Below are 124882 nucleotides of genomic sequence, written 5' to 3' on the forward strand. Positions count from 1 at the left end.
TTTCCTTCTTAATATGAGGAGAGTCCACGGCTTCATTCCTTACTTCTGGGAATACAGAACCTGGCCACCAGGAGGAGGCAAAGACACCCGAGCCAAAGGCTTAAGTGAACAAGTGCTTTGCAAGCACAAAACATGTCTGCTGTGTGAGGAGCTCAGCTTTCCCTTCCTGACATGAATGCTTTTATATGACAGTCATTGTCAGTCATTGCTATGCAGTACTTTACTTATATATGTTTTTAGCGAACGTTGGATTAAAGCCTGGAACTTTTAACTACATTTGCCTGTGTTGGGACTCTTTTTGTACTTGGCTCTCTTATTCTGGCATTGAGGACGAATATGCCGTTTCTCCTACACAGGACCACGTGATGTACACGTCATCCCCACACTCCCATGTGCCGTAACCGGATACACAGACACGCTGAGGGTATGAAAGAGCGCACCGCTCATTTCCTTGTTTGCTTCAAAAGCTTAAATACCTCCCCACTTCCCTCATCCCCCAGTCATTATTTGCCTTTCATCACAGGAGGTTGGCAGAGAAGTGTCAGAAGATTTCGTTGTAGTTCCTTAGTTCCTTAAGAAGGGTATCTGCCCTTCGAGATGGGACTGGAGTTTTAAGTAGTCTTGTCAGCCTCTCAGTGAGAGCATTGATGAAAGTTAGAGTCTGGCGATGCAAAGAGAGTCTTTCTGCGAACCCATCCAGACTCATATTAACAGCTCCTTAAGCAATCAGCATTGAGGAGTTTCGCTGCATTCTTTCTTTACTCAAGTCCATGTCAGAAACGCTGCTACAATCTGTCAAACTTGAAGGACTGTGTCACTGTTCCACGGCATAGATTCCGGTAAGATTGTTTCATTATTTTACACACATGTATAAACGATAGAAGACAGGATCACAGTGGGACTCCTTTATCTTATGGAATCAAGGGTTAATATCTTCTGAGGGGGATTATTGAACAGTGGGATTTTTAATCATATTTGTTATGTGATTTTGACTGCTTATGTGTAAGAACTTTTGGGCTTATAGGCAGATACGGAACATACAGGTTATGTTTCATTTTGAGAGCTGCGTAGTTCTTTATTGAGCGGGCATGCTTTTCCTTAGCAGGGGTGGCGGTCCTGCATGAGCACCATGTGATCGGGTGTGGTCACGTTTTTTCTCCGATTCCTAACTGGGTGTCTGCGGAGAGGAGCATCTTCTCTACCTGTCTGGGTCATAGGAGGTGGGGAGTGCCCCAGCCATTGGGGGTATAAGGTGTCAGTTGTTTTTCCTTTTCTAAAATTTGATATAGACGCGTTGAGGATTCTGATATTTTAGAGGGGGATCCCTCCGATACAGAATTTTATACCTGTGTATATTGTGAGGAGGCCCGGGTAATCCAGCCCTCTCAATTATGTTCTGTATGCCGCAATAGAGTGTTCTAATCACCTAATGTTGAGATGTTAGAGACCACTAAGCCATTTGCCTCTGAGGACTCTTCGTCCAGTGAGGTGTGTTCCCTAGATCAGTGTTTTTCAACCAGTGTGCCGTGGCACACTAGTGTGCCGTGAGAGATCCTCAGGTGTGCCACGGCAGACTGACAACAGTGTGACATATTTTTTAAACTTTGCTTGTTTTTTACTCCCAGTGCAGGGGTAGTTTGTAGGAGGCATGGCATAACAGCACAATACATACAGTATGTGTGTGTTTGTGTGTATGTGTATATATATATGCTGTATTAGGCTACAATGTGTGATTTTTTTTAAATTTTGGGATGGTGGTGTGCCACAGGATTTTTTAATGTAAAAAAGTGTGCCACGGCAAAAAAAAAAAGGTTAAAAATCACTGCCCTAGATTCTGTTCCTACATATGCAGGTTTCCCAAATTCCAATCCTCCTTCGCCTGTAAGGGGTTTGTTTCCACCAGAGGTTACTACGCAGTTCCACATGGCCATCTCTATGGCCTTAGCAATATTACCTATTCCTGCTACACGCAAGCAAAGGGTTTATCCAGGCTCTCCTGCCCAAGGACATTTGTGTAAAATAATGATTGTGTCCGATCAGTCCTCTGGGGATGAGGTTCCCTCTGAGGCTTCAGAGGGAGAACTGCCAGGGTCGGAGTCTGCTGACTTGGGTCCTCCAACTGCTTAGCATTTAGATTGGCACACCTGCGTTTACTTCTCAGAGAAGGTTTTGACGATGTTAGAGGTTCCCAGTACTTATACGTCAGTTGAATCTCAGTCCTCTAAATCAGATAACGATCTTAACTAGACAAAGAGGATGGTGATATTCTTTGTCATCTTGTTTTACTTTTTGTTTTATCATTTATTTAGAATCCCAGTTTCGAGCTCTATGGGTGGTTGTGTCATATGACAGGCCGGACCTGTTTTTGTTTGCACACTCCTTTTTCAGTTTATCACTTGTGGGAGCTTGCCTTTTTCTTTTACTTTGCTATTCCATTATGGATAGTTTTTTGTTATTAGAGCTCTGGGTTGTTTTAGAAACTCTTCTTAGGGAGACGTTTCGTCACATTGGATTTTTGTTACTATCAACTTTGATGGTCGAGATTGTTGGAGGCTTCCAGTGGAAGCTTATAGATTTATGTTCAGGTTGATAGTTCCCCCGATATTTTCGAAAAACATTTAAGCCTCAGAGCTAAATTTCTTTATTTTGATTATTCAGTTGTTCTAGCCTTGCTGGAACTTGAGACATTTTATTTTAGCCCTGGAGTGTTCCGGGAGTTACGTCATATCCTAGATGACAGGCAGGATCTGTTGTGGATACTAATTAGGTCCTTCTTTCTACTTAAGAGGAGTCTTTTTCTAGATTTCCGGTCCAGGTACAGCAGGCCCATCTTTCCTAGTTAACAGGCTAGACCTGTTTAGGTATTATCTGGGTTGGGTGCTTAATACTGGAGCATATGGATCTAGGGGTCCTAGTGGCCGGAACAAGGCTTCTTTTCTGGGCAACTGTCTTATCAGAGAAGGGGAAGTTTTCAAGGGACTTTTGGAGTCATTGTCCCGGTATCTATTACACTGTGGGAATATTTTCTTCCACTGTTGGTGCATGCCCTATTAGGGGGAGGGTCTTCCCATCCTAATTGGGTTATATGATTTTTAAGCAGAGCTTATTAGTTCTTCTTTCGCTGGAGAATGTAAGGTTCTCCTTCCTTTATTAGGAAGAAGGATGTCTTTCTTGTTTCATATGTTTTGAGCAAATCCGGTTCTTAGGAACCATATCTTACAGTATACCTCATTCTGATCCTTCTTGGGATCTAGGGTTTTAGGTGGCAGTATCCTACTTCCAGATTTTACAGTAGTTCCCGGGTCTAGGCCTTTCTGGGTTCTTACCATCACCTGCTAATAGACTTTTAGGGTTTTTCTCGTGTCTTTTCGATCATCAGAGTTGGATCTAGACCTGAGTTGCTGGAGTCGACACCAGGGTGGATCTGGATGCTGTTATGTCTTATGGACAGGGATTTTTATCTACCCTGCCTAGCAAGCTGAAGGCTTGGAGTTGAGTCCTGCTGTGGCAGCTTTCTTTAAATCCAGAGATCTTGCGAATTTACTCATCGGGTTATGCCCTCCAGCCCCCTTCTGGCCTTTGTGGACGTGGGGGTGGAGAGCGATATACACAGCCGAGGCTGTGACTTTGGCATGGTGTTGGTGAATCTGTCTTAACAGACTTACATGGATACTGGTGGGGGAATCAATCCCAGTGTTCTGTTCAGATCTCCCTGTTCTGAGAATTTTTTCTATTAATTTCTCCCGGGGCGGTTTTGACCTTGTCACTTCCTTGTCCGTGGGGAGAGAGTGTCCTAGGGAGGTCCGTGGAGTGGAAGTTTCCTCCCGATTATTCCGTTGGTCCTCAGTGAGTATTCTGCTTGGAGGATTTGGTCTTCTGGGTTCGTACCAATTGTATCCTTTCAGTGGGGGACCTTCCTTTGGAGAAGGAGAGTTCCTCCTGCTAAATGGGGGGGGGGGGGGGGGGCTCGTGTTTGGTGGTGGGCGGAGGCCCAGATCAGCTCATTGCCAGCATCCCTCTCTATGAGCTTACTCTTCAGGATCGGATGTTCCCTACAACCATTCCCTGCTCGAATGTTTGTAGAAATGGGAAAGCCGATCAAGCTTTCAAGGCGTCAGTGTTAGCTCCACCGCTTCTGTAGCAGAAAGTGGTTTGAACCCAGGTGGGGCTCCGGCCTTTTCATCCAGAATATGCAAGACATCCAGTATTCCTTACAGATTTCTTTTTAACCTTCTTCTCTTTCGGCCATGTCACTCTTTGTTGTGGATGGTCGATCCTAGCAGGAGCAGGCATCAGTGAGACGGCTTGCTCCGTTTATGTCTAGAGTTGTGCCGCAGTCTAGGGGTTTCACCTTCATGGAGCTTGTTACAGGGATCTTTTGGAGCAGGGTACTTGTGTTCATCACAATCTGGACTCTCTGAGGCTGACTGTGTGGAAATGAATGCTTAGTCTTTGCCAAGAGAAGTTTTTTTCTGAAAGAATTGTTGATACTCTTGTTCTAGCTCTTAAGCCGGTGTATCGTCGCATCTATCATAGGGGATGCAGGACCTACCTCTTCTGGTATGTAGAGCGGGGATTCTCCTGGCATAAGGCCAGGTTTTCCAGGATCCTTTCCTTTCTCCAGGATGCTCTGGAGAAGGGCCTTCTGTTAGGGCTGAAACCTGTCCCTTAAGGCAGCTATATGTTTTACTGCTCAAGAGGCTCACAGAGCTTCCAGATGTCCAGTTTTTTGTTCAGGCTTTGACTAGATCAGGCCTGTGTTTAGATCTAATGCTCCTCCTTGGAGTTTACATCTTGTTCTATGTTTTGCAGAAGGCTCCGTTTGGGCTTATGCATGGAGTTGACATTAAGATTTTCTGTCTTGGAAGGGTCTTTTTTCTACTGGCTATTGATTCAGCGCACAGAGTTTCTGAGATGGCTGTTTTGCAATGTGAGGTCCTTTATCTAGTTTTTCATGCGGCTAAAGCTGTTCTCACTGGGTTAGGTTTTCTTCCTATGGATGTTTCAGATCGCAACATCAATCATTAGATTGTGTTTCCTTCCTTGTGTCCGAATCCTTCTTCTTCAAAGGAGCGGTTATTTCATAACTTGGATGTGGTTCGGGCCTTGAAGTTCTATTTTCAGGCTACAAAGGAGTTTTGTCAGACTTTTTCCTTGTTTGTGTCTATTCTGGGAAGCGTAAGAGGCAGGAAGTCTCTTCCACTTCCTTGTTTTTTGTTTTTTTTTTTCTGATTGAGGAGCATATTCGCTTAGCTTATGAGTCAGGGGGACACAAGCCTCCTCAGAGTATTAAGGCTCATCCAACTAGAGCTGTGGCTTTCTCTTGGGTCTTTGAGAATGAGGCCTCTAGGGATCAGATTTGTAGGGCAACTACCTGGTTTTCCTTACATATTTTTTAAAATTTTACATATTTGGCGTTTTTTCTTCGACAGAAGCAACTTTTGGGAGAAGGGGTTTTGCAGGCTGTGGTGCCCTCAGAACAGGGTCTGCCTCTCTTTTTACCCTCCCATTTTCATTCAGTGTCCTCTAGAGCTTGGGTATATGTTTCCCACAAGTATTATTATTATTATTTATTTATAAAGCGCCAACCGATTCCGCAGCGCTGCCCATGGGTACAAGGATAAAAGTACAACGGAAAAACAATACAATAAGAGACAATATTTTACAGGCAAATACAGGGGGAATTGAGGGCCCGTGGGAACTTACAATCTAGATGGGTGGGAGGATGGGAAACAGGAGGTGGGGACTGCAAAGGTGAGAGTGATATTAGTGAGGTGATAGATGAGGGCAACTGTTGGGTAAGTGAAGTTAGTTTGTTAATGAGTCGGGTGATAAGCTTCCCTGAACTAAAAGGTCTTTAAGGAACGTTTAAAGGAGGAGAGGTTAGGGGAAAGTCTGACAGCTTGAGGAAGTGCGTTCCAGAGGGTTGGTGCCACACGAGAGAAGTCCTGTAGTCTAGCATGAGAGGAGGTGATGGTAGAGGACGCAAGAAGCAGGACATTGTTGGATCTTAGGGGCCGTATTAAGAAGGAAAACATAAATTATGCTTACCAGATCATTTCCTTTCCTTCTGTATGAGGAGAGTCCACGGCCCCCGCCCGAATTCTCCGTTGGGCAGACTTTAATTTTGTTTTGTTCTTCTGGCACCATTTATATCCTGATATTTCTCCTACTGTTCCTTGATCCCTCGGCAGAATGACTGGGGGATGAGGGAAGTGGGGAGGTATTTAAGTCTTTGGCTGGGGTGTCTGACTCTCCTCATACAGAAGGAAAGGAAATTATCTGGTAAGCATAATTTATGTTTTTATGATTCAGATAGGGCAGGTAATTTTAAACTACTTTCCAATTTTTTACTTTTATCATCAAATTTGCTTTGTTCTCTTTGTAAAGCTAAACCTAAGTAGGCTCATATGCTAATTTCTAAGGCCTTGAAGAAAGCTTCTAATATCCGTGCATTTTGACAGTTTTTCACAGCTAGAGGGCGTCAGTTAATGTGTGCCATATAAATAACATTGTGCTCATGCCCGTGGAGATACCTAGGAGTCAGCACTGATTGACTAAAATGCTAGTCTTTCAACAGAACTGAAATAAGGGGGCAGTCTGCATAGGCTTAGATACAAGGTTATCACAAAGGTAAAAAGTATATTAATATAACCGTGTTGGTTAAGCAAAACTGGAGAATGGGTAATAATGGGATTATCTATCTTTTTAAACAATACAAATTCTGTTGTAGACTGTCCCTTTAACTAATAATTAGGTTTTGTTTAGTTATTTCTTTTGTATGTTGTGTTACACCTATTTTTTTATTCACAGTAAAGCACCATTGGCTGCAGATTATACCAGGAACCTGTCTAGCCCTCCAATCTCAAGGAGGAATTCTTTGTCCCGTCTCCCATCATGGTCTTTTGAGCCAAATGGTTTGGAGCAGTCCCTAAGCAACAGGATTTGGAGTGGGTCAGCTCTGGACCTAAGGTCATCACTGACTGAGAGTGCCCAGAAGCGAGCAGATCTTGTGCAGCAACTACAGGGTGCTCATGAGAAACTGGAAGGACAATCAGAGGAGCTACGAAAACGAGACAAAGAACTTGAACTCAGTAGATCCAAGATAGAACTTCTGGCACTCAAACAGAAAGTAAGTTCCTGAGAATATCAGTGTTAAAGGGACAGAATTATACATAAACAGTACACATATATAGAGATCAGAGACTAGTACACAAGGTATAAGCAGGTAATGAATATATCTAGTATGATATCATTTCACTAATATGCATTTTAAACACTGAGTGGCAATGTAAGATGTTCTGTTATATTATGTGATAAAGGAAAATATATTAAACTGATCTAATAAAATGATTGCATCATGTGAATTGCAAGGTATCAGCATTATTTACAAAAGGGCCTGATGAAAACCCCCCTGCATGGAGAGAAATCACACTAAATCTTTGGGACTTTTTGAAGCATTGTATTGTAATGTAGGTGCCTCTCCTTCACATCAAAAATCCTGCATTGTGAGATAAACAGCTCTCAAGCTAAAATGTTCCTTTTTTAAAATTCTTTGATGACCTCACAGTACTGACAAAGACGCCTTAGCAAATCTCGCCCAAGCAGATAACTAGTTCATCGGCCCTCAGCCAGTTGGTTTTAGCTTGACTCTGTTATCAAACATTTAAATGTCCACCAATGGTATAATCATATACATATATATCAGCGCTGCGTAATCTGTTGTCGCTCTACAAACACCTGATAATAATAATTTACACTTTGCTGCCCATCGCTGTGCTAGGTTCTGTGCCGTGTACAACGGCATCAGAACGAGGCTCCCATTGGAGCCTATGGAAACGCGCTCTCTCGTGAGTGCAAAGCTTCCATGCAATGCAAATGCAAGTTCACGTTTGCATTGTGCCTTACTTATAATACCAGCACACAATTGCATGCGCTGGTATTTTGAGTGGAGAGTAAATATCACGCTTGCGTAAGCACAATTTTGTGCTTCACTTTTATTTGGCCCTTAATTAGTTAATCATTCATATTTGATCAATGTTTCTGCTGTACTTTATTGGAAGGAGAAAAATAATGATTACCTTAATAATAACAATATAAATAGTTTTATTTAACTAAAGAAAAATGACCATTTCCTTAATAATAAGAATTTAAATAGTTTTATTTAACTAAAATAACATTATATTTCATTTTAATGCCCCTCCCTCCTCACACAAAGGTCCTTGTGCAGATTTATTCAACACGAAACAATCTTCTATTCAGTGACCTTCTTGAAACTTAGTATGGGTTGATTTGCAGGTGAGAAATGGAATTAAGGGACAGTAAAGTCAAAATTAAACTTTCATAACTCAGAAATAACATGCAATTTTTAACCATTTTCCAACTTACTTCTCTTATCTAATTTGCTTTGTTCTCTTCTTATCTATTACTGAAAAAACATACATCGGCTCAAAAGCAATGCACTACTGTGAGCTAGCTGCTTGTCCTAGTCTCACCCAATGTGTTCAGCATGGCCCCAGAAGAACATTGCTCTCTTTCATCAAAGGATACCAAGAAAATGAAGAAAATTTGATAATAGAACTAAATCTGAAATTTGTATGCTCTATCTGAAACCCAAAAGTTTTCTTTCATGATTATGTTCCTTTAAAAGGACAGTAACGTTAAAATTAAACTTTCATGATTTGGAATTTTAAACAACTTTCCAATTTACTTATGTTATCAAATTTGCTTTGTTCTCTCTGTATCTTTCATTGAAGAGTAAAACTAGGTAGGCTTTTAAGAGCTCAGGAGTGTGCACGTGTCTTTAGTACTCTATGGCAGCAGTGTTTTGCAACATTGTATAACAAAGCTACAAATAATGTTGGAAAACATTGCTGCCATAGAGTACTAAAGACACGTGCACACTCCTGAGCTGGGCTATATAAATAGATCATCTACAAAACATTTATGCAAAGAAAAAATGAGTGTATAATGTCCCTTTAAGACCCTGACTAAGGGGAGGTGTCTGGGCAGGAATGTGTGGGGTGGCCTACTCACCATATACGAAGAGAGTCACCCAAGCCTATTTTCTTAAAAATAACTATATAAATACTCTATCTATCTATCTATCTATCTATCTATCTTTCTATCTAAACAGGTTCAATACATTTCTAGTAATCTTCATTCAACATATTTTACAAGGCAACTGAACTAATATGCCAGCAGTTTACTTTTGGGAAACATCAAAATAAGCTATTTAGTTCTTGTCATTGGTGAAGCACATAATTTGATAGTTAATTGAACACACAATCTCTGATAGTATCCTGGTTCCTTAGACAAAGTATGTTGCATCTATAATACTACTGACATTTCCGTTATTTATCTCTCAGCAATTAGAAACCTCCATATCTCAACTGGAGAAAGAGAAAGGTTGGCTGGAAGTGTCTCGCTATGAGGATAAAAAGCAAAGAGGAGAGCTACAAGATAGGTGGGAACATTTTTGTATTTATCTAAGTTATGAGAAAAAAAATATAGCAACGTAAATCACAATCAGGTGACAGGTGACCTATCACAAGACAAAATATGCATATTTGCCTCAGTAAAAGAACAAAAGGATAGTTTCTCCGTATATTCAGACACAATGGAAACTTGAGGAGACATTATACTCAAAATGTATTCTCATTGTGACATTTTTAATTAAAGGGACAGTCTAGGCCAAAATAAACTTTCATGATTCAGATAGAGCATGTAATTTTAAACAATTTTCCAATTTACTTTTATCACCAATTTTGCTTTGTTCTCTTGGTATTCTTAGTTGAAAGCTTAACCTAGGAGGTTCATATGCTAATTTCTTAGACCTTGAAGCCCACCTCTTTTAAGATTGCATTTTAACAGTTTTTCACCACTAGAGGGTGTTAGTTCACGTATTTCATATAGATAACACTGTGCTCATGCACATGAAGTTATCTGGGAGCAGGCACAGATTGGCTAGACTGCAAGTCTGTCAAAAGAACTGAAAAAAGGGGCAGTTTGCAGAGGCTTAGATACAAGATAATCACAGAGGTTAAAAGTATATTATTATAACTGTGTTGGTTATGCAAAACTGGGGAATGGGTAATAAAGGGATTATCTATCTTTTAAAACAATACAATTCTAGTGTAGACTGTCCCTTTAAGACAAATAAAAAATAACTGCACTATCAGATTGTAGAGAACCTGTCAGCTTGTAATCGCCATCTACAATGCAGAATTGTATAGCAAAATCTACTACTGAACATGAGCTCTCTTGCACAATGCCACCCCCTACCTTTGTGCAACCAATTGCTGAGCACAACTTAATAGCATTGTTACAACTTGTACTAATTTGTTCTGGGCATTGTCACCTTGGAACTTAAAGGGACATGAAACCCAACATTTTTCTTTCATGATTTAGACAGAGCATACAATTTTAAACAACTTTCCAATTTACTTCTATTATTTAATTTGCTTCCTTCTCTAGTTATCCTTTGCTGAAAGGTTTATCTTGGAAAACTCAGGTGCAGCAAAGAACCTAGGTTCTAGCTGTTGTTTGGTGGCTGCATATATACACCGAATGTCATTGGCTCACCCATGTGTACAGTTAGAAACCAGAAGTGCATTGCTGTTCCTTTAACAAATGATACCAAGGGAATGAAGCAAATTTGACAATAGAAGTAAATTGGAAAGTTGTTTAAAATTGTATGTTCTAGCTAAATCATGAAAGAAAAATTTTGGGTTTCATGTCCCTTTAAGTATTTTTGCAGTGCACATTCACAGATCATTGATATTGCCTGCTGCCTCACAGTTTTTCAAAATATAAAGCTGATGCTCTGTATCATGCACACTAACCCTAAGTGGACAATACAGCTTTTAAGAAGCCATCAGGGTCACTGATCTGTGAACACACACTGTTTCTAACACAGGATACAACAATATCTAAGCTCCAAGATCGCATTACCCAGTGGAAAATGCGGAGCTTCATCAACCAGCACTTGTAAGGGTTTAAAATGGGAGGACAGCATTGTAGAGAGCTACAGATACAATAGCAAAACAATAGCATGGTGAGTAGTAATGCGTTTAATGTCCCTTTAAGTATAGCGGTATTTACCTGAGCCACCTATGTTCTACACACTGGTTCGGAGCACAACCTTATTTAAATTTGAATCTCTTTGGCAACAGCAAAGGAGACCATCAACCTTTTCAAGAGATTTATTCCTAAACATCTCTTGATTTGCCAAATCTTGTTAATTATGCTTGCAAAATTACAGTGTTTTAAATTATTTTAAAGGGAAAAAAAATCGTCTGTTGTAACAAAAAAGCACTAAGCAGTGGCTTATACTTAAAGGGACAGTAAAGTAAAAAAAATCTTTCATGATTTAAATAGCGCATGTAATTTTAAACAACTTTCCAATTTACTTTTATTACCAATTTTGCTTTGTTCTCTTGGTGTTCTTAGTTGAAAGCTAAATCTAGGAGGTTCATGTGATAATTTCTTAGACCTTGAAGACTGCCTCTAATTTGAAAGCATTTTGACAGTTTTTCACAACTAGAGGGCGTTAGTTCATGTGTTTCATATAGATAACATTGAGCTCAGGCACGTGAAGCTCCTAGGAGCCAGCACTGATTGGCTAAAAATGCAAGTCTGTCAAAAGAACTGAAATAAGGGGGCAGTTTCCAGAGGCATAGATACAAGGTAATCACAGAGGTAAAAAGTATATTATTATAACTGTGTTGGTTATGCAAAATTGGGGAATGGGTAATAAAGGGATTATCTACCTTTTTAAACAACAAAAACTCTGGCGTTTACTGTCCCTTTAATAGAAATCATTGCAATATGTATTATTCATCATTTTAAAAGGATTTTACTTTTAAATCCTTTTTTTTTAATTTAATTTCTGCAGTATCCTTTACTTCCTGTCCAAGCCCCTCAAGGAGGAGGAGGCCTCAACAGGAAGGCAAAGGTGTAGGGGCCTATTTATCAAGCCGTCAACCGCAAATATGCTGGAATTCCGCAGCGTAATTGTGGAGAGCTTGATTCGCCTTATTTATCAAAGGCTACAGACAGGCAAAAGTAGAATTTTGTGACGTAACATGCGATCCGCCGGTCTCAGTCCGACACAGATCGATGCTTACGTCACTACAGATGTTCCGAATGCAAATTCGGCACTATCTGGCTACTTTTGCTAGTTACCAAAAATCTACCAGGTACGCTCGCCACTATTCTGGCCCAGCGTACCTGGTTTTCAATCCGCCGCCCTGGAGGCGGCAGATGCCATAGGAATCAATGGGAGTCTTAAAACAGCGAAAGCGTATGTTTGCTGCTGCCCGATATCCCATTGATTCCTATGGGAGAATAAAAGTTATGTTTACACCTAACACCCTAACATAACCCCCAAGTCTCAACACCTCTAATCTGCCGGCCCCTACACCGCCACCACCTACATGATACTTATTAACCCCTAATCTGCTGCCCCGACACCTCAATCCTATTGGCTGATTTCAACAGCCAATAGGATTTTTTCAACCTTAATTCCGATTGGCTGATAGAATTCTATCAGCCAATCGGAATCTAAGGGACGCATTCTTGGATGACGTCATTTAAAGGAACCTTCATTCGTCGGTAGTCGTCGTCAGAAGAGGATGCTCCTCGTCGGACGTCTTGAAGATGGAGCCGCTCCGCGCAGGATGGATGAAGATAGAAGATGCCGTCTGGATGAAGACTTCTGCGGGCTTGGATGAAGACTTCGGCCGCTTCGTTGAGGACTTCTCCCGGCTTCTTGGAGGATGGATGTCGGATCTTCAAAACTGTAAGTAAATCTTCTGGGGTTAGTGTTAGGATTTTTTAAGGGTTTTGTTGGGTGGGTTTTAGTTTTAGATTATGTCTTGGGCTGCAATAGAGCTAAATGCCCTTTTAAGGGCAATGCCCATCTAAATGCCCTTTTCAGGGTAATAGTTTAGATTAGCTTTTTATTTGGGGGCTTGGTTGTGTGGGTAGTGGGTTTTACTGTTGGGGGGTATTTGTATTTTTATTTACAGGTAAAAGAGCTGATTACTTTGGGGCAATGCCCCGCAAAAGGCCCTTGTAAGGGCTATTTTTAGTTTATTCTAGGCTAGGATTATTATTTTTTTTGGGGGGGGGGCTTTTTTATTTTCATAGGGCCCTTAGATTAGGTGTAATTAGTTTAAAGCTTTGATAATTTCTTTTTTTATTTTTTGTAACTTAGTGTTTATTTTTTTTTATTTTTTTATTTTTTAAAATTCTTTATTTATGCAAAAGTCACACAATAATTCACATCTCAATTAATAGATACAAACATTGTAGGCCATTCACATAGTCACTCGTGTGACCTCGATATACATAAGAACAACAAGAATCATACCAAAGAAAAATTCAACAATAAAAGATAAGAGAAATCATTGAGCTTTATCAGTGCGTGACCTCTTTTTCTATTAGTGTTCATTTACCCTCCAACCCTCCATTTTCCTGCCTGACTCAACTCTCCCTACCCCGGGGTGTCACTGTTCTGCGCCTTACCTTATCTAGATCCCCCTCCTCAAGCCTGGAGTGTAACTCTCAAAGTCGAGTTGCCACTCTCCCCGCAATTGAGCCTCCAAGATGTAGCTCGTATTGCGAATTGGATACAGTATTTGCACTTGTTGCGCCTGATCTAGTGTATGCAAATAAACCTCCCATTTGCCCATAAAACATTTTGTGCATCTCTGGGTGTCTCCCAATGTGTCTGCCTGTTCATGAAGTAGTTGTTGATGAATTTCTCTTTTTAACTGCTTTAGTGTTGGGGCCTCCCGAGCTAACCAGTTCTTAAGGATAACCTTCCTTGCCTGTAAGATTACGTTGTGCACAAATATTGGGGTCGCCCTATTAGTAATTTGACATTCTAAGAAGATAAGTGTCTGTGGGGTGAATCTCTCTAGCGAGATTCCAATAGACTTCAACCAGAAATGGGTCATACCCCAGAACCTGGCGAGCTTGGGGCAATTCCAGATCATATGCAAGAGGTCTGCTTTATTTTGCATGCAGCGTGGGCAGTTCCCTGATGACTCAGTGTCCCAGATTTTATACAATTTTGGAGTAATGTACGCTGTCTCTAGGAGCTTATTGTGGGATTCCCTAATATCCATAGACAATGTTGCACGCTGTACTCTATGGATACTATGTGTAACCTGCAGCGTGGAGATGTCGGTGTGTAGTAACTCTGACCACTTTTCGCTAATGTGTTTCCTGGTGTTCTCATTGATAGGTGCCAGCAGGGCTTTGTAAATCGGAGAAATTGAGGTATGTCCTTGGGAGAATAGGTTAGCCAATTGGTAGACAGTATTGTCATTCTGCGGGAGAGATCCAGACCCCAACAACTCAGCTATGTAGTGTTTGGCTTGCAGAAACGCAAAATGATGGGATCTAGGTAACATGTATGACTCTTGTATAGAAGCAAATGTGCGTATCATCTTCCCATCCCCCTCTAACATCTTAAACACTGTGTTCAAACATCGAGTTCCCCAGTCCTTAAATGTACGTGTTGTCATCCCTGGGATAAAATTGGGGTTTCCCTGCAATGGCGTATACCTAGTTACCTCATACTTGAATTGTAATCTATTACACATTTTCCTCCATGCATAGAGTGGATGTTGTATTGGGGCGTGCTGTGTCAAATGTTTGTCCAGTTTTTTAGGCTGTAAATGAGGCAACATGGCCAGGGACCATGGATGTATAAGTTGTCTTTCTAGGCCCGGGACAATGAAGTGGTCTCCCCCCGTCAGCCAGTCAAAGACGTATTTAACTTGGGTTGACCAGCTATATAGCTCCAGGTCCGGAACGGCCATGCCCCCAAAGTCAGATGCGCTGCACAGTCGGTCTGATCTAATTCTGTGCTTTTTGTTAGCCCGGATAAAGGATAAGGACAGGGAGTTCCAAAATTTCAGATCTTCCTTATTGATAAGCAACGGTAGCATTTGCATCTTATACAGAATTTTGGGAAAAGGATCACTTTGATAAGTCCTATTCTGCCCGACAGTGAGAGTGGTAGTTTAGCCCAATGCGTCACTAAGTCTGTAGCCTCTCTCTTCAGCGGCATGTAATTAGCGCCATACCAATCTGAAGGATTCAGTGATAGCTCAATCCCCAGGTATCTAAAAAACTTCCCTTCTTGTTTGAAATTGTATTGGAGATCTGGAGCATCATCGGTACCAGTCAACCACACTATCTCCGTCTTGTCGGTATTCATCTTATACCCAGATATTTTGCCAAAGTTTACTATGATCTCCATTAAGATGGGGACATTTAGGCAAGGATTTTGCACATATAGGACCATATCGTCCGCGAAGAGTGACAAATGTAGGGTGGATGATCCAACCCTAAGTCCCTCAGTCTGCGACCTAATTTTTGCTGCTAGGGGTTCCAGGGCTAGGTCGAAGAGCAGGGGTGACAAAGGGCACCCCTGCCTTGTGCCTCTTTCTAGGGAAAATGGTGGCGACTGGGTTCCATTCACCAGCACCGCCGCCTGTGGGTTAGTGTAGAGGGTTTGCAGGGTCTCAACGAACGAGCCCTCAATCCTGAATAGTGTGAGGGTGTAAAAAAGGTGTCCCCAGAGGACCCTATCGAAGGCTTTTTCTGCGTCTACAAGTAGAACACATGCTTCATCTGACCTTCCTACCCGTTTTTTCGATTTGGTACTCCAATAGTGTGTGAGTAGAAGCTGGAGAGTTCTCACATTTTTAACTGCCGACCTCCCCTTAATGAAGCCTGTCTGGTCATCTCGGATAAGTTCTGGCATGATAAGAGCCAGTCTATCCACCAAGATTTTTGTTAAGATTTTGTAATCCGAGTTCATAAGTGAAATCGGTCTGTATGATGCTGGATTAAGTGGGTCCTTATCAGGCTTGAGTATTAAGCTAATATTAGCCTCGGTGAATCAGCGAGACTCCGCCCCCCCATCCAGGATACCATTGAAGAGGTCAGATAACACCCTTGCTACCTCGGGCCGAAGTATTTTGTAAAACTCCCCTAGGAGCCCTTCAGGTCCCGGGGCCTTTTCTAATGGTAGTTTCCCTATCACTTTCTCAACATTCTCTACTGATATTCGTGCATTCAGGGAGCACTTCTGACTCTCTGTTATTTGTGGAAGCGTAATTGCCTCCCAAAATGAGTCCCTATGAGCAATGTCTACTCCCTGGGTCTTATATAAGGCCGAGTAATACCGTGTAAAGGCTTGTTGAATATCAGACGTGTCTGAGAGAATCGAACCCTGATCTTTAATGGCTGCTATGTGAGTGGGCCGTCTGGTCAGTTTTGTCAGTCTGGCGAGTAATCTACCCGTCCTATTTCCGTGCCTGTAGAACCTAGCGTGTGCCCTTGTCATGTATTTAGCTGCCCCCTGTAATAGAAATGTGTCCCTTAGTGATTTAGTGTCTTTATATTTGAGTCTATTTGCTTCTATGGGATTGCGCAGGTAGCGATTTCTTGCATTAAGTAATTGCTTCAGTAGTAGTTCCTCTCTAAGTTTTTTCTGTTTTCTGGCAGCTATTACATAGGAGGTCACTATCCCCCTGAGGACTGCCTTGCCCGCCTCCCAGAAGAGGGGCGTGTTCTCCCTATGTCCACTATTTAGGTTATCATACGCTAGCTATTCACTTACCAAATAGTTCCTGAGGTTAGCATCATGTACCAAATATCTGGGAAATGACCACCCCTCTCTACCAGTCCTGGCTTGTCCAAGTTTGAGTTTAAGTGAAATTGGGGCATGATCCAAGATGGTCGGATTATCTACTCGGCTTCTATAATTCTCGCATTCAAAATGGGAGATGTCAAGAAAAAGTCTATACGTGATAACGTGTACTTCGTGGGTGTAATGCATGTGTAGCTTTTTGCATCCGGATTTCTCTCCCTCCAAATGTCTGTGAGCTGGAGTGCTCTTTTAAACTTGTTTAATGTTAGGGTGTCCCGTTTGGTGTTATATTGTCTGCTAGGGCCTGACACAGGGAGACTTGGGTTCCTGAACCTATCTGCCGGTGTTTGTGGTGTTATATTGTAATCTCCTCCCAGTAATATAGGGGCATCTGCCACTTTCAGTATGTGTACCCTCATTGCGCTCCAGAATTATTTTTTGTGTGTGTGTGGGGCCCATAGACTCCTCCCAAGATTAAGGGCAGACCTTCCAATACAATTTTAAGGAGGACAAATCTCCCTAGTGGATCCAGTATTGTTTGAGTGATCTTGTAATTAAGATTCTTCCGAAACAGGAAGGCTACTCCCCTGGCTCTGCTGCTTGCATAAGGGGTGTATATAACCTCCCCCACCCATTGTTGTTTAAATTTTTCATGCTCACTGGGTTTTAAGTGTGTTTCCTCTAATGTGGCAATGTCAACTCTCTTGGCTTTGAGAAATTTTAAGATGGCTTTCCGCTTTATGGGAGATGTTACCCCCCCCCCCCACGTTCCAGGACATAATGTGAATTCCCATAGCTATGATACAGTTCTTAAGACCCAATTAGTGGAGAGTGTGTGCTTTGTGCGGCTACAGAATAAATACTCACAGTCTGTCACCCCGGGGCACTGCCTAGAAAGATCCTGCTATCTGATGTCTCACCTCCAGTTTCCCAGCAGAAGAGGCTATAATGTTGAGCTAAAACCAGGGAGGAACAGAGATAAGTAATAACAATACTATTAGGCTTCAGAGAGAGGTCAAAATCAGTAAAACACAGCAAATATAACGATATGAACAGATGAACAGTGAAACAGTAAAACAATTAATTACTTAAATAATCAATTAAACCCACCCCTCCCCCCCCCGTTTCCAAAAGGATATGTAACATATGCCATAAATGGCATGATAACTCTGCCAATAGGCAATAAAGTCTTCAGTCCTTGAATACCGTTGTCTGCCATTGTAGAGGACCCTCAGGTCACTAAATCAGGATCCACCGAGATCCAGTAGAGAGTCATGTCAGCCCTCCTCTTCCTCGCTCCTTTCCGCTTCTATCGGGTTATTTTTACTGGAATCAAGAGACCTCAGGTAGATCTTTAGCTGGCTGGTGTCCTCAAAAAATTTTGGTCCTTGTGCAGTCTGAACCTTAAGTCTAGCCAGGTATAGTAGGGCAATGGACTCTCCTTTGTCTAGGAGCTCTTTACAATAGGGTGAGAACTCCCTCCTCTTTTTAGCTACCTCGGCTGAATAGTCCTGGAAGAGATGTAGCTTGCAGCCCTCGTAGACCAATTCAGGGGTTTGCCTATAGGCTTTAAGGATTAGAGACTTATCCTTGAAATTTAGATATTTAATCATAATTTGTCTGGGGAGAGACTTTTGATTTTCCTTATGTTGGATCAATCCCACCCTATGTGCCCTTTCAGCCACGCAGGGTATGTTGGCGTGTGCTAGTCCTAGCAACCTTGGGAGTACTTGTTCTGCAAATTCAATAAGAGTGGAGCCAGGAACTGATTCAGGGAGACCCACCACACGAACGCTATTTTGTCTGGACCTATTCTCTAGGTCATCCAGTTTTTCTCTAAGAGCTTTATTTTGCCGCTGTAGTTGGGTGACGTTTAATGTCACCTCTCTCTGCTGACTCTCTGTGTCCGCCACCTTTTGTTCAACTGTGGTGAGCCTTGAGGAGAATATTTTTAGGTCTGCTGATAAGGTATCCAACCCTGTTTGTAGCTGCTCTATTTTCGGAAGAAAAAGGGCTGAGAGCTGAGATACAATAGGGTGTGTATCTTGTTGTAGTGGATCTACCACTTCAGAGGATGTTGTAGGCGGGGAGTGAACTTCAGCTTGGCTCTTGAGTCTCCTTTCTTGCTGACGCTGCTTGCTGGCCATCTTGTCAGTTTTTTTGCTATATGGTGTATAATATTTTTGCATGCAGAAATATGAGCGATCTCACACCTATTGCAGATGTAAGGCAAGTAGCAGTATAGAATTCAGCATGGATATCACGTGACTACCCCGCAGAGACTACTGCAGTATCCAGATAGGCCGCAATCTGCACAGAGTACGATAACAAGTACCCAGGAATACCATCCACTTTACAACATGAAAACAGTTTCTTCCACTCTATCGATTCTAATTAAGACACCACAACCATTTGACTGAAGATGATGTTTCGGGGGGGGGGGGGACTTAGGGAGGGTGATCAGGGGGTGTTCTACTCCATTGCCATTTGTGCAGGCCCCATCAAAGGAGCACCTCTATGAAAAAAAAAACGTACTTGCTTGATTCCGACCCTCTGCCCCTCCCTGACTTATACAATAAAATGCCCCGTGTGACAGTAGTTTAAACTTTATTTTGCTTCCCTGATGTGAAAAGATATCGCTCCTTCTTGACTTTACTTGTTGGGGGAATCTTAAAGTCTCTCAAATGGCCCCACTGGGAGCGGTGAGCCGTCTATATATGCTTAATTCCCATCCAGTTCTCAGTGTATAATGTCACCGCGGTGTGGGGGTCTTATCCTGGCCTATTGAGGCGTAAGTGAGAGTCTACCCAAAGTTTATACAAGTAGTTACAGTTCTTGATAAGTGACAGATCCTGGCTCAAAAAGTGATCTCTTATATGTAATGTGGTCTGCCAACACTTCCCACCACTCTAAAAGCTGCGACTCTAACTTCACTCTCCCCACATGAGCCTGCCAACTGTTATTATGAGGCAGAACACTGAGGATCTGTGAGGATCCGGCCTTACCGCTCCACTACCCAGCCGTTATCCAAAATGGCGATCGGCACCTCGTTGCGTGTTTGGAAAGCAGCCAAAGTCTCTGCTTACACCAGGTCAGTCCGGGCGAGATGTAGCCGAAGTGTCTGTGACCAGCTGGTTCCTGATACTCGCCGCCTGCTCAGCAGTTCCTCCACTGGGTTCCAAACCCCTCGATCGCAGCCACGATCACTTGCCTGTTGGTGTATCAAGCATACTTGACGCAGGGGGAGTAGGTCTTTTGTTCTCCTTGCTAATTTAGGTCCGGGCAGTAGTGTTAGCAATACTCTGCCAAGGAGTGTAGCTTTTTCAGGCGTTTTACAGACTTTTAAACAGTTCTGGGAGTCCAAATACACGGAGCTCTCTAGAGCTGCTGCTGCTGTCCGTTGTGCCCGCCCACCGGAAGTAGTGTTTATTTTTTTGTGTAACTTAGTGTTTGTTATTTTTGTAACTTAGTTTTTTGTAACTTTGTAATTTTTTAGTGTAGATTTAAATTATTTGAGTAGGGTTAGGTGTTTAAATATATAATATATTTAATTTAATTTGTAGTTTTATGTAATTTTAGTATAAAAGTTAGGTTAGATTAATTTTTATTTTAATATAGTTTAATGTAATTTTAGTTTAAAAGTTAGGTTGGATTAATCATTAATTTAATATAGTTTAATGTAATTTTATTATAATACTTAGGGTAGGTTAATTAAGGTAAGTTTAAATTTATTATAGGATAGGGATAAGTTAATATTTAATATAAAGTTAGCGGGTTGTTAGGTTTAGGGGTTAATAGGTTAATTTAGTTTATGGCGATGCGGGGGGCTAGCGGTTTAGAGGTTAATACATTTATTTAGTTGCTGTAGGCTCCGGGAGCGGCAGGATAGGGGTTAATAACTTTATGTAGGTGGCGGCGGTGTAGGGGGCGGCAGATTAGGGTATAATGTAGGTGGCGGTGGGCTCCGGGAGCGGAGGAGTAGGGGTTAATACGTTTATTAGAGTGGCGGTGGGCTCCGGGAGTGGCGGGATAGGAGTTAATAACTTTATTTAGTTGCGGCGGGATCCGGGAGTGGCAGGATAGGGGTTAAACAGTTTAGTATAGTGGGTGTTTAGTGACAGTATACAAATAAAGCTGGGAAAAAGCCGAAGAGCAGCGAGATCGATGACTGTTAATTAACAACAGTCTGCTGCTCATCGCCCCGTACTTGGTGCGCAGCTTTTTTACAGCTTTTTTGTTAAATATGGAGAGCGTATTCAGGTCCGCAGCAGCGAAGTTAGGCGATGTCAGGCGAGCGTATTGGTGCCAGCGAATGCAGCACAGTTGACGGCTGGATAAGTAGGCCTCATAGTGTTTATTTTCAAGCGTTGCTTGGCGATACCATAAAATAGCTCCAGTCAGTTTATTGCCTATGATCAATATAGGACTTCTGCTGCAAAAAAATGATGTGACCAAAAACTTAAAGGGACAGTATACACCAATTTTCATATAACTGCATGACATAGAAACAACTATAAAGAAGAATATGCACAGATACTGATCTAAAAATCCAGTATAAAAGCTTTTAAAAACTTACTTAGAAGCTCCAAGTTTAGTATTGTGTTGATTAGATTAGCTGAAACACCCAGTGAAAGGGGCTGGGTGCAGATACTCCCCCCCCCCCATTCCCTGCATATGAAAAGACAGATTTGACAAACAAGAGCCAGCAGTGGTCTGTAAACACATGTATACATCTGACACTTTGGGGCTTGGTTAGGAGTTTGAAAACCAGCACAATCTTATTAAAAATTAGCAAAACTATACAATGTTACAAAAAAAACAAACAGATGGGCTATATAAATAGACCATCTAGGAAACATTTATGCATAGAAAAATCTAGTGTATAATGTCTTGCTAAGTTTTGCCTTGTCTGCTTCCTTCTTTAGCTGTGGGCAGGGGCTAGACCAAGAATTTCTAAGTGCTGATTTTGGGGGTAAAAACAACCAAGTGATTTATTTTTTTTAACACAATTTTTATGTTTTTCTTTAATGTATCCGGTTTGCCATGTGGGTAGCGGCTTTTCTCGTTATTCTCTATGTTTATGTCTCGTTTTTCAAAAGAGGGGATCTTGGCCTCTACATGGCAACCACACGGGTCTACATTTATTTAATCGGATTGTAATTATCATACTATGTATGGACTCTAGCCTTGTGGAAACAACAAAGTATTTGTATCTCTCTTTTGTCTGGTTTGTCGTGAATGGAATGGATCTTATTACTACCAATAAAGTTATTCCAATTTTTTTTTTATTTTGCAATGCTTAATTACTCATATATTCTATGGGCTAGATTAAAAGTGCAGTGCAATTGATAGTGCAAGGTACATTATCATTTGTACAACTTTGGTCTGGTATTTCAAGTGGATGTTTAACTATTTTAACCAAAGCGTCTTAATGCAGTTACAACTTTTTAGCTTGCCCCATAGTTTTAATAAATAGCACAGTAAGCACTATTAGTGCACTGTGCACTCATTGTATTTGTATAACAAGTGGTGAGTTGAGTATGTATAGTGGTGAGTTAAGTGTGTATAACAAGTGGTAAGTTAAGTATTTATAACAAGTGGTGAGTTAAGTGTGTATTACAAGTAGTAAGTTAAGTGTGTATTACAAGTAGTAATTTAAGTATTTATAACAAGTGGCGAGTTAAGTGTGAATTACAAGTGGTAAGTTAAGTGTGTATTACAAGTGGTAAGTTAAGTGTGTATCAAAAGTGGTGAGTTAAGTGTGTATCACAAGTGGTAATTTAAGTGTGTATCACAAGTGGTAATTTAAGTGTGTATCACAAGTGGTGAGTTAAGTGTGTATCACAAGTGGTAATTTAAGTGTGTATCACAAGTGGTAATTTAAGTGTGTATCACATGTGGTGAGTTAAACATGTGGTGAGTTAAGTGTGTATCACAAGTGGTAATTTAAGTGTGTATCACAAGTGGTAATTTAAGTGTGTATCACAAGTGGTGAGTTAAGTGTGTATCACAAGTGGTAATTTAAGTGTGTATCACAAGTGGTCATTTAAGTGTGCATCGCAAGTGGTGAGTTAAGTGTGTATTACAAGTGGTGAGTTAAGTGTGTATTACAAGTGGGGAGTTAAGTGTGTATCATAAGTGGGGAGTTAAGTGTGTATTACAAATGGCGAGTTAAGTGTGTATTACAAATGGTGAGTTAAGTGTGTATCACAAGTGGTGAGTTAAAGGGACAGTCAACACCAGAATTGTTGTTGTTTAAAAAGATAGATAATCCCTTAATGACCAATTCCCCAGTTTTGCATAACCAACACAGTTAGAATTTTTTTTTTTTAATTTTCAATAATTTTTCTTAAATGTCCAATATTACAAAAACAAAATAGTGTAAAACACAAACAAAAACATTTACAGTTATCTTATCCAAAGACACAGCTCCACAAAAATAGCTATACATCAAGGTCCTAGTATTTTATGTACCTCTATTACCATATAAGTATTATGGACATTATCCAATACCACCTTCCAATCTAATTTTAACCTGCCATACTATCTGGATGTACCTGTTTTGATTATAACCAGAAAATAAAGAGCATATACCATTTTATCTATTATCACATCAAGCATGTCTGTAGCCTATATACCTCTATGCGGTATCCTTTACATTTATTAGCTGTACTCATTAATAACTATCGAGTAACGTATCCTTTGGAATTGTTACCCTGATCAGACAAAGATTACAAAACAAACCCCTAACTCAAGACAGAACGAGGAGAAAAAAAAAACAAAAAAACAACCACGGTCCCCCCCCCCCCCAATCTTGATTAATGTCACTAAAGTCGCACCAACCCCCACTGTTGCGGGATCATTTTTTTTAATATGGGTAGAATGAACTCAGGGGCAATTTGTATGGGGAGGATAAATTGAATTTGTGTCGTAAGTGGCCATTCCCTTGTCCCTCCCACTTTCTGAAGCTGTCAGTTTAAGTTTGCATTGCAGCAAATTCAATGCGCAATGTAATTTGTAAAAGCTACACAGAAATATACAAAGTATGATGCTAATTTGTAAAATCACTGCTAAAACTAAATCTGAATGTATTAAAATATAAATGAAAAAGTACAAATATTAAATGCTATAATACTGAAAGGACCCAAGTGTACAGTAATATATAGAAATGACAGGGCCCTCGCAGTGCTAAGAGTTCTGCCTTTTTTATTTTGAATATTCAGTGAGTTTAGCCCCTGTGAAGTCTGAACTGCAATTCTCTCCAATCTGGAGAACCTTTAAATATGAGGGCCAAGATGAGTTCAAATATGTTTACATTTTAACCCTGCTTCTACTATTTCTTTTCAGGAATATTTATTTATTTATTTTTATAAAGAGCTTTATTAGATAGCTGATATTACAGCATGGTAGGTTTTATACAAAATTAAACAAAGTAAAAGTCAATACAATCCGAACATTGTACTAAGAGGAATGATCCATATCACAATGATAAATAAAAACTTCAAGGAGATGCACTTATACAGTCCTTTTAACCACTGGTTATACAAACGTTCAAGATCAAGGTTTTTCTTTTTTTCCCTTGTAACAGGCATAAAAGTAGAAAGATTTACATCTTTACTATCTTTTAGTCAAATATAAATTTCAAAGTGCAAATAAAAAACTTTGCTGATACAGTAAAGAAACAATAACATTTGTCAAAAAGGCAAAAAACAGGGTGGTAACGTTTTTTTCTTTTCAGTCTTTTTACTTAAAAGGATGCTAAACCCAAATTTTACACATTTCTCTATTCAGGATTATTAATCTGGAAATGGAAGTGATGAAGGCAAAATCAAATTTGGAAAATCTCAACTTCACAAACCAAAGTCAGAAGACTTCCACTGTAAGACCACAAAATGCATAAACTATCAGATTTACTAAATAGCTAAACTGTTATCTTCTCCACCAAGTGCTGTAATTCAGAACTCCACTTCCAGTTACTTATATTTTAAAATGTCACCTTAAAAAACATCAAAGTATTTTGTAAAATTGAGAATTTATATATTATATATAAGAGCTTGATAAAGTTTTGTTGATAATAAATGTTAAAAATTTTGAATAAACAGGTACAATGTTATTTTCTCCCAGCAAACTATTTATTGGAAGAATTTCAAGATACATGTTTGATGAATGTGAATAATCATATAGCCTGGCTTGCTAATTTGTCATGCTTTAGAAGATGAAAACACGTTTTATGTAAAAAATCCTTAATGGCTAAGGGAAAAATAAGGGGTAAAGAGGCGAGCAATGCTATGAAGAAAAATAGAGAAAGGGATGATGGGGCGTTAAAAAACAGAATTTATGCTTACCTGATATATTTTTTTCTTTCCGGATATGGAGAGTCCACAACGTCATTCAATTGCTAGTGGGAATATCTCTCCTGGCCAGCAGGAGACGGCAAAGAGCACCACAACAAGGCTGTTAAGTATCACTCCCCTACCCATAAGCCCCAGTCATTCGACCGAAGGGAAATGGAAAAATGGAATAACACAAAGATGTAGAGGTGCCTGAGGTTTAGTAAAAAATAACTGTCTTAATAAAGGGTGGGGTCGTGGACTCTCGAGAAATTTATCAGGTAAGCATAAATTCTGTTTTCTTTCCTAAGATATGGAGAGTCCACAACGTCATATAATTACTAGTGGGAACCAATACCCAAGCTAGAGGACACAGAATGAACAGGGAGGGAAAACACCACAGGCAGACATAAACAGAAGGCACCACCGCTTGAAGAACCTTTCTTCCAAAAGAGGCCTCAGCAGAAGCAAAAGTATCAAATTTATAAAATTTGGAAAAAGTATGCAAAGAGGACCAAGTTTCCGCCTTGCAAATCTGTTCCACAGAATCTCTATTTTTGAAGGCTCAAGAAGATGAAACAGCCCTAGTGGAATAAGCCGTAATTCTCTCAGAAGGCTGCTGACCAGCAGTCTCATGAGCAAAACGAATCATACTTCTCAACCAGAAAGAAAGAGAAGTAGCAGTAGCCTTCTGACCCTTACGCTTTCCATAGAAACAAACAAACAGAGCAGAAGACTGGCGTAATTCTTTAGTCGCCTGAAGGTAGAATTTAAGAGCATGCACAACATCCAAATTGTGCAACAGACGTTCCTTATGAGAAGAAGGTTTAGGACAGAGGGAAGGAACAACAATCTCCTGATTTAATATTTCTGACTGAAACCACATTAGGAAGAAAACCCAATTTAGTACGAAGGACCACCTTATCCGCATGAAAGATAAGGTAAGGCAAATCAAACTGCAAAGCCGAGAGTTCCGAAACTCTCTGAGCAGAAGAGATAGTATTTAGAAACAAAACCTTTCAAGATAACATCTTGATATCTATGGACTGCATAGGCTCAAACAGAGCCTGCTGCAAAACTTTAAGAAGAAGGTTAAGGCTCCAAGGATGAGTAACAGGTTTAAACACAGGCCTGATTCTGACCAAAGCTTGACAAAAGGAATGAACATCTGGCACATCCGCCAGACGCTTATGTAACAGAATAGATAAAGCAGAAATCTGACCTTTCAGAGAAATGACTGACAATCTTTTCTCCAGAACTTTCTGAAGAAAAGACAAAATCCTAGGAATCCTGACCTTACTCCAAGAGTAGCCCTTAGATTCACACCAATAAAGGTATTTACGCCATACCTTATGGTAAATCTTACGAGTTACAGGCTTGCGAGCCTGCAACATAGTCTTAATAACCGACTCAAAACCCACGCTTAGCAAGAACTAAGCGTTCAATCTCCAAGCAGTCAGCTTCAGAGAAACAAGATTTGGATGGAGGAAAGGACCCTGAACTAGAAGGTCCTTCCTCAGAGGCAACCTCCAAGGTGGAAGAGATGACATCATCACTAGGTCTGCATACCAAATCCTGCGGGGTCACGCAGGAGCTATTAGAAAAACTGACGCTCTTTCCTGCTTGATACGAGCAATGACTTGTGGAAGGAGCGCAAACGGAGGAAACAGATATGCTAGACCGAAAACCCAAGGAACCGCCAGAGCATCTATCAGAGCGGCCTGCAGATCTCTTGACCTTGAACCATACCTTGAAAGCCTGGTGTTCTGCCGAGACGCCATCAGATCCAACTCCGGAACCCCCCATTTGAGGGTTATCCTGGAGAACACTTTCCCGGGATGAAAAGTCTGTCTGCTCAGGAAATCCGCCTCCCAGTTGTCCACTCCTGGAATGTGGATGGCAGTGTCAGGGTGCCAGGAATCAGACTGAGATGAAAAGTGCAAAAATAATCACACCTTTATTAATAACAAAGATATAATAAAAAGTTCACAAGTCAAATAACAAGCCAGGAGTCAAAGCCAGAGCTGGTAGTCAGACGAGCCAAGTCAGGAACCAAAGCGAGTAGTCAGATGAGCCGAGTCAGGAACCAGGAGGGACGTCAGACAGCCAGGTAATATACAGGAACAGGAACTCACAAACAGATCTGAGACAAGGGCAAACCATACTGAACAGAGGCCCTTTAAATAATAAGTGATGACATCACAATTCTGAGACTGCAACCTGTCTCACACGGATGATGTACAACAGTCTGGCCATAAGAGGGTGTGCAGGAAATTAGCAGCATCACACACTCTGCACCAGATTCAGCAAGAAAAGGTAAGCAAAATGGCTGCCAGCAGCACATGGCAAACAGAGCAGGGAAAAAACCCTGGCAGGCAGATAGACAACAGTTGTGAGCCTTGTCCCACTGAATAATCCGAGCCACCTCCTTCATGGCTAAGGAACTCCTGGTTCCTTCCTGATGGTTGATGTAAGCCACTGAGGAGATGTTGTCCGACTGAAACCTGATAAACCGAGCTAAAGACAACTGAGGCCAAGTCATCAGAGCATTGAAAATCACTCTCAACTCCAAGATGTTTATGGGGAGAGCAGACTCTTCCCGAGTCCAAAGTTCCTGCACCTTTAACAAGTCCCAGACTGCTCCCCAGCCTAGCAGACTGGTTTCAGTGGTCACAATCACCCATGAAGGTCTCTGGAAGCATGTGCCCTGAGACAGATGCTCCTGAGAAAGCCACCACAGAAGAGTCTCTTGTCGATTGATCTAGAACTATCCTCTGAGATAGATCCGAATGATTTCCGTTCCATTGTCTAAGCATGCATAACTGCAGAGCTTTCAAATGGAATCTAGCAAAGGGAATGATGTCCATGGAAGCAAACATCAGACCAATTACCTCCATACATTATGCTACTGATGGCTGAACAGTAGACTGTAGAGAGAAGCAAGAGGAGAGAATTTTGGATATTCTGACCTCTGTCAAAAAAATCTTCATAGATAGGGAATCTATTATGATCCCTAAGAAAACTACTCTTGTAGCTGGAACAAGGGAACTCTCCCAGATTCACTTTCTATCTGTGGGAAAGTAGAAAATTCAACAAGCTTGTTGAAAAGATGGCGCCTGAACCAAAATATCATCCAGGTAGGGTGCCACTGCAATTCCCCGAGACCTGATCACTGCCAAAAGAGCCATCAGAACCTTTGTAAAAATTCTGGGAGCTGTGGCAAGGCCAAAAGGAAGAGCCAAAAACTGGAAGTGTTTGTCTAGAAAAGCGAATCTTAGAAACTTGTGATGATCCCTGTGAATGGGAACATGAAGATAATCATCCTTCAGGTCTATGGTTGACATGAACTGACCCTCTTGAACCAAAGGAAGAATGGGCCGCATGGTCTCCATCTTGAAGGACGGTACCCTGAAAAACTTGTTGAGCTACTTTAGATCCAAAATTGGTCGAAAAGTGCCCTCCTTTTTGGGAACCGCAATCAGATTTGAATAGAATCCTAACCCTGTTCCCTTACAGGAACTGGAACAGTCACTCCCAAAGAGAAAAGATCCTGAATGCAGTTCAAGAATGCCTCTCTTTTTACCTGATCCGCAGACAATCTTGAAAGGTGAAATCTGCCCTTGGGAGGAAGAGATTTGAATTCTATTTTGTAATCCTGAGATACTATGTCCACAACCCAAGGGTCTGGGACATCTCAAATCCATGCTTCGCAAAAAAGGGAAAGTCGGATTGGGGGCAGAGCCTTCATGCTGTCTTAGACTCAGCTGCAGGCTTTTTAGACTGCTTCCCCTTGTCCCAAGACTGATTGGGTCTCCAAGAAGACTTGGACTGTTCCTGCTTGGAAGAGGAAAAAGACTTTTGACCTCTGAAATTGCTAAAGGAATGAAAATTACTTTAACGTCCTTCAGGTTTATTTTTCTTGTCTTGTGGTAGAAAAAAGCCTTTTCCACCAGAAATCTCAGAAATGATTTCTGCCAAATCAGGTCCAAATAAAGTTTAACCTTTATAAGGAAGTGCCAGAAGCTTGTACTTGGAAGTAACATCAGCTGACCAAGATTGTAGCCACAAAGCCCTACGGGCTAGAACAGTAAAGCCAGACAATTTGGCTCCTAGTTTAATAACTTGCATGTTATTATCAGAAATAAAAGAATTAGCTAGTTTAAGAGCCTTAATCCTATCTTGAATTTTCTCCAACGGAGTCTCTTCTAAAATAGATTCAGACAAAGCATCGCACCAATAAGATGCTGCACTAGATACTGTGGCAATACAAACTGCAGGTTGCTATTGAAGACCTTGATGAACATACATCATCTTCGAATAAGCTTCCAGCATTTTGTCCATGGGATCCTTAAAGGAGCAGCTATCCTCTATAGGGATCGTAGTTCTCTTAGCCAGAGTAGAAATAGCCCCTTCTACTTTAGGCACCATGCCCCAAAAATCTTTAATAAAGTGAGCAACAGGAAACATCTTTTTAAAAATGGGAGACGAGGAGAACGGAATCCCTGGCTTCACCCATTCCTGAGAAATAATCTCCGTTGCACGGTCTAGAACAGGGAACACCTTCGCAGAGGAAGGTACAGCATAGTATTTATTAAGTTTACTAGACTTAGGGTTGACAACGCCAGATGAATCAAAGTCGTCCAAAGTAGCAAATCTAAAATGAACTTCCTCAGTATCAGGCAAAGGATTTACACTGTCTGAATCTGAGTTTTCACCCTCAGAGGCTGCCAAGGAAACCTCCCCATCAGACTTATGAGGAAGGACAACCTGCGTATAAGCAGCCGTAGTATGCCGCAGATACTGCAGAAGATATCTGTGCAGCAAAATCTGCAGGCAAATATACTCCGCCAGGAGGTTAAGAGGAACCGCAGGGCACTGCATGTTACGCCAGAGAGGCTTGGGACGTTTGACGAGAAAACTGTGGCATTGCCTGAACAGCATCATCCTGAGAGACTTTATCGGGCTCAGAAGGCAACAATTTATCTTTACATAGCAAAGTTTTAGCTAAACAAGTAGCACAGAATTGCATAGGCAAAACAATTTGTGTCTCAAGGCATAACAGACACTTATCACAAGCAAGGGATTCTTGATCCATGTTCATAGAAAATAATTTCTCCCAAAAAATAAATTTGAAAATTAAATTAGAATTAAACAACACTTCAAACATAATGAAAAAAAAACGCTTCAAAAAGTAGCAGCAATAAACAGAAAAGGCCCTCTATGCCCCAGAAGAGCTGGGGTGTCCTACCTGACCTCCTTAAAACAAGCTAGAGGACTAGCTACGAAAACAACACCTTCCTGTCTCACAAACAGGATCATAATGATAACTCTTACAGACTCTGCTCCGCTTTCACTATAAAGCGGAAGATCGAGTCACATGACCATTTCCGGCTAACAAAACAGCACAGAAACAAAAGAAAGCACGCGCTGCCAGAAATAAAGCCCCAAAAAGCCAAAATCAACATTAAAAACACACCCATAAAACCTTTATACACACTTCTCAAGCCGTAAGAGAGAAAAAATAAATAAGTACACAATATGTAAAGGCTATAAAAACCTGAACATCAGCTGAAAACAATAAGCAGCTGCAAGCCCTCCCCAATAAAGAGTTAATCTTTCCCAGCAAGAAAAAAAGTAACCCCTTAGTCTCTCAAAGCACATAAGTACCTGCACCCTGCCTATAAATATCCTCACAAAGGATATAAAATGTCCCCATAAAAAATTGCAATTTAGGTCTTTCTTAAAGTTCAAGTCTTCCATACCTAGAAGACAAAAAACACTTCCCTGCAATCCAACTGTCAGGCAGGACGACAGCTCACAAGACGTGAAAAGGACACATACTCCTTACAGAGACCTGTAAAAAAAAAAAAGTAAACCTACTCTGCCTTTCTATACTAGGGCAGCAATATGTTAGGAAACAGAGCAAGGCCCACCTCACAATTTCTTAACTGCTTAAAAGCAACCACTACTCTACTGCATTGGTTAATGTGGACTAAGCTAAACCCCAAATCCCAGCTTGCAGGGAAACCCAAAAATAAATTTCTTCAGACACCAAACTTCACCTCCTCCATTGACAGGGGCAAAGAGAATGACTGGGGATTATGGGTAGGGGAGTGATACTTAACAGCCTTGCTGTGGTGCTCTTTGCCTCCTCCTGCTGACCAGGAGAGATATTCCCACTAGTAATTGAATGACGTCGTGGACTCTCCATATCTTAGGAAAGAAAACAAACAAACACAACAGAACTTCTCTCTCTAGAAGAATATGGCTTCTTTAAGATCCCGAAATTAAGATCCCTAGCAAACCGCAACCTCTTTACATAGAAACACTATATAAATACGCAGGAAAACATAAAGAGCACATAATTAACTATGTGTTAGAAGACATGTAGTCATCCTAATGTCGTTACCCTAATTTTTTAATTATGCATTGGCTTATTAGGAAAATGATGACCTTAACCGAGATCTGAGGACTGCACGTGAGAACCTTCTCTATTTCCGTAACCGGCTAAAAGTTCTGGAAGCTGAGAAGAAACAGGCTGTTAAAGAGCTCAGAACATTACAAGAGGTTGGTAATTAATTTTCCAATACCCAGAATAAATGAATTAAAATGGCACTTAAAAGTGGATAGGAATCGAAAGTAATTGAAAACTGAGAATATTTACAGGCAATTTGCTTTTGAATTTCATAAGACTATAGTATGCACTCATAAACAATTTGAGTGAAAGGGCCAATAAATTCAAAGTTTGAAGCATCTTTTATAGTGGAACCTGTATTTATTGGAGATAACATTTGCCCATTTGTTCTTCAGGGGAGCCTCAATCAAACAAATGATGCAAACGAAAGAGTTACAGAAGTGCTTCGGGCCCAAAGCAACCTGCAAGAGGAGCTTGCTGAACTACAAATGAACTTCAATAACACCAGCTTGGTATGCACACTGACAGCAAACCTTAAAGGGCCATAATAGTCTACAAATGACATGCTTTAATCCATTAAAGCAGTGGTGGGTGTTAGGGGTTAGAAAAAAAAACGGCACTGTGCCTTTACATTGCGGTCTATGGGGAACTGTGTGTTCCATGTAAATATATATGTATATGCTTTTATATATACTGTAAACAAATATCCAGGCACTCAAGGCTTGAAAAATAAATTTCTTTATTATATCTGGTACATTCCGATGTAATAATATGCCAACGTTTTGGTCTTTACATTAGACCTTTTGTCAAGGGCATAAGCTGTAAATAATATAAACAAAAACAGAGAAAATAAGCTACTTGCACATCCAACAAACGAAACACAGCATGAATTTAGAACATTGTGTCACCGGAAGTGACGTCATACCTGATCAGGGTCCTGCTGTGCACATGCTCCCTAATCACACTAGCTGTAATTTATGTTCCACATAAGATAGGGAACCAATACACAGGCATATAGTTGGACATCTCTCTGTGAATAAAAGTCCTAAATAACAGAATAATGATTGTTACATAAATAAAAGTAGTGGACCTTTAGAATAATAAGTAGATCGTGATCAGGGGAGCTGATAACGGAGGGGAGATTGTGGTTCTTTACTATGGTGACTATAGAAAGGAAGTAATGACACAATTACAGGATGCTAGAATTTATGAGAAGTTACAGATTGACCCTACATTGCCAATTCAGAAAGAGGCAAATTAACTTATAGATGAGGGATTAAGTAAAGGATACATTAATGAGGACACAGCTTTATTTCTTACACAAAAGTCCCCTATTAGACCCATATAATATTGTATCCCTAAGCTACAGAAGGATCCCATCAATCTCCCAGGTCGACCCATTATTTCTGCCAGAGGGTCAGTCATGCAACAGATTACTCAATTCATTGACCATTATATACAACCATGTGTCTGGGAATTAGACCCAGTAATTAAAGATACAGGACATTTTTTGAATCTATTAGGTGATGTTACACTAACTAAATCCCAAGAGATAATACTTGTCACACTAGATGTTTCAAGTCTATACACTAACATATCCATAGATGAGGGAATTAAGATAGTGGGAGACACAATTTCTAAGAGTGATATATATCAGGGACCTGATGTTACATATGTACAGAAATTGATTAGTTTCATCCTAAAAAAACAACTGTGTAAATGTGAAAGAGATTACTATATGCAGAACATGGGGACCTCTATGGGTTCAAATGTAGTGCCGTCATTTGCTAACATGTTCATGCATGACTATGAAAAAAGACACATCCTGGGTGATCCCTTATATTCACAATATATTGACATGTATTGCAGGTACAGTGATGATCTGTTCCTAATTTGGAAGGGATCAATGACAGATTGGACAAATTTTATCAATAAATTGAATCGAATTAATTCCATGATCCGATTTATTATGAATGCCAGTTATACACATTTAAACTATTTAGATGTCATGGTGGTTAGACATGAGGAAAAACTAACTACTGATCTTTATTCCAAAGACACTGACAGGAATACTTTATTATTGGCATCTAGTTTCCATCCTAGGTCAGATTTATAGGGTTAAACGGATAGTTTCAGAACCTATAGTTAGAAACAAAAGAGAGACTGAAACAATTAAAGGAACAGTCTAGTCCAAAACAAACTTTCATTATTCAGATAGGGCATGTCATTTTAAACAATTTTCCAATTTACTTCTATCACCAATGTTGCTTTGTTCTCTTGGTATTTTTAGTTGAAAGCTAAATCTAGGAGGTTCATATGCTAATTTCTAAGCCCTTGAAGGCCGCTTCTTAGCTTAGGGCATTTTGACAGTTTTTCATCACTAGAGGGTGTTAGTTCATGTGTTTCATATAGATAACACTGTGCTCACGGATGTGGAGTTCCTAGGAGCCAGCACTGAATGGCTAAAATGCAAGTATGTCAAAAGAACTGAAATAAGGGGCAGTTGCAGAGGCTTAGATACAAGATAATCACAGAGATAAAAAGTGTATTAATATAACTGTGTTGGTTATGCAAATCTAGGGAATGGGTAATAAAGGGATTATTAATAAATAAATATTCAGGTGTAGAGTGTCCCTTTAACAGATATCTGGCTAGGGGTACCAACAATCATGTCTTAATAAAGCTAGATTGATAGCTACACTTGGGACTAAGAGTACCATCTCCCTTGTATGTGTTTTCCCCTACGTATAATTTGCAGTCCTTAAAAATGAAACAAGCTATCTATAAAAATTGGCATCTCTTACAGAGCGATCCTGCACTTAAAAAAGTGCTAGGAGAACGCCCACTAGTAGGTTTCGTGGGAAAAACCTCAAGTATCTCCTGATATAAACTGACCAAGTTGGATGTTACATTTAGAAAAGCTGGAAGTTAAAGTAGGTTGCTACAGGTCTGATGGGTGTGTTACATGTACTGTAACAGCTTAAAATATTTGAACACCCGCGCACAGGCAAGATGATGTGCTTGAATCATCGGTTGACATGCTCTTCAGGGATGGTGGTGTATATAATCAAGTGCCCATGTATGTTGGGAAAACACAATGCCCCCTGAAGGAAAGAATAGCAAAAAATAAATATACACAGGCCAGGCCATAGAACCATATCACTGAGATGTTGTTTGTTCCTGGTAGATTGCTTCTCTTTCTGTATGAAAGTCTCCCTAAGGGTGATGGGGGATACCAGACATGGACTCCTTCACTAAAATTCTTAGAGAAATATGGCTGCACCTCACTGACGAGGCCCAAAGGAGGCCGAAACTATTGTCTGGGGTTGTCATTTCCCTTCTTCAGAGGAGGATTGCCTGGTATTTCGGGCTGTATTGACCTAGTTTGGTGGGATCAGACTGATATACTGTCCTCTGTGAAAAGCGCAATTGGGCTAAATAAGCTACTCGCAGATGGTAACCAGGTCATAGAACAAGCCATTGAGCCTTTTGGATTTAATTAAAAAAAAAAATTGTCATGCACAAAATTTGCGCCCCCCCCCATCCAGGGGTCACATTAAGTGGTCACCTAATCCGCCTCTAATGTAGCACTGGCTCTAATTAAATGTATGGGAAATGAGTCATTTCTCTTTATTTCTGTATTTGAAATAACTGGTTTTGCTTACTGAAGCAACCACCAACTTTTATCCAGAACAAATCCATCGAAATGGCTTTAGCCTGAAGGGAGAGAAGACCTGCTTATTTTATATTTCTCTATATACAATGGCCAATATTTACAGTAGTTAACAAATGTTTCAATATATGTGGGTGTTTCAATAAGCAAACATTTGGCTAGATTACGAGTTGTGCGTCAGGGCAAAAAAGCAGCGTTATGTTTGGTGAAATATGTTCAATTTGTACAGATTGACTTTTATTTAAAGTAGCATCAATACAGTTAGTACATAAATTTCTATTGGGCTCCACTTTGGCTTTAGCACATATAGCACAGATATCTTCCTCTGAATCAGACATGTTTAACACACTAGCAAATAAACTAGCAACTTGGAAATACTTTTCAAGTAATTTACTATAATATGAAAACGTACTGTGCCTATAAGAAGCACAGAAAAAGTTATGACAGTTGAAAATTCATAAACTGAAAAGTTATAGCATCAAATCTTTGTAAAAAACACAATTTTAGCAAAGGATTGCTCCCATTAGCAAAGGATAACTAACCCTGATAGCAGAAAAAAAAAAAAAAAATACAGAAATAAACGTTTTTTTTTTTTTTTTTTTTTCACAGTCAACTACAATCTCACAGCTCTGCTGTGAGTGATTACCTCCCTCAAAACAAGTTAAGTTTTGAAGACCCCTGAGTTCTGTAGAGATGAACCGGATCATGCAGGGAAGACAATAAACTTCTGACTGAATTTTTTGATGCGTAGCAAAAGCACCAAAAAAGGTCCCTCCCCCTCACACATAACAGTGAGAGAGATCAGTAAACTGTCATAAATTAAATAAAACGACTGCCAAGTGGAAAAAAATAGTGCCCAAAACATTTTTTCACCCAGTACCTCAGAAAATTAAACGATTTTACATGCCAGCAAAAAACGTTTAACATTAATAAATTGAGTGTTATTAAAAAGCCTGTTGCTAGTCCCTGCAAATTAGGCTAAAGTTTTATGCATACAGTATAATTCCAGTGAAGTGCCATTCCCCAGAATACTGAAGTGTAAAATATACATACATGACAGCCTGATACCAGTTGCTGCTACTGCATTTAAGGCTGAGTTTACATTATATCGGTATGGCAGAATTTTCTCATCAATTCCATTGTCAGAAAATAATAAGCTGCTACATACCTCTTTGCAGATTAATCTGCCCGCTGTCCCCTGATCTGAAGTTTACCTCTCCTCAGATGGCCGAGAAACAGCAATATGATCTTAACTACTCCGGCTAAAATCATAGAAAAACTCAGGTAGATTCTTCTTCAAATTCTACCAGAGAAGGAATAACACACTCCGGTGCTATTATAAAATAACAAACTTTTGATTGAAGGTATGAAACTAAGTATAATCACCACAGTCCTCTCACACATCCTATCTATTCGTTGGGTGCAAGAGAATGACTGGTAATGGCAGTTGGGGGAGGAGCTATATGGCAGCTCTGCTGGGTGAATCCTCTTGCACTTCCTGTTGGGGAGGAGTTAATATCCCATAAGTAATGGATGATCCGTGGACTGGATACACTTAACAAGAGAAAAGCAGCGTTATGAACCATAACGCATAACTCGTAATCTAGCCGAGAGGAAAGTCATGTTTAAATGAGAATGTCAGGAATGGGTCATACAACATGGTAATCATATCAGTACTACAATTCATCCTTGATGTCAAGGGGCTTAGACATGGGCTCAAATAGCAAGGTGCATAAGACTTATCAGAACAGACACTAGTCATACTTTACTTTTTTTAGCATGTTCAAAACTTTAACAAAAGAAAAAAAAGCAGAGAAAAGAAGATATAATTAAAAATAATAACATAATTCTAATTTGTTTAAATAAAAAGACTAAAGCAAATGAGTATGAGTTAGCTGATGTATTGGACGGAGAAGTTAATCTCATATGTTTGCTGGATAACCAAATAAGTGGAAACAAGAGTGCAATGCAATATGAACATTTGATTCTGCAATTCCCCTCTAACCGGTTGTACAAATATTGCCATCTGCTAGAAAAAAAAATTCAACAACATCCTGTGGGCCTCCATATAGGACTGTTTTTTATATCAGCAGTGAGCCTGCTGGAGATGAGTGACTGGTGGTCAGATATGAACAGGCAGGTCCAGTAGGGGACCTACTCAATAGAGGTCCCTGGTACAAAAACATTTTCCTTTCTAATGACACGGTGAGTCCACGGATCATCATAATTACTGTTGGGAATATCATAAGTTTTCTTCAATCAAAATGTTATTATTTTTAAAGCAGAGTATACTTACTCTGATCTTTTCTGGGGTCTAGCCTAGTCCACATCAGTCTCTTCAGTAGGGCAGTGGTGGCTTTTGAGCACTTGAGAACTTGTGGGGTACAATCCTAATTGCGTTTTCTCAGGAATCTGTTGACCTAGCCAGAAAGCCTGAGTAGGTTTACTCAGTTTCTTTCTCTCTTCACAGGTCCATGTGAGGCGCTGCACCCTCTCAGACCAGGTGAGCTGTCCTGCTGCCAGACAGCACTTTCAGTTAAGTGCCATTTTAATTTTCTTTTGCAAGGGGATTGCTGGCACTTGTTACAGCTAAAAGCTGTCTTATTTAAAATGGGACCTTATTAAATCTTCATGTTATGGGGTTTCTTTAAGGCAGTTTGGGCATTGAGACTGTGAGGAGTGGGATTTATGGTGGCTCAGTGAGTTATAGTAGTTTTTATGGACTTTTTATTGTGTTTGGTCATAAACATTTACTGTTAGCCATTTTATTTTTTTCGGCAGTTAGGGCTCTGTAACCACTAGGACCACTCCGTATTTGAAAAGGGGAGGGTCCTTGCTGACGCGGTTTCCTTTTGGCACGCTTTCAGTGCGACTGAAGAGAGCTGCGTAGCTGTGAATTTGTAGTCGGCTGCTCCGTCCTCTACTTTCACTGCGCTGTTATTATTTAAAGTCCGTATAGTTTCTTCTGTGAGAGTCATTCCGTGAGCTACAGGACAGGTAGGCACCTCAGTAAAGCTACTGAGGTGTATAGGTAGCCAGAGGTTTATTTGGTCTGTTTCGCTAACACTCATTTACATTTAAAGACACAGTACACTTTTATTTTTTTATTTTGAAATAAAGAATTTTTACACTTTATGCTTATTTATTACACAAAGATAGATCAAGAGGCTTTTCAAAACAGTATCCCAGGCGTAGTTACTGCTTGTCAGTTATGTGTTGATGCTCAGGTGGAACCTCCAGTTCCTTTTTGTTCCTCATGCATTGAGAGAACTTTAAGTTATAGAGATAAAATATTTGACCAAGAGCCACCATTATCCCAGGCAATTGCTGTTCAGGTATCTGCTTCTAGCAGATATGCCGCAGCTTTCTCCTCAGGTGTCCCAGCCTTTTCAGTCTCCACATACCGTGCCCTGTGTTTCCTCTGATAATCCAGTAGGATTTTCTCTATAAGACAATGCTTCCCAAGTATCTCTTATGGTATCTGAGGCCTTGGGGCATATTTATCAAGGTCTGGTGGACCTGATCCGACACTGCGGATCAGGTCCGCCAGACCTCGCTGAATACGGTGAGCAATACGCTCGCTGTATTCAGCATTGCACCAGCAGCTCAGAAGAGCTGCTGGTGCAACGCCGCCCCCTGGAGACTCGCGGCCAATGGGCCGCCAGCAGGGGAGTGTCAATCAACCCGATCGTACTCGATCGGGTTGTATTATGGCGATGTCTGTCCGCCTGCTCAGAGCAGGCGGACAGGTTATGGAGCAGCGGTCTTTGTGTTAAATAGAGCCCCTTGTTAGCTTTCCCCATGTTGCAGGGGGGGCGTAAAAGGAAATTTAAGGAAACAGTTAGTAAGGTTTCTGATCAAGTTCTGGCTATCCAGAGTGTCCCTTCCCATAAGCCTGAGGAAGAAGACATGTCGGTAGCATCTGAGGGGGAAATCTCAGACTCAGATAGTGTAATTCCTTCTTCTGATGCTGAAGTGGTATCCTTCAGATTTAAGATAGAACACCTTCGCTTATTCTTTAAGGAGGTTTTGGCTACTTTGGACGACTCTCAAACAACTATCATAGTCAGCCCTAAGAAGTCTAGTAAATGGAACAAATATTTTGATGTTCCCTCCGCGGTGGAGTTTTTTCCGGTTCCAGACCGTGCTACAGAGATTATTGCTCGAGAATGGGAAAGACCTGGTATTCCCTTTTCTTCCATCTCCTATTTTTAAGAAGATGTTTCCTATAGCGGACTCTATTAAGGAGTCGCGCAGACGGTTCCTAATGCAATCTCCACTGTGGCTAAGAGGACTACTATTCCCATAGAGGATAGTTGTTCTTTTAAGGATCCAATGGATAAAAAATTGGAGGCTTTACTAAAAAAGATGTATGTACACCAGGGTCTACAATGGCAACCTGCAGTGTGTATCGCCACTTTTACCAGTGCTGCGGCTTACTGGTTTGATGCGTTGTCTGAATCTCCTCTTGAGGAGATCCAGGACAGGATTGAGGCTCTTAAGTTAGCCAATTCCTTCATTACAGATGCTTCCTTACAGGTTATTAAGCTGGGAGCCAAAATTTCTGGTTTTGCAGTATTAGCCCGCAGAGCCTTGTGGTTAAAGTCCTGGTCTGCGGATGTTTCATCTAAATCTAAGCTCATGGCTATTCCTTACAAGGGTAAGACCTTGTTTGGACCTGGTTTGGCGGTAATTATCTCAGATATTACTGGAGGGAAGGGTTCTTTTCTTCCTCAAGATAAAAAGAATAAGTAGAAAGAACGGCAGAGTAATTTTCGTTCCTTTCGTAACTTTAATAGCAAGTATTCCTCCCCTTCCTCCAAGCAAGATCAAGCCAAGCCTTTCTGGAATCCTAACCAGTCCTGGAATAAGGGAAAACAATCTAAAAAGCCTTCAGCTGATTTAAAGTTAGCATGAAGGATTGGCCCCCAATCTGGGAGCGGATCTTGTAGGGGCAGACTCTCTCTTTTTTCCCAGGCTTGGATAAGAGATGTACCGGATCCCTGGGCGGTGGACATTGTCTCCCAGTGATACAAAATATACTTCAAATCTTTTCCTCCCAGAGGCAGGTTTCTCCTCTCCAGATTATCTGTAGACGAGATAAAAAGAGAGGCGTTCTTACATGTGTCAAGGACCTTTCCGCCCTGGGGGCGATAGTTCCAGTTCCCATTCAGGAAAGGGGACTGGAATTTTACTCAAATCTCTTCATGGTTCCCAAAAAGGAGGGAACTTTTCGACCAATCCTAGATCTAAAATTTTTAAAAAGTTTCTCAGAGTGCCATCCTTCAAGATGGAGTTTATACGCTCCATTCTTCCTTTGGTACAAAAAGGTCAGTTCATGACAACCATAGACCTAAAAGATGCATACCTTCATGTTTCCATTCACAGGGACCATCACAAGTTTTTGAGATTTGCCTTCTTGGACAATCATTTCCAGTTTGTGGCCCTTCCATTCGGCCTTGCCACAGCCCCCAGAATTTTTTCAAAGGTTCTGGGCGCTCTTTTAGCTGTACTTCGGTCTCGGGGCATTGCAGTGGCACCTTATCTAGATGACATTCTGGTTCAGGCGTCATCTTTTCAACAAGCAGAATCTCATACGGAGATCTTGTTGTCTTTTCTTCGATCCCATGGATGGAAGGTGAATCGGGAAAAAAGTTCTTTGGTTCCAGCTACAAGGGTTGTGTTTTTGGGGACCATAATCGACTCCCTGTTAATGAAGAGTTTTCTGACGGAAAAGATTTTCGACTCTTGTCTTGCCCTTCAGTCCTCTCCACGGCCATCAGTGGCTCAATGTATAGAGGTAATCGGTCTGATGGTGACTTCTATGGACATCATTTTGTTTGCTTTGTTCCATCTCAGACCTCTACAGTTATGCATGCTCAGTCAATGGAACGGGGACTATATTGACCTGTCTCTGCTTATAGATCTAGATGAGGTGTCAATAAACACTCTTCCGTGGTGGCTTTCTCAGAACCATCTCTCCCAGGGAACTTGCTTCCGCAGATCCTCCTGGGTGATCGTGACCACATATGCCAGCCTTCTGGGTTGGGGAGCAGTCTGGGGCTCATTGAAGGCTCAGGGCCTATGGACTTGGGAGGAGTTGGCTCTGCCCATAAACATCCTGGATCTGAGAGCAATCTTCAATGCTCTACTGGCCTGGCCTCAGTTAGCTTTAGCCCCGTTTATCAGGTTCCAATCGGACAACATAACCTCGGTGCCCTACATCAACCACCAGGGGGGAACTCAGAGTTCCTTGGCCATGTCAGAGGTGGCCCGAATTATTCAGTGGGCAGAGACCCACAACTGCTGTCTTTCTGCGATCCACATCCCAGGAGTGGACAATTGGGAAGCGGATTTTCTGAGCAGACAGACTTTTCATCCCGGGGAGTGGGAACTTCATCCGGATGTGTTTTCCAGCTTGACCCTCAAATGGGGGCAGCCGGAGTTGGATCTCATGGCTTCTCGTAAGATTGCCAAACTCCCGAGATACGGCACGAGGTCAAGGGATCTGCAGGCATTTCTGATAGATTCTTTGGCGGTTCCTTGGAACTTCAGTCAAGCATACCTGTTTCCCCCATTTGCTCTCCTTCCAAGAGTCATTGCTCGAATCAAGCAGGAGAGGGCACCTGTAATTCTCATAGCCCTGGCGTGGCCTCGCAGGATTTGGTATGCAGACCTAGTGTAAATGTCATCTTTTCCACCTTGGAGACTCCCTCTGAGGAAGGACCTTCTACTTCAGGGTCCCTTCCTTTATCCAAATCTTGTTTCTCTGAAGCTGACTGCTTGGAGATTGAATGCTTAGTTTTATTTAAGTGTGGATTTTCAGAGTCGGTCATTGAGACCTTGATTCAGGCTTGTAAGCCTGTGACTCGCAGGATCTACCATAAGATCTGGCGTAAATATTTGTATTGATGTGAATCCAAAGGATACTCTTGGAGTAAAGTAAGAATTCCTAGGATTTTGTTCTTTCTCCAGGATGGTCTGGAGAAGGGTTTGTCGGCAAGTACTCTAAAGTGTCAGATTTCGGCATTGTCTATTTTGTTACATAAGCGCTTGGCGATGTGCCAGACATGAAATCGTTTTGTCAGACCTAGGTCAGTATTCGGCCTGTGTTTAAACCTGTTACTCCTCCATGGAGTCCTAACCTTGTTCTTAAAGTTTTACAACAGGCTCCGTTTGAGCCTATGCATTCTTTAGATATTAAGATGTTATCTTGGAAAGTTTTGTTTCTTGTTGCTATTTCCTCTGCTCGGCGAGTTTCTGAACTCTCTGCTTTACAGTGTGACTCCACTTATCTTATCTTTCATTCTGATAAGGTGGTTCTGCGTACTAAGTTCGGTTTCCTGCCCAAGGTTTTTTCGGTCAAGAATATTAATCAGGAAATCGTTGTACCTTCTTTGTGTCCTAATTCTTCTTCTCACAAAGAATGCTTGTTACATAATTTGGATGTTGTGCGAGCGCTAAAATTTTATTTGCAGGCAACTAAGGACTTTCGTCAGTCTTCTGCATTGTTTGTTTGTTTTTTTGGGAAACGCAAGGGTCAGAAAACTACGGCTACTTCACTTTCCCTTTGGCTGAGGAGCGTTATTCCCTTGGCTTATGAGACCGCTGGACAGCAGCCTCCTGAGAAAATTGCAGCTCATTCCACGAGGGCTGTTTCTTCTTCCTGTGCCTTCAGAAATGAAGCTTCTGTGGAACAGATTTGCAAGGCTGCAACTTGGTCATCTTTGCACACTTTTTCCAAATTCTATAAATTCGATACTTTTGCCTATGCTAAGGCTTCTTTTGGGAGCAAGGTTCATCAAGCAGCGGTGCCTTCTGTTTAGGTTCCTGTCTTGTCCCTCCCTTATCATCTGTGTCCTCTAGCTTGGGTATTGTTTCCCAACAGTAATTATCATGATGCGTGAATTCACCATGTCATTAGAAAGTATACGAAATTTATGCTTACCTGATAAATGTATTTATTTATTGGCACGGTGAGTCCACGGCCTGCCCTGTATTTTCAGACAGTTTCTTTTTTATATAAACCTCAGGAACCTCTGCAGCTTGTGTTACTTCCTTTCTCTCCTTTCCCTTTGGTCAAATGACTAGGGGATCGTGAGTAGGGGAGTGATATTTAACAGCTTTGCTGTGGTGCTCTTTCCCTCCTCCTGCAGGCCAAGAGTGATATTCCCAACAGTAATTATGTTGATCTGTGGACTCACCGTGTCAAGAAAGAAATACATTTATCAGGTAAGCATAAATTGCGTTTTTGGCCAACCAAATGGTAACTTAGTAGTAAACAATAGTAATAATATACATGATAATCTGAATAGTGATTTTGAGGCTATATATTTATATAGATGATAGATAGAAGTACCTGGAAACTGCACTAATAAAAGGCTTCCCTGCATTAGGATTGTACAGATTCTGCACATGCCTATTCTATATACCATTTTCTATGGGGCCCCCGGGTGCCACTGCACCTGTTGCTCCAATGGTAGTTCCGTTGCTGGGCATGTCAGATGAAACATCATAGCAGAAATAATTATATATACAGGTAGTTAAGCCAAAAGTAATGTATTACACGTAAAAAGCAGTAGACCAGTGGTCAGGTATATTGGCCAGCAGGCTGGGGGTTTAGTAAAGATCGCTATAAGCAACAAGGGAGCACAAAAAAATCTGTCATTTAGGAGGTACAGAGTCTTATGGATATGCCACATCGTCATTCTGATACAGAGACCTGTTATTTGAGAACTTAAAGGGACAATCTGCTCCAGAATTTTTATTGTTTAAAAAGATAGATAATTTATTTATTACCCATTCCCCAGTTTTTCATAACCAGCACTGTTATATTAATACACTTTTTACCTCTGTGATTACCTTGTATGTATGTCTCTGCAGACTTCCCCTTATTTCAGTTCTTTTGACTGACTTGCATTTTAGCAAATCAGTGCTGACTCATAAATAACTCCACAGGAGTGAGCACAATGTTATCTATATGGCAAACATGAACTAGCACTGTCTAAATGTGAAAAACTCAACATGCATATTAGCATATGAGCTTACATAGGTTTAGCTTTCAACAAAGAATACCAAAGAACAAAGCAAATTTGATGATAAAAGTAAATTGGAAAGTAGTTTAAAATGGCATGCCCTATCTGAATCATGAAAGTTTAATTTTGACTAGACTTTCCCTTTAAATGGGACAGGAAACCATTTTTTTACCTTTTTGATTCAAAACAATCATGCAATTTTAAACAACTGTCTGATTTTCTTCTATTATCAATTATTTTCTTCATGCTCTTGGTATCTTTTGTTAAATAGCAGAGACGTATGCCATAGCATCAATGTATGCACAGCTTTTAATCTTAGCTAGGGTTAAATCTTAGCTAGGGTTAGTACAGCAAATCAACCATCCCAGGACAGCTGTTTCAGATTGCTGCTGGGTAAAACTGATTTCCTAGCTAAAACCAACAACTTTTAAAACTATGGGGGGGAAGTGAGATTAAAATCCTCAAACAAATAATGTGCAAATATATGTACAAAACTTTTACTATTGACAGTCACTATTGCAGTAAAATTATAATGAAACATAAACCATTTCCTAATCAATAATTTTCAGCTGTCCGGCTATTATCACTTCCACATATAATACACTATTGCAGGGCTCAGCTGAGTGTTTAATGACACACAAAACTGAAGTGACACAAAACTACCTTTGATCCACTCAGGGCCGGTGCTAGGATTTTTGGCCACACAGGCGAGGGAACAGTTTGCCACCCCCCCCCCATTCCATCCCATTGCTAGTTAAAGGGATATGAAACCCACATTTTTTTATCATGATTCAATTAGAGCACAAATGTAAGTTTAGGAGCTGGTCCATTTTTAGTTCAGAACCTGGGTAGTGCTTTCCGATTGGTGGCTAAATTCAAATCAAACAGTGGTAGCGCAGCATAGCAAATCAGACAGTGGTAGTGCTGCATAGCAAATCAGACAGTGGTAGTGCTGCATAGCACATCAGACAGTGTTAGTGCTGCATAGCACATCAGACAGTGGTAGTGATGCATATATGTGAGTGTATATATATATATATATATGTGTCCTTTTTGTAACCATGGTGACACATCACACTAATAATTAGATTCCTGTGTTGGGATACCTAGTGCTGATTATCCACAGCTTATATTAGATTATGATCTAAAAGTATGCTTCTGCTAGCAGAATGTCCTTTCCAGTAATGCAATAGTTCAAACACTAGCCATAATACATAATAAATGTTAGCCATGTATGAGTTAATTCACATGACATAAGCAACCTCTCATGCATCAAGTTATAAAAATAGTATGTACAAACCACATAATGGAAACAAAGAGCTGTGGGAGGAGAAAGAAACACAAGAAGTGCTCATGGTATACACTTTTTTGTTAAAGTTTATATGCCGTTTAAGACTGTGTTTTTTTTTAAATCTTGTCATTTTTATTTTATCTTATGGTAAATAAAGTTTTTTCCCCTTTTATTAACTAAATGCATTTATGAATAAGGCAACAATATTTTTTATTTTATGTTTTAGAATGCTAGAAAGAGCAAAAATGTTTTCACCCTTAGATAATATGATGATTATGATAGATTTGTGTATACATGTGAAAGATATACAAGATAAGTACTTGGGCTGGTTCTTTTAGAGTAATGTTTCTCTGAAGGGCAATTTCTAATTCAGATTCTAACATGCATACAATAAAGCTGACAATACCTGAGTCTGTACTAAAATTAATATAAAGGTTCTTTAAATAAAAATTAAATATCCCTGTGAATTGAAAATAAAAGCAGTCACTTATGTTTAAAAGGAAATAATACCACCTTATATCATGAAAGTTTCCTGTCACTTTAACAAGGTTTCTCTGCAACCTCATGAGCAGTTATGAATCTCGCCCTCTCAATTATTGCTTGAGTGTATACAAATATGATATATGCCAACAGGGGCCCATTTAACCCCATCTGTTGCGATGATTTTGCAGTCTGCTGCAGCTTCTCCTGTGCAGGTGCAGTGCTGTGTATATAGCAGATGTGCAGTGTGGAAGCGTTGTCGCTAGTGCTATAAATGTACTTTAGTAGTAGTACAGTGACAGACGTACCGGGCGTGCAGCCTCCTGAAATGGCTGGTGCGTGCACCGGGCGGTATTGGTTGGTTGGGACCATGTGGGGGTGTGTGCCATGTGCTGCGCTGCGTGCACTATTACCCATTTGTATGAGAAATTAATGCAAAATGGCTGAGCCAAAAAAAGGGACGTAAAAAGTAAAAATGTAAAAAATCAGGCTGCTCTAAATTGCGCCCCCTTGCTGGGGCGCATTAAGGCGGTTGCCTTGGTTGCCTATATACAAGCGCCGGCCCTGGATCCACTGTCCTAATAGCCAGCAGCAATGCTTCCTAAGTTATCCTGGACTCCTAATGACACTCTGATGTCAGAGGTGCAGGGGAGGAGCTAGGCAGCAGTGTGTCAAATTGCTATAAACAGGAGGAGAGACACAGCAAACACTCAGTTCAGCTGATCTTACTGTGTTATTATGCACTGAACCGGACTGGGTGAGCTGTTGGGGGCAGTAAGCTGCAGATGATACAGAGTGGTAACATATGAAGATTACTGTCAGACTAAATAATGCAAAGATGCAAACAATAAATTATCTACAGTAGTAGCCAAGTAATCCCCCTCTTTTACAACAAATCAGCACAGCTCTTTACCTAGTGTGGAGGAGCTGTTTGTAAGTGTTTTTTCTTCTGACTTGTGGCAGTTTAAACATTGATCACTTAGAGATGGTGCAGCAGGGAGTCCCTGCCTAGACCTGCTCTGATTAATCAAGCAGAGTAGTGCTGCATGCACAGCCTCACTGCTCCTTCCCATTATCTTGTGTCACACATGCCCCAGCTCAGCTTCAGCCCTCCTGGAGGGGACATTTCCAGGGGCATACAACAAAATCCAGGGACTGTCTCTGGAAATCAGGGACTGTTGTCATCTATGGTTTGGAACACTATAAAGTAGCAGTTTTATAAGAATGTTATCCATATGCTAAAGCACTAAATGGCAGCATTATTTCCTGCATTGTATTGCACCAGACACATACAGTACCTATGTATCTCTTCAAGAAAGATCCTGAAAAAAAGGTTTAAGCCATGATTTATTGGATTAATTACCTTTTTTCAGTGTTAGTTGTTAATATTTTTTGTCTTTGACAGGAAAAGGAGCTGCTGTCATCAAAAGTAATGAGGTTAGAGGAGAAAGTGTCTGACCTCAACCTAAGGCTGAAGTATGCACAATCTGACAGAGAAAGATTCCTACAGGTAAGAATGGAGATAGAAAGAGATGGAACTTACTGAAACAAACATTTAAACAGTTTTTTTTATGATGCACTCATATTTCTTGTAGTTTAATAAGAGTTAATCATCTTCAAGCAACACAGTACTAATAAGCAATTATTTCCTTTATCTATATTTGCTTTTTTACTACTTTGATTTTGTAACAGTTTAGATTTCCTTCCTAAGATAGGGAGAGTCCACGGCTTCATTCCTTACTGTTGGGAAATACAACACCTGGCCACCAGGAGGAGGCAAAGACACCCCAGCCAAAAGGCTTAAATATCCCTCCAACTTCCTCATTACCCCAGTCATTCTTTGCCTTTCGTCACGTTAGGAGGTGGCAGAGAAGTGTCAGAAGATTTGGAGAGTCCTGAAAAAGGATATCTGCCCTTTGAGATAGGACTGGAGTTTTAAGTAGTCTGGAGATGCAGGGAATTTTTTTCTGCGAAACCATCCAAACTACTGCTAACAGGTCCTAAGCAATCAATGTTGACGAGTTTTACTGCCTGCTTTCTCTCACTCAAGTCCATGTCAGGAGCGCTGCTATAAAACTGTCACACTTGAGAGGCTGTGTTCTGTTCCACAGCATGGATCCTGGAGGTAAGATCATTACATTTTTTACACACAGTGTGGCTCCTTTGTACCTTGATAGGATCCAGGGTTAATATCCTCTGAAGGGGGTTTATTGAACAGTTGAGGTTAATCATTCAGTGTATTAATTATTTACATGCTGCTTTGTGTGATTTTTTTCCTGGGCTGATAGACTGTGTGTTTTTGGCTGGAACAAACACTTTTAAGTTTCACTTTCGTTTTTGAAAGTGCTGCACAGCTCCTATTGCTTGCTGTACTTGTAATAACAAGGGAAGTACTGTCTTGCACTCCATGTGGTCTATGTTCATTTCCTCCATTCCGGCTGAGACTTGAATCTGAGGAGAGCATTTCCTCTGTTAACTGTCTGGGTCTAGAAGGTGGTGAGTGCCCCAGCCATTGGGAGTATAAAGGTGCAGTTTGCTATAATAAAAAAACATTTTTATTTGTGCCCTTCTGTGGGTATAACCTGAGCTATGTAGGACTCTGACATGTTAGAAGGTACTCCTTCTGTACTAAATCATACCTGTTTATATTGTGAGGAGGTCGTGGTTTTCCCGCCCACTCAATTATTTTCCACATGCCTTAACACCGTTATAAAGTCTAAGAAGGGAGACAAACCTGCTAAGGCTCTATGTCCCTCTGAGCCATCTACCTCTCAGGACTCGGCATCCCGTGAGATTACTATCCTTGCTACATTATCCACTCCACATGCAGTTCCCCGCAGCACTAATCCAATCCTCCATATGGAGGGGGTCTTCTTTCTGCTGACTTTGCCACGCAGTTACAAACGGCGGTGTCTGCGGCCCTCAGTGCATTACCTTGCTTTAACAAACACAAGAGAAAGGTTAAACATAGCTCTCCTGACCCAGAGTCATCTAAATATTTATCGGATTTAGCTATTATGTCCCAGTTATCCGATAATGAGTTAACCTCTAGCTTCAGAGGGTGAACTTTCTGGGTCGAAGTCCTTAGCGTCTAAGTTTCCTGCTGCGGAAGAACCATCCTTTAGATTTAAAATTGAGCACTTGTGGTTTTTATTAAAGGAGGTTCTGTCTATGTTAGCGGTTCCAGAGGCCGCGCTGCATGAAGAACCTATGATCCGGGATCAGACCGTGTAGGGGGCAGAGGGTCTCTTTTTTCAGGCGCCTGGTTCAAGGACGTACAGGATCCGTGGGTCCTGGAGGTGGTATCTCAGGGATACAAGATAGGCTTCAAATCTCATCTGTCAAGGGGCAGATTCCTTCTCTAAAATCTGTCTACCAGACCAGAAGGGAGGGATGCCCTTCTAGGGTGAGTTCAAGATCTATCCTCCTTAGGAGTTGTTGTCCTGGTGCCTATGGAAGAAAGAGGTTTTGGGTTTTATTCAAACCTTTTTCGTGGTCCCAAAGAAGGAGAGAACTTTCCACCCAATTCTGGACCTAAAATGCTTAAACAAATTTCTCATTATCCCTTCCTTCAAGATGGAGATGATAAGGTCCATCCTTCATTTAATTCAAGAAGGCCAGTTTATGACCACTGTAAATCTGGAGGACGCTTACCTTCATGTCCCAATACACAGGGAACACTTTAAGTTCCTGAGGTTTGCATTCCTGGACCAGCACTTCCAGTTCATTGCCCTTCTGTTTGGCCTAGCTACTGCTCCAAGAATCTCTACGAAGGTTCTGGGGGCTCTTCTAGCCGTTGCCAGAACTCAGGGTATTGCAGTAGCCCATACTTGGACAATATTCTGATGCAAGCACCATCCTTTCGTCTTGTGGAAGAATTCTCGGAGTCCCTTCTCAGTCTTCTTTTATCACATGGATTAAAGATAAACTTGGAAAAGAGTTCTCTTATCCCAAGTACCAAGGGTGGAATTCCTGGGTACTATAATAGACTCCATATCCATGAGGATATTTCTAACAGACCAGTGACGTTGCAAGCTAACTTTGCCATGTCTTGCCCTCCAGACCTCCTTGAGTCCCTCTGTGGCTCAGCGTATGGAGGTAATTGGTCTCATGGTGTTGGACATCATTCCTTTTGCCAGGTTCCGTCTCAGACCTTTACAGCTGTGCATGCTGAGGCAGTGGAACGGCGTTAATTCAGACCTGTCTCAACAGATTGTATTAGACAGCCGGTCAAGAGAATCGCTCTTTTGGTGGCTCTGTCCAGATCATCTGTCCTGAGTGATATGCTTCTTAAGACCATCCTGGGAGATTGTGACTACGAACACAAGCCTATCCGGATGGGGAGCTGTTTGGGGTGCCAGGAAGGCACATGGGTTGTGGACTCAGGAGGAGTCCTCCCTCCCAATCAATATTTTGGAACTCCAGGCAATTTTCAAGGCTTGGCCACTTCTGGGTTCGTCCCAGTTTATCAGATTCCAATCAGACAATATAACCTCAATGGCTTACATGAACCATCAAGGTGGAACGAGAAGTTCTTTGGCGATGAAGGAAGTATCTCAGATTCTGGAGTGGGCAGAGGCCCACAGCTGTTCACTGTCAGCGTTCCACATTCTGGTGTGGACAACTGGGAGGCAGATTTTATCAGCAGGCAATCCTTCCATCCAGGGGAATGGTCTCTCCATCCCGAGGTGTTTGCAGAGATATGCAGCAAGTGGGGGATGCTTGAGATAGATCTCATGGTGTCCTATCTCAATACCAAGCTACCCAGGTATGGGTCGAGGTTGAGGGATCCGCAAGCGGATCTAATAGATGCACTAACAGTGCCCTGGAAGTTCAAACTCATATATCTTTTTCCTCCATTACCGCTTCTTCCTCGAGAGGTGGCCCGCATCAAGCAGAAGCGGGTATCAGTAATGCTGATTGCTCCATCGTGGCCGCGAAGGACGTGGTTCATGGATCTAGTGGGGATGTGCTCATCTCCTCTGTGAAAGTTACCTTGTCACAGAGACCTGCTGATACAAGGTCCTTTTGTTTATCAAAATCTAGATTCTCTGAGGCTGACTGTGTGGGGATTGAACGCTTAGTCTTAGCCAAAAGAGGTTTCTCTGAGAGTGTCATTGATACTTTTATTCAAGCTTGTAAATCAGCTATTTGGCGTATCTACCACATGGTGTGTAGGACCTACTTATTTTGGTGTGAAGAACGTGGTTTTTCCTGGTACAGAGTTAAGTTTGCCAGGATCTTATCTTTTCTCCAGGATGGGCTGAAGAAGGGCCTTTCTGCTAGTTCCCTGAGGGGACAGATTTCGGCCCTGTCGGTTTTATTGCACAAGAGACTGGCTGAGCTTCCAGACGTGCAGTCTTTTGTTAAGGCTCTGATTAGGATCAGACCTGTGTTTAGATCTGGGGCCCCTCCTTGGAGCCTAAATCTTGTTCTTCGGGTTTTGCAACAGATTCCGTTTGTGCCTCTGCATTTCGTTGACATTTAATTGTTATTTTGGAAGGTTCTCTTTTTATTGGCTATTGCCTCTGCGTGCAGAGTTTCTGAGATCTCTTCTTTGCAATGTGAGCCCCCTTACCTGATTTTTCATGCAGATAAGGCAGTTTTTCATACTTAATTAGATTTTCTTCCTAAGGTTGTGTCAGATCGCAACATCAATTAGTAGATTGTGGTTCCTTCTTTGTGTTCTTATCCTTCTTCATCAAAGGAACACTTATTTTACAATTTGGATGTGGTTCGCGCCTTGAAGTTCTATCTTCAGGCTACTAAGGAGTTTAGACTATCTTCCTCTTTGTTTGTTGTCTATTCGGAGAAGCGTAAGTGACAGAAGGCTACTTCAACTTCCCTATCTTTTTGGTTAAGGAGTGTCATCCGCTTAGCTTATGAGACAGCGGGACATCATCCTCCTGAGAGGATAACAGCTCATTCCACTAGAGCAGTGGCTTCCCCTTGGGCCTTTAAGAACGAGGCCTCTATGGATCAAATTTGTAGGGAGGCTACCTGGTCCTCCTTACATGCTTTTTGAAAATTTTTACAAGTTTGATGTTTTTGCTTCAGCTGAAGCAGCTTTCAGGAGAAAAGTTTTGTAGGCTGTGGTGCCCTCAGAATAGGGTCTGCCTCTTCCTTTTTGTTCCCTCTCATTATTCATTCAGTGTCCTCTGGAGCTTGGGTATAATTTTCTCAACAGTAAGGAATAAAGCCATGGACTCTCCTTATCTTAGGAAGGAAAACATAATTTATGCTCACCAGATAAATTCCTTTCCTTCCGGATAGGTAGAGTCCACGGCTCCCGTCTGTTTTTTCTTGTCTATGGGCAGTCCCCTATTATTTATTTTATTGTCCTGGCACCATTTATACCCTAATGTTTCTCCTACTTTTCCTTGTTCCCTCGGCAGAATGACCGGGGTAATGAGGAAGTGGGAGGGATATTTAAGCCTTTGGCTGGGGTGTCTTTGCCTCCTCCTGGTGGCCAGGTGTTGTATTTCTCAACGGTAAGGAATGACGGAATGGACTCTTCCTTTCTAGAAGGAAAGGAATTTATCTGGTAAGCATAAATTATATTTTTAAAGGGGACGGTTCAAGCAAGAAATAATAAGCTTTTCAACTAGAATAGAATACACCACTATGTTTTTTTAATATAAATCTAGAAAGAGATGACAACGATTGCAGAGGGGTGCCTATAATTAAACTTGTTTAATCCACAGGAGAAGTTGGAGCTGACACGACGTTCTCAGGGACTGTCCCTAGAGCTGGAGTGGGCACAAAGGGGGCGTGAGGGGTTTACTGATCAGGTCAGTGACCTACATGTGGAGCTTGTGGAGGCAAAATCTCAAGCCAATCGTCAGGACCAGGAAAAAGTGCAAATGAAAGAGGAACTAATAATGTTGAAACAGGTAGGTCCTGAGAGCAAAGTGGCAAATATAGCTTAAAGGGACACAAGCAGCTGATAAGAGTTCATTGTATTTTTAAAGATGCTGCAGAAACATCCTGTTACATAAGTGGGTCTCTCGCTCTCATTCCCTACTGGAAGGTTTACATTTTTAGTACAGATGGTGGTTTCAACAGGCAAGATTCAAATAACAAAATATAGACAAGTGAGTTATCTGTAAATAATTTAATACATGCCAGTAGGTAAAATTGATTATTGGAAACACATTAATGATGAGAAAAGACTACAGTGCGCTTTACGTTAAGTAGAGAAATTGTGTGAGCTAAAGCGTTAGGCCATTTATGACACTGATTGTTTAGCCTTGTCCGGCGGCTGTATCCTGCGCTGTTGCATGCCTCTGTTGCTCCTGTTGGCGTGCCCATGCTATTTCTGCATGCCTCAGGAGTGAGGCAGTGCAGAAATAGTGTATTGGAGAACACCCCAGGCTAGCGATCGCAGTGACAGGGTGTCCCAGTGTTCCCATGTCTGTCAGTGAGGTGCCTCCATTTATAAGATACACGCTGTGATCAGCATTTATCTCATGCTGCTGTTGGAATACTGCATGTGAGGCTAGCCAGGAGCAGTACTGTAACTGTCAAAAAAATGACTGTGTATACAATCACTGTGACAGCTAGTCATAGTGCTTGTGTACTTTAAATTGGACCTTAATACTAGCATGCCCCACTGCATGCTGGTATCATGCTTAGTGGCCAATCACTGGATGCCTCAGGAGTAAGGCAGTCCAGGACGCACAAAAAAAGTGTCCCGTGGCCCATGTTTATTAACAATGGCTTGTCTTGGCCCCTCCCCTTCTGTCCCAGTGTACACATAGAGTGATAAAAGTGTGCTATTTATTTTAATAAAGTGCTTTTTGTTTTTTATAATTTTATTTTAATAAAGTTTTTTTGTTATTGTTTTTTACCCCTAAACTTTATTTTCTGCCCTTGGCGATAAAAGGGGTTAAACATAATGTGTCAAACTACCTCTAGATAAAAACAATATATACTTTTGTGTAGCAGTTTTGAATTGAGTGAACTTACAGTCCAAGCATAGCAAATTTTGGGCTAGATAGTGACACGTGATATAGCAATATCACAGGCGTGTTAATTTGCGAAAGTATTACAATTGAATTTTCCACGCATCCGGTTAGCGCAACTGAAGACATTTAGACATTGCATATATATATATATAAAACTGTATATAATTATACATTTATGTATGTCTAATTATTAATTCTATCATAATATTTAAAAATGTGTTTTACTGTGTATTTACAGTAAATATTTAACATTCTAATGTTCTTGATATAGGGGAAATGTTGTTTGAATTTTTAAATAGATATTCCTATATATATCTGTATGCATTATGTGCACAAACCTGACAGGAGTACACTAATTCTTCATGTGCGTTATCCAGGCATGAGTTATATTAATGTGTGTTATGTGTTTATTAAATATTAATAAACATATATTCATATAGATATATAGGTATTTTACATTAACATTATCATATAAATATATATATATATCTATAAAGATTTTTTTGTGAAAAAGAGGAATGTAAAATATGTGTAACACGGCATTGGGTTAGCACACATGAAGAATTAGTTATCTTAAGGCATATTATGTAAATATTAAATATAAAATATTGAAAAACACTAACAAGTTATATAAATAATAATTAAAGATGTACTAAAATATTCAAAAAAATTAATATAATATATATTTTACTGTAACTATATAAAAAAAACATTCCTATAAATAATTTTTTTCTTCTGCACTCTCCTTTGAAGTCTATGGGAAGACCAACACCTAGATTACAAGTTTTGCGCTATAGAGGGTTGCAAAATGAACGCAACAAAAGTTGCGTTATTTCACCCTCCATAGTGCTGGCATTACAAGTTTCTAAAAACCTGCCTTGTGCGTGCGATATGGTGGCAATGAGCTCCATACCACACAAAATCCAAGGGCTGCTTTGACATGCTCATGCACGCTTTCCATATAGACATCAATGGGGAGAAGGTGTTAGAAAAAAAACTAACACCTGAAGCGCGGAATGGCGATCGCTGTAACGCAACCCCATTGATGTCTATGGGGAAAAAAAGTTACATTTAAACCTAACACCCTAACATAAACCCCACGTCTAAACACCCCTAATCTGCTGCCCCCGGCATCGCTGATACCTAAATAAAGTTATTAACCCCTATTCCGCCGCTCCCCGACATCGCAGCCACTATAATAAAGTTATTAACCCATATTCCCCTGCACCCCAACATTGCCAACACTATAATAAAGCTATTAACCCCTATTCCGCCGCTCCCCGACACCGCTGCCACTAAATAAAGTTATTAACCCCTAAACCTCTGGCCTCCCACATCACCCCCAATAAATAAACCTATTAACCCCTAAACCATCAGTCCCCCACATCGCAAAAAATTAATTAAGCTATTAACCCCTAAACCTATCACCCCCTAACTTTATATTAAAATTACAATATCTCTATCTTAAAATAAATTAAAACTTACCTATGAAATAAAAAAAACTAAGTTTAAACTAAAAATACACCTAACATAACTATTATACTAAAATTAAAATAACTACCAATTTAAAAAACTAAATTACACATTTAAAAAAAACTAACACTACTAAAAAAATATTTAATCTAAAAATACTAAATTACAAAAAATAAAAAACACTAAATTACAAACAATAACAAACGAAGTTATCCAAAATTAAAAACAATTACACCTAATCTAATATCCCTATAAAAATAAAAAAGTCCCCCCAAAATAAAAAAAAAACCTAGCCTACAATAAACTACCAATAACCCTTAAAAGGGCCTTTTGTAGGGCATTGTCCTAAAGAAATCAGCTATTTTACCTGAAAAAAATACAAAGACCCCCCAACAGTAAAACCCACCACTCAACTAACCCCCCAAAATGAAAAACCTAACTGTAACAAAAACCTAAGCTACCCATTGCCCTAAAAAGGGCATTTGTATGGGCATTGCCCTTAAAAGGGCATTTAGCTCTTTTGCATTGCCCTTAAAAGCATTTAGTTTAAAAAAAAAAAAGCCCAAACCCTAATCTAAAAAAAAAAAAACACCGAAATTTTTTTAAAAAAAACTAACACTAACCCCCGACGATCCACTTACAGTTTCTGAAGTTCGGACATCCATTTTTGAAATTCAAATCAGCCAATAGGATGAGAGCTACTGAAATCCTATTCGCTGTTCAAATCAGCCAATAGAATTTCAGTAGCTCTCATCCTTTTGGCTGATTTGAACAGCCAATAGGATTTCAGTAGCTCTCATCCTATTGGCTGATTTGAATTTCAAAAATCAAATCAGCCAATAGGAATGTAAGAGACGCCATTTTGAAAAGGCTCGCTTGCATTGAAGATTCAGTGTACAGCGGCGACCGTATGAAGAGGACACTCTGCGCCTGATGTCTTGAAGGATGGACCCGCTCCGCCGGGATGAAGTTAGTAGGCACTGCCGGGATGAAGATAGAAGATGCCGTCTGGATGAAGATAGAAGACGCTGCCTGGATGGATGAAGACATCACCACCTGGATGAAGACTTCTCGCCGCCTGGATGTCCGGACTTCATAAACTGTAAGTGGATCGTCAGGGGTTAGTGTTAGGGTGTTTTTTTTTACTTTTTTGGGGTGTTTTTTTTTTTTTAGATTAGAGTTTGGGCTTTTTTTAAAAGAGCTAAATGCCCTTTTTAGGGCAATGCTATAGAGCTAAGTGCAATGCCCATACAAATGCCCTTTTCAGGGCAATGGGTAGCTTAGGTTTTTTTTAGAGTTAGGTTTTTAATTTAGGGGGGTTGGTTGGGTGGTGGGTTTTACTGTTGGGGAGTCTTTGTATTTTTTTCAGGTAAAAGAGCTGATTTCTTTAGGGCAATGCCCTATAAAAGACCCTTTTAAGGGCTATTGGTAGTTTATTGTAGGCTAGGGTTTTTATTTATCTTTTTATTTTTATAGTGCTATTATATTAGGTGTAATTGTTTTTATTTTGGATAATTTCATTTGTTATGTTTTGTAATTTAGTATTTTTTATTTTTTGTAATTCTAGATTTAATTTTTTTAGTAGTGTTAGTTTTTTTTAATGTGTAATTTAGTTTATTTAATTGGTAGTTTTTTTATTTTTAGTATAATAGTTGTTAAGTTAATTATTAGTTTAAACTTAGTTTTTTTTTTATTTCACAGGTAAGTTTTTTTTTAATTTTAAGATAAGGATATTGTCATTTTTATTTAAAGTTAGGTGGTTGTTAGGTTTAGGGGTTAATAATTTAATTTAGTTTTTTGCGATGTGGGGGACTGGCGGTTTAGGGGTTAATAGGTTTATTTAGTGGCAGTGATGTGGGAGGCCAGATGTTTAGGGTTTAATAACTTTATTTGATGACGATGTCGGGGAGCGGCGGAATAGGGGTTAATAACTTTAATATAGTGTTTGCGATGCGTGAGGGTGGCAGAATAGTGGTTAATAGGTAGTTTATGGTTGTTAGTGTACTTTGTAACATTTTAGTTATGAGTTTTGTGTAACAGTTTTGTTGCACAAAACTCATAACTACTAGTCTCAGATAGTGGAACGGATCATGTTGGTATAGGCTGGAAGGCAAGCATTTTAGCCTCACCGCACAACCTGTAATACCAGCGCTACGGAAATCTCGCATAAAAACGTCATTTTTTTTTTAGTGCGGGATTGACGTTGCGTTACAGGTTAAAATGCTTGCGGTATAGCTATACCAACAAGACTCGTAATGGCTGCGTTACATTTTTTTATGCTGAAATGGACAATTTTTCAACGTTAAAACCCTAACGCAAAACTCTTATGCTAGGTGTAAGTTAGTGCGGTCACAATACCTGAAGTTGGCGTGAGCCCAAAATCTTTACTTCTGGAGTTAGTATCACTCCTGCGAAAGCACTATCTCACCCTTTAAAGTTAAACCAATAATTTCATATTTTGTAGTATTTGGCCTATATTTTCTAAATTATTTGGAAACCTAGACATACAGGGTTTTCCTAAAATCAGGACAACACAATTAATCTTTCTGGCGGTATTTTTTGAAATTTTTTAAACAATTTTTATTGTGCAAAAGAAAAACAAAACAGGTATACAAACGATGAGCTTACAATTAGTTTGAATCAACCAAAGTATAAATATGTACACCTACAATGTGATCATTAATATTAAAACATGAAAACAGCCATAATCAATGTGTTATTTGACAGCATGTCACTGCCCAGTTGTGTGTTTTGACCAGTCTATAATAACCATATTTTCCATGCGCTCCTTGTATCTACCTGTACATGACAAAACATTGCTTGCAATTAGTGAGATACCTAAAACAGTCCTTTAACCATCTTCTCACCCTCTTGGTACAAACATTAAACATATGTTAATTCAATATTTTGTTGCGTGCGGTTATTGATTGGGTGTGTTAAAGAGACAGTCAACACCAGAATTTTTGTTGTTTTAAAAGACAGATAATCCATTATCCATTACCCATTCCCCAGTTTTGCATAACCAACACAGTTACAATAAATCACATTTCTTTCATGTAATTGGCAAGAGTCCATGAGCTAGTGACGTATGGGATATACATTCCTACCAGGAGGGGCAATGTTTCCCAAACCTCAAAATGCCTATAAATACACCCCCCACCACACCCACAATTCAGTTTTTACAAACTTTGCCTCCTATGGAGGTGGTGAAGTAAGTTTGTGCTAGATTTCTACGTTGATATGCGCTTCTCAGCATGCTGAAGCCCGGTTCCTCTCAGAGTGCAGTGAATGACAGAGGGATGTGAAGGGAGTATTACCTATTGAATGCAATGGTCATCCTAACGGGGATCTATTTCATAGGTTCTCTGTTATCGGTCGTAGGGATTCATCTCCTACCTCCCATTTGAGATCGACGATATACTCTTATAGACCATTACCTCTACTGATTCTCGTTTCAGTACTGGTTTGGCTATCTACTTTATGTAGATGAGTGTCTTTTGGTAAGTATGTTTCATTTTATTTATGACACTCTCAGCTATGGTTTGACACTTTTTATGTAAAGTTCTAAATATATGTTTTATACTTATATTTGCCATGATTCAGGTTAATCAGTATATTTCCTTCTTACAGACTGTCAGTTTCATTTTTGGGAAATGCATATGAAAAAAAAATTTCTTACCTGAAAATTTTTCAAATTGACTTTCTTTCTAAATTGCGGGCTGTTAGGCTCGTGGGAGCGCAAAATGCTATAATTTATTGCGTCATTTCTGGTGCAAGACTTTTTTGGCGCGAGAATTACGTTTGTTGACGTTATGACGTCATTTCCGGCGTCTTAGTTAGCGCCGAGAGTTTTCACGTAGTTGCGTCATCTATGATGCTCGTGTTTGTTGCAGACGTTTTTGGCGCCAAAAAATATTTGTCAGTTTGGGCGTCATACTTGGTGCCAGATTTTTTGACATTATTTAAGTCATTAATTCTTTTTGCTTCTGGTTTCATTTTTTCCCATTCATGAAACTGTCATATAAGGAAATTGATCATTTTGCTTTATATGTTGTTTTTTCTATTACATATTGCAAGATGTCTCAAACTGACCCTGTTTCGGAATCTACTACTGGAATCCTGCTGCCTGATGTCGGTTCTACCAAAGCTAAGTGCATTTTTTGTAAACTTGTTGTAACTGTTCCTCCGGCTGTAGTTTGTGTTAGTTGTCATGATAAACTTTCAAAAGCAGACAATTTTCCATTAGTAGTAATCCATTACCTGTTGTTGTTCCTTCAACATCTAATGTTCAGAATATTCCTGTTAATGTGAGAGAATTTGTTTCTAATTCTATTCAGAAGGCCCTGTCTGTTATACCACCTTCTAATAAACGTAAAAGGTCTTTTAAAACCTCTCATAAATTCGATGAATTTTTAAATGACCGACAGCATTCTGATTTATCTATCTCTGATGAGGATCTATCTGGTTCAGAAGATTCTGCCTCAGATATTGACACTGACAAAACTTCATATTTATTTAAAATGGAGTATATTCGTTCTTTATTAAAAGAGGTGTTGATTGCATTAGATATGAAGGAGACTAGTCCTCTTGATATTAAAACCAGTAAACGTTTAAATTCGATTTTTAAACCTCATGTAGTTATTACAGAGGTTTTTCCAGTTCCTGATGCTATTTCAGATGTAATTTCTAGTGCATGGAATAGTCTGGGTACTTCATTTAATCCTTCTTCAAGGTTTAAGAAACTGTACCGTTTGCCGACTGATAGATTGGAGTTTTGGGAAAAGATCCCCAAAGTTGATGGGGCTATCTCTACTCTTGCAAAGTGTACTACTATTCCTAAGGCAGATATTACTTCTTTTAAAGATCCTTTAGATAGGAAGCTTGAATCTTATCTAAGGAAGGCTTATTTATGTTCAGGTCATCTTCTTAGGCCTGCTATTTCTTTGGCTGATGTTGCTGCAGCTTCAAATTTTTGGTTGGAAACTTTAGCGCAACAAGTACCAGATCCTAATGTGTATAGCATTGTTAAACTAATTCAACATGCTAATAATTTCATTTGTAATGCCATTTTTGATATCATTAGAATTGATGTCAGGTATATGTCTTTAGCTATTTTAGCTAGAAGAGCTTTATGGCTTAAAACTTGGAATGCAGATATGACTTCTAAGTCAACGTTGCTATCTCTTTCTTTCCAAGGTAATAAATTATTTGGTTCTCAGTTGGATTCTATTATTTCAACTGTTACTGGTGGGAAGGGAGCCTTTTTGCCTCCCGATAAATTAATCTAAGGGTAAATTTAGGGCTGCTAACCGTTTTCGTTCCTTTCGTCAGAATAATGAACAGAAACCTGACCCTTCCCCTAAAGGAACGGTTTCCAATTGGAAGCCTTCTCCAGTCTGGAATAAATCCAAGCCTTTTAGAAAATCAAAATCAGCCCCCAAGTCCGCATGAAGGTGCGGCCCTCATTCCAGCGCAGCTGGTAGGGGGCAGACTAAGATTTTTCAAAGATGTTTGGATCAATTCAATCCAAAATCATTGGATCCAGAACATTGTTTCTCAAGGGTACAGAATAGGTTTCAAGGTAAGACCGCCTGTGAGAAGTTTCTTTCTCTCACGCATTCCAGTGAACCCAGTAAAGGCTCAGGCTTTCCTGAAGTGTGTTTCAGACCTGGAGTTATCCGTGGTAATTGTGCCAGTTCCCTTTCCAGAACGGGGTCTGGGGTTTTATTCAAATCTGTTCATTGTTCCAAAGAAAGAGAATTCTTTCAGACCAGTTCTGGATCTAAAAATTTTGAATCGTTATGTAAGAATACCAACATTCAAAATGGTGACTATAAGGACTATTCTGCCTTTTGTTCAGCAAGGGCATTATATGTCCACAATAGACTTACAGGATGCATATCTTCATATTCCGATTCATCCAGATCACTATCAGTTCCTGTGATTCTCTTTTCTAGACAAGCATTACCAATTTGTTGCTCTTCCTTTTGGCCTAGCAACAGCTCCAAGGATCTTTTCAAAGGTTCTCGGTGCCCTACTCTCTGTAATTAGAGAGCGGGGTATTGCGGTGTTTCCTTATTTGGGCGATATCTTGGTACTTGCTCAGTCTTTACATTCTGCAGAATCTCACACAAATCAACTAGTGTTGTTTCTTCAAAGACATGGTTGGAGGATCAATTTACCAAAAGTTCCTTGATTCCTCAGACAAGGGTAACCTTTTTAGGATTCCAGATAGATTCAGTATCCATGACTTTGTCTCTAACAGACAAAAGACGTCTGAAATTGGTTTCAGCTTGTCGGAACCTTCAGTCTCAATCATTCCCTTCAGTAGCTATGTGCATGGAGGTTTTAGGTCTCATGACTGCAGCATCGGACGCGATCCCCTTTGCTCGTTTTCACATGAGACTGCTTCAGCTTTGTATGCTGAGCCAATGGTGCAGGGATTATAAAAAGATATCACAATTAATATCCTTAAATCCCAATATTCGACTATCTCTGACTTGGTGGTTAAATCACCATTGTTTAGTTCAGGGGGCCTCTTTTGTTCGTCCAACCTGGACTGTGATTACAACAGATGCAAGTCTTTCAGGTTGGGGAGCTGTCTGGGGATCTCTGACAGCGCAGGGGGTTTGGAAATCTCAAGAGGCGAGATTACCAATCAATATTTTGGAACTCCGTGTGATTCTCAGAGCTCTTCAGTTTTAGCCTCTTCTGAAGAGAGAACCATTTATTTGTTTTCAGACAGACAATGTCACAACTGTGGCGTATGTCAATCATCAAGGTGGGACTCACAGTCCTCAAGCTATGAAAGAAGTATCTCGGATACTTGCATAGGCGGAAACCAGCTCCTGTCTAATCTCTGCGGTCCATATCCCAGGTATAAACAATTGGGAAGTGGATTATCTCAGTCGCCAGACTTTACATCTGGGAGAATGGTCTCTTCACCCAGATGTGTTTCTTCAGATTGTTCAGATGTGGGGGCTTCCAGAAATAGATCTGATGGCTTCTCATCTAAACAGGAAACTTCCCAGGTATCTGTCCAGGTCCAGGGATCCTCAGGCGGAAGCAGTGGATGCGTTGTCACTTCCTTGGAATTATCAACCTGCTTATATATTTCCGCCTCTAGTTCTTCTTCCAAGAGTGATTTCCAAAATCATAATGGAGAGTTCATTTGTACTGCTGGTGGCTCCAGCATGGCCACACAGGTTTTGGTATGTGGATCTTGTTCGGATGTTCAGTTGCCAACCATGGCCACTTCCGTTAAGGCCAGAGCTTCTATCTCAAGGTCTATTTTTCCATCAGGATCTCAAATCATTAAATTTGAAGGTATGGAGATTGAACGTTTAGTGCTTAGTCATAGAGGTTCCTCTGACTCAGTGATTAACACTATGTTGCAGGCTCGCAAATCTGTGTCTAGAAAGATTTATTACCGAGTTTGGAAGACTTACATTTCATGGTGTTCTTCTCATAAATTCTCTTGGCATTCTTTTAGAATTTTACAGTTTCTTCAGGATGGTTTGGATAAGGGTTTGTCTGCAAGTTCCTTGAAAGGACAAATCTCTGCTCTTTCTGTTCTGTTTCACAGAAAAATTGCTAATCTTCCTGACATTCATTGTTTTGTACAGGCTTTGGTTCATGTCAAGCCTGTCATTAAGCCAATTTCTCCTCCTTGGAGTCTTAATTTGGTTTTGAGGGCTTTACAGGCTCCTCCGTTTGAGCCTATGCATTCTCTGGACATTAAATTACTTTCTTGGAAAGTATTGTTTCTTTTGGCCATCTCTTCTGCTAGAAGAGTTTCTGAATTATCTGCTCTTTCTTGTGAGTCTCCTTTTCTAATTTTCATCAGGATAAGGCGGTTTTGTGGACTTCATTTAAATTTTTATCTAAAGTTGTGAATTCCAACAACATTAGTAGAGAAATTGTTGTCCCTTCGTTGTGTCCTAATCCTAAGAATTCTTTGGAAAAATCTTTACATTGTTTGGACGTGGTAAGAGCTTTGAAAAATTATGTTGAAGCTACCAAAGATTTCAGAAAGACTTCTAGTCTATTTGTTATCTTTTCTGGTTCTAGGAAAGGTCAGAAGGCTTCTGTCATTTCTTTGGTGTCTTGGTTAAAGCTTTTTATTCATCATGCTTATTTGGAGTCGGGTAAATCCCCGCCTCAGAGAATTACGGCTCATTCTACTAGGTCGGTTTCTACTTCCTGGGCTTTTAAGAATGAAGCTTCTGTTGATCAGATTTGCAAAGCAGCAACTTGGTCTTCTTTGCATACTTTTACTAAATTCTACCATTTTGATGTTTTCTCTTCTTCAGAAGCAGTTTTTGGTAGAAAAGTTCTTCGGGCAGCTGTTTCAGTTTGATTCTTCTGCTTATAATTTCATTTTTTTTCATTATAAAGATTGAAACTTTTGATTTGGGTTGTGGATTCTTTTTTTCAGCGGAATTGGCTGTCTTTATTTTTATCCCTCCCTGTCTAGTGACTCTTGCGTTCCACATCTTGGGTATTTGCTATCCCATACATCACTAGCTCATGGACTCTTGCCAATTACATGAAAGAAAACATAATTTATGTAAGAACTTACCTGATAAATTCATTTCTTTCATATTGGCAAGAGTCCATGAGGCCCACCCTTTTTGTGGTGGTTATGATTTTTGTATAAAGCACAATTATTCCAATTCCTTTCGCTCCTTTCTTATCACCCCACTTCTTGGCTATTTGTTAAACTGAATTGTGGGTGTGGTGGGGGGTGTATTTATAGGCATTTTGAGGTTTGGGAAACTTTGCCCCTCCTGGTAGGAATGTATATCCCATACGTCACTAGCTCATAGACTCTTGCCAATATAAAAAAAAATGAATTTATCAGGTAAGTTCTTACATAAATTATTATTATTATTTTTACCTCTGTAATTACTTTGTATCTAAGCATCTGCAGACTGCCCCCTTATTTCAGTTCTTTTGACAGACTTGCATTTTAGCCAATCAGTGCTCACTCCTCGGTAAATTCACGTGCATGAGCCCAATGTTATCTATATGAAACAAATGAACTAATGCCCTCTAGTGGTCAAAATTCATTCAGCTTAGAGGTGGCCTTCAAGGTCTAAGAAATTGGCATATGGACCTCCTAGGTTTAGCTTTCAACTAAGAATACCAAGAGAACAAAGGAAAATTGGTGATAAAAGTAAATAGGAAAGTTGTTTAAAATTACATGTCCTATTTGAATCATGAAAGTTTTTTTTGGACTTGACTGTCCCTTTAAGCTTATTTCTCAAAAATGACTCCCAAGTCTCTTTTAATTGAATGTACATGTCTATCCTACGTTTTTTAATATAGTGGTATTTTTGAAATATTAATTGATTATATTTTTGTACCCATTGGGCAGTTGTATTGATGACAGTACTCTTTCAATTTCTGGGTATAAGTATCTTTAAGCTATTATTAAAAAGCTTATCTTGTATTGAGGAGAATCTCTTTGGGGTTTTATGAAATAAAGCACAGAATGAAAGGAGCACCAGCCATGAGTGTTAAAACAAATAAACTTTATTATTAAACTAAAAGCCTGGAGGCACAGACTAAAAAACATGCATGTGCACAAATGGCGGTCAGCAAAACTAGCTACAGCTGACACGTTTCGGCAGATGCCGTATTCAAAGCTGCTAGCACTGTGTGAAGTAAAACGGCCTATTTAAAACCACATGCCACCTCCTATTGGTCAATTAATTATTGTGATAATTGACACCAAATATGCTTACAATACATAGCGTCTTAAAGATACAGTACATAGATTCACACAGTACAAATAATACAATCCCTCAAACCAATAGATATATATGTGATATGCCTAGCACAATGTCAAACCAAAGCCTTTGCTCCTAATATGGTGACCTATCCAGAGTACCTCCACATATTGTGTGAATTGTCATAAGACCAAATGGCTTTGATGCTTCATAGTATTTTTGGGGTGTATTATATGGCTTGTCCTGTTTAAAGTATAAAGGGGAAAGAACATGTATGTCCATATTTAAGTCCCTAACTAGGACATCTATACCTCAGACTGAATAAGGAATCAGGAATGTTTAACCTATCATTATAAGCGTATAAAGCTATTATATTTATTTTGGAAGGTTACTTAAATTATCCTGCCTAATAATTAAGCCATTAAAGCCCAAAACACATGTTCCCCATTTTTTATTAGAGAATACATATAATATGACCTATCTTATATGTGGCAACACAAGTTGGTACTTAACGCTGTATAGGGTACCATTGTAGATTCTAAGCCCCAAGACACAAATGGAATACTAAATGCTAGAGGCAAAAATATCCCAAAAATGCTGAATGTATTTACATCTTTGTAGATGCTTAACTCATCTGGTATTGTTTGTAATCTATCTCAAATGGAGAAAGGACATTTACAATGGAGAACATGAGCAATATTAGAGTGGGCATGGGAGAATTTCATTCCCAGAAGTTTATTAGGTGAAAATCAGAATTTAAACCTTTAGGGTATCTGGTCTGCAATTTGAAAATCCAAAACACCTCTCTTTTTCCCAGCAATTTCTCCCTGTCCCCTCTCCTATGTGGAGTAGTGACTTTCTCAATACAAGTCCACATGAAAGTGTCGGCACTCTTGTTATGTACCTGGGTAAAATGTTGTACCAAGTGTGTACTGGCAGTGCCAGTTTTAATGCTGGACAGATGTTCTCTGACCCTTGATCTCACCTCGCGGGTCGTGAGGCCCACATACTGTTTGTCACAAATGGCACAAGTGATCAGGTACACTACAAAGGCCGACCCACAATTAAGGCAGAAACGCTTCTGATAGGAGTATCCTGTTACAGAGGATGTAAACCATTCCCCTGTTTCAACTTTTTCGCAGGCTATACAAGTCCTATTGTGGCACTTGAACATGCCATACATGGTCAACCATGAGGACTCACTTTTGACCTTCTCAGGTAGTTTCGTGGGAGCTAGTAAATTGCCTAGAGTTTTACCTCTTTTATAGGCAAATTTACTATTTTTGGCTGTTACATTGGCTAGACCGTCATCAGCTCTCAGGAGTGGAAAATGTTTTCTGACAATGTCACAAATTTTATGATATTGTTCCGAGTAGTCTGTTATAAACAAAACATTTTCATTTTCACCTCCTGAAGTCTGAGTACAAGCAGGTAATTTCTTAATTCTCAACAGATTATTTCTTTTAACTTTTTCAACTGTGTTTACAGCCTCATTGATAACTTTTGTATCACTAACCGACAATGACATATAAAAAAAATTGTATAACTAACCGATATCTAACATACTGTGACAGTGAATACTAGATATTTTTACTTTGATTTTTATTCTAACCACCCATGGCCATCTCTTACGATGACGTCGGACATTATATATATATATATATATATATATATATATATAGTATATACTGTATGTATATATGTATATATATTTATTCCAGATCTACACTTATTTTTATTTTTAACATTCTAACGCCAGTTAAAAATATAATTACAGATTATTTAGATTATATTATTATTGAATAGTTCTACCGATTAGGTTTAACATATATTTATAAACTACCCAATTTCAATAATATCTGGATTATGTCTGAAGAAACAATGCACCTTCATGTGCATACATACATTAAAGTGCATTTTATTACGAATGAATGGTTTTTATTCATTTAAAGATGAGTACAATCAAGAAAACATAAGTAGACACTATATTTAATATGAGGCTTTTTGGTACGCTATTCTCACAGTTTGCAATTTGCACTAGGAGTTTTTTCCTTTGTCTAAATTGATCACTTGTCTTAATCTGCACTTAACATTTAACACCTGTCATGGTTTGAGTCAAAATAACTTTTCTTTTCTAAGCCACTATCCATTATCCCATTTTTGTTAGCTCCCATTTTCTATGACAACTTCCGTTTTTACTTTGTTACAAGTGTATATAATGTTAATAATTACAATGCTTTGTATTAGTTTTTTACACTGCCTGAAGAAATGACCAGTGTGTTTTGGTCAAGAAACGCGTTGCTGTAAGAAATAAAGCGTTCTCTTTTACCTTTTAATATCGGAAGTTGTCTTTTTGCTCTTATCCATCTCTTAATATCATGAGTGGTTATTGAAAGTGTCTGCAGTCCTGCTGAAACTTGGATTCCATTCGAGAACCACACCGGGGACACCCTGTTCAGTGTACTAGCCACTGTAAAGTGCTAGCCTACCCTTCAGCACCGGTCATAGTACGGTGCAACTCGATCTGGTAAGCATATTCACCACCAACATTTATTCACCTATATGGAACATATTACCCTATGAGGCGCCCTCTGTCTTATCATCTGTATAGATTGCCCTGTGCACTGGGTTCAAGAGCTGCTTTGACACACGTTGGAAACACTGCAGATCGTTTTAGATTCTGCATCCTGGCCAATTTGGCATTTCTACATCAAGTAACTTTCTGGTAATATTTGGACAATACATAAACTCACAATCAGCGCGCCTCTGGAAGTTCCCCTCCTGGGTTCTTTTAACATTTCTATTGCATTATTTACCTACAAGTATTAAGTATCTACTTTCATAGTCCTTAATTGATTTAATTAAAGTAAAGGGTATGCCTTGTCTAATTAAAATGCCCACCCTGTTAGTTTTTGTATGGTTAGAGGCATAAAATGCATCTCTGAATTTGTATCTGAATGTCTTGAGTTCTTTATTATGAAGAAAATTAGTCTCTTGTAGGAGAATTATATCTCCTTTGTTATCTTTGAAGTCTCTGATAGCAATACTTCTCTTATTTGGGCTATTGAGACCATTTGCAATAACTGTTAGTATATTCAGTAACGTCTTAGTGGGCTTCATGGTGCAATTGTGTAGTGGACAGCAAATAAGTTTGTGTATGGTGCTAGGTGCCTCATAGTGGAGTGGTGAGCATAGTGGCATATAATATGCAGTGTAGAACATATGGGTAGGTATGTATCACGACATTTGAAGAAGGTCAGATATACACATTGTATAGAGAAATAAACAACATTAAAAACATGAACAATAAACAAATAACTAAAAACATTTATATGAACAGCGTCATAATGAAAAAAGAACATGCCAAAAAAAAATAGGGGTCGGCCAATTACTGGGACCCAATTGTATGAATTATAGTTTAACAACCGCATAACCTAAAGAGCACTGATAAACATTTTAGTAAGAAGTATAGTGCAAAAACCAAGCATCATATTTGTATAGAGGCTAACAGTTTTAACTAAAGTATATCTAATGTATAATATATATTGATTCAAGTCTCTTAGAGTGTCCACAGCAAGTCCTTTTTTTTTCTTTTTAACTATATCTCAGCTAGACTTAACCTCAGGTATGAGGTATTCCCACAGGGTGGGGAACAACAATTTGTACTAACAATAAGTAAAGTAGATAAATTCATTTAATCTTACCAATCCGGGATGCATCAGATAGACCTGGGTAAGTTGTTGGCACTTCAGGATTTAGAGTAGTCCTTTCTTTTCTTGTTGAAGACTTTGTGCCACTGAGATCCTACAGCTGGTTGTGACATTGTGTCAGATAATTCCGTAGACATCTTAGAGGTGGAATCTGATTGATGTGGGGGTTGCAGCCTCAGGCCTAGTCCTTTGGAAAAGGGCTCCAGGTTCTGGAGTCCTTTATAGATGTGGGTATGTCCTTCATGATATACCACAAGACTGAATGGGTATTCCCATCGATATTTAATGTTCTTTTCCTGTAGTACTGTGGTGATACATTTTGTGTCTCTTCTTCTTTGTAAAGTAGTTGGGCATAGGTCTGGGTAAACCTGCAGTGAGTGGTCTAGGTAAGATATCTTCTGTGTCTGGCAAGCCTTAAGCCAGATGTCTTCCCTGTCTGTGAACCTTAGAAATTAAAAATGACATCCCTGGGGGTGCATTTGGAGGAGGGTGTAGAACCCTATGAACTCTTTCTAGTTCGATAATAGGTAGTTCAGTGTCTCCCATAAGGTGTTGAAATAAATTCTGCAGGTATTCTCTTAGTTCTGTGTGCTTTATCGATTCAGGTATGCCTCGCACTCTGAGATTAGATTGCCTACTGCGATTTTCCAGATCTTCAAGTTTTTCCTGCCTGGTCTCTATTTGCGAAGTTTGTACATTGGCATGTGTGTTAAAGGCTCCCATCATTTCATTGATAGTAGTTTGCATATCCTCAACCTCCTCTACTCTTGCTCCCAGGACATTAATATCTTTCCACATATATGTGAGTTCAGTGGTTATAAGAGTTTTTAAAGATGCAAAGTCCTCCTTTGTTGGTAAATTTACTATATCTTGCTTTAATTGGGTAATATATGAAGCAGACATATTCAATTCTGATGTGGTGGGTGAGGCTGTGTTAACCTCTGTCATGGTTGAGGGATTTGACATGAAGCTATTGGAAGAGTCAGCAGAGGACGCCTCCTAGTATAATACTACGATGATAAATAGAAGTATATGTGTCTTGTGATATGAATATACTCACAAAAAAGGCAGCACCCAATGTGCTAAATGGTACAGGCTGGGATCTCTCAGTGCCCCAGCTGGTCCCAGGATGAGGAAAAAATGGCACAGTACTCCAATGGTTCGTGCTAAACGGACAAGGTAATACAGCAATATCTGCAATAGAATGACACATACAAAGGGCACCTCCTAGTGTATTACTGTGATAGTACCAAAATATGTATGTGACTTGTGTTGTTGCTGTACTCACAAGAAAAGCGGAACCCAATGTGCTAAGTGGTGCAGGCTGGGAACTCTCAGGCCTAGATTTGGAGTTCGGCGGTAGCCGTCAAAACCAGCGTTAGAGGCTCCTAACGCTGGTTTTGGCCGCCCGCTGGTATTTGGAGTCAGTGATTAAAGGGTCTAACGCTCACTTTTCAGCCGCGACTTTTCCATACCGCAGATCCCCCTACGCCATTTGCGTAGCCTATCTTTTCAATGGGATCTTTCTAACGCTGGTATTTAGAGTCGTTTCTGAAGTGAGCGTTAGAGCTCTAACGACAAAATTCCAGCCGCCTGAAAATAGCAGGAGTTAAGAGCTTTCTGGCTAACGCCGGTTTATAAAGCTCTTAACTACTGTACCCTAAAGTACACTAACACCCATAAACTACCTATGTACCCCTAAACCGAGCTCCCCCCACACCGCCGCCACTCGATTAAAATTTTTAACCCCTAATCTGCCGACCGCCACCTACGTTATATTTATGTACCCCTAATCTGCTGCCCCTAACCCCGCCGACCCCTGTATTACATTTATTAACCCCTAACTTGCCCCCCACAACGTCGCCGCCAGCTACTTAAAATAATTAACCCCTAATCTTCCGACCGCAAATCGCCGCCACCTACGTTATCCCTATGTACCCCTAATCTGCTGCCCCTAACATCGCCGACCCCTATATTATATTTATTAACCCCTAATCTGCCCCCCTCAACGTCGCCGACACCTGCCTACACTTATTAACCCCTAATCTGCCGAGCGGACCTGAGCGCTACTATAATAAAGTTATTAACCCCTAACCCGCCTCACTAACCCTATCATAAATAGTATTAACCCCTAATCTGCCCTCCCTAACATCGCCGACACCTACCTTCAATTATTAACCCCTAATCTGCCGACCGGAGCTCACCGCTATTCTAATAAATGTATTAACCCCTAAAGCTAAGTCTAACCCTAACACTAACACCCCCCTAAGTTAAATATAATTTAAATCTAACGAAATAAATTAACTCTTATTAAATAAATGATTCCTATTTAAAGCTAAATACTTACCTGTAAAATAAATCCTAATATAGCTACAATATAAATTATAATTATATTATAGCTATTTTAGGATTAATATTTATTTTACAGGCAACTTTGTTATTATTTTAACCAGGTACAATAGCTATTAAATAGTTAAGAACTATTTAATAGTTACCTAGTTAAAATAATAACAAATTTACCTGTAAAATAAATCCTAACCTAAGTTATAATTAAACCTAACACTACCCTATCAATAAAATAATTAAATAAACTACCTACAATTACCTACAATTAACCTAACACTGATCAGCCAATAGAATGCGAGCTCAATCTGATTGGCTGATTGGATCGGCCAATCGGATTGAACTAGATTCTGATTGGCTGATTCCATCAGCCAATCAGAAAATTCCTACCTTAATTCCGATTGGCTGATAGAATCCTATCAGCCAATCGGAATTCGAGGGACGCCATCTTGGATGACGTCCCTTAAAGGAACAGTCATTCGTCGTTCAGTCGTCGGTCCGGATGGATGTTCCGCGCTGGATGTCTTCAGGATCCTGCCGCTTCGCTCCGGATGGAAGAAGATCGAAGATGCCGCCTGGATGATGACTTCAATCGGATGGAAGATCCTCTTCTGCCCCGCTTGGATGAAGACTTTGACCGGATCATGGACCTCTTCAGCCCCCGCTTGGGCTTGGATCAGGACATCGGAGGAGCTCTTCAGGACGGATCGGTGAACCTGGTATGGTGAAGACAAGGTAGGAAGATCTTCAGGGGCTTAGTGTTAGGTTTATTTAAGGGGGGTTTGGGTTAGATTAGGGGTATGTGGGTGGTGGGTTGTAATGTTGGGGGGGGTATTGTATGTGTTTTTTTTACAGGCAAAAGAGCTGAAATTCTTGGGGCATGCCCCGCAAAGGGCCCTGTTCAGGGCTGGTAAGGTAAAAGAGCTTGTAACTTTTTTAATTTAGAATAGGGTAGGGAATTTTTTATTTTGGGGGGCTTTGTTATTTTATTAGGGGGCTTAGAGTAGGTGTAATTAGTTTAAAATTGTTGTAATATTTTTATTATGTTTGTAAATATTTTTTTATTTTCTGTAACTTAGATCTTTTTTATTTTTTGTACTTTAGCTAGTTTATTTAATTGTATTTATTTGTAGGAATTGTGTTTAATTAATTTATTGATAGTGTAGTGTTAGGTTAATTGTAGGTAATTGTAGGTAGTTTATTTAATTATTTTATTGATAGGGTAGTGTTAGGTTTAATTATAACTTAGGTTAGGACTTATTTTACAGGTAATTTTGTTATTATTTTAACTAGGTAACTATTAAATAGTTCTTAACTATTTAATAGCTATTGTACCTGGTTAAAATAATTACAAAGTTGCCTGTAAAATAAATATTAATCCTAAAATAGCTATAATATAATTATAATTTATATTGTAGCTATATTAGGATGTATTTTACAGGTAAGTATTTAGCTTTAAATAGGAATCATTTATTTAATAAGAGTTAATTTATTTCGTTAGATAAAAATTATATTTAACTTAGGGGGGTGTTAGTGTTAGGGTTAGACTTAGCTTTAGGGGTTAATACATTTATTAGAATAGCGGTGAGCTCCGGTCGGCAGATTAGGGGTTAATAATTGAAGTTAGGTGTCGGCGATGTTAGGGAGGGCAGATTAGGGGTTAATACTATTTATGATAGGGTTAGTGAGGCGGATTAGGGGTTAATAACTTTATTATAGTAGCGCTCAGGTCCGCTCGGCAGATTAGGGGTTAATAAGTGTAGGCAGGTGTCGGCGACGTTGAGGGGGGCAGATTAGGGGTTAATAAATATAATATAGGGGTCGGCGATGTTAGGGCAGCAGATTAGGGGTACATAGGGATAACGTAGGTTGCGGCGGTTTACGGAGCGGCAGATTAGGGGTTTAAAAAAATATGCAGGGGTCAGCGATAGCGGGGGCGGCAGATTAGGGGTTAATAAGTGTAAGGCTAGGGGTGTTTAGACTCGGGGTACATGTTAGAGTGTTAGGTGCAGACGTAGGAAGTGTTTCCCCATAGGAAACAATGGGGCTGCGTTAGGAGCTGAACGCTGCTTTTTTGCAGGTGTTAGGTTTTTTTTAAGCTCAAACAGCCCCATTGTTTCCTATGGGGGAATCGTGCACGAGCACGTTTTTGAGGCCGGCCGCGTCCGTAAGCAACTCTGGTATCGAGAGTTGCATTTGCGGTAAAAATGCTCTACGCTCCTTTTTTGGAGCCTAACGCAGCATTTGTTTGAACTCTCGATACCAGAGTTAAATTTATGGTGCGGCCAGAAAAAAGCCTGCGGAGCGTTAGCAGCCCATTTACCGCCGAACTCCAAATCTAGGCCTCAGTGTCCCAGCTGACTGGTCCAAGGTTAGAGACAGAGGCCCAAAGGTCCTAGGATTTGTCCTAGGATCCGTCCCAGGAAAAACAGACCAAGCACAGGCTTCCAATGAACGCAGTATGTTTTATTTAAAAACAAATTTAAAAACCCAGGGTGCATGCATACACCCCAAGCAAATAAAACAATTCAAATAACAGATTGCAACACGTTTCTCAGCTGTGCTAGCTGTTTCATCAGGCATCTGTTAACAAACTGGAAGCACTTGCTTTTAAACATAAACTGACCAAAATGATTTTTTGGTCAGTTTATGTTTAAAAGCCTGTTCTTCCAGTTCTGTTCCTCAGCACGGAGCAACTTTGCCTCGCGGCCATTTACCTGCACAGCCGAGCTCCGCCCCATTTTTGACAGTATTTTTACAGCTACGTTAGTTTTGGAGAATTGGTTATAAACAAAAAATTGCAAAAAAAATGCTTTTTCCATTTTTCTCCCCCATTTTCAGTATTAACCCCTTAATGACCAACTACGTACCCTGTATAACATTGGTCATTAGGCCCTTAAGGACTAGCAACGTACCCTGTACGTCGCTGCAGTCCTGGGGTTCTAGGCCTGGAGTTGCCCCATACATAGCTGTCCAATATGTTTTGTAACAATCTTATGAACCAATTTGGAAGAGGCATAAGACTTTGGGTAGTATATAATTCCATTGAACCTGCCCAGCCAAGAGACTTATATATTTGTATATAAGTACCAAGAATATTGATCAGATCAGTCTGGATATCTTGGAGTAATGTCTCATAATTTTAAATGAATATTTTGGGTAAAATGTATTCCTGTTTTCAAAATTGCTTCATTCTCTTGGTATCATTTTGTTGAACAAGCAATGATGGACTACTGGGAGCTAGCTGAACACATCTAGTGAACCAATAACAAGAGGCATTTATGTGCAGCCACCAATTAGCAGCTAGCTCCCAGTATGCTGCTCCTGAGCTTACCTATAATTTACAACTAAGGATATAATTTTAAACTAAGAGAATAAAGTAAATTAGATTACACAAGTAAATTGGAAAATTGTTTAAAAAAGCATGCTCTGTCTGAATCACGAAAGAAAATGTCTGAGTTTAATGTCTCTATAGCTAAATGTTATTAGCTATTGTTAAATGGAAATATTGACATATTGAGTAAAAAGACCATTACCTGACGAGTGTCAGTTCACCTACTAATGTTGAAGACACTGCTAAGGGAATGAAAGCATGAACAGAATATTTTCTGAATTTAAGGACACCTTATATAGCAATAGCTGCCAGAATTTCATTAATAAGTACAAATATTTGAGGTATAAGGGAACCCTTATCTTGTTACCGTATGCATAGTAAAGGGGTTTGAAACCTCCACTGCCAGGTTTTAAGTAAAAAAGAGTCTTTTTCAGTTTTTCTTCAGAGTGTACTGCAATTTCCTATACAGCAAAATTATTATTATTATCATTTATTTGTATAGCTCTGCAAAATTCTTACAGTCTACAGGTTTATGGCGCAGAAACCTATGGTTTGGAGTAGAGATGGCTTGTAGTTGCAGCAGTGATTATTCAAAGCAAAGCAAAAAGTCCACACGCCAACACATGTGGGATTAAAGTCTAGTCCCTGAGGAGGAGGATTTAAAACACCAGACAACAAAGCTTTAATCTAATCCCTCCCCCTTTCCCATGTATCCTTAGTCAATTGTTTGCCTCCACCAAGGAGTGATGGTGAAACTGCAATTCCTTAATATCAAGAGTTTTACATACATTTACATTTATTTAACCAATCGACTCAAATTGTAATTTTTTTTCTTTTCTTAAAGAGACAGTACCAATTTTTTTTCTTATTCCCTCACAGGGACTTCACTCTTACATAGTGCCAATATTTGTGTGTTCCCTTGAGGGGGTCAGCCCTTTCTGTTCTTTTTATGCTGTATTTCTGCGCTGCTATCTAATTATAGATACTTGCCTTTCTTTAGTATTCTAAATCATTATGGAGCAAGCTAGTGCAGCTAAAGTCTACTGACGATTTAACTCCTTCTCATATGTGTTTCCTATGTAAGGAAATATCAGTGTTTCCTCCTACTCAGCTTTGTAACCTATGTGCTGAGTCTGGGTCTTTTGCTAGACAGGGTCACGCAGTGTTGCATTTGTAGCAGAGTACTCATGTATTTGTTACCCATCAGGGTTATCCGCAGGACAGTTCTACACGCTGGGATTCCGCAGGGAGCACAGGGAGTTTGGTCTCCTCAGGAGACAAGGTTACAGATGAACATCTTGGAACTCTGTGCACTCTTCAGGGCTCTCCAGAGTTGGCCCCTATTAAGACAGGAGTCTTTTCTGAGGTTTCTGTCAGACAATGTCACAGCGGAGGCTTACATCAATCACCAATGTGTAACATGAGGCACCTTAGCAATGAAAGAGGTAGCCAGCATTCTGACTTGGGAAGAACACCATCCTCGCATTATTTCAACAATTCACATTCTGGGTTTGGAAGATTGGGAAGCGTATTTCTTCAGTCGTCAGTACCTTCAACCCAGTGACTGTTTTTTTAATCACGAGGTATTCATCCAGATTGTGAACTGTTGGGAAAGACCAGACATATACCTTATGGCCTCTCGCTTGAATTAAAAGCTACCCCAATATTGTGCAAGATCTTGAGAGCCACAAGTGGCTCTAATAGATGCACTAGTGGTTCTCTGGTCATTCCATCTTATTTATCGTTTGATCCTTGAATTCTACAATTTTTGCATTTTGTTCTGAATAAAGATTTACCAGCCAGTTCCCTTAAAGGGCAGTTTTCTGCCCGTTCAGTCTTGCATCAGAAGAAGATTTTGAGACTTCCTGACATTGAAGCCTTAGTTAAAGCTTTGGTCAGGCTAATACCGATTATCAGGCCTGCTTCCATGGAAGCTTGAATTGGTTTTGAGAGTTATTCAGGCTCAGCCGTTTGAACCTATGCATGTTCTGGACATGGTCTGTTGTTTTAAAAGGTTCTCTTTTTCTTGTCTATTTCTTTGGCCAGAAGAGTATCTGAGCTTTCTGCTCTATCTTCTCATTTTTCTTACCTGATTTCTTTTATCAGGTTAAATCATTTTTAAGAACAAACTACTATTTCCTTCCTAAGGTTGTTTCATCTGAAAACATCACTCTGTAAATTGTAGTCCCATCTCTCTGTTCAGCACCAAAAAAAAATACTAAAAAGAGGTTACTTCATAACTTGGATGTAGAAAGGGCCCTGATATTTTATCTCCAAGTCAACAAAGAACTCAGAAATACTTCTTCTTTGTTTATCTATTGCTCAGGTTCCGTCAAGGAACAGAAAGCTACTGCAATCACTGGCAGCTTGGCTTAAAGTTTTGATTCTCATTGCATACCTAATATTGAGGAAGTCTTCTCCTGAACAAATTGCTGCTCATTCTACCAGAGCCACCTCTTGGGCTTTTAGAAATTAAGCTTCCATTGAACGGGTTTGCAAGGCAGCTACTTGGTCATCTTTACATACTTTTATCAAATCCTACAATGTTGATGGTTTGCCTCTTCAGAGGCTGATTTTGCTAGGAAAGGGCTACAGGCAGCAGTGCCTTAACTATTTGTCCCGCCCTATTTCATGGTGGTATAGGATCGCACATGTGATGGCTCGTAGACTTTTACTGTCTTTTGAAAGAAAACTAATTTATGCTTACCTATAAATTATTTTATTTCATGATGGTGAGAGTCCACAAGACCCACCCTTGTTTTTCCATAGCAGTTTAGAGGCAGTAACAGTTTGCACTTTTATTGCTCTGCTTTTCCTTTCCTGCTTTTTTATTTTCTCCTTTCTCTTAGCCATATGAATAATTAAGTAATCATGGTAAAGTAGGAGAGATTGAAGCTCTGTTGTGTGGGGTGTATTGCCTCCTCCTGTAGGACTGGACATATGATGTCTCATGGACTCTCACCATCATAAAATAAATGAATTTTATCAGGTAAGCATACATTTTGTTTTACATGAATTAGCAACGGAATCTCAATCTACATTTTTATACTTTAACCAGGTAAATGAAAAACTGACTGCAGAGTTGCAACAGACACAGCAGAAGCTTCAGAGCACTTTGGATGAGTTTCATCATATCCAGGCAGAACAGAAGATCTCTAGTAATCTAACTGCAGCACTGGAGGCTGAGCGAGAAAAGCTCCTGGGGGAGAAAGAGTTGCTGATGGGATCAGTAGAAGAAGATGAGAAGAGCAAGAGTTTACAGGAACTAAGGTGCATCTTAAATTATTAGAGTATGTGAAATAGTTTAATCAACCAGTATGTTAAGGATCAAACAGCTAGATTACGAGTTTTGCGTTGTGGCTTGTAACGCTGAAAATATGGAATTTTCAGCGTTAAAACAGCACCGCAGCTATTACAAGTGTTGTCGGTATAGCTGCACCGCACACCTTTTAGCCTGTAATGCAACGTCAGTCCCGCACTCGTAAAAATGACATTTTTTCATGGGATTCCCATAGCGCCGGTATTACGAGTTTTGCGGTGAGGCTAAAAAGTGAGTGTTGCAGCCTATACCGACAAGATCCGTTCCGCAATCTAAAGTCAGTAGTTATTAGTTTTACACTACAAAGCTGTAATAAAAAAACTCATAACTAATGTGTTACAAAGTGCGCTAAACACCCATAAACTACCTATTAACCCCTAAACCGCCCACATCGCCCCCGCTATACTAAAGTTATTAAGCCCTAAACCGCAAGCCACTATAATAAACCTATTAACCCCTAAACTGAAAGCCCCCACAACTAAATATACTAAATAAAACTATTAACCCCTAAACCGAAAGCCCCCAAAATGCAATAAACTAATTTAAACTAGTAACCCCTAAACCTAACGCCCCCCTAACTTTATATTAAAATTACAATTTCCCTATCTTAAATTAAATTAAAACTTACCTGTCAAATTAAAAAAAAAGTAAGTTTAAACTAACAATTAAACTAATATAATTATTAAACTAATATTAATCTAACTACCAATTAAATTAAACTAGACTACACATTAAAAAATCCTAACACTACTCTAAAAATTACAAAGTATCTAATTAAAAAAAATACTAAGTTACAAAAAATAACAAACACTAAATTACAAAAAATAAAAACCAAAATGATCAAAAATAAAAAAGAATTACACCTAATCTAATAGCCCTATCAAAATAAAAAAGCCCACCCAAAATAATAAAACCTAGCCTACAATGAAGTACCAATGGCCCTTTAAAAGGGCCTTTTGTGGGGATTGCCCCAAAGATATCAGCTCTTTTACTTGTAAAAAAAAACACAAAGACCCCCCAACAGTAAAACCCACCACCCAACCAGCCCCCCAAAATAAAAATCCTAATTCTAACAAAAACCTAAGCTAACCATTGCCCTGAAAAGGGCATTTGTATTGGCATTGCCCTTAAAAGGGCATTTAGCTCTTTTACTGCCCAGACCCTAAACTAAAAAATAAAACCCACCCAATAAACCCTTAAAAAAGCCTAACACTAACCCATTGACGATCCACTTACAGTTTTTGAAGTACCGCTTGAACGATCTTCATCCGGACGAAGTCTTCATCCAGACAGCCTCTTCAATCTTCATCCCGACAGCAACGTCCTGATCCAAGCGGCCAGAAGTCTTCATCTAGGCTGTGTCTTCAATCTTCATCCAGGCAGCATCTTCTATCTTGATCCCGGAGGCTCGGAGCGGGTCCATCCTGAAGACATCCGGCGCGGAGCATCCTCTTCATACGGTCGCCACCATACACTGGATCTACAATGCAAGGGACACGATTAAAGATGGCGTCCCTTGCATTCCTATTGGCTGTAAAAATTTGAATCAGACAATAGGAATTAGGGCTGCTAAAATCCTATTGGCTATTCAAATCAGCCAATACGATTTAAGCAGCTCTCATTCTATTGGCTAATAGATAGAAGATGCCGCCTGGATGAAGACTGAAGAGGCCGTCTGGATGAAGACTTCTCGCGGCTTGGAATAGGACGTCGCCACCAGGATGAAGATTGAAGAGGCCTTCTGGATGAACACTTCGCCGGGATGAAGATCGTTCAAGTGAGACTTCAAAAACTGTAAGTGGATCGTCAGGGGGTTAGTGTTAGGCTTTTTTAAGTGTTTATTGGGTGGGTTTTATTTTTTAGTTTAGGATCTGGGCAGTAAAAGAGCTAAATGCCCTTTTAAGGGCAATGCCCATACAAATGCCCTTTTCAGGGCAATGGGTAGCTTAGGTTTTTTAGAAAGTTTTTTTTTTTATTTTGTGGGTTGGAGGGTTTGTAAAAAAGAGCTGATATCTTTAGGGCAATGCCCTACAAAAGGACATTTTAAGGACCATTAGTATTTTATTCTAGATTAGGTTTTTTAATTTGGGATGTTTTTTTTTATGGGTATTAGAATAGAAATATTTTTTTTTATCTTTAATAATTTGTTTGCTATTTTGTGTAATGTATAGTGTTAGGGTGTGTTTTTTTTTTTTTTTTAGTAAAATAGCTGTTTATCTCAGGGCAATGCCTTACAAAAGGCCCTTTTAAGGGCCCCCTAAAAGGCCCTTTTAAGGGCCCCTTGTAGTTTGGGGGGTGGGGGTTTGTATAGTGTTAGGGGGTGTTTGTATTTTTTTTGGAGTAAAAGAGCTGTTTATCTCAGGGCAATGCCCTACAAAGGTTTTTTATTTTGGGATATTTCTTTTTTAAGGGTATTAGAATAGGAATAATATTTATTTTTTTGGATAATTTTTATTTTTTTTTGTAATGGTGAGTTTTTTATTTTTTGTAATGGTAGGTTTTTTATTTTTTGTAATGGTAGGTTTTTTATTTTTTGTAATGGTAGGTTTTAGTGTAAGGCAGGTTAGGTTTTATTTCACAGGTAAGTTTGTATTTATTTTAACTAGGTAGTTAGTATATAGTTAATAACTATTTATTAACTAGTCTTTACCTAGTTAAAATAAATACAAACTTACCTGTGAAATAAAAATATAACCTAAGTTAACTAGAATATAACTAATAGTTATATTGTAGCTAGCTTAGGTTTTATTTTACAGGTAAGTATTTAGTTTTAACTAGGTATTATTTAGTTAATAATAGTAACTTTAATTTAGATCTAATTTCATTCATTAAGTTAAAGTTAAGGGGTGTTAGGGTTAGGGTTACGTTAGGGTTAGGTTTAGGGGTTAATATAGTTTAATTTAGGTTGTTGCAATGTGGGGTGCTGGTGGTTTAGGGGTTAATAGGTATTATTTAGTTAATAATTGTAAGTTTATTTTAGATCTATTTTAATTATGTTAAAGTTAGGGGGTGTTAGGGTTACGTTAGGGTTAGGGGTTAATAGTTTAATTTAGGTTGTTGCGATGTGGAGGGGGCTGGTGGTTTAGGGGTTAATAGTTCTATTTAGTGGTAGTGATGTGGGAGGCCAGAGGTTTAGGGGTTAATAGCTTTATTTAGGTGGCAACGATATCGGGAGCGGCAGATTAGGGGTTAATAACTTTAATATAGTTGCGGCGATGTTGGGGTGCAGCGGATAAGGGGTTAATAACTTTAGTATAGTGGTGCGATATTGGGAGCAGCAGATTAGGGGTTAATACCTTTATTTAGATAGCGGCCATATTGGGAGCGGCAGATTAGCGGTTAATAACTGTAGACAGGTGTCGGCGATGAAAGGGGCAAAAGATTAGGGCTGTTTAGACTGGGGGTTTATGTTAGGGTATTAGGTTTATACGTTATTTTTTTTTCCCATAGACATCAATATGGTTGCGTTACAGAGCTTTTGTTTCCGCGATCGCAGGTGTTAGACTTTTTTTTTGGCTCTCCCCATTGATGTTTTTGGGGAAAGCGTGCATGAGCATGTCAAAAAACTGTTACTTTTGTGTGCGGTATGGAGCTCAACACAGCCAAATCGCCCGCACAAGCCGGGTTTTTTTAAACTTGTAATGGCAGCGCTATAGGAAATTAAATAACGTAATTTTTGTTACGTTCGTTAATTTCTCTATAGCGCTCAAAACTTGTAATCTAGCTGAAAGATTTTTATGAGTTTCTCAATTATGTGTTATACTTTGAATATAAATTTTGACAAAACTTTGCATTTAAATATTTCTGTGGTGCTTTTGTTCAGTATCTTTTAGTACCTGCAAACTTGAATTGAATATTAGGTACTCACATTTGGTGTGTGCCATTGTAAACTTGGATGTACTATAACAGTAAGAGCTGTGAGAATAGTGAAGAGAGCATCCTCTATTTTGCTTTATTAATCTTGGATTTTCAGTAATGTGGCTATATTGTTGGTATCTATAAGCCCAATTAAAGTACCTTAAGACTGTACATGAGTACCCGGTACCGCTAACCCTCCGATGTATTATCAAGAAGACCATAAACTATCCTCAATACATTTACTAGCTGGCTATACTGGGCAGCCAAGCTTGCTGCACAGAAATGTTAAGTAAACCTAGAGTCCATTTCATCTCTGCCAAAGAAGAACCTTACATTTCTGATCAGCTGTACTCAAATTTGCAAATCACTACCAGTTAAAATACAATATGTACATTGCATATATTTTATCATGTGACCATTCAAAAAAGTTTACATCAGAGTAGATGCCTCTATGTAGTTACCTACCCAGCTTAATGAAAATTCTGGCCCGGGTCATGTCATTCTTTCAGTTGTAGGTATGACACTAAAATAAATTTATTAGATGACTCCAAATAATGAATTCTGAAGGCATTCAGACCCACAGATCTTGTGTATGGCTTCACCACTTTATGCTTGTTATTTCCTCAATACATTTTTAATTATTTGATTATTTAATCATTACTTTTCTTGTTCTTTTTAGCTCACATACAACTTTTACTATAGAGTACTCGAAGATTTAAACTATATAAAACATTAGTTAGAGGTATGTGGGTTTGTTGGTTTTAAGAAAGCGCCTATAAGTGCTGAATTGCTTTTACTTTTAATGAAAAAATTTTTTTTATTGATTTTTCAACATTTTACAAGTAAAAAGTCAGACCAACTGTATTACAATTTCAATTGATTTACAAATCTCCTTGCCACTAAACACTGTGACTAAAGGTATGCAACAAAAAGACCACCAAACAACAGACAATAAGTAATGAATAAATAAGCTCAGCGTGACTTTTAGTTGACGGCCCCATTTGTAGAACGCTTTATTACTCCATTTAGAGCCCCCTCAGAAAATAGAAAAAGAAAAGAAAAATCATGTATGGCCTAACCATCTTCTCCAAAATTCTAGCCCCTGCCACGGGGAAATTGGATTCAACTCTGAGAGAGGGGATAGGGAAATGTGTTGTGACCCACCCAGACTAGCTGGGCAGGAGCGGAGATGGCAGGGGCTGTGTCTATAACCCCTATCGTAATCTCTCTTATCTCTCCTATCTTTTTCTGGCCTCAGTGTACATTATCCAGGGCTCCCACATTCAAAGAAACTGTTCTTTATTATCTAAAATATCTGTGGAGGCGCTGCTCATTTGGTAATAATAGTCAATTTTATTCTTGATTATCAAAAAAGAGGGTATTGTGGTCTTCCAGTACCTTGCAATAGTTAACTTAGTTACAGTTGCAAATCAATGCTACCAATTTATTTGCTTTTAGGGATAAATCTAGAAGAGGCTCATGTAGCAGTGCTTGAGATGGAGTTAAGTTAATTTGCCTATCCATAATTTCACTTAGGAGCTCTGATGTTTGGGACCATATGCGTGATACATGACAACAGTTCCACCACATATGTGCGTATGTGCCGCTCTCATTGCAACCACGTAAACAACTTGTGTTCATGTGTGCTGCATGTATTCTTGAAGGATGAAAGTACCATCTATAAGCTACTTTGATAAAGTTTTCCTTTAAATGTGCACAAATAGAAAAGGAGGTGCCCGACTTTAAAATATCGCACCACTTTTCAGCGGTCCAGGTAAAATTAAATTCTGTTTCCCATTTTATCATTAATGGTAATTTATTAAGCTTGGGTGGGGTATTAAACAGTATGTATAAGTTGGAAATCGCCCCTCTTATCCGTTCAGTAGCTAGACAGAGTCTTTCTAGATAGGAGCTAACGGTTAGCTGATTTTGTCCTAAAATTTCGTCTACTCTCGCTCTTAATTGTAGGTAATGAAACCAACTAACTCTCTCTTGTTTATTTAATTCGGCATATTGATGGAAGGTTATTAACTTGGTGCCTACCAGAGCATCTGCAATGCAATACAAGCCTTTGTTTGCCCACTTCTCCTGTGTAGTCTGGTCATAATGGGTAGATAATGTCACCAAAGGGGCCGCCTTCGACCCCCTCGGTATCAAAGAGTACTTGGCTGTTAATGTTTCCCACAATGCTAACGTATGTGCTATAGTAATAAAGCTTCTCCATTTAGGGGGCCTATCTTTTTTAGCGGTCTACAGCAATTTATAGATGGGGTGTACCCTCAACATATCTGATTCTATTTGAACCCATTGAATTCTGTCCAGTTGGTTATGCCAAAGAGAAGACTGTGCCATCCTGGCCACGTAGTAGTACGCCGTCAGATCTGGCATTCCCACCCCCCCACCTGTTTTATGTCTAAGAAGTGTTTGTTTATTAACTCTGGATCTTCGGTATTTCCAAATAAACGCTACCAGGTCTTTCTGTATTTTCCATAACATAGTAGTAGGGACATTTATGGGTAGTGAATGGAAGAGGTACAGAATTTTAGGTAGTACCGTCATCTTAATTGACGTCAGCCTTCCATACAGAGAAGTATTGAGTTTATTGCACCTTGATAGTAAATTTTTGATATGAGTGAACATAGGTGTGTAATTTAGTTTATAGAGATGGTCCAGATTATTCGGGATTGTGATACCCAAATACCTTATGCCCTTATCGGCCCAATTATAATCAAAATTCAAGATCAGTAGTTTTTTGGTATGTTCTGGGAGATGTGTGCTGATTGCCTCACATTTATTATTATTAATTTTGTATCCCGAAATGTTGGCAAATCTGTTAATAGTTGAGTATACTAGGGGAAGGGAAATCAGAATTGCTTTTACTTTTAATAAAGGATTCAGAAACATTTTCATTCAGAATTGTTCAGAAGTTTCTGCCCAACCCTGAGAGGTTATTCATAAATGTAAGCGGCTGTTTTCTCTCGCACTATTTACCAGAATTTAAATATAAAGGGATATTAAACCCAAACATTTTGTTTTGTGATTCAGACACAGAATACAATTTAAAAAAAAGATTTTCCAATGTACTTTTATTAGCAAATTTGCTTCATCCCATGGTATTCTTTGTTGAAGAGATACCTAGGTAGGCATCTGGAGCACTACATGACATGAAGTGCTGCCATCTAGTGTACTTGCAAATGGATAACATTCTTACAACTGCTGCCATCTAGTGCTCTTGCAAATGGATAACATTCTTACAACTGCTGCCATCTATTGTTCTTGCAAATGGATAACATTCTTACAACTGCTGCCATCTAGTGCTCTTGCAAATGGATAGCATTCTTACAACTGCTGCCATCTAGTGCTCTTGTAAATGGATAGCATTCTTACAACTGCTGCCATCTAGTGCTCTTGCAAATGGATAGCATTCTTACAACTGCTGCCATCTAGTGCTCTTGTAAATGGATAACATTCTTACAACTGCTGCCATCTAGTGCTCTTGTAAATGGATAACATTCTTACAACTGCTGCCGTCTAGTGCTCTTGCAAATGGATAACATTCTTACAACTGCGTCCATCTAGTGCTCTTGTAAATGGATAGCATTCTTACAACTGCTGCCATCTAGTGCTCTTGCAAATGGATAGCATTCTTACAACTGCTGCCATCTAGTGCTCTTGCAAATGGATAACATTCTTACAACTGCGTCCATCTAGTGCTCTTGTAAATGGATAGCATTCTTACAACTGCTGCCATCTAGTGCTCTTGCAAATGGATAGCATTCTTACAACTGCTGCCATCTAGTGCTCTTGTAAATGGATAACATTCTTACAACTGCTGCCATCTAGTGCTCTTGTAAATGGATAACATTCTTACAACTGCTGCCGTCTAGTGCTCTTGCAAATGGATAACATTCTTACAACTGCGTCCATCTAGTGCTCTTGTAAATGGATAACATTCTTACAACTGCTGCCATATATGGGTTGGGCAGGCTCCTGAGCTTACCTGCCTGTTTTTCAAGAAAAGATCAAGCAAATAGAACATTTTTGTAACAGAAGTAATTAGAAAGTTGTAAAAAATTGCATGCTGTATATGAATCATGATGGAAAATTGTTGGGTTTCATGTCCCTTGAATTTTGAGGACTAAAAAACTAATTCTAGCTCTGCAGAGCCAGACATTAAATTGCCAATGATTGTTTAAAATGGAATTGACTGTTACCTTGAAGAGCGGAGATATGAGGACATTTTAATAACAGAAGATAACATTAAGCTGATGTACATGGCCATAGTACGTTCTACTGAAATACTGGACAGCTGTGAAACTCTTTATTTGAAATAATAGGTTTGATTAATTATATTATTGTTTGGAATATTGACATTGAAAATAAACATGGGTCGGAATAGCAGTCACTGTTGAAAACATTATTTATATTGGCTTAAGGCCTGGACACACCAGCTCACTAGCTTTAGTGAAAAATACATAGCCTAGTTGCTTTATCTTGATAGTGGAGTAGAAACATATCTTTAACTCTATTATTTGGTGGTTTTCTCCAGCCTAATACATTTTAATACTACCAGGAGATATCCCATTCAGGGGTGAAACTGCCATTGGTGCAGCAGGTGCAGTGACCCAAGTGCTGGGGATCCATAGCAGCCAGTCTATATATTTGTGCCAGCAGAATATGTACAATTCTATTGCAGAGGAGCCTTTTATTAGTGCAGGTCTATCTATATATCTATCTAATCTGTATATCCTAACAGAGCAGCATGTATATTATTACTTTAGCTTACTGCTAAGTTACCTTTGAGGGGCCCAAAAATATTTGGCACCAGAGCCCTTTGTTGAGTAGTGTCATTTCTGTCCAAATTCTTCCATGATGTGGTGGCGAGTGCTCAGAGACCATTGTCTTAATTTTGGTGGATTACATACTGGTTGGGAAATGTACTATGACCTACTTATTACTTTATTCATATATACTCCCCATGTAAATGCCATAAACCCTTTTTCAGATCTGTTAAACAGGGCAAGCACATTTATCCTTCTAGAAATCAATATACAGCCAACTTACTATGAATAGCTGGATAAAGATGTATAAGGGATAAACTTGGAGATATAAGTATGCTCTGTATTTGGAGCCAAACAAATCAATTGGCTGGGATGCTGAGTTTTGTTGAGCCCCACGTTGACTTGCTACATTCTACTATACCAATAACATCATGCACCCAGTTATAACTTAGGAGCTAATGTATAAGTCCTAACTAGCAGTTATATAGACTTCAGCAGCACATGCGTATGAACACACCATCTAATACATGTACTAATAATTAAGTCCATAGCCATGACCACCACCCCTACACACACTACGCCTGCTCTTTTGAAAACCCTTATCTGCTATAGTCTTGTTCATAGTTGTCACTTCTTAACACCCACGGGTCACATTTTTAAATTATAATTAGAAACTTTGTGTATATGCAAGGTTGGAAATTTCTGCACTAGTAAAATTTGCAGCAGGTGAGCAAGAAATCAGGTAAACCATTGAGGGATTAGTAACTTTTCTTTCTCCATACTAGTCACTTTTTTGCTGTCTAATATAATTTGTTCTCATATGTAATGCTTATGCTTCTCAGGTCCTCCAAAGAACAACTAGAGGGGGATAGAGATGCCCTTCATGCTCGCTGCCAGACACTGGAGGAGGCTCTGGAGCAGGCACATGAGCAACTTGGCTCACAAATCCAAGAGCAGCAGCAGGTCACAATATACTGGAAAGATAGGTGGCACCAGGCTGCTGTGAGCCTAAAGAACCAAGAGGAGCAGTTGGAGCAAGAGAGAGCTCAATGTCAGAAAGCTGTGGACAAGGTATGGGAAACAAGTGCAACACAGAGATGACTAGCAAGCCTTCAACTGCACAAAAATAAATGCAGACCTTCTCTTTTTATTGGGGTTGTTCACTTATTATATATTAATTGGTAAGATTATATGCTAAACTAACATTTCATATTGTAGAAGCAAACTTCAGATTTTCTGGTTTTGTTTTGTGTGAATGAGGTAACTTTAAAATGCTGTAAACTTACTGCACACATTTTTGAGGGTAGGAAGTGAACATGAATTATTCCTTATTTCTTTCATAAGGTGGTGAGAGTCCATGAGTTTATTACCCCTGGGATTCAACTCCTGGCCACTAGGAAGACACAAAGTTTCCCAAAAACTCAAAGTATTCTATCCCTCCCACCTCACTGATAAGCCAGTCTAATCTTTGCCTCCCAGGAGGAAGGTGAAGAATTGAGGTGCTCCAGATTCTTCATTGAGAGGGGTCCTCAAACTGATTTGAGGCCCCTTTTCCCCTCAGAAAACTGCTACTGGAAAACATAGGGGATATTGGAGTATGAGATAGTGATACGATTACTCCCGGTGTAGGAGTTAGTCACAAGCCTGCCACAGGAGTCGCAGGGACCGCTCCCTTAGCCTCCCCCTGTTGGGTCGTTGAGATACTCCTTTCATTTATCCTCTGCTGTGGCGTGCACAGCACAGGATGGGCTCTCTAGTTGGCATGTCTGCAGGGTTTAAGTTCAGTAGAGTGAGTGCAGTTTTAGGTAACTACTCACATTTTGCACTCACATAGCTCACTGACTATTAGTCAGTACAGTTGTTTACATAAGTACATCATAGTACATTTTATAGATATTTTGCACCACCACATTTAGGGCTAGATTACAAAAATATCGCTTTCACAAAACAATATGTGCACTCCACTGAGTAATACCAGTGCATGCAAATATGCATTGGTATTACAAGTTAGCCGCAATGCGAACGCGCCCTTACGTTCACATTGCTTGGAAGCATTGTGTTCACGAGAGCGCGCTTCCATAGGCTGCAATGGGAGCCTCGTTTTCATGCCATCAGTCATCAGAATGTAGCGCAGCGAAGGGGGGGGAAGTCGCACAGCGATGGCAGCTAATTGTAAAAATATATATGTATATGCTTCTATTTATGTGTTATGACGGCAATGTAAAGGCACTTTTCAGTGCTGTTTTTTTTCTAACACCCCACACCTGCCAAATTTACCCCCAAAAACTGTCTGGTACAGTTATTTTATTAAAAAATAAAAATGCTACAATTTATATGATTTAATAAAATACACACCATTGTATTTTGGGAGCATTTGGGGCAAAATTATAAAATTAACCAGAGATCTTGTAATAGCTGGTTATTTATCGCACACCTGCAAACAGGCAAATTTGTCTATTTGCTGGCACACGATAAATTAGCGCTGCACTTGTTACTAAATTTGATTATTCATATATTATGTATAAGGCTCCAATCAATTGGGCTCTGCTGGGGTATCTCATATTGTATTTTTGTATGGGTCATAACTTTGGGGATTTTGTAGTTTTATTCAAACATTTTATCCAGCTATAGCGCTCGTCAAGCGCGTTCCTATCTGTGTACTCTCACATAGTGTGTGCAACTATTCTCTCCGGCGCACTACTGATTTGCGCCACTGACTCAGGGTACCAAGTTTCCTTCTGTCTTACAATTTTTTGAGCATTAAGAATTAGCGCTCAGGTTAATGTTTTTTTCCTGCTACTATATCCAGTATGCTACTGAGTTGGGCTGTTGGGGTAGCGTGCTTTGTTCTGCAATACAAATTTGTGAGTAATGAGACTTAGTTGGCAGCGCTCAGGTTAATGTTTTCCCACGCTATTCTCCCGCCCCATTAAGGTGCGCATGACTGCTCTGGGTTGATCGGCTGTGTTCGCAACTCATCTCCAGCACTCCTGGGCTTTCATTCTTTTAGTTTGAGGGGGTACCATTGCTAACCATTCCAAGAGTTTTGTTACTTTTTTCTACTAAGTGTCAAATTTTTTCTATACTTTTTTTTACAATCTTTTACTTATATTTTGACTAGTCATTGCACTGTAAGGCCAACAATTTTCTTCTACATGTTATTCTCATATATTTTTTAAGTAAAAATTGTGCTGTATTCAATTCAGATGCATGGTGGTGTATTACTAAATTACATTTATGTACTATGGAGTATACTGGAACTTTCCCCAATTATGTTATCTTTGATCCTTTAGTGGGTAGATCCTCGGATTTTGCATTTAAATGTGTAATGTGCAAATTTATTACTGTTGTACCCCTAGCACAACTTGTATGGATCACCTGATGCATGCCAATCAATCTGATGCTGTGATTGTCTCTAAATGAGTCTGTCCTCCCTCTGTCTGTTCTTTAGAAGGTAGTTCATCAGATTTTGCTCCAGGTTTCAAAGATTTTGTGCGCTCTTCAGTGTTTGAAATGTTGGCGGCTATGCCTCCTCCAAGTAAGCACAAAAGGTCTAAGTCTGACAATCGGCATACTGTGGATTTATCTTCCCATTCTGGTTCTCTAAAGACTAAGTTATCTAAGGATCTCCTGAAGGATTTAGAGGCAGACTCCTCAGATTTGTCTTCTGAGGGGGAATATAATTCTGATGAGCAAGAGTCTGTCACTGAACAAGAATCTGATTAATCTTCTTTCAGATTTAAATTAGAACACCTTTGTACTCTACTGAAGGAAGCGTTATGTACGTTAGGAGTACAAGATCCTAAACTGGCTGAGGAAAATTTGTTAAAGGGAGAGTCTACACCTGAATTTTTATTGTTCAAAAAGATAAATAATCCCTTTATTACCCATTCCATAGTTTTGCACAACCAACACAGTTATATAAATACACTTTTTACCTCTGTGATTACCTTGTATCTAAGCCTCTGCAAACTTCCCCCTTATTTCAGTTCTTTTGACAGACATCCATTTTAGCCAATCAGAGCTGGCTCACCTGAACTCCACGTGCGTGAGCAAAGTGTTTTCTACAGTATCCTACAAAAGTGAGCACACCCCTCACATTTTTGTAAATATTTTATTATATCTTTTAATGTGACAACACTGAAGAAATGACACTTTGCTACAATGTAAAGTAGTGAGTGCACAGCCTGTATAACAATGTAAATTTGCTGTCCCCTCAAAATAACTCAACACACAGCCATTAATGTCTAAACAGTTGCAAACAAAAGTGAGTACACCCTGAAGTGGAAATGTCCAAAATTGGCCCAATTAGCCATTTTCCCTTCCCAGTGTCATGTGACTCGTTAGTGTTACAAGATCTCAGGTGTGAATGGAGAGCAGGTGTGTTAAATTTGGTGTTATTGCTCTCACACTCTCTTATACTGGTCACTGGAAGTTCAACATGGCACCTCATGGCAAAGAACTCTCTTAGGATCTAAAAAAAAAGAATTGTTGCTCTACATAAAGATGGCCTAGGCTATAAGAAGATTGCAAAGACCCTGAAACTGAGCTGCAGGACGATGGGCAAGACCATACAGTGGTTTCAAAGGACAGGTTCCACTCAGAACAGGACTCGCCATGGTTGATCAAAGAAGTTGAGTGCATTTGCTCAGCGTCCTATTCAGAGGTTGTCTTTGGGAAATAGACGTATGAGTGCTGCCAGCATTGCTGCAGAGGTTGAAGGGGTGGAGGGTCAGCCTGTCAGTGCTCAGACCATACGCTGCACACTGCATCAAATTGGTCTGCATGGCTGTCGTCCCAGAAGGAAGCCTCTTCTAAAGATGATGCACAAGAAAGCCCACAAACAGTTTTGTGAAGACAAGCAGACTAAGGACAAGGATTACTGGAACTATGTCCTGTGGTCTGATGAGACCAAGATAAAATTATTTGGTTCAGATGGTGTCAAGCATGTGTGGCGGCAACCATGTGAGGAGTACAAAGACAAGTGTATCTTGCCTACAGTCAAGCATGGTGGTGGGAGTGTCATGGTCTGGGCCTGCATGAGTGCTGCCGGCAATGGGGAGCTACAGTTCATTGAGGGAACCATGAATGCCAACATGTACTGTGACATACAGAAGCAGAGCAGTATTCCAACATAACGACCCAAAACACACCTCCAAGACGACCACTGCCTTGCTAAAGAAGCTGAGGGTAAAGGTGATGGACTGGCCAAGCATGTCTCCAGACCTAAACCCTATTGAGCATCTGTGGGGCATCCTCAAACGGAATGTCGGGGAGCGCAAGGTCTCTAACATCCACCAGCTCTGTGATGTCGTCATGGAGGAGTGGAAGTTGACTCCAGTGGCAACCTGTGAAACTCTGAACACCATGCCCAAGAGGGTTAAGGCAGTGCTGGAAAATAATGGTGGCCATACAAAATATTGACACTTTGGGCCCAATTTGGGCATTTCCACTTAGGGGTGTACTCACTTTTGTTGTCAACGGTTTAGACATTAATGGCTGTGTGTTGAGTTATTTTGAGGGGACAGCAAATTTACACTGTTATACAGGCTGTACACTCACTACTTTACATTATAGCAAAGTGTCATTTCTTCAGTGTTGTCACATGAAAATATATACTAAAATATTTACAAAAATGTGAGGGCTGTACTCACTTTTGTGGGATACTGTATATGACACATATGAACTAACACCATCTAGTGGTGAAAAATTGTCAAAATGCCCTGAGAGAAGAGCCGGCCTTCAAGGGCTTAGAAATTAGCATACAAACCTCCTAGGTTTAGCTTTCAACTAAGCATACCAAGAGAACAAAGCAAAATTGGTGATAAAAGTAAATTAGAAAATCTGAATCATGAAAGTTTATTTTGGACTAGACTGTCCCTTTAAGCAGTTAGATCTAATTTTTAAACCTACTCCTAAGGCTGTCCAAGATGCCATTACTGAAATAATTACAAAGGAATAGACTAAGCCTGGTATTCCTTACAATCCAGCTTCAAAATTTAAGAAGATGTTTTCTTTACCATCCTCTAAATTGGAACTTTGGGAGAACATCCCTATGGTAGATTTACTCATTTCTACTTTTGTGAAGCACACTACAATTCCTTTGAAGGTCAGTACTTCTTTCCAAGATCCTATGGATAGGAAATTAGAGTCCTACCATAGATAAGCTTTTCAGTAAGTGGGCCTTTAATTCAGACCCGCTATTAGTCTCTAAAAATGAGGAATGTCAACATTGCCTAGATTTGATTGTCAGCTAATGCATTCATCTGTAATGCAATTGTTTACATTATCGGTATTTGTCATGGATACCAGGCTGCCAAGGTTAAACCCCCACCCCCTACTACCTAGCCCCCATTTGCGATATCCCAGAAACTTATTTTTATTTGTTTTGTGTTCTGTACCTTCTCACGGAAGAGCTGACCTCTGACCGTCCAACCTCTCTTCGGCTGGCTGGGCTCCTGGAACTACCAACCGGCCGCACCTCCCCGCATTCCCGCTGACATTTACACCAGGTTGCTCCAGGGGCCCTTCACCCCAGAGCTCCACTCTTTTGGGGATTGGTACTCCCTAGGAAGGGCAAGAGGTGGGGTGATTGCCGGAAGGGATCTCTCTTGGGAACTGAGGGTTTCGGACCACCCTACAACTCCTACTTCCCCTTGGCCTTCCCGGTGTATGGTTGATCACCCTAGCTCCGGCCCCCAGCCACGGATCACGCCGCTTTTTGGACTACTCCTCTGGGATCACCCCGGAATAGCCACCTCTTTACCACTGGGACTCTATAAGACAATGAACACTATTGGGGGTGCCAGCCTGCCTGAAGGGGCGGGAATGGTGGGAGATCTGGGGGTCTGATAAGACTCCTTATCAAGATGAGTTGGTGTATAAAAGTAGTGTGTTTCCACAATAAAGTTGTTCTTTGTTTCACCCGAATACTGGTTCTGTCTGGTTATTTGGGTGGGCTCCACTATAATCACTTTGCTCCGCTACATAGCGGCATGTTCCAGGTATAGGAAGGACACTTCTGGCGGAGCTACCCAGTCAGGGAAGCCGGTGTCCGTCACATTATTAATGCTAAGAATATGGCTCTAGCTGTCTTTACCAGAAGAGTATTGTGGCTGAAATCTTGGTCAGACCAGGCTTTTGAATCTTTCTTTCCAGGGTAAGATATTGTCTGGCCCTGGTCTAGATGCTTTTATTTCTACCTTAACTGGACGTAAGGTTTTTCTCCCTCAGGACAAGAAATCCAAGGGGAAAGGAAGGGTTCTGTGATATATTTTCCTCTGCCCCTTTAACTCTCATATTCTCTCTGGCCCTTTAATCCTTTTCCTCCTTACTTTTGCACCTTGCTAAGTTGTTCGAGTGGTAACTATATATTGGCTAGATTACGAGTTTTGCGGTACAGCTATACCGCTGAAAAATTGGCCATTGCACGTGGAACGCATATTACGAGTTGCGGCGGTATAGCTATACCGCAAGCATTTTAGCCTGTAACGCAACGTCCATTCCGCACTCAAAAAAATTACGTTTGAGTGCAGGATTTTCATAGCGCCTGTATTACAGCTTGTGCGGTCCGGCTAAAATGCTTGCGTTACAGCCTATACCGAGACGATTCATACCTCCATCTGACAGCAGTTATTATGGATTTTGTGTAACAAAAATGTTTCACAAAACTCATAACTAAACTGTTACAAAGTACACCCATAAACTACCTATTAACCCCTAAACCGCTGGCCTCCCACATCGCAAACACTATATTAAAATTATTAACCCCTAATCTGCTGCCCACCCACATTGCGACTATTAAATAAACCTATTAACCCCTAATCCGCCGCCCCTGACATCGCCAACACTATATAAACCTATTAACCCCTAAACTGCCGCTCCCCGACATCGCTGACACTAATAAAAGTTATTAACCCCTAATCTGCCGCTCCCCGACATCGCCAACAACTAAATAAACATATAACACCGTAAACCGCCGGCTCCCCACATCGCCAACACTATAATAAAGTATTAACCCCTAAACCTCCAGCCCCCCACATCGTAATTACTAAACTAAACCTATTAATCCCTAAACCGCCACCCCCCCACATCGCAAAACACTGAATTAAACTATTAACCCCCAAACTTAACACCCCCCTAACTTTAAATTAAAATTACAATATAAAAAAAACTTATCAGTGAAATAAAAAAAAAAAAAATTTAAACTATAAATTAACCTAACAACTATTCTAATAAAATAAAAAAAAACTACCAATTAAAAAACGAAATTAAAAATTTAAAAACCTAACACTACGAAAATATTTAAAAAAATCTAAAATTACAAGAAATAATAGAGACTAAATTACGAAAAAATAAAAAACTCTTAAGATTACAAAAAATAATAAACAAAATTATCAAAAACAATTACACCTAATCTAATAGCCCTATAAAAAAAAAAAAACTAAAAAAAAACCCACCCATGGCGTACCTTGCATTCCTATTGGCTGATTTGATTCTTCAAATTCAAATCAGCCAATAGAATGAGAGCTACTGAAATACTATTGGCTGATTTGAACAGCACAATTCAAATTCAATTCAAATCAGACAATAGGATTTCAGTAGCTCTCATCCTTTTGGCTGATTTGAACAACCAATAGGATTTTAGAAGCTCTCATCCTATTGGCTGATTTGAATTTGAAGAATCAAATCAGCCAATAGGAATGCAAGGTACGCCATTTTGAAATGGGTACCTTGCATTCAACCTCAATGTATGGCGGTGACCGTATGAAGAGGACGCTCCGCGCAGGATGTCATCGCCCTTCAGGATAGCTCCACTACGCCTTGCCGGGATGAAGATAGAAGATGTCTGCGAGATGGATGAAGGTGTCGCCGCCTGGATGAAGATTTCTTACTGCCTGGATGAAGATGGATGTCCGAACTTCAGGAACCATGAGTAGATTTTCTGGGGTTAGTGTATTATTTTGGCTGTTTTTTTTTTTTTTTAGATTAGGGCTTTGGACACTTGTAAAATAACTAAATGCCCTTTTAAAGGCAGTAAAAGAGCTGAATGCCCAGTAAAAGAGCTGAATGCCCTATTTTGGGGGGTTGGTTGGGTCGGGGGTTTACTTTTAGGGGGGGGACTTAGTAATTTTTTAAACTTAAAAGAGCTGTTTAACTTTTAAGGGCTATTGGTAGTTTATTGTAGGTTAGGGGGTGTTTTTATTTTGGAGGGGCTTTTTTATTTTTTAGGGCTATTAGATTAGGAGTAATTGTTTTTATTTTTGATAATTTTGTTTATTATTTTTTGTAATCTTAGAGTTTTTGATTTTTGGTAATTTAAGATTTTTTTTAAATTTTTCGTAGTGTTAGTTTTTTTTAAAATTTGTAATTTAAGATTTTTTTTAAAAATTCGTAGTGTAAGGTTTTTTTAAATTTGTAATTTAGATTTTTTAATTGCTAATTGTTTTTTTTATTTTATTAGCATAGTTATTAGGATAATTTATGTTTTAGTTTTTTTATTTCACAGGTAAGTTTTTATTTATTTTAAGATAGTTATATTGTAATTTTAATTTAAAGTTAGGTGGGTGTTAGGTTTAGGGGTTAATAGTTTCATTTAGTGTTTTACGATCTGGGGGGCTGGCAGTTTAGGAGTTAATAGGTTCAGTTTAGTAGTTACAATGTGGGGGGCTGGAGGTTTAGGGGTTAATAGCTTTAGTTTATTAGTTGCGATTTGGGGGGCTGGAGGTTTAGGGGTTAAAACTTTATTATAGTGTTTTGCAATGTAGGGGGCGGCGTTTTAGTGGTTAATAGGTTTATTTAGGTGTCGACGATGTCGGGGCGGCGGATTAGGGGTTAATAACTTATTAGTGTTGGCGATGTCGGGAAGCGGCGGAATAGGGGTTAATAATTATATTTAGTGTTAGGGAGAGGCGGATTAGGGATGTTTAGACTAGGGGTTTATGTTAGGGTGTTAGGTTTAAACGTAACTTTCTTTTCCCCATAGACATCAATGGGGTTGCGTTACGGTGATCTCCATTCCTCAATCGCAGGTGTTAGTTCTCTTTTCTAACACTCTCTCCCCATTGATGTCTATGGGGAAAGCGTGCACGAACATGTAAACTCAGCCCTTAGCTTTTGTGCGGTATGCACCATACCGCACAGCACAAGGAGACTTTTCAGTAACTCGTAATGGCAGCACTATGGAGAGTGCAATAATGCCAAAAATGTTGGCGTTATTGTCGCACCCTGTTTAGCGCAAAACTTGTAATCTAGGTGTATATGTGCAATTCTCTATCGACAAATCTCCTGACTGTAACTAAACCTTTTGTTTAAACTTTATTACTGCTGTATATACTTCGCAACCTCAGATTGGCTCTGCAGCTACTTCAATCAGTATCCACCTGTTACTCTGCAACACTATGTATATTCAATCCTGCAATCTCTCATCTCTCCACTTGGGGCATTATACTTACACAGCTTATTCATAGTACAATCTACTTTTGGGAATATATTCAATACTGTCCTAGGCATTAAAATCTTATTTGTTTCTGCTAATATGCCAATAGTTGTATAGTAATACAGCGGTTATTATATTTGGAGGTTTTTCCAATTATAAATTCCTCTTTCAGATCTCTGCTAACAATTTCCATTTATGCATTGTTTACTTCAAATATATAAATATATCTTAGCAGTTTAGTTTTACAAATCCAATTTAAAATAATTTACGTTCCTTTCATTAGTCTACAAACCAAAAATCCAGTTCTTCACAAAAGAATTAATCTTCCAGAACTTCCTGGAAGTCCTCTTCCATTTGGAACAAGTTTAAGTAGTGGATAAACCCTCCACGGCTACTATGTCAGAATGAAGGTGTGGCCCCCGATCCGGATCTTCTTCTGGTAGGGGTCAGATTATATATTTTCAGAAGGTCTGGGCTTGATCTGTTCAAGATCACTTGGTATTGAATACTGTTTCCCAGGGATACAGAATAGGATACAGGCCAAGGCCTCCCAGAGAAAGGTGTCTTCTGTTCAATATTCCAAAGAATCAGAACATTTCTCCCACTTTTATCCTAGATTTGAAGGATACTTACCTTTATATACCAATTCACAAAGCAAAGAGCCTTTTCAATTTCTCAGATTTGCTTATCTGGACAAACATTTTCAGTTTGTAGCTCTACCACTTGGTCTGGCTACTGCTCCCAGAATTTTCGCAAATGTTATCTGTAATCAGAGCTCAGGGCATATTGGTGGCTCCATCTTTACTTTTAACAATTTATCGTACCAACAATCTTTTGTTGTTTCTTCAACATCATAGTTGGAGAATCAATGTTCCAAAGAGCTCTCGGTCTCCACAGACCAGGGTTTCTCTTCTGGGAGTGATCATAGACTCAATTTCAATGAGACTTTCCTTAATAAATCAGGAAATTATAGTTACAGTCAACTTGTGTGAAGCTTTAGTCATCTCTCAATCCTATGGTAACTCTTTGTATGGAAGTGCTAGGTCTGATGATTGCTGCATCAGATGCCATTCCATTTGTGGACCTCTTCAACTATGCATGTTGAGTCAATGGTGCAAGAATTACAATCAGCTTTCTCAAAGGATTCTATTGAATCCTATAACAAGTTTTTTTTTTGTTTTGTGGTGGATAAATTACCAATCTATTTCTTTGGGGGCTTCCTTTCTTCATCCATACTGGACAATAATAATTACAGGCGCAGGTCTACTCAGGTTTGGGCGCAGTATGGGGGTCCTGGAGAGCACAGGGAGTTTGGTTACCTCGGAAGGCCAGGTTACCAATAAATGTGTTAGAGCTCTGTGAAATCTTTAAGGCTCTCCAGAGATGGCCCCTCTTGAAGGAAGAGTCTCATGGTCACTTCATTCAGATGTCTTCCAGGCAGCAGAGTCTGAAAATTAGGTGCCTACCTTTTCCAAAACATTTTTATTCTGCCCTCATTACTTGTGGACTTCACAGCTTGGGTTTTAGTTTCCCATAAGTAATGAATGTATGGACTTACGAAAGAAAACATAATCTATGCTTACCTAGTAAATTAATTTATTTTGACGTGGCGAGAGTCCACAAAACATGCCTTATTTATTTTTATTGTGATTTTATTCTGGCCACAGTTCTAGTTTTGCACCTCATTTCCTTGTTCTGTCCTTTTCTACATTTCTAATTCTCCTGGCTTGGCTTTATGTAAGACTGGCTTATCAATGAGGTGGGAGGTATAGAATACTCTTTTTGGTATCTTTGCCTCCTCCTAGTGACCAGCTGTTGAATCCCAGAGGTAATGAACTTGTGGTCTCTCACCACTTTGAAAGAAATTAATTTATCAGGTAAGCGTTCATTTTTTTTTCTTTTAAATCTAGTTTTCCACCTGTACTTTGCACTAAATATGTAGAATAGGTGCTATATTGTAAATTACATAGCTGGCGCCTCTGAGGATTGTGGTTGATACGGTAATGAATGGGGTTGCCTATCACCCTACATCCGTCTTCAAGATACACAACTTCCTGTACCTCCTTGGCTTTTTTACTGCATAAGCACTGACAGGACATATATAATGCTTAAATATCCAGTTACAGTTACTAACAATGTGTGAGGTTAACTACTATTTCTCTAGTTTTATCATCATTTTACACGTTCAACCAGGTTTCTTAACAAATAGACAAAATAATCATTTATCATTTATTTTATCTTACTGTATATGAAAGTCTAACCTCACTTAGGGCCCAATTCACAAACACTTGCTGGCATGGAGAAAAATCATCAGTTTACTTTACTAAGCCCTAAGTTCTAGTGCAATTGTCTCTCCTTAACATAAATAATATCAATACACTCACCTTGATAAGATACACAGTTCTCAAGAAATATTTGGAGGCATTGTATAGACTCTTAATTCAGCACACACTAGGTCATATATAGTCACTATCTATAACATATATTATTAAGTAGGACCTTTATGATTAGAATGGGAAGATGTGAAAGCTCTACCTGTTTAACACACTGTGAGCAGTGATATAACTCATAAGATTTCTCCCATCTTTCCCTATTCAAGATGAGGAGGATGTTTGGATGCTACTGATGGTTTTCATCTTTTATGCTTGACCCTGTAAGATCTATAAAATAACTTTTTGACCTGGTTTATATTAGCCATTTTTAACAACCTTATTTATCTCAATATACCCTTCTACATATAGCCATAGGTTCTTACCTTTAGCTAATTGTGCTTTCCTTATTTACTTACTAATTGGTCTGTGTTTTACAGAACAATGCGCTTCTGCAAGACTGTGAGATGTTGGGGGCAGACACTGAAGAACTGTTTGAACTTAGAACATCATTAAACAGGTTAGTCAGACTATACATTCAAAGCACACTTGTCTTTTACCAATATGCATTTATTATCAGAAATGCCAGCTTGTCTTACATGTTCATTGTACTCAGACAAGCAGCTGAGTCACCTGAGATCAGGGGGTGGCACTGCACAAAAGACCAGGCATAAAGGGTTAGGGGAAAAATGAAAGTTGCACTATACAACATAAATTAATTTAAAAATTACATATACACTCATATATACACTATCTAATAAAAATTATACATATAAATATATAAATATTATTTAAAAAAATTATAATGGTTCAAAGGTATATGGTATATGACAAAGTGTTTGACTGCAGAGGGCTATAATGTATATATACATACATGTCTAAATATGTGTATGTCTGTATATGTATATATATATATATATATATATATATATATATATATATATATATGTGTGTGTGTACATGTGTATTTATGTATTGATATGTATTTATGTATTTATAAAATATTTTACCAGGAAGGATACATTGAGATTTCTCTCGTTTTCAAGTATGTCCTGGGTTGATACAATAGGGTACAATAAAATAAAAAAACAATATTAATACATAATATATGCAAAATTTAACATAGAACAGGTAGGAAATATATAATCAACAATGACAGGTGCATTCTGTTTTGAGATATGTATAGAGGGATCTCTTAAAGGATTTTAGGCTCGGGGAAGGTTTTAAAGTGTGCGGGAGGTTGTTCCATAATTGTGGTGCTCTGTAGGAAAAGGAGGACCGAGCTGCTTTCTTTTTGTATGGAGGCAGACTAAATAATGTGCTGGTACTGGATTGGAGGTTATGGGAGGTGGGAACAGCCGGGGAGAGCATTCTGCTCAGGTAGGGTGGGAGCTTCCCAGAAAAGCTCTTAAACACAAGGCTGGAAAGATGGAGAGTGCGTCTGTATTTCAGCGACAGCCAGTTTAGTTCTTTTAGCATGTCACAATGGCGGGTCCTGTAGTTACATTGTAGCACAAAGCGGCAGAACGAGTTATACAGTGTATTAAGTTTATTAAGGTGAGTTTGCGGTGCAGGTGCATATACTACATCTCCATAATCCATGATTGCCATCAGCATTTGCTGTACAATCTTTTCCTTTACTGTAGGGCTGAGGCAAGATTTGTTTCTGTACAGGGCACCTAGTTTTGGATAGAGTTTAGATGTGTCTATGTGGAGGCCAAAATGTAGATTGGGGTCTAACAACATACCCAAGTATTTGAAAGAGTTGACTGCTGTCAGTGTGCAATTTGATTTTGTTTTGATGCGTAGATGCAAATTTTGTAGTTTGTGTAATTTTGCTCCCGTTCCAAAGATCATTGTGACAGTTTTGTCAGTGTTTAGGAAGAGTTTGTTTTTAGAGATCCACTTTTCTACCTCTGTGAACTGGTCTTGGAGCACTGCCTCAAGCTGCGGCAGATCGGATTTGTTTGCATAGATTACTGTGTCATCTGAGTATATGTGTAAAGTTGAGGATTTGCAGACATTTGGCAGATCATTTATGAATAATGTGAATAGTAGGGGGCCGAGAATGGAACCTTGGGGAACACCACATGGGACTGGGAGAGGGATGGAGTTGCTGTCAGAAATGGAGACATACTGTGATCGATCCGATACATATGATCGAAACCAGGTTTGCGGACGATCACCAATACCTGAGTTTTTTAGTTTGAGCAGTAGTATGTCGTGGTCTACTGTATCAAAGGCCTTTGCAAAATCAAAGAAAATTGCTCCAGTTAGGTCTCCTTGTTCCATGCCAGTTTGGATGTTGTTGCAAACTTTTAGGAGGGCAGTTGTAGTGGAGTGATTCAGGCAAAAACCTGATTGAACAGGGGTCAGATAGTTAGATTGTTGGTAATACTCACATAGTTGTATATGGATGATTTTTGACAATACTGGGAGCAATGATATTGGGCAATAGTTAGTAACCAAGGTTAACTCAACACATTTATGGATAGGCACTACTTTTGCAGTCTTCCAAAGTTTGGGTATGTAACCAGACACTAAGGATTCGTTAATTAGGGTTGTGACAGGTTTAGCAATTGCCGGCGCACTGAGCTTCAACAGCATTGCTGGGATTTGATCAGGTCCAGACTGTTTTTTCATTTTTAGATTATTAAGGTGTTTCTTAACGACATTGATGGGTACAGGTCTAAAATTGAACTTCTCTATATACTGTACATGTATACATACATATTGGAGCCCTTTCCACTCAAATACCTTTAAACATTAAGGGCTATATTACAAGTGGAGCGCTAATTTATCGCACTCACGCAAATTGTCAAATTTGCACGTTTGCAGGCGCGATAAATAACCAGGCGCTGGTTCACCATTGATTCCCGACTGTTTACTGAGATATGGTCCAAAACCCTTTCAGACATTCATCTGGAGATTTGCAATCCTAATTTTGATTAAGAAGATTGCGCTGAAATGTTACATACACCATTTCAGCGCAATCTTCTTAATCAAAATTAGGATTGTAAATCTCCAGATGAATGTCTAAAAGGGTTTTGGACCATATCTCAGTGGACAGTCGGGAATCCATGGTGAACCTGCGTCTTCTTTTGTAAAACCTATCGATTCAACAGGCTTCAGGAGAGACTGTGGGAAGGCAGCGGTTCTGACATCAAAGTAGAGTAACAATCCATATTGTATATATTTATTTGTTTGCAATAAATAACCAGCCATTAGAAGTGGCTGGTTATTGCTAACTCAAGCTCGCGGTAGCAATTAATGCTAAGAAAATTAACCAGAGATTCGATCTCTAAAAGTGCCGCAAATGCCCTCTAAATAGAGGGTATTATAGTTTTTTATTTTAAAAAATGTTGTAGCTTTTTTTAAAAATAAAAAATAACTGCGCTAGGCAGTTTTTGGGTTTTAAAGTTGGAGGAAGTGGAGTAATAGAAAAAAAACAGCACTGAAAAGTGCGGTCTATGGGAACTGTGTGTTCCTAGTAAATATATATGTATATGCTTATACATGTACGTGTATATAAACATATTATCACATAAATTATATATGTATATAAGCATATACATATTAATATTTGCTGCCATCACTGTGCTACTTACCCCCTTCTCTGCGTGTGAGAATGAGGCTCCTATGCTTTCCCGAAATCAATATTTAGCACTCCACTTGTAATCTGGCCCTAAATATTTATTTAATAATGTGTTTTAGTGTGTATGTACTGTAAATAATTTCAAATTGTAAAATTTTACTTTCAACTTGTAAAATGCTTGCTAACCCACATGCGTTAAAAGTTTACCTCTGGCCGTGTTTGCGCACGAGCAAAAGCGCTAAATTGTGCATCACATATAATCTTGCCCTAGATGTTGTGGGGTTTTAAAACGATTTAAATGAGTTGAGTTTGAAAACCTCAGGAAAATCCATTTGGTTCACTTTTTATGGAAATTCTGATAGATTAGTTTCTTATTATTGCTATGGACAGATAAATTACAACTTCTACCATGAGTTACATTTTTCTAAACACAGGGAAAATTGGTAAATCATGACATCAATGTGAATACTACAAACCCAAATATATGCCATTTTGAGAAAATGAATTTATGGAAATATGGGAGTTTAAAGTGCATTAGCCCATACATACAATTAGTGGAACAAAAAAAAAACTAAATTTTTCTTTGGTAAGCCATGGGAGTCTGCAGAAATTTTTCAGAGAGAGGGCAAAAAAGTGAAGTGTGCGCAGACATATACTATATATGTGTATATACAGTATGTATGTATGTGTGTGTGTGGCCAGAAGTCTTCATATCCCAGCGTCAAGTGGAATGATAGGAAATATCCCAGAGCAGAGAGAGTTTGTAAAATGAGGTAAGCAGTACTCACAGTAGGCAGGGTAGTCCTTGGCGGCAACAGGAAGACAATCCAGCAGTATAGCAGTTCAGGGGTAAACCAATAGAAGAACCAGGAACAGGCAGGAGTCAGCAACAAAAGGAAATCCAGCAGTATAACAGTTCAGGGGTAAACCAATAGAAGGACCATACAGGCAGAGTTCAGTAACGGTATAGCAATCCAACAGTTCAGCGGTTAAGAAGACAGAGTGGTCAGACTGGCAGAGTTTAGCAACAGTATAGCAATCCAGCAGTTCAGAGGTTAAGCAGGCAGAGTGGTCAGACAAGCAGAGTTCAGCAACAGTATAGCAATCCAGCAGTTCAGGGGTTAAGCAGGCAGAGTGTTCAGACAAGCAGAGTTCAGCAACAATATAACTGTCATGAGATGCAGGACATATGCAGGACACAGCAATGATGGTACAACTCTATTTTATTACAGAGCATAGCAATACACATCCAGACAGGTTGATTGTACTAAACTAACTGCGACACAGACACCGGACCTAAGCCCCGCCCACATGCTAGTGACATCACATCCTGCTCTCATCACATCTTCCCCTTTTTCAAAGGCAAAGCATACATTCGCATATATTAAATACCAAGGTACACCAACAGGGTATACAACAACATTTTGTTTTTGAACATTATAAAAACAGATAGATTAGAAAACATGAACAAATAAATTACATCCTGACTTGGACATCGGGGTAGACTACCCTAGTCCACAGTGACCATGGGATTATTCTGCCCATACTTCCGGTCACTGTTCTAGCTAAAGTCAGTCCCTGTATCGGGCCGGAAGTTTCACCACTCTTCCGCTTGATGTAACTTTGCATGAACTGTCCTCTGATACAGAAGATGGTGAACAAGAGTCTGCTGGAGGCAAAGATATATCCCCGCTATGATCTTGCTGAGGGGAAGGCACCTCTCTTAGAACAGGGGATCCCACCGGCGGTGGTACTGAGGTATCCGGTTCCAGACTCTCAGGTACAGGCTGAAGATGTCTTCGGTTACGGCGTGTAACCGTCCCTCCCTCTGTAAGGACTGTGTAAGACCTTGGTTCTGGAGAGCGGCCCACTACCGTAGCAGGCGTCTTCCATTTCTTCTCATCATCCAGTTTAATTCTGACACTTTGGCCCGCTTTCAGTTCCTGTAAAGGCCTGACAGAATGTCTCCTGTCGTAGAAGAAACGATAACCCTTTTTGGCCTCTTCATCCCTCCTAAGGACTTCGTCCCGAGGAACAGGGCCAGGCGGCTTGAAGACACCCACTGAGGGTAAAGTGGTGCGAATCTGGCGTCCTAGCATCAGCTGTGCCGGGCTAAACCCGGTGGCTTGAATGGGCGTCGCCCTGTATGACAAGAGGGCTAGGTACGGTTCAGATTGCTTTAGAATGAATTTTGTTGTTTGAACTGCCCTTTCAGCCATTCCGTTGGCCTGCGGATAATGTGGACTTGACGTGGAATGTACAAAATCATATTCCCTGCTGAAAGCACTGAACTCTGTAGAAGCGAACTGCATGCCATTATCACTCACCAGCTCCATTGGAATGCCCCAGCGGGCGAACAAGCTCTTCAGGCGAATGATAACGGCCTGACTTGTGATATCATTCAGGGGTGCTATTTCCAAATACCTGGAATAGTAGTCGATAACAACAAGAAACTTTTTCCCGTGCAGTTCGCACAAATCAGCAGCTATTTTCTGCCACGGCCCCGCAGGCAGCGGAGTAGACATTAAGGGCTCCCTTCTCTGAGTAGGCCGGCGTTCCCGGCAAAAGGCACATTTAGACACGTGATTTGCAATGTCGGAGCTGATCCCAGGCCACCACACAGCTGTAGCTGCTCTTTCTCTGCACTTTGTAATGCCTAAGTGGCCATCGTGAATCCTGTTTAACATCTCCTTCCTCATGCTGACAGGAATTACAATACGGTCTTGGAACAGCACCAACCCCTCCAGCTCCGTGAGCTGCGACCTCTCTGGCTGGTAAGCATTTAAAGACATCCAGGCTGCCCGGCTCTCGGGCCAGCCATCTCTTATGTACCTTATAACTTCTTGCAGATCTGTGTCCAAATATGTCTCTTTCTTTATCTCTTCCAGTTTCCTTGAAGAAATGGACTTAGAGGCCAGAACTGAATCAACATACACTTTTACATCCGACTCTGTGGAGGATTCTTCAGCAGCAGCCAGCGGGAGCCTGGACAGTGTATCTGCCACAACCAGCTGCTTCCCCGGCACATGCACTGCCTGAACATTGAACCTGAGCAGTCTCATTAAAAGTCTCTGGCATCTCAAGGGTGTTTTGTCGATGTCATAAGAATTGATAAGAGGGACTAGCGGTTTGTGGTCAGTTTCCAGACTAAATTTCTCCAAACCCACTAGATAACGCTGAAAGCGCTCACAAGCCCAAACTGCAGCCAGGCACTCTTTCTCAATTTGAGCGTATTTTGACTCCGCAGCCGTCAGTGTGCGGGAACAGTAGGCGATGGGCTGTAGTTTGTTGTCATTCAGCTGCAGGAGTGCAGCCCCCAACCCATAACTGCTTGCATCAGCACTAACCACAGTCTTTTTTGAAGGGTCGTAGAACCCCAGCACTGGGGCAGACCCCAGCAGGGACTTAGCATGCAGGAACGCTTTTTCTTGTGAGGGTCCCCAGACCCAGGCAACATCTTTCTTAAGCAACTCTGTGATAGGGTGCAAAACTGTAGATAAATCTGGAAGAAACTTGCCCACGTAATTTACAAGGCCCAATATCTGTCTCAGCTCATGTACATCAGAAGGGCTTTTCATCTGTTCGATAGCCTGAATTTTCTCGGGGTCCGGCTTGATGCCATCCCCGTTGATGATATGCCCAAAGTAGCATAATTCAGTTTTCCTAAAATGACATTTTTCTTTATTCAGCTTCAGCCCAGACTCTTTGATAGCCTGCAGCACACAACTCAAACGCTGATCATGCTCCTCCACTGTAGACCCATACACTAGAATGTCGTCCATGACGACTGCTGTGCCCACGTGGCCACTCAGGAGAGAACTCATTTCCCTTTGAAAGATCTCAGGAGCGGAGGATATCCCAAAGGGAAGTCTGCAGAAGCAGAACCGACCTACCGGAGTGATAAAGGTAGTCAGTTTGCGGCACTTTGGATCCAGGGGGATCTGCCAAAAGCCGCTAGAAGCGTCTAATGTGGAAAAGAACTTCGCCCCAGCCAACTTCGGGGCTATATCTTCCAACGTCGGCAGCACAAATCTCTCCCTCTTCACTGCCTCATTCAACCTTTTCAGGTCCACACAGATGCGCACCTTCCCATTTTTCTTTGCAACTGGAACAATGGGGGCACACCAATCAGTTGCTTCAACAACCTCTTCAATAACCCCCATAGACTTCATGCGCATGAGCTCTTTCTCCACTTGAGGCATGAGCGGGAACGGAATTCTACGAGGAGTAGAAATACTGTATGGGACTGCATCACTTTTAAGTGCTATACGGACAGGTTTGCAGTTCAGTAGGCCCAACTCGCCAAACATATCTTCAGAGACCTCATTCACTCTGGCCACGAGGCCCAAATCACAGGCTGCTTTTCTGCTCAATAAACTGTTAACACACTGACCTCGGATCACATGCACCCACATGGTGAACTTTTTTTGTTTGTACTCACAGCTGGCGAGAAATTTCCCCACACAATCAATGCGGCCACCAGGACTATGGACGTTTGTCGTAACCTTCGCCAGCTGGGGCTGTCGAGGCAGTTTCATAAATTCAGCAAAAGACATTACAGTGATATCAGCTCCTGTGTCAATCTTAAAATCAACATTGGCTCCCATTACAGTAAAAGTAACTTTCCAATCTTCCTCTGAGCTTGTCCGTTCCACAACAGACCCCACAAAAGACACTTCCTGACCCTCCTGGTCACTGTCCACCTGCATCTCCTTAATGTATTCAGTTTTACACACCACTTCAAAATGGCCTATTCTGTTACATTTTCTGCATCTTTTATCTCTGGCCGGGCATATGGCACTCTGATCATGCGCCCGGTAGCACCGTGTGCATCGGCCATGTTGCGCCCATCCACTTCTAGGCCTTTCCAGTACTTTTGATCTACCGCTCACACTGTGCCTTTCACTAGTAATTTTTCTAGACTGTTGCACTTCATCCACAATACTCTCAGACCTCAGATCAGCACTTTGCTTTTTCACCAGTTCACTCTGGCGGGCCATCCTAATAGCCCCTTCTAACGTTAAATCAGGCTCTAACTGCAGCTTCAGGGAGACTTCAGCATCTGCAATTCCAATAACTATTCTGTCTCTGATTTGCTCTTCTTTAGCAACACCAAACTCACAGAATTCAGCTAATTCATACAGGCTGCGCACAAATGACTCCACAGATTCTCCCACACGCTGATTACGTTTGTGAAAACAAGCTCTCTCATGAATCACATTTCTTTTGGGCACAAAGTGGGCACTGAGTTTATCCATAACTATATCAAAGTTAACTTCTTCCCCTTCTTGAAAAGTAAAAGCATTGAACACTGGCTCTACATCTTTCCCCATGGAGTATAAAAGAGAATTAACTTGTACTTCACCACTCTCCTTGTTCAGTTTGGATGCAATCCTGAAGCGCTGAAACCGCTGACGCCATGTGGGCCAAGCTGCAGGCTGAGAAAAGTCAAAAGGCTCAGGTGGGGTAAACTTTGACATTGCAATCGATCAGGAACAGAAGCGCAGTCCAGAACTTCTGACACCATGTCATGAGATGCAGGACATATGCAGGACACAGCAATGATGGTACAACTCTATTTTATTACAGAGCATAGCAATACACATCCAGACAGGTTGATTGTACTAAACTAACTGCGACACAGACACCGGACCTAAGCCCCGCCCACATGCTAGTGACATCACATCCTGCTCTCATCACAATAACAGTCCAGCATAAAGCAATACAACACCCAGGAGCACACTAAGAAACTCCTATACTTGGGCAGTGAAGATAGTAGGTGACAGACTTACATAGGCGCAGTATTTGCACCACAGGAGATCTGGACCGGCTTCAAAAGGGGAGAGACGTGCAGTGATAACGTCATCGCCGCATGCTCACAGGAACCGCTGCATCCCTGGCAACAGCCAGTGCAACAACTGCTGCGTCCCTGGCAACAACCAGAGCGGCACGGTGTGACATAGCCCCCCCCCCTTCAAGGGTTCCCTCTGGGAACAATAGTCGGTTTAACAAGATGAGTAGCATGGAATCTGGAGACCAAAGATGGAGCATGTACATCACGGGCAGGAACCCAGGAACAATCTGCCACACAGTAACCCTTCTAATGCACAAGGAACTGTAGTTGCCTCAGCCTGTATCTGGAGTCCAGGATCTTAGCAACCTCATACTCAGGGTCACCATGGATCAGGAACGGAGGAGGAGGAGGTCAAAGCTGAGTATATCTGTTCCTGATGTAGGGCTTGAGTAGTGAGATGTGGAAGACTGGGTGTATGCACAGGTTTCTGAGCAAGGCCACTCTGTAGGCAACAGGAGACCGTCTTTTAAGGACCTTGTAAGGGCCAATAAACCTAGGCCCTAATTTGTGACTGGGTTGACGTAGAGACCCAAACACGTTCACCATAGAGCTTCTCTTCGTGCCTGTTCGGTAGATGATCAGCAAACCTCTTGTATCTGGAGACAGCTGAACGTAACTGAGAGCGAATACGTTGCCAATGAGTAGTGAGGTTAGTAATGTGTTGGTCTGCAGCAGGAACCCCTGTGGACTGAGCAAAAAGAGGAAAGACACGAGGTTGGTAACCTGCTGCTGCTTGAAATGGAGAACATCGTAGAGAAGAGTGCCAATGAGTGTTCTTTGCCAGCTCAGCCAGGGGTAACAATTCAGACCAGTTAGTATGGAGAGTATTAACAAAAGTTCTGAGATAGGCTTCGAGATCTTGATTCACTCTCTCAGTCAACCCATTAGTCTGAGGATGGTAGCCAGAAGACAAGGAAACAGTGGTTCCAATCAATTTGCAAAAGACTTTCCAAAAAGTAGAGATGAATTGTGGACTTCTGTCGGAAACAATATTCACAGGAATGCCATGTAGTCATACCACATGTAACAGAAAAAGAGATGATAATTCTTGGGCAGATGGCAGTTTCTTTAAGGGTACAAAATGAGCTAATCTGGAAAATTGATCCACCACAACCCAGATAACCGTATAATGGTAAAAAGGAGGGAGGTCTACAATGAAATCCATTGTTATGTGCGTCCAAAGTTGTTTGGGAATGGACATCGGTTGGAGTAAGCCAGGAGGCAAGGATCGGGGAGTCTTATTGGCAGCACAAGTTGTGCAGGCTTTCACATAGTCCTGAGTGTCAGACTTCATGGTAGGCCACCATACATGTTGGGAAAGAAGCTTAAAAGTTCTTGTCAAACCAGGATGTCCTGAAACTTTACTATCATGAGCCCAGGATAGCGCAGGGGTGCGTAGGTTCAGAGGTACAAAGAAGATATTGGGAGCCAATCAGGGCTTCAGGAGGCTTTCTAGACTGGGCACGTTGCAGTCTCTCTAGAAGGGAGGTGTTAAGTTGAGCAACCACACAGGAGGGGGTATGATGTGTTCAATAGGAGCTTCAGAGGAATTACTAGACTAAGGAAACTGATGGGAAAGGGCATCAGCCTTTTTATTTTTGGTCCCAGGAAGATAAGAGACCACAAAGTTAAAACAGGAAAACAACAAGGCCCATCTGGCCTATCGAGGATTGAGAAGATGAGCAGTCTCTAGGTACGTCAGATTCTTGTGGTTAGTGAGAATTTTAATGGGGTTAGCAGTACCCTCTAGCCAATGACGCCATTCAGTCAAAGCCATCTTAATGACTAAGAGTTCACGAATACCCACATCGTAATTCCTCTCTGCTGGAGTAAAGCGTTTGGAGAAAAAGGCTACAGGGTGCAACTTGGAGGTTGAAGGATCCCTTTGGGTTAAGACTGCTCCAGCTCCAATCTCGGAGGCGTCAACCTCTAAAGTGAACTGCAGGTCAGGATCAGGATGGCGGAGCACAGGAGCAGAACAAAACGCCTTTTTCAGATGAGAGAAGGTATCCATGGCTTCAGGAGGCCAGTTTTTGCAGTCATTGTTCCATTTAGTCAACTCAGTGAGTGGAGCAACTATTTGGGAAAAGTTTTTTATAAACCTGCGGTAATAATTGGAGAACCACAAGAATCTCTGTAGTTGCTTTAATGAAGTGGGTTGAGGCCATTCCAGAACTGTGGTGAGCTTAGAAGGATCCATGACAAAACCTTCCTTTGAGATGACATAGCCAAGGAACTGGATCTGAACTTGATCAAACTCACAATTCTCCAGTTTGGCTACCAGAGAATTGTGTCTGAGGCGAAGAAGTACCTGTCTCACATGTTCATGATGCTCCTCAAGGGTGAAGGAGAAAATAAGGATATCATCCAGGTAGACGATGACAGTGTGATTGAATAGGTCACGGAAGACATCGTTGACAAATGCTTGAAAGACTGCAGGGGCATTACATAGCCCAAAAGGCATTACAAGGTATTCATAATGCCCTAACCTCATGTTAAAGGCCTTTTCCATTCATGCCCTGGGAATATACAAATAAGATTGTACGCCCCACGTAGATCCAATTTATTTAAGTAGCGAGCATTTTAGAGTGAAGTCGATACAGGGTCTGAGCCCAACATCCTTCTTACTGATGAAAAAGAAGCCAGCCCCGGTAGGAGAAGAGGAAGGGTGAATAAAACTTTTAGCTAGGTTCTCTTGAATATAGTCCTCCATGGCCTTGGTTTCAGCTTTGGAGAGTGGATAAGTCCTCCCTTTAGGAAGTGGTGCTCCAGAAAAGAGGTAAATTTTGCAGTCGTAAGGACGGTGGGGTGGCAGCACATCAGCTTCTTTCTTTTCAAACACATCTGTAAAATCTATGTATACTAAGGATGGATTAACCCTGATCCACGGGGAGTGCCATCCAGAGTAGTTATTTTGAGTCATTGTTTTTTCTACAGAAAAGGCAATCCTGCCTGAATCATAAAACGGTGATCAAGAAAATTTCCAGCTGCAGCAGAATCAACGAAGGCTTGAGCGTGAACAGAATTCTGAAGGAAGGTACAGGTAACAGGTTCCAGGATCCGAGAGAAGTGAGGGGATTTAGTAGAGACCACGCTTAGAGGTACCCCAGTTTTACCCTCTAAGCATTGGCTTTTCCCGGCAGAATATCACAGTTCTTTAGTTGGTGTGAGTTAGAACCACATTCTCAATCTCCTTCTTCTCTGTCTTTCAGATTATGTGGGCTTGAGGGAGGAGAGATCCATGGGTTCCTCTACAGAGGTAACTGGAGGTGCTGATGGGCAAGAGGATAGTCTAGAGACCAGACGAGTAGGAGGAAGACAGGGAAGGGTTCTACAAGTTCTGTCTCTCTCAGCTTGTCTCTCCTGAAAGCGAGAATCTAGACTGATACAAAGTGTTATGAATTCATCAAGGGAAGAAGGAACATCACAATAAGTAAGCTCGTCCTTAATGCACTCATGCAAACCTCTCCTAAAGACCGCCTTGAAAGCCCTGCCATCCCGACTGGTCTCAAGTGCCAAGGTGCGAAACTCAATGGCGTATTGTGCCACAGATCTATTGCTCTGGCAGAGATCCAAGAGAGAGTAATCTGCAGCAGAAGCGTGGCCGGAGGTCCCAAACACACATAAAGCAGAAATGAAGGCATCAGCATCGTTCAGGAGTTGAGCGCTCTGTTCCAAAAAGGGAGAGACCCAGGCTAGGGCCTTGTCTTTCAACAAAATTTTTTTAAAAGTGACCTTTGACTGATGAGACTGGAAGGTGTGAGGAGCATTGTGAAAGTGCAGTCTGTACTGGTTGAGAAAACCCCTACAGTCGGTAGTGCCATCATACTTGTCAGGTAATGGTGTTCGGGGTATACTTCCAGAAGCAGGGGAAGAAGCTGCAGCACTAGCAGCAGGGACCGGCTGTTTAGTAACAGGAGCAGCGTTCTTCTCTGCAACCAGTGAGGAAAGCATAGCGGTTATAGCCTCTAGTTTAGAATCCAAATTCTGCAAGTGCATGATATGGGTTCCCAGCATCTGTCCCTGAAGAGAGACTGCTCTTGCTACCTCATTTGGGTCCATGGCCCAAGTTTAATGTAATGCTCATGGAATATTCCTCTATCAGACCAAACTTGGCCAGTAGTCTTCTTATCCCGGAGTCAAGTGGAATGATAGGAAATTTTCCAGAGCAGAGAGAGTTTGTAAAATGAGGTAAGCAGTACTCACAGTAGGCAGGGTAGTCCTTGGCGACAACAGGAAGACAATCCAGCAGTTCAGGGGTGAACCAATAGAAGGACCAGTAACATGCAGGAGTCAGCAACAAAAGGAAATCCAGCAGTATAACAGTTCAGGGGTAAACCAATAGAAGGACCAGACAGACAGAGTTCAGTAACGGTATAGCAATCCAACAGTTCAGGGGTTAAGCAGACAGAGTGGTCAGAAAGGCAGCGTTCAGCAACAGTATAGCAATCCAGCAGTTCGGGGGTTAAGCAGGCAGAGTGGTCAGACAAGCAGAGCTCAGCAACAATATAACAGTCCAGCATAAAGCAATACAACACCCAGGTGCACACTAAGCAACAACTATACTTGGGCAGTGAAGATAGTAGGTGACAGACTTACATAGGCGCAGTATTTGCGCCACAGGAGATCCGGACCGGCTTCAGAAGGGGAGAGACGTGCAGTGATGACGTCATCTCCGCACACTCACAGGAACCGCTGCATCCATGGCAACAGCCAGAGCAACAACCGCTGCATCCCTGGCAACAGCCAGAGCGGTGCGACGTGACAATATATATATATATAATTATAGCCTACTAGCCATTGGCGAGTGAAAATTTAACAGTGGCGAGTGTAAGTTAGTGAGTGAATGTCTACAAATATTATCTACAGGGATATTATATATCTATGAAAGGGCAAAGGCTATAGGGACCCCATTAGTGCTTAGATTGTTACTTCTGAGAGGGTAAACAGGGGCAGAGAGAGATTGGAGAGGAAAAGTGAGAGTGGAGAAAAAGATAGTGTAAAGAAAGAGTGGAGAGAAAAAAAAAAGAGAGACGAGATTTGAGAGAGACGAGAGAGTGTAAAGAGAAGATATGACCTGAGAGAGAAGGGAGGGGGTAAAAAGAGAGATTGAAGAGAGGAGGGGGTGGAGAAAGATAGATGAGAGATGAATTATAAAAAAAAAATCCAGGTCTGCTATAACCTCACATGTCAGCAGTCTCTGCTTTCTCTCACCTCAACAACTTCCTTTTTCTGTCCTTCCCCAGAACCCTAGTTGATGTTGCTAACTGCTATGCACTTATTTTTGTTAATTTATTTCTGTATGTAGCATTATTTAATTTGTGGTATAAAACAAAAACAATATTAAAAAATTACTGTACAAGCAGCCTACACCCCCCTATGTATCTACGATCATAGACTCTGTTAACTATTTTGCTACAGTATAATGGAAAAAGGTTTCTACCGAAGCCTGAGTAAAGGAGTCTCCTAATGGAGCATTTGGGACAATTGGTTCAACTACTGTGACACCCTGGACTCTTTTCTAAAGATGGACGACATGATTTATTCATTCAAAATCTTTAGAGCCATTTTGGAAAAATGAGTGTCACCTCTACCTGTTGTCATTTTGCATCAACCTAAAGACTCACGGAGACTATTGGAACTAGTTTCTCTTTAATAAAGGGATACTAAAGCCAATTTTTTTCTTTAATGATTCAGATAGAGCATGCAATTTTAAGCAACTTTCTAATTTACTCCTATTATCAATTTTATTTTTTAAAAAGTGCATAAATAATTTAAGACCATACGTTTAGTTTTGTATCTGCTAGTAGGAAACTTATTCCTAAAATGTCTTCATAACTTCTGCTGTTCTTCATATTGTATGAATGATGTTGTGTATTTGTACACTATGTGCACAATTATTAGGCAAGTGAGTATTTTGACCAAATCATCATTTATTTATTTTTATCTTAATTTGTATTGAGAATTGGATTATACAGTAACATTCATGCAGAATATTCATTACAAGTTCGTTGTGGGAAAAGAAAATATTTAGCATTGTCTTGCATTTATCTATGAACTGCCGATAATATTCAGATAAATCACATTTGAAATTGGTGAGAAAGATAATAAGAGGAAGAAAGAGAAAAGAAAAAGAGAAAGTAGGAAAATAAATGTAATAAAAAAAAAAATTGGGGGGGCAAAACGGGGATTTATACAAGATATGGGCAGTCTCTTGGGTATTCTTTGCTGGTTATGTTGTATGAATAATTAGGTAGATAAGGAATCATATTTGGAGTAGCTGGTAATGCTGTGGGTTTATTCATTACTTTTTTTTTGAGTTGCGAACGAGTCTGACAGTAGGGGATAGTTTGGGTGATCATCAAGTTTGGTAATATGATTCCTATAAAAATAGTATCTCATGATAGAAGTTGAGTTTGTTAGTAGAGAAGTAGAAGTATTTTTCATGTGCAATATTTTGTGCTAATTGTGTTTTGTGCTAATTGTGTTTTCTATTCTGCTATAGTGGGGGCATGAGATTGTTTCCATCTTCGGGTAATTAACTGTTTAGCAGTGTTTAGGACTAATTGCAATAATTTCATACAAATCATAATTTTTATGCATATTGTCCAACTCCAAGCAGTATAAACTTGAATGCTTATTGGATTTAAGCATATCAGGTGATGTGTATTTGTGTAATGAGGGAGGGTGTGGCCTTAGGAGATCAACACCCTATATCAAGGTGTGCATAATTATTAGGCAGCTTCTTTTCCTCAGGCAAAATGGGCCAAAAAAGAGATTTAACTGACTCTGAAAAGTCAAAAATTGTGAAAAGTCTTTCAGAGGGATGCAGCACTCTTGAAATTGCTAAAATATTGGGTTGTGATCACAGAACCATCAAACGTTTTGTTGCAAATAGTCAACAAGGTTGCAAGAAACGTGTTGAGAAAAAAAGACCCAAATTAACTGCCAAAGATTTGAGAAGAATCAAACGTGAAGCTACCAGGAACCCATTATCCTCCAGTGCTGTCATATTTCAGAACTGCAACCTACCTGGAGTGCCCAGAAGTACAAGGTGTTCAGTGCTCAGCTACATGGCCAAGGTAAGGAGGGCTGAAACCCGACCACCACTGAACAAGACACATAAGTTGAAACGTCAAGATTTGGCCAAGAAATATCGGAAGACAGATTTTTCAAAGGTTTTATAGACTGATGAGATGAGAGTGACTCTTGACGGAACAGATGGATGGGCCCATGGCTGGATCAGTAATGGGCACAGAGCTCCACTTCGACTCAGATGCCAGCAAGGTGTAGGTGGGGTTCTGGTATGGACTGATATTATTAAAGATGAGCTAGTTGGACCTTTTCGGGTTGAAGATAGACTCAAAATCAACTCCCAAACCTACTGCCAGTTTTTAGAAGACACTTTTTTCAAGCAGTGGTACAGGAAAAAGTCAGCATCTTTCATATGGACCATGCTATTTATGCAGGACAATGCTCCATTGCATGCATTGAAGTACTCCACTGGTGGCTAGCCAGTAAAGGCCTTAAAGATGAAAGAATAATGACATGGCCCCCTTCCTCACCTGACCTAAACCCTATTGAGAACTTGTGGGCCCTTCTTAAACGGGAGATTTACCGTGAAGGAAAACAGTATATCTCTGAACAGTGTCTGGGAGGCCGTGGTTGCTGCTGCACAAAATGTTCAAGAAACTGACAGACTCCATGGATGGAAGGCTTATGACTGTTATTGAAAAGTAGGGTGGCTCTATTGATCACTGATTAATTTTTTTGTGGAAATGTCAGAGATGTTTATTTGTAAATTTTTAGTTGTTTGTTTATTATTCTCTCTTTAACAGATTAAAATAAACAAGTGAAATGGGAAAATTTTAATTTTTCATTTAGTTGAATAATAATTGTGCACACTAATAGTTGCCCAATAATTCTCCAAACATAGATATTCTCCTAAGAAAGCTAAAACCTCAGGTTTGAGGTTTATTAACATTTTGGATTGACCAAGAGCTCTGTAGTTGTTCAATAATTTAATTAATCCTCAATAATACAACTTGCCCAATAATTGTGCACACAGTGTATATAGACTGAGCAATATATGTACATAGTTTTCTTACATATATATTTTTTGTAGTGCTCTTATAAAAACATGCACATTACCATTTTATCTTGAGCAACTAAAGTATGTAACTAAACATGTGTTTAGTTATCTTTATGTAAAACTACGGACATTATGAAAAACATTTGGCTAATCTATGTGTTTAGCATGGAATCTGTTTTTCCCTATAACTCTTTAAAGCTAGTCTTGCTAAAAAATAAAGAAAGAAAATTCTGCACAATAAGGTGTTTCACATTGGCTAAACATATGCAAAGAATGGGGGGGGTGGGAAGTGGGTGTGGAGTGAGTGGGGTAGTGTGTGGATCAAAAGTGGTTAGTAACATTTTGGGCTGGCTAGTAGCTTAGGGCTTGAAATTTTGAGCCATGTATATATAAAAAATAATGTACTTTAGTAATTTTTTCTGTGGAGGATATCCAGCAGTTTATAAATTCAATCTTGTGTTTTGTTCTCTTTAGCCTGAAAGAAGAACACAATCGATTAAAACAGCAGATGAAGGAACAGGAACAAAGCAGACATATGGAGCATCTTCAGAGCCATATTGCAATCAATAAGGTATTAAGAGAGCAAGACCAAAGACAGACAGATATTTTGCTTGCATAAATATGTTTAGTCTTAAAATATCCATCACTGATCAAATATTTTTTTTATTTTTTTTTATGGACAATTATAGTAACCTACATAGCATTACAAGCAAATAACAAAAGGTCTCATGATAATGCACACAAATTATTTGTTAATATTTTCCATATTGGGTATGCAGCAAGCAGTCAGTTTAAATGTCCAAATGTTGATATTGACAATCCTGCTCATTGATGGACATCTTAAATGTGGAAGAATAGATAAGTCCAATTTTTATAACATATATACAGTAATAATAAAATATGAGCTTTAACATTTTAACAAGAAACAGTTAATATTGGTTTATTTGATGTGTTCGTTTTCAAAAAAGGAAGACAAAGCGGTTTGAGTAATTTCACCCTTTTGTGAACGATTTGGTTCAGCTTAAATAGTTAACATTCAAACAAGAGAGGGGCATCAGCAGCTTCAGCGAATACCTGTAAGCCAGACTGACCAGGCAGGCTTCGGTGCTCCATGGGTACGCTTCCTTAGGGGCCAGTTTAGCCAGAGGAGACAGGAGGAAGGTGAGCAAGAAAGACCTCAGACTGATTAAGGGACTTTACGAGGGCGTCTATGCTGAACGGCAAAGAGGGTAAATCATACATCACTGCTGGAATAGCGCTCAAAGTCTCTAACAATGAAGACTTACCCGGGTGCTACTGCTCTTCAGCTGGTTATCTCCCACCGTGTACGATCTGGGCACTTTGATTTGGCTCCAATGTAGCAGTGGGTAGGTAAGTAAGGTAAGAGGTTGTTGGTGAAAAGAAATCCCGTTCCCCTCTGAGGCGATCAACTGAACTGCTTTTCCACAGACTGCAGCCTCCGGTTCAGCTGCTGCCCCACAGGAAATCTCGGTGTGAGTCGTAGGCTCGCCTTCCAGCTTATTGCCAGTAATAGGGAACCGCAAATGCCATCTTGTCTCGCTCGGGACCCCACAGGTGTCTCACATGCCATTGTCAGAGCTCTATGGAGAAAGAAGCGGTGTCTGGGGCTCCAGAGTGTCGCTCCCGCTGCTGTACACCTCCATAGAGTTAAGGTCGGTATCCCACGTGGGGGTTTGGAGTTGTGATGCAGTTCGGTCAGGTTCAGTAAATAAGGTCAGGTAGGAATCAAGCAGGGTCCTGATCTCCTTTAGGGTTAGATCTGTCATCTCCCCAAGTACTTCTAAAGCGCAGAAAGGGTAGTAGCAGCTCACAAATGGCGCTGTGCAACCACTGAGGCCCGTAGGTGCTCAGACGGGGGGGTCTGGAAGAGGCCGCAACCTCTAAATAAGCTCAAGAATATTGGGCTGACAGCAATCCTGTAATTCTGGTATGAGGTAGAAGAACAATGTCCTCTGCGTTATATTATTTATATCCCTGGCTTAGATGGCAGCTTGAACAGGTGATATTATAAAGATAAATCTGGAAAGCTGGAGCAGCACTCAATATCGTGACCTATCATGGCCGCTGCCCGGAAGTCCCCCTGATAAAATATTTAAGAGTCAGAGTTTGAGTTAATCAGTTGGGATTTATTCACCTGTGCCAGAAATGTAAATCGTAATTATAAAAAGCAGATTTTGCACTGTTTAGGGGAAAAAAACGAAATATTTAAAATGGTCCAGTTCTTTGCTGTGCTATATCAGGAAAGATCAGAGATAAGCCTGCAGAAAAGCCTGTTGGGATATAGCCAAATATCAACATGAGAAATAGAAACTATAAAATGTTAATAATTTTACGTCAACAAACCTGCCAAGCAAGAAGCAAACCACCAGGAAATATTTAAGGGTGAAGTGCACATGTTTTGATGCACACTGGAGCAGGAAAACACCTATAGATTCCTGATGCATTAATGGGTAGTTTAAGCCTAGCCCACTTAATATTTCAATTGAAATGCAAAATGCTGTCTACTTTATTATTATTATGGGTTATTTGTAGAGCGCCAAAAGATTCTGCAGCGCTATAAACAAATGCGGAGTACAACAAAACAATTATAGGGATCAAATGGGTAGAGGGCCCTGCCAAGAGTAGTCAGCTCTTAAGAAGCTCTTAAGAAGGTGATCTACAAACAGCTGGACTCTTAGGCTTACATGCGATAGCAATGGAGGAGAGGAACTGGTATAAAGAAAGGTTAGCGTAGGTTGTATGCATCCCTGAACAGTAGAGTCTTTAGGGAGCACTTGAAGCTTTTACAACTAGAAGAGAGTCTTTTGGAGCGAGGCAGAGAGTTCCACAAGATGGGAGCCAGTCTGGAGAAGTCCTGTAAACGGGAGTGTGATGAGGTGACAAGAGAGGAGGAGAGTAGGAGGTCATGAGCAGAGCGAAGGGGGCGGGAGGGAGAGTATCTGGAGACAAGGTCTGAGATATAGGGGGGAGCAGTGCATTTGAGGGCTTTGTATGTCAGAGTGAGAATTTTGTGTTTGATCCTAGAGGCAAGAGGAAGCCAGTGAAGGGATTGGCAGAGAGGTGCAGCAGATGAAGAGCGACGTGTAAGGAAGATGAGTCTGGCAGAGGCATTCATTATGGATTGTAAAGGAGCTAGGCGGCAGGTGGGGAGACCAGAGAGGACAGAGTTGCAGTAATCGAGGCGGGAAAGAATGAGAGAGTGGATTAAAATCTTAGTTGTGTCTTGTGTAAGGAAGTGTCTCATTTTAGAGATGTTTTTAAGGTGGAAGTCTACCCAGTATTATTCCTCACAACCCTGGCAGGTTTGTCTAGGAAGCATTCTATCTATTTAGGGCCAGATTACCAGTGGTGCGCTAACAGTTACGCGTAAGCAATATCGGGTTTATTGTGGCTGTTTGCGCTTTGGATGTAGAGCTTGTATTACAAGCTGAAATTAAACGCAATCGCTTGAGCGCAATTGAAGATAACGCACGCTGGGATAGCGAGACCTAAGAGCTCTGGTTAATTGTTTTACAAAACAATAAAGTGTCACAAAACACATCAAAAATACATTAAAAGTACAGTTGCACTTATAATAACACCATCTAATAAAAATGATTTTACAAAAAAAGTTATAAGGGTTTAAAGATATGAGGTCTCAGGCAAAGGGCTTTAACATAGATATATTGATTAGGATTGCTTTGAACCCAAAGAAGATATGAACTGATTGAAAGCTTAGGGGTTTTTTTTTGGGGGGGTTACATTGCATTTTTAAGCTACTAAAAGGCATTACTACTTACGGCAGAACTCTTGTTAATATACCATCTGTATCACTGGACTAAAATTGCTTTTCCAATAAAGAAAATGCTAAATAAATACACAATGAATTGATAGGATTAGCAAAATCTTCAGTTAAAGAGACACAACTTTAAAATGATTGACAATCCATGCAATGCATTTCATTGCAGCAACTCTGGGGATTAGTTTTAGAGTCATGAAACAGGCAGTCAGGACTCTATTACACACCTGGTCCTCTACTTCTGACCTGGGGTCACTGCCAGCCCCCAATATGGAGTTTTTATTTTGTTTTTTTAAATCTGACAGTGTACAAATCAAAGCGCTATCTCCTACGCCATAAACTTCAATCAAAGGACATTTCCACTACTCAGAGTTTCTAGGAGGCAATAGTACAGAATACAGAACCTCAAGGCAAGCTAACATGAGTGTGCGTTCTAAGCTCTACTTAACTGAATATGTTTGCTACATAGATCCTATGTGTGGATGGAACCTAATATAAATGATAGGGTTTCTTTAATTATAGGTACCAATGTTGAAATCTAACTTTAAAAGCAGGTTCTGTATTTCACTAAATCTATCTCTCTCCTTCCACAGAATGAGAATCCAGAGGTGAATCTTCAGTTAAAAGAACTATACTCAGAACTACAACAAGCTCAGTGAGTTATTAATCTCTGTTTTAACTCATTACTGATCAGGGATTTCAGTTATTTCATACACTATTCCAATTTTAGGATTTACATCTACGTTTATAAATACAGGTACAAACTCTTTATTCAAACTGCCTGGGACTGAAAAAGGTTTGGATTTCTGAATAGTTTGCATTTTAGAATATCAGTATATATTTCAAAATAACAATTGGAAAAGCATGGAGATGGAATGGAACCAGATGTAAACAATATCTTATGTCATTTAGGCAAAAATAACATCATAATACAAATTATGCAACCTAAAGGAAGTTTTATATCATTTTAATACTATTGTATAAAAAGTACAACCAGAAAGATTGTACAGTACTATAATCAGAAAGTGTATAAATAAATATAGACTAGCATATGCCTTTTAGAAAACATAAAAACACAGGCAGAGAAGTATGTGACTTACTTTAGGGGAACATTTTAAAATTAATGAAAAAGTCTTGATTTTGGAATAATACTTGATTTTGGAATAATTCTTGATTTTGGAATTCTAAATTTAGGGATTTGTACCCTGAAAGCTAAATGTTGATACCCAATCAATATTTTGTAGTTATAGGTCCACAAGGAATTGTTTAAAGGGACATAATACTTATATACTAAATCACTTGAAAGTAATGCAGCATAACTGTAAAAAGCTGATATCTCTATGTAAAAAAGGAAGATATTTTACTTCACAATTTCCTCAGCTCAACAGAGTAAGTGCTCTGTAAAAAGTTATCTGTCAGTTACTGCCCAGCTGCAGGTAAAAAAAAGGAAGAAATGAACAGCAGCCAATCAGCATCAGCAGTGCTGAGGTCATGAACTGTTTTATCTCATGAGATTTCATAGTAAAATTCCTTAAACTGAATAGGGAAATAACATGAGTGTGCTTGAGGCATGCTGCCTTACAAGTCCCGGGACAGGCATACTGATTTGCTGGTTAAAGGCCTTTACAATTTTGAGGTAAAATATATTTCTTTTTTACATAGAGATGTTCAGGTGATATTTTCTAGTCAGCTTGTTACAGCTATGCTGCATCAGTTTCAAGTGCTTCAACATTTGGGTATCATGCCCCTTTAAATTAAAGACGCTGCTAAATCACCCTTATTGGAAAAATGGGAACAAGACATTGGAAAGGTGTACACGAAAGACGAGTGGGACCACATTTTTCTATTGTACAGTAAAGGACTAAATTGTGCAGACTTTAGGGAAAACTGTATAAAAACCACATTCAGATGGTATCTCACCCCCTTAAAAACCACGCACTTCTCCACTCAAAACAGCAGGAATTGTTATAGAGGTTGCACAACACTAGGTACTTATGCCCATATGTGGTGGGAATGCCCCAAAATACAATATATCTGGACCAGACTCTCCACCCTGATTAGCACAATTCTATCAGAATGTGTCACCCTCACCATTTCACAAGCCCTACTAAATGAATATATAAAACCCTTGAATTTCGCAATAAATACTTTTATAAGAATTCTATGCACAGCCACTAGGATCGCTATAGCTAAACATTGGAAGACGGATGCCTCTTTATGGGATGAAGTTTTAACTAAGATCAAAAATATATACACCATGTCAGAACAAGTTTCTTGGGCTCAAGGCACCAATGCTCAATTTCTCAATATATGGTTCTATTGGATCCTGAAAGAAAGGAAAATAGAAAAAAATGTAAGAAAATGTATTCCTGACTAGGCCAGAGCTTCCAACAGAAGGAAAAGTTAGACCCCACCTGACCAATTATACTCCCAGAAGCTAGTTAATTACCGCCAGTTCGTCCTGAACTCTCCCCGATTCATAATAAATATACGCATCTTTAAGATTACAATAGAGAATTACACTAAGATTTTGATTATATATGTTATCAAGTTTATTATTTATATTTGTTTTTTGTTTTTTTTTGGCTCCCTTTTAATTTCTCTTAATTGAGAACCTACTACATCTTAAACCGTTGAAACATCTAGGTAAAAGAGCTTAATGCCCTTTTCAGGGCAATGTAAAAGAGCTGAATGCCCTTTTAAGGGCAATGCCCATACAAATTCCCTTTTCAGGGCAATGGGTAGCTTAGGTTTTTTTTAAAGTTAGGTTTTTTATTTTGGGGGGTTTGGTTGGGTGGTGGGTTTTACTGTTGGAGGGGTCTTTGTCTTTTTTTCCAGGTAAAATAGCTGATTTCTTTAGGGCAATGCCCTACAGAAGGCCCATTTTGGTATATTTAATGCCACCATTTCACAGCAAAATGCGATCAAATAAAAAATGTTTTTTATCTTTTTCCCAATTTTAGGTTTCTCATTGAAATGATTTACAAACAGCTTGTGCAATCATGGCACAAATCATTGTAAATGCTTCTCTGGGATCCCCTTTGTTCAGAAATAGCAGACATATATGGCTTTGGCATTGCTTTTAGGTAATTAGAAGGCTGCTAAATGCCGCTGCGCACCACAGTTGTATTATGCCCAGCAGTGAAGGGGTTAATTAGGTAGCTTATAGGATTAATTTTAGCTTTAGTGTAGATATCAGCCTCCCACCTGACACACTCCACCCCCTGATTCCTCCCTGACCCCTCTCAAACAGCTCTCTTCCCTCCCCCACCCCCCAATGGTCATCCCCCTCTTAAGTACTGGTAGAAAGTTTTTTTTGTTTTGTTTGTTTTTTGCAAAAAAAATTGTATTATATATTTTTTGCAAGAAGTATCCCCCTTACCTCCCAACCTCCCTGATCCCCCCCTCCCTAACCCCTCTCAAACAGCTCTCTATCCCTCCCCCCTCTACCTATTTGCGGCCATCTTCGGTACTGGCAGCTGTTTGCCAGTACCCAGTTTGCTGCAAAATAGGCAATTAAAAAAATATATATATAATACAAATTTGTCTGTAGTGTAGCTGCCCTCCCTCAATACCGAAAACCTCCCTCCCCCTCCCAGATCCCTTTTTTTTCAAATTATCCCACATATGATCCCCCTCATTGCTCCTCCTTCCCCCTCAATCACGCAGCTGAGGTTTTTTTTTTTTTTTTTTTTCCTGTAGCGTGGCCGAGCGATCCTGCCAACTCACCCACCCGCCTCCCTCCTTATGCTCCCACCCACCAACGATCGGTCCCATCGCTGGCCGATGCAGAGAGGGCCACAGAGTGGCCCTCTCTGCTTCAGTAACTCTGCAGTTCTATTTCTGCAGCGCCCGCGCAGAAATAGCGCAATCTCACAATTTTGAGCGATATCTCGGCAGAGAGAAGCCCATGACTGCAGCGACGTACAGGGTATGTCGCTGGTCCTTAAGGGCATAGCGACCTGCGTCGTACAGGGTACGGCGCAGGTCGTTAAGGGGTTAAAGAGGCTGCTCTGTATGGTAAATGTTAGAGATGTATTTAAGGTGAAATCAACAAAGGTCGGACTCAGAAAGGCATAATTAACGGAGCATCAGGAGCACACTGAAGGCTGTCACGTATTCCTAACCTTAAAGGGACATGAAACCTCAAATTTTTCTTTCATGAATCAGAAAATACAATTTTTAAACAGTTTCAAATGTACTTCTATTATCACATTTGGTGCGTGCTTTGTTGAATAGATATCTAGATAGGTAGCGTCCACATGTCTGGAGCACTACAATACAGGAAATAGTGCTCTTGCTAATGTATAATATTAT

General features: G+C 40.1%; 1 protein-coding gene and 1 long non-coding RNA gene across 2 annotated transcripts; both read left to right on the forward strand.

The window, feature by feature from the left end:
* Nucleotides 1-24517: 24517 nt before the first annotated feature.
* On the forward strand, nt 24518-31918 carry LOC128665142 (uncharacterized). Its single transcript, XR_008403006.1, has 3 exons — nt 24518-24554; nt 31447-31572; nt 31816-31918. It is a non-coding gene; the product is annotated as an uncharacterized LOC128665142 (long non-coding RNA).
* A 14160-nt stretch (nt 31919-46078) lies between these two features.
* On the forward strand, nt 46079-121224 carry LOC128664484 (GRIP1-associated protein 1-like). Its single transcript, XM_053719308.1, has 8 exons — nt 46079-46114; nt 47305-47409; nt 52604-52792; nt 77519-77730; nt 87261-87489; nt 99666-99745; nt 117241-117337; nt 121159-121224. Exons 1-8 carry the CDS (start codon nt 46079-46081, stop codon nt 121222-121224), a joined length of 1014 nt encoding a protein of 337 aa, XP_053575283.1.
* Nucleotides 121225-124882: the final 3658 nt, after the last annotated feature.

The sequence above is a fragment of the Bombina bombina genome, chromosome 6 (genome assembly GCF_027579735.1).
Source record: "Bombina bombina isolate aBomBom1 chromosome 6, aBomBom1.pri, whole genome shotgun sequence".
Lineage (NCBI taxonomy): Eukaryota > Metazoa > Chordata > Amphibia > Anura > Bombinatoridae > Bombina > Bombina bombina.

Bases quoted from the DNA above. Each gene is read 5' to 3' on its own strand.
- LOC128664484 (XM_053719308.1), top strand. From the start codon at position 46,079: ATGATTTTGCAGTCTGCTGCAGCTTCTCCTGTGCAG. The intron at 52,793-77,518 runs GTAGGTCCTGAG...TACTTTAACCAG, and splicing joins AACTAATAATGTTGAAACAG to GTAAATGAAAAACTGACTGC. The intron at 77,731-87,260 runs GTGCATCTTAAA...TATGCTTCTCAG, and splicing joins AAGAGTTTACAGGAACTAAG to GTCCTCCAAAGAACAACTAG.